The 111,108-nt window shown below is 43.6% G+C and overlaps 1 protein-coding gene across 3 annotated transcripts; it reads right to left on the minus strand.

The window, feature by feature from the left end:
- Positions 1-6,342: 6,342 nt before the first annotated feature.
- On the minus strand, positions 6,343-80,180 carry Wasf2 (WASP family member 2). Of its 3 annotated transcripts, none has more exons than XM_027937324.2 (9): positions 80,011-80,180; positions 30,018-30,190; positions 20,484-20,618; positions 19,796-19,949; positions 17,406-17,523; positions 16,245-16,375; positions 13,994-14,149; positions 12,012-12,523; positions 6,343-10,440 (listed from the first exon to the last, which is right to left on the minus strand). In XM_027937324.2, exons 2-9 carry the CDS (start codon positions 30,145-30,147, stop codon positions 10,283-10,285), a joined length of 1,494 nt encoding a protein of 497 aa, XP_027793125.1. In that variant the 5' UTR covers positions 30,148-30,190; positions 80,011-80,180; the 3' UTR covers positions 6,343-10,282. The 3 variants fall into 3 exon arrangements, with proteins under 3 accessions (XP_027793125.1, XP_027793126.1, XP_027793127.1); XM_027937325.2 differs by lacking the exon at positions 80,011-80,180 and adding an exon at positions 31,673-31,810; XM_027937326.3 differs by lacking the exon at positions 80,011-80,180 and adding an exon at positions 31,281-31,304.
- Between the last annotated feature and the right edge of the window lie 30,928 nt (positions 80,181-111,108).

Consider the following 111,108-nt stretch of genomic DNA (forward strand, 5'->3'; position numbering starts at 1 on the left):
CCACAAGTGCCTCCCCAAGTTCAAACTTTGAGCCAAACATTTCACACACTACCACCCTGCCCTCATCAGATGGGTGCTATCATTCCCTACTTTTCACAAGAGAGAGTTGAGAATGGAGGCAATGGGCCTCCATTCATTTACAGACAGAGCCTAACGATTAGGAGAAGGGCACCACAGATAGCATTAAATAGAAGAGGGTTTTTAAAAAAAAAAAAAAAGAAATTTTTTTTAGTTGTAGCTAGACACGATATCTTTATTTTTATGTATGTATGTATGTGGTGCTGAGGATTGAACCCACCGCCTCACACGTGGGAGGCAAGTGCTCTGCAACTGAGCCACAACCCCTAAAAAGAAGAGATTTTTTAAAAAATGTAATATTGGGAGCTGGGCACGGTGGCACATGCCTAAAATCTCAGCAACTTGGAAGACTGAGGCAGGGAGGATCACGAATTTAGAAACTTGGCAACACACGCTATCTCAAAATAAAAAATAAAAAGGACTGGGGATGTAGCTCAGTGGTAAAGCACTCCTGGGTTCAATCTCCATTATTAGAAAAAGAAAAAAAAGTAATGTTGATAAGTTTTCAGAGACAAGAAAAGTAAGAAGAAAGAATATATGAGTACTTTTTAAATGAAGGTGCCCAAAAGAAAGGCCTCTCTGAAAGGTGACAATCAATCTGTCCAAAGTCACAGTCAGTTGAGTTAGGATTTGAACCCAGTTCATTCATCTCCAAATCGATTTTTTTCATGGTTAAAGGAGTAGGTTTCAGAAACAGTGGGCCAGGAACTGGGACAAGGTGGTCTGAGCCCAGGCTGGGGAAAGCTGGGGGTCTCCAGGTTATGTCCAGACCTTTAAGGGGAAATGTATAAAAGAATCTCCTTGCTGCCTCCTGATGCTCCTGAGAAGCCCTCACCAAGGTCCACAAGGAAGGGTCAGGTGCCTATTCTAGCTGGGTGTGGCTTGGCCCTTGGTGTCCTCATTCCAGCTTCTGGCTCTAGGGCCCAAACAAAGACCTACTGCTTTCTATCCTATGTCTGGGAGGGTCTGTTCTCGGGATCCACACCAAGGGTTTTTGTCTTGTCTGTGTCTGGGTGGTTATATGGTGGATCTGAGGCATTTGGGGGAGACTAAGTGTGTGGTGGGCTGGCTGGGTTTCTCATCTCCCAGGATTCTGTGGACACAGTTCCAGTCTTCTCTGTACCCCCACTGCATGCCTCCTCCTAGAGGCCCCCTTAGCTGAGCCCTGCTGTGGCTGTGGAGATGATTCATACAACACACCTTCCCACAGCTCCCCCCACCCCCCAGTAATCATGTGTAGGGAAGTCTTGCTCCCTCCTCAGAATGGGGCTCCGGAGGGTGAGGCTGTCGCTCACTTTCGACTGAGGGTCCCTAAGAGAAGAGGCATGTCTGTTCCCTCAAACCGAAGGCTCCTGAAAGCAACTCTCTTTGTCTCTCCTCAGATCAAGGGACTCCAGAATTCAAGGTCATGTCTCTCCCTTAGAGCAGGCATTCCTGAGAGCTGGGCCCTGTCACAGCCTTAGGATCTCTGACGATCTCTGAGAGCAGGGTCACATCTTTTGCCTTGGACGAGATCCCCTGAGGCAGGACAGTGTCTTCCCCTCAGACTGAGCCTTCTGTCTCCTTCAGCCTCAGACTCCTCTTGTGCTCAGCTCCAAGTGGCTCAGCATAGCATGTGTGTGTGTGTATGGGGGCCTTTCTGCCTCTGCCAGCTTTCTAACCCCATGCCTGATCCTAACCAGATACAGAGGCCCAAGCTGCTCCCTGTATTGGGAAAAGCATGGGCTCTCTTCCTGCCAGGCTGGGCCTAGGATGGGGCCCACACATGTTCTGCTTCTCCCCTGGTCCTGTGTGTGTTGGGGGTGGGGGGGAAGTACTGAGGGCCAAACCCTCGCTGGGGCCATGACCGCCTCTCCCTGCAATAAGTGCGGAGACAGCAGCTATTAATATAAGATGAGTTCACGGGCTCACAGCTTCTACAGGCTGGAAAACAGGCTCCCGGGGCCCGGGGGCTGCGGCAAGGCTTGTCTGTCAGATTCCCTCCTGGAGCCTGGAGACTGTGAACCCTGCATCCCCCAGCTCCTTCCATGCGGAGAACTGAGCACGTTGACACATGCACAGGAGCACAAGTAGGAGCCAGGTGTCCAGATGTTCCAAACACACACACACACACACACACAAACATACAGATATTCATATGCATCTGTGCAGCAGTGCATGCATCCTTGTGCACACAGATATACCATTGCACATGTGTAGGCAGATCACAGCCACTTTATATGCACACGACTGCATGTTGGAACACATACTTAAATGTGTGTGCATGCCTTGCACATATGTATACAGACTTACCCTTCTACACAACTATGTGCAAACAGATTCAGACATGCTTGTGTAAGCAAACCCACTTTCATGCCTTTGTACATCCATGTATACACAGATAGAAACCTGCACGAATGTATGCAGGTGGTATGCATAGGCATGTATACATTAATGCATGCAAGACCACTTTCAAGGACTAGAATGCATGTACACACACCGTTTCACAGTGTACACACACACATGCTCCCTGCTACTGTCAGTGCTCAGCAATCATGAATCCACCTGGTTTCCAGTACCAACAGGCTGTCTTGGCCTCCCCTCCCCCAGTATTAGGACAGGCAGCTCAAGCTGCTGCCAACCCCATGCCTGCTTTCAGCTTCCTACCCCCTAGGGGTCCCCAGATCTCTGATTAACCCCTTTGCTAATTGGCCACCAGCCCCTTGACTTTGCTGCAGGCCTTCCCAGGAGCTGGGAAGGCTGCAAATTGGCCAAGCAGGATGGGTCTGGGGACTAGGGAGTACATGGAGGGTAAGGGTGGGGGTGCTGTGAACCCAGTCCCTGACTGGAGCCAGGCAGGGCACCCTGCATTCCAAGGTTGGGGACAACACTTACATCATCCTGCTGAGAAGGCATTCTTGTGATTCATATGTATCGTCACATGTGAAGCCATTCTTGCATGCACATTGACACACTCGCCACTCATGTTTAGGTATGTTCCACCCCACTCTGCACAAAAATACATGTGAACCTTTGCTCATGTACAAGCAATTCAATGATCATCTGAATCTGAGTCTGTATGTAAGCAGACAGGCAAGATTTATTTTTCTTTTTTTTTTTCTCAGCACTTTGGATTGAACCCAGGGCCTCACATGGTACCCAAGTGCTCTATCATGGAACTATATCCCTTGTCCTACAAGCAAGGTTTTATGTGTGCATTTAGTCACCTGTCCAATATGCAGGTTACATTTATATATGTATATCCAAACATACACAGGGGCTGGAGGTGTGTATGCTAGGGTTCAATTCCCAACACCAAAAAAAAAAAAAGAATATTCTGCACACACACATACACAACTAGCCACACAAACACAGTCATATACAAGTTTGCAAACATACTTACATGCTACACACACATGAATATTCTCCCATATATTATTATACATGCACAAACATTCAGCCACAGGTATAATTATATACATGGAGTCCAGACACACATGTACACATCACTCATGTGTACACACGTTGATAAGTGAGCTACCAAGTGGCCACAGGCTATGCAGAAGCCCCTTTAGTCATAAGTCCCCTCAGTCTGCTAATGGGGGGTCCTACTTGCTAAGTGGCAGAACCCACTGGGGTTCCGAATTACTTTTTCCCAGCCTCTGTGCTAAATGTCTAAGCCTCAGACCTTCTCTGGGCTCTCTCCAAGACTTCGGGCAGCCATAGGGATCCTATCAGGACTCACAGACCAAAGAGCAGAGCCTATGGTTTTAGCCCTTGGAACTCAAGACTCCTCGGCTCTGGGCCCAACCCCATAAGGTGCTCTGCTTTCTGGTGTTTTGGAAAAAAGAGGTTTTCTATTTCTTCATCTGCTTTCAGCTTGCTGTGTGACTTAGGGTAAATTATTGTGCCTCTCTGTGCTTCATTTACTTATCTTTAAAATAAGGCATAAAAGATTGTGTTGGTAATCCTTCCAAAACTGTCCTAAGCAATCCACTGAGTCACATTTACGGATGTACTCCGCCCAGACACATCTGGGAGCAGTGTCAGCACCCAAGATGGTGAAGTCCAAAGTGAAGGGGCCACATCCATCATCAAGACTAACTCTTTGCTGAATAGGTGAGGAAGTTGTGGTCCAGGAAGGTCACAGCCAGCTGGGAGCTAGAAAAACCGGCCTCTGATTGGTTGGCTGGCAGGTCCTCTCCTCTGTAGCATATATGAGAACATGTGCACATGTGTGCTTAGTTTCTCAGGGCAGGGCAGGGTGGTGATCTGCTGACATGGGAGGTTGTTTATGCAGACCCCTTGCTCAAATCTTACCTGCCCTTCTGTGATGATAAGACACAGATCACAAGACAAATTCTACCTTGAAAGATTCCTTTGGCTGTTAAAGGCTATTTTTGTCCTTAAGCTTCAAGAATCCCCTCTAGACCCACTTCCCCTGGAACTAAGGGCGAGTTATCTGAAACTGCTCTTGCCCCATGATCTAAGGAGCTGGCTGCCAACCACTCAGAGAACTTCAGGAAATGGTGCCAGGTTGCCCTGGCCACTAGGTGGCCAGGAGGGGGCAGTGAGCAACTGGCAGAGCAGCGAGTAGGGAGGGGTGGCTTGGAAGGACTTTGTGTGAGGTTTGCCTGCAATTATGTACGTTCCTGTAACAGTTGACTGATTTGTGTCCTTGTTTGCACAGGGTAGAGGTCTGCACACAATGTCCCTATGCCTGGGTTGCGTGCCACTCATACATGTGCCTCTGAATGTGCAAAAAATGTGCGTGTGCATTTGTGTACTGGGCAGTATGTCTGTGTGAAGCCCAGCCCAAATCTAGGGTGCCAAGATGCCAGCCAGGTGTTGGGAGGCAGCATCTCAGGCAGATGAGGGCACAGCTACTTACCCTCAAAAGTCTAGGATAGCTGGGCCCTCAGTCGAACTTGCTTAAAGCGTTTCTAAGAGCAAAAATAAACCCTCCCTTGTTATTTCACCTTTAAAACTTGTCACCAGAGTGTGTGGCAGGTAACTGAAACTTTACACATACCCTTAGCACACTAAAGACTGTGATACTAGGATGTAGAAATTGCACAGTGAATGGGGTGTGGGCTGTCCCTGGCCAGCTGCATGACCTTAGGTAAATTACTGCCTCCGTGAACCTGTTTTACTCCTGTGTAAAACAGGAGACCCCTGCTTCTAAAGATTGAAATTAAGCATATGCAGTCTTTGGCAGGTAGTGGGTGCTCAGTAAGAGCTCATTCTTCTCAGGATTATCCCAGAGGTGAAGCGACTTGCACAGGGTCACAGCTCCCAAGTGGCAGAGCCAGAATTCAAGCTCAGGCCTCTTCTTCCCAGAACCACATTCCTTCCCTCCAATTCCCTAGCAAGGGCGGCTCCCAACACCACCATTTTGTCTTCTGCCAGGGCGGGCTTCTGGCTGCCTGTCAGTCACTGGCCTCGGGCAGCCAAGTGCTGACTAAACACAGGCCTGAGCAGGAGGGTGGAGCAGAGGGGCACTGCAGGGCGAGCCTGCTATAAGCCCCCTCCCCTGCATCCCCACCTCCAGCGATGAGCTCAGAGCGGCTGGCGCAGCAGTTGCTGACAATTCAAAACTTCTGCCCCTCTCCTGGGACATCAGTGGGTGACTCTGTCCCTCTAGCAGCAGGCATGACCTGCAGTCGCCAACTCTGCTCCCTCCCCTCTCCGGGGGGCCACCCCACTGCGTCTGCTGGGCCCGGAACTGGGTGTCTGATCATAAATTACCCCCAGGGAGAGTTACCCGCAGCAGCTGTGCTCTGAACAACCGTTGCTTCCTGGGTAGGTCATTTTTTTGGGTCAGAATATAAACCCAGCCCCCTTCTCTTCCCCAGGCAGGAGAGGGGGCGTGGAGCAGCCTAAACCTTTTATCGGATTCCATTGTAAATCGTTCTATTTAAGGTAAGTTGCATGGGTCTGAGAGGCAGACAAGATGCCGGCCAGATGTTGGGAGGCAGCATCAGCATTCAGCCTGTGCTCCTCTCCTGCCTGGTGGAAGGAGCTGTCAGCAGCCAGTATCTGGCACACACCCCCTCCTCATGGGGAAAGAGGCCTGGGGGTCTGCACCTCTGGTCCCCCAACTTGGGTCTTTGCCCAGAAGCCTCCTGCCCTTTGAGCCCACCCAGGCTGAACCCCTCTGAGCTGTCACAGCCCGTGGCTATCAGTATTGCCCCTTCTAATCTCTTCTCCCATCACACACATACACCCCCACACACACTCACACACACCCTCAGAGGTGGCTGAGTGACTACAAAGACTATCAAATTATTGAAAATATTGGTATTTAAGTATTCATGTGTATACATAATAGTTACATGGAATCTTCAAATCACTGGGATACAGGTATATATATACACATGAGCCTGGCAGGAAAGCAAATGAGACCAGGCTTGGAGCTGCAGGGATTCAAACAATTGGATATCCTTCCAGGGTCTTAGAAAAACAGGGCAGAGGAGGAAAGGGTAACTGTGGGGGTTTGACTTAACCCCACTGCTTGGATTTCCAACTGAAGAGCCCCTTCCCCATTCTCAGGGGAAAGGGCCTGTTTGCAGAAGGCATCCCCACTATACTTGCTCATGCCCTAAAATCTCCATGTGGCAAACATACCCAAGAACCCATTGGAATATGTCCTTATAAATATATTTATATCAGAGAAAACAAGGCACTTTGGGAGCATTACAGCTTACTCTCCTACATGTACATCATTCTAGACAGAAAGTAAAAATTGGTTAGTTTCTCAAGTGAATTAACTGAATGAAGTTAATACAGTAACAGAACTGTTCCTTGCCCTCACTGAGGCACTGTGAAAGTGAATGTGGCAGGAGGCACAGCAAGGCACTTTTCAGTGGGACACCTGGTCCCAGATCAGCTGGACCCTGGCCAGCTGCCCCCTGGCAGAGCTCAAAGCTTGCTGCCCCCCAGGAAGGCTGACATCTCTCCTGAGCAGAAGCGCCTGGGCGTGGTGCACTGCCTCCCTCCCCAGGCCCTGAGGTCAGGTGAGGGGTTGCAGAGGGAGGCAGTCCTAGAGCAGAGCAGGGACACGGTGGGAATGCATAAGCAGGGTCACCAAAGCCTCAGAGACCTCAATCTGTCCAAGCTGGCGCTGCAGAGTCGGAGGATCGGCGCCACGGGAAGAGATTTCACATTAGCCCTGACAACACCGCCTCGGCTCTGTGGTGACATTGGTCAGGGTCGTTTCTGAGGGCGCTCAAGCTTCCATTGGAGGCAAGCTGGAGCTTGGGCCAGCTGCTCTGAGCCTCCAAGGGATCAAACACAGCCCCCCCCCCCCCACACCCTGCTCCTTTGGAATGAAATCATCTCACGACCAAGGCAAAGCCACAAGTCACTTCTGACACTGCCGATTGGAAGCTGGGCCCCTGGGCCACAGGAATGGGGGCAGGTCCCCTGGGCTGGGCTGGGCAGACCAGGAAGGAAGGTGGCTCCTTGGCTTTGGTACTTAAGAGCCCTCACAGGCCATTGTTCATACTCTTACCAGCCTCAGCTGTTTGGTTTAAATAATCACTAAACTTTGTATCCTACAATTATAGAATTCCAAAGACATATCTACCTGCATTGGATCCTTTATCACTTTAAAGGGCTTTGGGTTTCAAGAAGCACTTTTTTTTTTTTTTTGGTGCACATATGCATAAGTAGAGCCCAGAGGGCCTCTCAGCTGACTGGGTCCCCAGCCCCCCGAGCTGAGGAGGCTTCGCAAGGCCGGCTGCTACAAAGCGCCGAGCTTGGCTGCATAGATTTTAATGAGAGCGTCAGGCAGAGCTGTGCTGTTGCTCTCCGGGACTTGCAGATCATTACCAAACCAGCTGTAGGATGAGAACACAGCACATCGAAACCCTAGGAGGTCACTGAGCTAATGATCTAATCCTACCTTCCGCAGGCAGGGCCCCTCCCCACCTCCTCCTGCCCCCAGCCCTTTCTGCGGTGGACTCTGTCCATTCCAGAAGCCAGGCCAACACCACCCCCTTCAAGGTCAGAGCAGAATGATAGTGAGTGGCTCTGGCTCCCCCTCTTCCGGAAAGGAGGAGGATGGGGGTAATTTACTCACAGCCATTAGGCCCAAACCCTGGCCTGGCCAGGCCCCAGGACTCCTATTTGGGAGAAACACTTCCCTCCACCTGCTTCTCCAGCCGCTGCTGGGCTGCAGCGGGGGCACCTTCAACAGCATTTCAGGGTTCTGATAAAAGGACCTTCGGCTTCCAAAGTGCAAGTAGGGGACATGGCTGGGCAGGCCCAGCCTGGTGTGCTGAGCATGGAGTTGGGTGCCAAGCCCTGTGCAGAAGATACCTTATCTGGGGAATAGGAGGAGGGCACACTCTGGAGTAGCTGCAGCAGAAGCATATTCTGGCACTTGCAGGCTCTCCCCACATCCTAAGTTCAAGAAAGGAGGCAGAGGGAGGTATTCAGCAAGGGCAGGCAGCAGTGCCCACGATTATACTCTCCTCAAGCCGGAGGGGTTTATGAGGGCTTTGGCAATTACTACAACCATTTGCTGTGCTGGGTAGAGACAGATCCTTTTTCTCTTTGTTTCAGGCTCTGAAAGCTGGAGAAGCCGATTTCAGCATGAGAGGCCACACAATAGTTGGGGCAGAAGAGAAAAACCTTGCTGTTGGCCAGAGCTGACCAGTTTTTTCCTAAATAATAGCACCTGTGTATAAGCTCTGGGAAGTGGCTGGGGGTGGGGGAATGAACATTACCATGTGCAGTAAGGGAGGACCCTGAGTCCCTCCACCCTTCAGCCCTCTTCACGGCTGCTAGGCACCCCCACACACACACCAAGGCAGGTACCTGGGGCGGCTGCCAGCCTGAGGGACTCAAGTTTCTACAGCTGGTAGAACCTATGCTTAAATTGGGGAAATAAAAGGGGAGGAGTTGCAGTAAAACTGAAAACAGCACCTGTCAAAGCTGCCTGCCCTCTTCTTTTTCTCTCTGGTTTCCCAGAAGCACAGCTCCTAGGCCATGTTGTTGGCTGATGATAGGAAGGGGCAACAAAGGGTTACAAGAGAGGCTATAAGGTCTGAGCAACACTGACAGGGCTGGCACAGGCACTGAGCCTCCGACTGGGACCCCTGCCTATGGGGAGGTCTGGAGCAGCACAGAGCCAAGACTGCTCTGCCCAGACTCCAGCAGGTGCCCATTATTTGGTCCCAGAAAGCACAGGTGACTTGGAATCAGGATGTCTGGGCTCTTGCTCCATTACTATCCAACTGTGTGACCTTGAGCAAGTCACTTCCCTTGTCTAGGCCTCATCATCTTTAAGAGGGCAGACCCAAGGAATCCTACCATCCTTCTAGTTCTGTAGTTCCAAGTCTCTAAGCTTTGCTCCTGACAGTCAGCAGAAGCCCACCCATGTCCCTGTGTGTCAGGGCTAGTTTGGTCATAGATATTAGAGGTTAAAACTGAGCTATAGAGCCTAAAGGCACCTAAGGGCAAGGAAGGGGTATTTGAAGGACACTTTACCATCATACTTGATAAGAGGGAGTCTAGGAGGGAGACAACAGCCTCAGCCTTCAGAGACCTTGTTTCTGGGAAAAGTGGATGAGACACTCTGTAGTGGTCTGTTACCTCCTGGAATAAAAAACATCCCAGGTCAAAAGATCACTGAATAAAAGGCAGCCCCACCCTGCTGATTAGGGAAGACAGCAGGAGTAGGCAAGAGGTGGTCTGGCTTCGGGGTACTCAGACTGCTCTGCCCTCTTAGGACACAGGAAAGGGGGACAACTGTGTCCCCACAGTCTGCTCTCAGTACTTTAGGACCAGAAGATGGTTGGAATTCAATTGAAAATGGTACTCTCCCCTAGGAGCCATTTTCAACTGAGACCCTCATTTTAAATGAGGGCCACAGTTGAAAATGGCTCCTAGCGAAGAATACCATTTCCCATTGAAATCCAATCAAAGAAATCTGCTTGGGGCGGGGTTTCCTTCCTTTCAATATGCGACAGTCACTTGAAGGAACCAGGGAACATCTCATCTTAGCTATGAAACTCAGGAGCCCATGCTCTTGACAATAGGGAGAGAAAATACATGTTGATTTGGAGGAAGCACTTGGATATATCTTTGGTTGCTTCAGGGAAGGCTTTGGCCCTTGAAATTCTTTTGTTTCTCCCCCCTCCCACAGGACTATTGGGATAGGCATCAAAAAAGGAAGGTAGGAAGGAAAGAAAAGGAGGTGGGCGGCAGGCAGAAAGAGTTAATCCGACCAGTCGTCCTCATCAAATTCAGAGGAGTCATCTTCCGAGTCACTGTACTCAACAGCAATACGACGTGACAGGATGGTGGCCACATCATTGCCCACAACATCTCGTTTCTCTTGCTCCCGCTGTTCTTCAACCCTGCGTAGCTGAAAGCCTGGTGATAGAGAGGGAGAAGGGTTAAGAAGGTGTATCCTGGATTGAGGGATGTAGCTCAGTGGTAGAACCCTTGCCTAGCATGTGTGAAGCCCTGGGTTTGATTCCCAGAACTGAGGGGGGAAAAAAAATCCATCTAGCCCCAAGGGGAAATGACCACTAGTGGTGGGAGAACTGTACAGAATTGAGAAAAAGAAGGATCCTCTGGGAAAGGTTGGCAGGAAGAGAAGGAAAGATGGGCTTTAAGAAATGAGGGTTCTTGGGGCTGGGGATATAGCTCAGTTGGTAGAGTGCTTGCCTCACATGCACAAGGCCCTGGGTTCAATCCCCAGCACCACAAAAAAAAAAAAAAAAAAAAAGAAATGAGGGTTCTTGCTGGGCATGGTGGCACATGCCTGTAATCCTAAAGACTCTGAGGCTGAGACAGGAGGATTGAAAATTCAAGGCCAGCCTTAGCAATTCAGCAAAGCCATAAGCAACTTAGCAAGACCCTGTCTCAAAATAAAAAATAAAAGGGCTGGGGATGTGGCTCAGTGATTAAAAGCACCCCTGAGTTCAATCTCTGGTACCAAAAAAAAAAAAAAAAAAAATCAGTATCCTGGTACTATAAGTGTGTCTAAAGCATGGCATTTTTCCTGGCTGCTGAGGATGATACTTTCTCACAAGGCTTGGAGTGGGACTCGGGCTATCCAAGTCCAATGACCGTTAATGGGGCTCAGCAGCTCTGGACTGTCTTCTCTATACTAGAAGTCCCTTGAGAATCACAAACAGAACCAACCACTCCAACCCCCTAGGGACCAGACCTGGCCACTGGCAGAGAATAAATGCTCCAGGCTGGTGAGATGATGACAGAGAGAGGAGGGGGAGAGAATAAAGGAAGGGAAAGGGAGAAAATATACAAGGGGATAAAAGGAAAGGGGATAAGTGGAAATAGGGAGAAAAAGAAGAAAAGAGGGCAGAGGGAGGGAGTATAGAAAAGGTGGAGCAATGGAAAAGCACAGGGAGTGACAGAGTGCAGCTAAAGAGGGGCTCTCTGGGACTGTGACTCTTGATATTTCCTGGGTACCTGAGGAAAAATGGGGATACTTTCTAAATGGGAAAAAAATATAGGTGCGCGCATGCGCGCACACACACACACACACACACACACACACACACAGCATACATTTTCTTTTTTGGTACCAGGAACTGAACCCAGGGGGGCTTAACCACTGAGCCACATTTTTTTTTTATTTTGAGACAGGATCTTGTTAAGTTGCTTGGGCCCTCGATAAGTTGCTGGGATTAAAGGTGTTCACTACCTGCACAGCAAAGTATACATTTTCAAGAAGATCCAAGATGCCAAGTTAAGAATTCTTTACTTTAGACTAATGTGGAAAGAAATCTCATATTTTCAGGGTGTGAAGTCTTTTTTTCAGTCTGCTGAGATCTGAAGTTCCAACCTCTCCACAACTCAATGAAAGCCATTCTCTGGAAAAGGCACAGATCCCTTTTCCCCCATCACCCTAATCAGTCATCCCAGCTTCAGAAAAACAAGGCTTCATGGTCCCAAACCCACCCACTGGGATTTACCTTGACGGATGGCAGAAAGCAGGTCACTACGGGCATCACTCACAGCAGGCAAGGAGGACTTGGGCTTGGTGGCATCAGAAAGCGGCGGTGGTGGTATGGTAGGCTGGCCATCCCCACCACTGAAAGGGAGAGGTGGAGGTCCTGGAGGGGGAGGGGGAGGGGGAGGGGGAGGCGCACCGCCTACTGGTTGGGACAAGGGAGGTGGTGGCAGAGTGGGGTAGTCCACTGCAGGTGGCAGGGGAGGAGGTGGAGGGGCAGCAAAATCAGGGTGAGGTGGAAAAGATGGGGGTGAAGGTGGTGGAGGGGTCCCTGGAGACCCAAATCCTATGGGTGGTGGTGGAGGTGGAATGCCCATTGGAGGTGGAGGAGGAGGGGCAGGTGGTGGAGCAAACCCAGGTTTGGGGCCTGGTGGAGAACCCAGAGGAGGAGCTGGGGGTGGATGGCTTGGGCTAACCACGCTGGATCTTTTGGGTCCAGCCAAGCCAGATCCTCTTTGGTTGTCTGCTGGATAGCTATAAGGCCAAAGAAAAGAGACCCACCATCACTCTCAGGAAGTGAACACCTATCTAAAGGTAGGCTTGTAACTTAGGCTCCTTTTGGTTGACTCTAACATTTCATCGTGTCTCAAATAGAAAGGACTAAGAATGCACATAAGAAAGAACTGGAATGAAAATTCAAATACTATCCTCCCACTGGGCTGTGTCTCAGGCTATTAACATTCACCAGATCTGATGAAGGCAGGAAACCTATTTTGAGCTGACCAAACTTGAGTCAGGTGCACCTGATTTAGGTGCATGCATCTTCACTTGAGAATGAGCCTCCATTTGAGGATCTAAGAGACATGAAATGCGTGTGCCACCAATTCTTGATCTAGGTTTGAAAAAGGATTAAGCCTCCCCTTCTCCTGGGATCAGATTTGTGCAGTTGTAGCTGCAAGGTCTCAGGCCATGTGTGAGACTGAGGGTTTTCTTTTAACACCTTTGCATCTGCCCTGCACTAATAGCTACTCCTTAGGAAAGCATCCATCTTGGAATTTTCCACAGACCTTCAAGCCTTAGCTGCATCTGACAGGGTAACCAGCAGGAAGTGATCTGGGAGGCGGAAGATTTGGGATTAGTGGTTTCAAGGGCCAAGAAGAATAGGGGAGAGGACAAGTGGGCATCTGTACTTTAAGTCTCCATTTGAGGGGGCCTCAACATATTCAGTTACTAATTAAACAGTGTCCAGGGAGTAAAGTGCATTTTTCAAAGCTTTCATTTGTCAGACATCAGAAAGACAAAAAGTAACTGAGAAAACAGTGTAATCCAAAAATTTCTCAGGTCTCTTTTCAGCCATTATAAGCAATCTTTTCCTCTGTACCCCTCTGCCAGGGACACTGACAAATATCAAAATGGACAGAGTCTAAGTTTTACCCCCTTTCCCTTAGCTTCATTCTTTCTGGAGAGTCTACCCAGCAGCGAAATGAACCAGAGGTAATAGGAGAGGGAAGTAACTATTTGCAAGGTTCCTAGATTGTGGGCAAAGTGTCTGATAAGTACTTTATGGCCAGCAGATTGTAACACAACATTTCAGACTGAGTTAAAGATAAGTGAAAAAAACAAGAACAATTGGTGACTTCTATTTGTTCAGGTATAGACAGAATATTGAATAGTTAAGAACACAGTCTTGGGAATTAGAGTGGTCAATTGTGGCTCTGTCTCTTTTTGGCCGTGTGACTTTAGGGAAATTCATTGTCTGCCTTACATTTTACTCATCTGTAACATGGGAATAAGAATGCCTAACTCAAAAGGACTCTTGTGGGCATTAAGCAACATAAATGGTGTGTAGCACAATGCCTAGCACCTTGCAAACATCTGATAAATGATAACTACTTCTATTATACAGGCTGTCTTGCCTGAACTTATTTTAGTAGTCCTGGCCCAGATTTTGAACTTTTATTTTGTTTTTGGATGTTCTTAGAGGGGAGAGGTTCCACCATTTACCTGAATTCCGCTGGTGGGGGAGGCAAGTTCTCCTCAGAGAAAGAAGGTGAAGGTGAAGAGGCGGAGTCTGACTGTGGTGGTGGTGGATAGTTGCCTACATCCACATTTTCAATAGAGCCAATGCTGCCATTCTGGTACACTAAGGCGGGTGAATACCTGACAATAAACCCAATGCCAAAAACTATCATTTAAAGAGCCTGAGTGGTATTTTCTTAAAAAAGTCCACAAAATGCATTTGATACAAAAGCTATTAGGGAGAAATAAGCAGATTTTCCTGAAATTTTATTTAAGGACTAAATATTGTACTGTTATGTATATCCCAGTCATTTCTGATGGACTGTTTGTAATAACGGGATTCAATCCAGATTACCAAAACCCTGTTGTTTCTTTCCCAGTGCCAGCTTTGTCAAACCCCAATCTTTTACATTCTCTTCTGAGTGTTAGGTGCAGCCAAACCTGAATCCCAAAGCCAGACTTGTGCAAGGAGTGAAGGCAAGCCTACAGGCCAGTGAGCTACAAACATGTGACTGGCATGCAGCCTGATTTTGAGGTCGGCAAGCCTCTAGAGTACTCAAAGGCCAAGGAGGCATTTGATTGCAAAATCAAGCCAAGGCTGAATGCAGGTTGCTGTGTGGTAGTAAATGAGATCTCTCTGCCAGGTCTCTTATCAAACAAAATGAGCTGCCGATTAAAAGTAGGGTGTTAGAGCTTGCCTCATGAAAATCTGCCTCCGAGAACTTGGCCTTGGGGGAATTTGCTCTGGGTGAACAACATCAAAACTTCAAAAAAAGCATAAATACACCAAGCAATAAGTTTCCATACAAGCACAAATATACCAAGTGTCAGCTAGCAAAATCTGTTCTGCTCTGCCCACTTCCCCCTTCTTTCCACCATTGTTGGGTTCTAAAGACCTCATCAAAAACAGATCCCAGGGAGAACAGAATTGGAGGGAACTAACTGAATCAAATGATGCTCTGATGTGGAAAATCCCCAAAGCCTGGAGCTGTGTAGGCTGGGCACATCTCTTGATAGGTTCACCAACAAACATGTCCAGATAGACTAGCCAGCAGCCCAACTCCAAACTCCTGGACAATGAGAAAATGAGAGGCAAACTCCTCATATTCACCACCCCCATCCCACAAAAAAAGACACACATAATAGCTGACATTATGAACATATAAGCTTCTGGCCTTAAAGTCACTGAACCTATGATAAATGCCTGTCTGAAGAGGATGGGACCACAGAACAAAATAGCCCCTTTTATTGGGAGGTGAAGGTAATGAAGACACCCTCAGGGCTGAAAGAAAGAAAGAAAGGTTCACCTTTCTTCTCACTATCTTCATCACTCTTTAAAACAAATCTCTTAATCCAGGAAGAACAAGTGTCAGAAGTGTCAAGATTTTTAAAAGTCAAGATTTTCATGGTAGAGTTATTTCTAAAAGCAAGAACAACTTAACTCTTTCCTTTTATCAATCCTAGACACCCTGCATGGGCTGGCATGGTTCTCTGACAACCCGGATACAATGTATTTAGAGGAAAAACCAGAGCAACATTCATGCCAAACAGTCCTGGTGACTTGGCTTTGAATGTCATATAGGTCAGACAACAGGATAAGAACATCAAACCAAGTTTAAACACCATTTTTCCCCTTTAAACTTCCAATGTGATTTGGTATTGGGAAATGGGGTCAGACTGACATCTCCCATTTCTCCACAGAGATATATAGCCTCCACAGTGGCCAAGCAACCTTTCCCACACTGACTCTGAAATCTGCATTCAACTCCTTGGCTAGCTTCTCTCTAAGACTGACAAAAGCTGGCTGAAAAGTTGCTCTGGTGATGTGTACAATTTCTTTGCCTGGCCTTCCTCACTCCCTCAAAATGCTTGGCTCTTAGGTATGACCTTCAAATCCATGCTCTGGAGGCAGAAGGCTCCCAAGACCACTTTTCTTCACCTTCCAATTTTTTCCTCTGAGACCCTCAGACATACTAGTGTCTGGCAGAGTAGGGGCACTAGAAGCCATGGGCCTTCTTTACCAGACCACTCCAGTTACCTCATTTAAATTGCTGAGTCTCTTTGATTTATTTAGCAAATTTTAATCACCAGATGGATGCACTTAAAAGTAGCTGATTAATAGCGGTATTGATCAAAACAACAAAGCCAGATTTCAGGGGGTGTAAAAGGTGTCATGCCAGAGCTGTCAGACTATTGTCCCCAGGTCCCCAGATCCTTCAAAGAATGCTTCACTTACCCAGAAGGCCCCAGCTTTTCTTTGGACTCCACAAATTCTTGTCCCATCTTCATTTTCTCCCATTCTTCTTTACGTGTCTTGATTTTACGTGGGTTTACATTCCCTCGATTTGGATTATCTTTCTTTTCTTTCTATAATGAAAAGGAACAACAACAACAAAAATCTTTGGGAACTATTTTCCAAAGTTCTTCATTAAAATTCCACCCATCTTCAAAGATGTATATTTAAGAGATGATTTATCTAGACAACAACATATGATAAGAGCAGAATTTATAGAATTACTAGGTCTGGGGTGACCTAGAGGTCGTCTAATTCAAACCACCTTCTAGGCAAAACACTTGCTCAGTCCCACATTTAAACACCTCTAGCAATGGGAAGACTACTACCTTGCTGAGTAACTCTTTCATGTCTTTGAAAAGCTCTAATTGTTAGGAAGTTAGTAACCAGTCATTTGTTACTTGCTCTGCCACAAAGAACAGTTAAGAGAGATGAGAAGGAATGACAGCTGCAGATATCTGGGACAGATATAAGGAAATATTTAAAAGACAAAACAAAACAAAAACCATGGAAGAATTTTCCATCCTGTGAAGCTGGACTAGCCTATGGTATTCTCTTGGGCCTGCTGGCAGCCATGCTAATGGGATTGTGAGGTCAAAACTGGTAGGTCACACACATAGCACCAGGAGCCTAGGAGAAAGGGGCATATCCACAAACCAGACATATCCACTCCCCTGGTGCTAACCAAGCAGGAACGAAGGTGTTAAACTGCTCCTGTTGCAAATCAAACACTGCAGAACCTGTGCTAGTCTCTGAGAAATGAGCTGCAAAACTGGCGGGGAAGGGACTAGCCTAGCTCAAGTGTCCAGCAGAGTCAGGTGCAAATTGCAAGAGAAATAAATGGTGAATAGAAAAGTCAATTTCTAAAACTCAGCCTGAATATACTCAATTGTTAATAGCACCAGGGGGAACAAACACATTTTTGGTGTGATTTATACTTTCATCTTGGTGGTGCTTGGTGTGGACACATTTTTTTTAAGAGTTTCACCTGGCATCCAAGCAAGCAGCCATTCGGAATTACTTCACATAAGACTGGCTTCCTTTTTATCCCCCCTTCACAATCGTGCCTACTGATGTGTAGAACAGAGGCCCCTTTCCCCTCACCCTATGCTTTCTCTTCTCTTTCATGATATCCTTGGTGTCCTGCAGCATCTTCTCCTTCCAAAGATCAAAGAAGTATGAAGGGTCGGTGTAGAATTTGAGTGCCTCTTTTCCATCATCCCTGGGATAGAAATGAAGACAAGTAGCTGTCAGTAGACAGATGAGCTCCCAACCAAATCCAATATTCCAAACACCTACCAGTTAGCAGTTTTTACACCAAGGAATCAAGTAGTCATTCAAATCGATTGCATATTTCCTCTCCTTACCTGCATTTCAATGCCCCTGAATGGCACCTCTCTACTTCTTAAGAACTTTCTCATTACTTTCAATTCCTGATAGAGGAATTGGCATGGTTAGGGCAAGAATAAACTACAGCAGCAGAGATTCTGATCATTTTCAATGATCTGCATAGCCACAGACAGCTCCCTGAGGACATCTGGATATGCTGGCACATCCAAGGGGATTTCTGTTACTGTTTCCTCTTTCCCCACCAATTCCCCAGGACTCTTCAGTGGCCTTCAACCCACCTGAAACCTGTACACTTATAAACAGGTTTACATGTATACACAAATATAAACAAATGTATGTATGTGTATACAGCTGTTATTTCTCTATACACAGATAACCACTGCACTGCACTGCACCTTTTTGCTTCCTTCTACAATAGTGCAGCATCCACCCTCACCCCCACCACAAGGGGGCCTCAATGAGAACAGATGGCCAGCAGTTTTAAGACTACAAGGTTTACTCACCATCTCTTAATGACTATGACAGTGCTACATAGTGAGCTATTGAATGTCAATATAAGGTGCCATCTGCCAGACTTAATAATCACTTTGGCATGGCTAAGCCCCTCACTGTCCAGAAAGCACGTGCTTCAGGGTGAACAATTTTTAACATTATTCTGAACAAAAAAGTATTGGAAAGGCAACTTTATTTTCTACCTTCCAATCCTATCACAACACAGAGAAAATGTTTCCAAATCAAACACTAATAATTTTCATATTAAATCTTGTTCAGAGTTGGATATCCTACTGTTGTTTCTCTTAGGTCAAGTCCAGAAAAATAAGAGGAGATGCTAATTCTGATATTGTATGTTTACAAAGAAAATACCATTCCCTGAAAAATAAAATTATCTGAACAATAAAACTATCTTACCACACAAATCACCTGTATAACATTCCCCATAATGTTATCAGGTGTGTGACCCCTTTCTGTCCCATACTTCTCTGCCCACAGCCAACTAGACTACAGGATGGAGACTATTAAGTCAAAGTTCTGGCCTGCTATGTTTACTAGTCCCTTTAAAAGCCAAGGGGCAAGCATAATTTCATACAGTAATAAAAAAGGGTGGATGCTTTGTACTTTCTCTGTGTGAGAAACTACCAAGTTCCCATTCCATGGTCCCTGAATCGGAATGATATCCTTGAATTTCACAGGGAGGGACACACACACACAATGCGGGCGCGCGTACACACACACACACACACACACACACACACACACACACTGCTTTGCAGTGTATTCATGTCTGATAGAAAACATCTGCCTCCAGGGACTGGAGTTGTGACTCAGCGGTAGAGTGCTCGGCTAGCTCGTGTGAGGCCCTGGGTTCGATTCTCAGCACCACATAAAAATAAAATAAAGAAAACATCTGCCTCCAGCTATCTGTAATTACTTTTTACCTGTTCCAAAGATATTTAAGGATACAAGCAAGATAAATATTCACTTTCTGCCCCATTCAGAGGTTTTGTACTACCAAACCACTAGTGGAAAGGAGGTGCTTTTAAATTGTCTTTAAGGCTACCTTCTTTTTCAAGTCCAGCCACAGAAGGGTAGGTCCTTGCAGAAGAAATACAGAAAGAATGTTCAAAACAAAGTGAATGACAATAACTTGGAAGAATGCCAATTACTCCTTAAGCTTTGGAACGACCACTCTGGGCCCAGAGCAGCCAGTTCATGAAGCTGGCTCCATGAACACACCCAAACATCTGGTAATCTAGTGGTTTCCAAATAAGTGTGGGAGCCTTTCTAGAAGGTTGCCCCTGGGATCCATGCTGTAGGACCGCCTTGTAACAAAGTCCTTTTGGTTCTATAATAACTAAATTCCTTGGATGAAACCCAAGATGAACCTAGCTTACACCAAATTAAACTCTGCAGCATGCAATGTTACACCAAACTTTCAATATGTATTATATTCAGTATGAATTTCAGAAACCAAACAATAGTGACAACAGCTTTTAAGGCTCTTTAGCTTCTGTTGCTCAAGCAACTCCTGTGTAGGTAGTAAGCTTTTGGTAAACTCCCCTGATGTAACAACATCTTCAGATATTTTAGACAATCTAGTGTTGTTAACTATAGACCAAAAAAAGGAAAGGCTAGGCAGTTGTTACCTGTAAGGGGTGAGATTGTTGAGAGGGGGCGGAGTATCACAGGTATTGTATGTTTCCAAGACAGGCACTGGGAGAGAATTTCTGTCAAAAAGCTTCTGGTCTTGAATGGTAGAGCTTCTGAAAGCCTTTCGGGTGTTGATTCCTTGTAGTGATACTGAGAGAAGATGGAAGGCGTTAGAAAATGGACGACAGGCTATTTGAACAAACATTGAGTCACACCAGTCAGAGAGGCCTCAGCTGCTGCATTTCTTGGCTGCAGCTGTCTGCAGCCAGGTTTTTTTTTCCCTTCCTCCTCTGGGGAAGCCCCACAAGACTGTCAGCAGCCCAGCCATTTCACAACTGAACAAAATGAGGCAACATAGAGGTTTACTATGTAGCCAAATCTAGCAGACTCTCTTTTTAGGTGGAATGAATCTTCCAAGTACTTTAATGGTAGCAAAATATGAAAGGAAATTTGAGAATGAAGGAATTGGGGGAATGGGAGAAAGGAAGTATATGGGGAAGTATGTGGAGAAAGGAAGTATGTGGTAGGACTAAAAAGGTTTCTTTACACCTCCCAGGTTTACGTCATTTCAAAACATATCTCCATAGATCTCTGATTTTTCTCCTTGCTTTTTTATAAATCAGGAGAAGAAATTCTAAGAAACTGCTCACAAGAGCCTGTAAATGCTGAGCTCAGCTTCCTTACCTTCTTCTTCTTTGGGATCCAGCTGAGTGACTTTAACTTGTAGTCGGTCAACCCTCTCAGCAAGGGTGCTTACTCGAGAGGCAAAGGTATTTGCCTGAGTAAAGAGCTCTCCAAAAATGTCCTCTGCGTATTTACCTGTAAAGACCAAAGGAACCAAGTCACTAGTGCTTAGGAATGTCATAAATGGACACAAAACCTGCCTACTAAAAATTGTATTCCCCACTCCTCTAACACATACACACATACATATGCTTCCCCTTAGATCTAGAGATATAGTCTCCATAGTTTGGGCGGTCTGAATATGCTTTATAACTAATAGAGCCTTCTTAGCAAACTCTCTGAACGGTAATGACACTCAAAGCAGGCTGAATAAAATCAATAGGTGTAATGCAAAAATTAATCCTGAAAGACAATATGTCTACACATTTATCTGTAGCACTCAGCCCCTTGCTATCTGTAAAGCAACTTGTTCCAAAAAACAGATTGGGAGGGGTTGGGGTTGTGGCTCAGTGGTAGAGTGCTTGCCTAGCATGTGTGAGGCACTGGGTTTGATCCCCAGCACCACATAAAAATAAAATAAAGGTATTGTGTCTATCTACAACTAAAAAATATTTAAAAAAAAAAAAACAGATTGGGAATTAAGAGAACCTATAAGGTGCCCACAATTAATGTGATAAATAATAAATTACTTTCTCACTGGAGCTTCAAAAGTTCATTGAACAGCTAGGCATGGTGGCACATGCATGTAATCCTAGCAACTCAGGAAGCAGCAGCAGGAGGATCACAGGTTCAAAACCAGCCTCAGCAACTTAGCAAGACCCTAAACAACTTAGTGAGACCCTGTCTCAAAAAATAAAAAGGGTTGGGGAATGTGACTTCTGGGTTAAATCTCTAGTACAAAAAAAAAATCCATTGAACAACCAAGATGATTTGTGTTATCTCCAAGCGGCCTTGAACTTACCATCATTCTACAACAGAGACACATAAGTTCTTCTAAGGGGTGAAAAGGTTACTTTAGGTTCTATAACCTGCAACTTTCAAAGTCTCTGCTGTAGGTTAAAACCCTTCAAATCTATATCTCAGGCCATGTACAGTGGTACACACCTGTAATCCCAACAACTCAGGAGGCTGAGGCAGGAGGACTGCAAGTTTGAAGTTAGCCTCAGCAACTTAGTGAGACCCTCTCTCTCTCTCTCTCTCAAAAAAAAGATGATCGTGGTAAAGTGCCCCTGGATTAAAACTCCAATCACACACACACACACACATACCCACACACCAAACAACAACCACTACCACCAAAACCACTACATCTCAGGAAACAAGTGTAAAGCTAAAGCTTTCAACCCTCCCTGAAAAACAACATACCAGTGGACTCTTTCTACAATGTTTTGTTTTTTAGAAAAAGAAAAGAGTTCTGTATTTTCAACCCTGGAATGCAAGGAGAATTTGCAGCCAAAGAAACATAACAGTAATTTGACACTATTTCCATATTGTCATTCCAAGCCACAAGGCCACATTCTTACTAGGAATGAGAAGTAGTACATATGAATAAATATACCATCTGAGTTTCTTACTTGCAAGGTGAAGGCAGGCATAAATGACTATGCCCAATCCAAAGATAATTTTTTTGAGAACTATTTAAAGTAGGCTGTCATGTTTAGCTTCTAAACTACATTAATGCTTAGTCCTTATTGGGGTGGGGTGGGGGGATTAGTCTGAAAGGCAAAAACTGCACCTTTAGAGTGGAGTGCAGCTTACCTTTCCAGTATAACCTGCAAAGTAAGGATAAGATAAATCAACAGCTTATTTCGAATTGCTAGTAAATTTAAGTCAATAAGGAGTTTCTAATCTGGGAAGGAGCAAGGCCTTGCATACTGAATAGTCCCGTGATTTTAAACACTATGAAAAGCTCCTGAGCTCAAAGGAGTCAAATTGGTTAACAAACCACATTTCTACTCTGCAAGTGGAGGATCCTATTTGCTCCTGTCCATAACATGACTATGTTCCTACACAAATGATTCTATATCATGCTCTACCAGGTAACAGAAAATTGAGTTTGGAGCTGGCTGCAATGGCACACACCTGTAATCCCAGTGACTCAGGAGGTTGGGGCAGAAAGGATTCAAGTTTGAAGCTAGCCTAAGCAACTAATGAGGCCCTCAGCAATTTGGAGAGACCCTATCTCAAAATAAAAAATAAAAAGGGCTAGAGATGTGGCTCAGTGATTAAGCACCTGGGTTCAATCCCCAGTACAGAAGGAAGGAAGGACAGAAAGAAGGAAGGAAACTGTGTTTGCACTAGGAACAGTGGTATGTGCCAGTAGTTCCAATGACTCAGGAAACTGATGCAGAAGGATCACAAGTTCAGGGCAAAATCCTGTTTCAAATACAATAAAAAGAACTGGGAATGTAGTTTCAAGCTAAAGCACCCCTGGGTTCAATCCCTAGTACCAAAAAAAAAAAAAAAAAAAAAAGGAAAAGAAAGTGTGTTTAGAAGCTTACAGACAGAAAACCCCTAATGTAAAGAACTGGTAACACGAGATCTCTTTTTTAAGAGGAATGAGATGAGGTAGGGTAAATGTTTTCCCACTGTCACATCAGTTCAGGACCTTGACAAACTCAGAACTGTACTATAGGACAAAAACGCAGACTTCAAGTTAGAAGACCTGAGTTTATGTCTCAGCTCTATTTGTACCTGTGTACTCCTTTGCAAGTCACAGTCTCTCAGCCTTAGTCTCATCTATAAACTGGGGATAATAACTACATTTACTATAAGTATAAGTAAATGTAGTTACTATAAGTAAATGTAGTTATTATCGTAAGGATTAAATGAGCTAAAAGTTACCGTAAGGATTAAATGAGCTAAAATTCTAAGTTGTTATAAAGAGATTCTTTAGATTGCTAAGCCATGTTAGAGGACTTTTTTTTTTTTAATGTTTTAGTTGTTGATGCACCTTTATTTTTTTATTTATTTATATGTGGTGCTGAGGATCGAACTCAGTGCCTCACACAAGCTAGGCAAGTGTTCTGCCACTGAGCCACAACCCCATCCCCTAGAAAACTTTTTTTTTTTTTTTTTAGTTGTAGATGAACACAATACATTTGATTTATTTATTTTTACATGGTGCTGAGGATCAAACCCAGTGCCTCACACATGCTAGGCAAGCGCTCTACCACTGAGCTACAACCCCAGCCCAGGTTAGAGGACTTTAAAGAGGGTAATCATCTAAGCCAGCAATAGAGTACATGCCTGCAGACCCAACTTCTTAAGATGCTGAGGCAGCTCACAAGTTGAAGACCAGCATGGGCAGTGATAGTGAAGCCTTTTTTTTTTCCTATTGGTGACAATGCTCGTTTTATTGATTATGATGATAGTTTCAGAGGTTATAAATTTGTCAAAACTTACAAATTACACATGCTAAATACAGTGGTTATTTTGCAATTATACTTCAGTACAGCTGTTTGAAAAAGAGATGGTCAGGGTAGAGGGAACAAAAGTTAAGGGGGAAGAAAGCCATATTGCGATTTTAGACAACTTCAGAGCATGCTCCACTGAGGTGGGATCTGAAAGAGGTTTTAAAAGAAGTAATAGCAAGGCAAAGTACCTAGGACAAGGTTTTGCCTAGTGATGAGTCCAGTGTGCCTGATGCCCACTGAGAAAGGACTAGTGTAGGAGGAGAGGAAGTTAGAGAGGCCCCAAGTCACCAGGAGCCTTGCAGTGCATTTTTAGGAATTTTAATTTTATTAGAACTAAAATGGGTAATTGCTAGAGGTTTTTATGAAGAGGAGTGACACTACCTCAGTTTTAAATGAGTTTTTTCGACTTCTGTGTTAAGAATAATCCTTAAACTGGGTGCAGAGGCACATGACTTTAATCCCAGTGGTTTTGGAGGTTGAGGCAGGAGGATCACAGGTTCAAAGCCAGACTCAGCAACATAACAAGGCCCCAAACAACTTAGAGAGATCCCGACTCAAAATGAAAAATAAAAAACGAGTTTTTTTTTTTTTTTAAATAAATAAAATATCAGCTGGGCACTGTGGCACATGCCTGTAATCCCAGCAGTTCAGGAGGCAGAGGCAGGAAGATCTTGAGTTCAAATCTAGCCTCAGCAACTCAGTGAGATACTGTCTTTAAATAAAATACCAAACAGGTCTGGGGATGTGGCCAGTGGTTCAGAGCCCAAGTTCAATCCCTGGTACCCCCCCCCAAAATCTAAATATCCTGTTTTAAACATGGAGGAAATTTGAAACATAATTCCAGTTGGAGACTCAATGGCCCATTCAGACTACCAACACAGACCCAAGACCCACCACAACATCCTTAACAGAATGTCCTGATGGGACATTTTACAAAAGATTTCAGAGTAGTTTGATAGTTTTTTTTTTCCCCCTTTAGCAGAACTCTTCAAACAAAATGTTACGTGGAAGTAGAACAGGTAAAACCAATTTTTAAAAATGTGCAGCTGTTCTTATTGAAGTCTGAGTGGGAGTCCTAAAGCTCCTGAATGCCACCAGTGAGAAAACCCAGTATCAGAGCATGATTCCCTAATGACCCAAGTAGGGGTTCCAGTCTCCTAAATAGCCACAATACCAATCCAAAGTGCTGAATGGCTGACTGTGCATTTAGTTTCTAAAACATGGCAAGCTAAAACGTGAATGCAATCTCACCATACTGAAGGAAAATAAGAATTCTAAATGTGCTATCATGAAGAAATCTGTGGCTCTGGACTTTTAAAATCCCCCAATCCCTTCCCAGTACAGGGGATTAAACCCAAGACACATGCTAGGCAATGCTCTACCACTGAGTTACATCCCCAGGCTTTTTCATATTATTTTGAGACAGGGTCTCACTAAATTGCCCAGGTTGGCTTCTAACTCATGATCCTCCTGACTCAGCCTCCCAAGTAGCTGGGATTACAGGCATGTGCTACTATGCCCAGAGGAATTTTTAGTTTCTTTTCATATATATGTGTGTTAGGGATCAAATTCAGGGCCTTGCACATGCCAGGCAAGGGTTCTAGCACTGAGCCACATTCCCAGCCCAGGATTTTCAGTTTTTGCTTTATCTATTCCATAACCAGAGTTTCACTATCAGAAGAACCAGTTCTGGCTAACGTACAATGCATGAGGACAAAATCAGAATCTGTCTCTGAGCCCCTCTCTGCTGGATGAAATCCTAAGCCCACTTTAAATGTAACCTCTTCTAAGAAGACTTCCTTTCCCCACCTGTACTCCCACTTCTCATAGAGGATTTCTTCCTCCCCTGTATTCTCTGTATACCAACAGCACTGAATCGTGGGGAACATACAGACATGAATCATTCAACATTTAATGAACAACTTCTACTGGGTGCCAGGTACTGTATAAGGTCGACACAGAAGTTCAAGGACAAACAACAGGATTTCTGCTTTCAAAGAACTTTTAATTTAGCATAAAAGACAGTTGATTTGCAATATAATGTGGCAGGTAATAATACAGACATGTAATGGGAACTCAGAGGAGCACTTATCCCAATCTGAAGGAGATTCCTGATCTGGCCTTGAAGGATCAGCTCCATGAAACCGGGAAGAAAAAGAGGCTAAGGGCTGTCCAGCAACAGCACAGCATGGAAATATGAATTTAAAAGATTGTAAAATGTAAAGACTGTAAAATAGGGGATGACAAATTGTAGAAAATGGGACTAGAAAGGAAGACAGGTCTTAAAAGAGAATCTTAAATGCTAGGCCAAGGAAGTTAGATTATTCCATAGTGAAGACCGAGATAAATGGTTAAGATTTGTATTAGCTGGGCATGGTGGCACACGCCTATAACCCAGTGACTTGGGAGGCTGAGGTAGGAGGATCTCAATCAAGTTGAAGGCCAGCCTTAGCAATTTAGCAAGACCCTCTGTGGGGAAAAAAAAAGAGAGAATGTAGTTCAGTTGGTAAAGCACCCCTCAGTTCATTCCCTGTACCCTCCTCAAATCAAAAGTTCAGAATTATAAAAGTAAAAAGTGAGAACTGGCTGGAAATGATGTCACATGCCTATAATCCCAGCAGCTCAGAGGCTGAGGCAGGAGGATAGCGAGTTCAAAGCCAGCCCCAGTAACTTATCGAGGCTCTGAGCAACTTAGTGAGGCCCTGTCTTAAAATAAAAAAAAAAAAAAAAAAAAAAAAGGGCTGGGGATGTGCTCAGCACTCCTGGGTTCAATCTTTAGTATGAAAGAAAGGGAAGAAAGGGAAGGAAGGGAAGGAAGGGAGGGAGGGAGGGAAGGAAGGGAAGGAAGGGAGGGAGGGAGGGAGGGAGGGAAGGAAGGGAGGGAAGGGAGGGAGGGAGGGAGGGAGGGAGGGAGGGAGGGAGGAAGGAAGGAAGGAAGGAAGGAAGGAAGGAAGGAAGGAAGGAAGGAAGGAAGGAGTAAAAACTGCATTTTAGGTAGATCACTCTGGCAGAAATATAAGGAACAGATAAAAGGGGGTTAAAAAGGAGGCCAAAAGTAAACTACATCGATAGTTTAGGTCAAAGTCAATGAAGGTCTGAACTAGAGCACTGTTGCCAAAGACACAGTAAAGGACTGAGCAAAGAAATTCTTAAGAAGTCTAAGTTTAAATATTGACTTTTGAGGCCGAGAGTGTAGCTCAGTGGTACAGTGAATGCTTAGCATACACAAGGCCCTGGGTTCTATCCCTAACACCAAAAAATAAGTAAATATTGATTTTGCCTCTTACTGGCTGTGTCTCTTTAAAGAAGTTACTGTACTTTTTGGAGCTTTTATTTCTTCATTTGAAAAAGGAGACTAGAACTTTCTACCCTTATAGAACTATTGAAAAGATTAAATGAGATTATATCAAGATCCTGGCAAAAGCAGGGGCTGGAGTTGTAGCTCAGTGGTAGAGCGCTTGCTTAGCATGTGTGAAGCACTGGGTTCAAGCCTCAGGACCACATAAAAATAAATAAATAAATAAACAAACATATTTTGTCTATCTACAACTAAAAAATATATATTAAAAAATAAAAAACTGGCAAAAGTAGACAATCAAGAAATTTGAGTTCCTTTCTCTCCTTCTCCTCATGTTCCCCTGAAGAATTACTTATTTCCATTTCTGCTGGTAGATATGAACTCCTGGAAGGCAGAGACCATTTCTTTTTCTTTCTTTCATTTTTTTTTGAGAGAGAGAGAGAGAGAAAAATTTTTTAATATTTATTTTTTAGTTTTCGATGGACACAACATCTTTATTTTATTTTTATGTGTTACTGAGGATCGAACCCAGCGCCCCGGCACGCATGCCAGGCGGGTGTGCTACCGCTTGAGCCACATCCCCAGCCCAGAGACCATTTCTTATCACTGTATCTTCTTAGCATCCAGCACACAAAATATATACAATACATGTTTACATGTGGGAGACCAACCTTACACGTGACTGAGTCACACTCCCTGGCTGGGTGCTGAGGCGCTCAGTCACAGAAATGTGGCACAGCTTTCCCCACCCTTCTTGGGTTCGAGGGTCAGTGTCTCGTGTGTCTTGCTACAGCCCCACGGGTGAAGCTATGCTCACCTGTTCCTTTGTAATATAACCCCTTGCCCTGTTTAGGATAGAATCTTCCATGGAAGTGCCTTGTGTGTGTCCCCTTCTCTTACTGTGCCCTTGGATGTGGCCTACCCAGGTGTCAGTCAACCTGCTGACAGTGGACATCATGAAGATAGACTCAGCCCCCTGAAACCTGACCCCTTGCCTCATTTGAACAGCTTCTCCTCAATAAAAGGGGTCAGCGCATGCTCTCGCTCACTTTTTCTGTGGACCCTTAACGTCAGAGGAGTCGTCACAGCGACCCCAAAGAAAAAGGTATTTGTGTCTCTTAAGTGGTTATTTTGTGCAGCCTAGTTAGCCCGGTTTAACTGGAGTAACCCCTGAGCCTTTTAATCGCAAGAACTGAAACCCGGCATTAACTGGATGAATAAAGGGTCAGTTAGAAATCTTGTTTCCTTAGGCACAAACAGAACCTTGTCCCTTAGATGGGCTTCCTCAACATAGGTGTGGTCTGATCACAAGTGGGAGGGTCTTCAATGGCATCCATCAACACTATCCTGGAAAAACACCTTAGAGGGAGCATAACTCCTGCTGAGTGTGAATAAGAAGCATCATTAGCTGGATGTTCTTTGTCCTATGGAGAACGAACTAGTATGTGATTGACTTCCACCCATTTGGCCTTCTCAGGGTGACAGAAGCAGAAATGATGCTTTTAAGAAGCAGTGAGGCTCTCTACAGCTTTCATGTGCTTCTTTGTCAGCAGCACTGCTGTTGAGCTACTGTCAATGTTCCTTTGTAAAAGACAGGCACTGGCAGGGTTTCATTTCTTTGTGACACCCCATCCAGGTTTCCCTAAGCCCTGGATCAATTGAGATGGTCCCTGAGCTAGGTGAAGGCTTAGGAATCTCAGACTCCATACATCATTTGGTAACAGAGCTCTATCTTCTCAGGCTCCTATTTTAAAGGCAGGACCTATTACTATCTGGGGGAATGCAGGCTTTCTTGATATTCCTCTCCCTTCACTAAGGACAGTGATGCGACAGGAGGGCAAGTATCTGAAATAATTCACACCAAGTTGCCTTTGCTAAGGAATATCACACTAAAATGGCATTTTGACAGAGGTGCTTATGGGACCTGGGGTGGCAGTAGACAAATGCAGAGCCAACCCAAGCATCTGCCCTTCCCATACCTCGGCTTCAAGCAAATAAAGTCAGCTTGATTCAGAATGAAACCCAAACCACGTGCATGTACCCCAAGTACTCCCACCCATGGCAGTCTCATTCATTCTTACCAATTAAAAAACAAAATTGTAATTGAACTGGCTTTCCCTCAGCTCCAAAACAGACTGGGCTAACCCCCATCTTCCTCCTAGAGAAGAATGGCTCCAGCTACTATTTGTGTCACTGTATGTTCACACAGCTTGTAAAACTCCCAAAACCCTAGAGACTGCAGAAGTAATTTGTACCCTGAACTTGGACCTGGGGGCTTGCAGCACAATTAAATGTGTACCAGGGTAGACTAGTCAGCCAGAATTTCTCTGAGTACATGTTTGCTTTACTCCTCTTTGGAAAGAAAGTGGGGGAGGGTGTTGGATAGATAAAGGCTATTGGCACATTTGAGGCTTCAACAAAGTCAGGCTACATCGAACAGCTCCTGTAATTAGAGGCACATTCCCCGACCCAAGACACTGCTCTGTGAACCTCCCACTTTACACACAGAGAATTCTGCTCTGTCATTCCATCTGCAGTTTCTGCTGCAGCTCTTCCTGCTACCCTTCCCACAGATTTCTTTTGAAGCAGGTGGAGGGGGAGGGGGAGGGAACCTAGAGGGTGGTGGTAGATGGAGAAAGGATGGGGGGAAGAATCTGTACCAAAAAAGGAGCCTCTCTTTGGGGGGGGGGGATGGAATACATTTCACATTACCTAGGGAAGGCAGATGGGGGAGAAATAGGAACATGGGAGGAGAAGGAAACTAAATAAAGAGCACCAACGACCCCTGAGGGCAAAGCACAGGCTCTCGGAGGCACTCACTCAGGCTGCCCAGCTGTCGGATGACATTTGCCAGGGTGATGTTGGTCATGCATTCCAGCTCGCTTCTAACGCTAGGCAACGTCTGACGGCACAGGTGCCTTGGCTCGATGTTTCTCGTTACTAACGGCATGGTGGACCTGCTTCAGGCAATGTTCTGAATGATGAAAAACAACCTAAAACAGAAATAACAGGAAAGTATTACTCAACCACAAATTCCAGGCACACTAGGGCTGTGTCTTTCTTTCTTTCTGTCTTGCTCTGATCTAAAAACAGCTTTTAAAGATCTTTACCCCCCACCTTTTTCTCTTTTACCCCTCCCATTTCTTTTAAGGTCTTGCTACTAGAAGACTTGCTATGTAAGTTTACCAGATAAACTTATATATTTTGAACTAGTAACTGCTGGCTGAGGTACACAGTTACAACTACTGTTTCAACCAACAAGATTACCCAGAGGCAAGGAGACATGGTCAGAAAACAGTCCTTTCAGCAAACATCGGATGGTATGGATTCTATCCTTGGGGTGTCCATAACCAAGACAGATCAGATTCTAGGCCACCAATTATATGAATCAAAAAAGAGATTCCGTCATCTGATAATCTCCAGAATGAATTCAAGCTGCCAACAGTGATTCCATTGATATATATCAGGACATAGCTTCTCCAGTTCCTCTTAGGTGAATGACTGTTAATGTACAACTAAATGCTAGCTGCCAGTATCTATTAACAGCAGTAAAGTTTAGTTTGTAAATTGAAAGAATGAAAGAATATCAAGGATAGTTTTAAATGTTCAATATGTCAAACAGATGCTAAGCCAACTATGCTATAAGATTCTCTGATCCTTTCTCTTCTACCCAAAGCCTCCCCCTCTCTCTCCTATCCAGTTCAATATACCTGGGCCAAAGGGCTCTAGAAACAGCAGGAAGTGACTAGAGCAGACCCTGGAAACTTTTAGTTACTGTTTCTTGGCCAGTCAGCTGAGCCCCTTTCCCTAGGAAATCCCTCAGCAGGCTCATGCTGAGCTATTGTTTTAGATTACCAGATTCCTATTTTTATAAGTTTAGGAAAAGGTTTCAATTTCAACACAGTGAATATGACAACAGTCAAAGCACACCGGTCTGGAACTATTTCTCTATCTTACAAATCTAAATCAAAAGGGCCAAATGGTTTTAATGCAAGGGAAAGTCACTTCAAATGAAAAGGTAACATATGCTAGCCCCCAATATTATAACACCTCTTTAAAAAAACAAAATAGAGGTTTACTTACATCAAATTTTAAAACACCAGCTCATCACCAAAAATGTTGATTGTGGATACAAAATGCTTAAACCAAACTAACCATCACAGATCCTAAAAGCAAACCAACATATTATCTGACCAAAAAAAAAAAAAAAAAAAAAGATCCTTTAGCCCTTCAGGCTCAAAAAGGGAGTAGAACCCTTTGGAACAGACTGCTCCTTGTTATGGACATTCTGATCTGCTACAAGTAAAAATAAAACAGGAAGCCAGCAGCTTGGGGAACAAGATTTCCTGTCACCAACAGCAACAGCCCAAGAACCAAGAGAATCAGCTGTTTACTTATGACTTTGAACCTCCCTTTAATAGTCACTGTGTGGCAGCTGTGCCTATCTTTGGGGTGCAGAGGTGTTTCCTGCATACTTGTCTACTCTCTTAGGAAATGATTTCCATTCCATTTTGCTGCTAAGTTCCTCCTTTGACTCAACAGGTTTCTGATCCAAACTCCAGACATCCCAGTTTAACTCTCTTTCCCTCTTTTACTTCATGTAAACAGTATCAGTCTCAATCTGTAGTAGTAATCCTGGTGAAAAGAGAACAAGAAAGGAGGCAGGAGGTTACAAACAAAAGAACTTCACAGGGCTCTGTACAACATTCTTGGGATGCCCTCAGATTCCCAAATTTCAAACTTTCTGGAAGAACTAGGTAGGAAAGAGTCAAGAATGATTCAAAACAATTATTGCAAAGCTGGATGTGGTGGCACATGCCTGTAATTTCAGCCACCCAGGAGGCTGAGGCAGGAGGATAGAAAGTCAAGTACAGCCTCTGCAACTTAGCAAGACCCTGTCTCAAAATTAAAATAAAAAAATACAAAGGGCTGGGGCTGTAGCTCTGTGGTAGAGTACTTGCCAAGTATGTTCCAGGCCCTGGGTTTAATCTCTAGTGTTGAGACTGAGAAGCAAAAGGAAAAGTCACTGGGGCTCCATTCACTGTCCCAGCTTCTCAGAGGAGCTACAAAGCCAGACTACCTTGAAATTCTGTGTTGAATGTGACCATTGCCAGTGCATTCCAGACTTTCCCTCTGGATACCTCATGGAAACTGGATTCCAGAAAGCTAGGCAAATGTCATACAGGGGGTAGAGAGCAAATTCTAATACTTTGGTGCTTGAGCATTTATGTTTTTCCAAGTGCCTTGGGTAAGCAGACAGAAAGAGAGTTACTAACTGTCATCTGTGTAGGGTGTACCTAAAAGCAAGTTTTCAATAACAAGATGGCTTCCTTTTTATTATTTTCTTTTTGATATTGGTAACTGAATCCAAGGGCACTTTGTACCACTGAGCTGTATCCCCAGACCTTTTTATTTAATTTTATTTTGAGACAGGTCTCGCTAAATTGCTGAGACTGGCCTCAAACTTGTGATCTTCCTGTCTCAGCCTCCCTAGTCACTGGGATTACAGGTGTGTGCTACCACACCTCGCAAAATAGCTTCCTCTTTCCAAGAAAAGCCAGTTCCCATAACCAGCTAGAGAATATTCAAGAAATAACAAGACATCAATATCTATCAAGCCAAAACAACTAGAAAAGTATACCTGCTATTGCACTGTTATTCATTTTTCTTTTGGATAATGGTTGGTTGTCTTCTGCAAAAGTGCAGAATTATGCATGATAACCCAAATAGTAACTTGACCAAGAAAAAAAAATCTTATATTCCTATGAAGATTAACTTAGAAATGGCCAAAAAGACTCAGGCTCAGCCAGGCGCAGTGGTACATGCCTATATTCCCAGTGGCTCATGAGACTGAAACAGGAGGATCACAAATTTAAAGCCAGCCTCAGCAACTTAACGAGACTGTGTCTCAAAAAAAAAAAAAAAAAAAAAAAAAAAAGAGCTGGGGCTGTAGTTCAGGGTTAAGAGCTCCTGGGGTTCAATCCCCAAATCCCTAGTACCAAAAAAAAAAAAAAAAAGGACTTCTAGGCTCTTAATTCTCTCAACTTAGCTTCAAGCAGTAGAAAACTCATTTTGGGCTTTGGAGTTGACATACATGGGTTAGTACCTTGACTCTGACGTTTTATTGTGTTATCTTGAATAACTTTCCTAGGGACATGGAATAATATACATACATATAAAATGCCCTCTAGACACTGGGCGTGGGAGTGCATGCCTATAACTCCAGCCTCTTGGGAGGCTGAGACAGGAAAATCATGAGTTCAAAGCCAGTCTCAGCAACTGTGAGGCACTAAGCAACCCAGTGAGACCCTGTCTCTAAAAAAAAAAAAAAAAAAAAAATGCCCTGTAGGTAAGCACGTTGGCTTACACCTGTAACTTGGGAGGTTCAGACAGGAGGATCACAAATTTGAGGCCAGCCTCAGCAAGTTAGAAGTAACTTAGTGAGACCCTGTCTCGAAATTAAATAAATAAAATAAAAAGGACTGGGGATGTGACTTTGGAGGCTAAGGCAGGAGGATCACAAGTTTAAGAAAAGCCTTAGCAAGACCAGCGAAACCCTAAGCAATTTAGTAAGACCTTGTCTCAAAAAATAAAAGAATGCTGGGGATATAGCTCAGGGGTAAAGTGTCCCTGGGTTCATTCCCCAGTACCAAAAATAAATAAATACATAAATAAATATAATTTTAACCATGGACATATTATAGAGTAAAATGCAATATTCACATAAAAATTAAAAATAAAACCCTAGATTCAATGAAATTTGATGGTTTTCCCCTTGAAGTTGCTCCCAGCTATGCTCCTGGGCCTCTTGAAAAACAGATACTTCTCCAGTCTTTCATAACTGGGTTACTTGTCTGAATCACAGAACAAAGAAAATGATTAGTGACTTTTCTCAGTTTTCCTTAAGATTGTACATAATAGCACCATTCTAGATACAGAGCAAACAAGTTAATATATTACATACAATAAATGGCTAATGGCATTAGGATTTAATTTTCTTATGAAACTCCAGTTGACAAAAGCTCTTCCAACATCAGTAGCATATAACTGGAAAATTTGTACAACACTGGGTATTGAGGAACAACTGAATTAAGGAAGTACAGGTCAATTTTGCATTTTAGACAAATCATTCAACAGAATTTATTTTGGGATAGGAAAAGGGTGGAGATAAGAAGACCAACTGGAAAACGTCATAAGCTCAGAAGGAGAGAGCAGAAAGGGGGGCCCACCATATCACAGGTAGAACATATGAATTGAGAAACCATAGGTAAGTTGCCAGGGCGAGTCTAGCCTACTTGATCCCCACCTGCTGGTTTTTCCCTGTAGATATATACAGTTATATGCACAGTGATAAAATGTATGCTTCCTTATTAAAAGTGTCATGAAAAGAGTTAAATGCTAGTGCTAGTGACAGAAATAAAATATGAAAAGAACCAAGGAAGTAGTGGTTCTTAAATGAAAAAAGAAGTTACAGAGCTGTGTGTGAGAGTGCATACCTATAATTGCACCTACTCAAGAGGCTGATGTAGAATAACCCCAAGTTCAAGACTAGCCTCAGCCATGTAGCAAGACTCTCAGCAACTTAGTGAGACCCTGTCTCAAAATAAAAAATTTTAAAAAAGGACTGGGGATACAGCTCAGGGGCAAAGTGCTCCTGGGTTCAATCCCCAGGATAGGGGGGAAAAAAAATGAACAAACAACAACAAACAGAAGGAGGAGGAGGACGACGACTTGCTATTGTTATGGACACATGAAAGAGTGTAATGCCCAGTCTTTATGGAATCAATAGAGATCTTTCACTTTGGGGAAATTATATGCTATAGTGTTATTTCCTAATTTGGGGGGTTATTGCAGAGGAGAGAAATTAAATTAGACTTGCTAAGAAGCTAAATGACATGGAAGTTAACTATCTAGTTACCTAGTTTCTTTTCATTAGCACTGTCCTACAGTAGAATAGGTTCTTTTTAGATAAGGTTGTAAATTCCCTCAGCCTCTGGATAACCAGCTATTAGTATCAGGCATGTTGAAGGAGAAATTTCTAGAGGATAAGAAGGTATTGGGAGGTGAAACTGGATAAACTTTACATTGCCTTATAAATCAGAGACATTACAATTCTCACTCTAGGCTCAGTCTCCTCATCTGTAAAACAAAGGGACTAAATGATCTTTAAGAAGCTTCCTAGTGCTAAAATTTTTGGACTTACTTCTACCTAAGCTGCCATTATCTTCTCATTTAGCCAACCTTCACTTGTATTCTGAACATAAGAGGCAAGTCAAGGGAATATAGAGAGGCCATTTATCTAGCTCCTTTGGAGGCATGCACTTGTCAGTTACCAAGACCAGTAGGATCCAGAATGGCCCAAAGGATGTTCCAGACAGAGTCCTTAGTTAAGTTATTTATACCCTGGTAGGGTCCTGGACTGGGAGGTGGTTTACTCAAGGAAGTCGAAAAGAACAACTGACTTTTAGACCAGTTTCAGATATTTAGGACAGAAATACCAGCAATCTCCATCTTCACCTCTAGCTAGTTTCACCTTTAGGGAATAAGTCCAAAAACAAATACAAGACTTCAGAATCCATTCCTAGCCATGGCTTAGTAGTACACTGACCCATCTCAACTGTCAATGCCATGACACTGGCATGTCATACTTTTGAAAGGAAACTGGATGAGAGGCTCTATCAGGTCCCCCTCAAACAGTGAGATTCTTCCCAAGTCTGTATATGGAAGTTACCATGGAATATCTACATATCACATTTGGTCAGTGTAAAGTAAAAAAGAGACTTTGACATTCGCCCAACTTTTTGAACTCTTTCAACCCTGCTCCCAACAGCATGGGTGAAGTGAGATGAGGAAGGGGTTGGGAGGCAGTAGATGGCAATAAAAGAAAGCTGCATGTGAGAGCAAGGGAGGTCATTCTGGCATTGATATTTATTACTGTTTATGATAAACAAACAATGGTGCATTGAAAACCAAGGTCACTGATAACACCTACAGAATTCTATGGTCATAACTAAAAAGCAAGTATATCTGGATAACAGCAAGAACCACTACAACAGAAATGCTTCACATGGCAGTTCCTCTTTGAAACATATCACCAAAATGCTGATCAGCAGTAGCAGGGGAGGGGAACATGTGGGGATGTTGTATTTGTGGCAATCAGAACTTCTGCTTTCACTTCATCATTCCCCACCCCCACCCCCGTTTTAGTGCTTTAGCGTTTAGTTAACAGCACTCTGGATGGCAGCATATGAGAAGAGGTTTACTTTAGTTTCGTCTTGCAAACAGCAAATTTATTTATGTTAAAATATACACATTCCATGGGAGAGTTTAAATGAAAAGTTGAATAATCATCTGACTTTAAGATGAATAAACAGCCAGGTGTGATGGAACACACCTGTAATCCCATCTACTCGGGAGAAGGAGGAAGGAAGATCACAAGTTTGAGGTCAGCCTGGGCAACTTAGTAAGACCCTGTCTGAAAATAAAACTTAGTAGAAGAGTATTTGCCTAGCATGAGCAAGGCCCAGAGTTCAATCTCTGATACCATCACCTCTACACACAAAAAACTACAGGCAACACAAAGTCTTACTGTAATCTAAGTCAGTATACTAAAATGTTTAAACTATGAGTTTTCTTTAGCAGTCCTAACATGCAATAACTACAAGAAGGAATGCTTCACAGGCTTAAGCATCCACCCACTTCCTGTTGAAACACAGGGTGGGGCTGAAATGACAAATATAACCAGACTCTCTCCAGACACAAGGAAATACTGACAAATCAGTTTGGGTCACTAGAACGATGCCCAAATGAGCTAGCAGGACAGAAATGGAACTCCTGGGGTGGACAGATAAAGTATGTGACTGTGAGAACCAAGGGAAAAAGAGCTTACTTGTGATCTAAAGCCAGAAGAAATTTCCAATTTTGTAAAGGAATGACACCAGCTCTGGGCCTACATTCAACCAATCAATATAAGGAAACTTCTTGTCTTGATTTGACTTTGGAACAGTAGCCCAGGAAAACAGATTTCTAAACTCCAATATCTTACTTCTTGAGCACACTAAACATCTATCAAGGACCATTTACACCTAGTAATTCCAGAGCTTTCTATTATCTTTTGGGGGCAATTCCACCTTTTGTTCTTAACTTTATCACTCTTCAGGCTCTAGTCATACCATTGCTCTTAAGACTAAAATTGGGGGATCACTTTTACCTTCAATATTAGTTTCTTTCAGTATCAACTTTTCTGCAGAAATTTTCCCCATAAGTGACCAAAATTAGGCTCTCTTTTTAATAGGATCTATCTGGTTGTCTAGAAGAAAATACATTTAAACTGTTGAGTTGGAAATCTGGACTCTAGTTCTTAGTCTAATGATGGCTGGCAATTGAGGAGAAGATTTCACTTCATCCCTCTAGTTGAGTTGTAAACCACACTAAAGAAAATGCTTAAGAGATGCTATATGAAACTGAGATTTTATTTGCAAAATATTCTCAGCTCTGAAAAAACAGACAATCATTTGAGTATTTCTTGTATCTTCATCTTGGCCCAGTTCCCTGAGAACTGGGAAGCTGAGGCAGGAGAATCTCAAGTTCAAGGTCAGCCTTGGCAACTTTGCAAAACTCTGTCTCAAAATTTAAAAGGCTATGATTCAGCTCAGGGGCAGAATGCTCCTTGGTTCAATCCCAAGAAAAGGGGGAGAAGGGGAGACTGACTTCAAATTATCCAACATTTAAATGGGCTTACTTTGATTAAGTAAATATAATTATGGATAATTTCCCTCAAATATGTAGAAATCTTACTCCTAACATTTGTGAGAACCAGACTTCTTTCAGCCATAATTATCAGTTGAGCATTAAATTCACACAGGAGTTTAACATGAAAACCGATTACAATGCTCTGAAAAACAAACCTCCTAACCCTAACCCTAACCCCCTACCAACAAACAGCAGACCTCAACAAATCATTTCAAAGGATTACTAGAAATATGTCAATAATTCACATAAGCCTCAGTATTCTTCATTTTCAAATGCTTTCTCTTTTTATTTATAGCCAATGACAGAAGAAAGTGATCTTTAGTTGATGGTAATTGGAATTCTGGAACAAGTAACTGGAAGAAGCCAACTTGGGCATGTACTCTAGACTCCTAGACAATCAGAGAATCAAAGTGCAATGCCACGAGGGAATACATAGTAGGTTTTTATGAAAGGGTCTCACCCCCATTCATTTCCCTACTTAGGGATGAATAATATGATACTAGGATATAACCTTTCTTTCCTGGCTCATGCAAGTAGAAGTAAGTATTGTACTAGTTGAGCCCCCTGTAGAAAAGGCATTGGAGTACCCACAGCTGTTCTGAATATAGTGGTGGGGATTAGAAATAAAGGAGGAAGGCAATAATCAGAGCTGAACTGCTCATCAGGCACGGAGTAAGTCTCACTTCATCTTGCCAACTGTCTAACCATCCATTCTAATGTCTATAATGTCTCATTTCATATTTCAAGCTTCTCTGTGCAGTAACTGCTCCCTCTCTGGGATGGAATAGCCAAAAAAGAAACTGACTTTACACAACTGAGAAAGGCCAGGGAAAAGAAGGTTGCAGAGCAACAACAGAAAAGGAAATTCAGCAAAATGTTTTGCTGACAGCTCAGAGTAATATTCAAACACACCGTGTGGTCATGGAGCAAGCAGAAGCAGCAGTCCTGAGATGTGACTGTTCATATACCAACCAACTTGAGTGAGGGGGGAGACCTAGCAATCACAACTACATCTGAGCAACAGGGAGTAGAATTATGGAGCAAACTGCCATGCAATTCCATATCAACTATTCTATTCTGCCAGATGTAACAAGAATTCATTCCTGAAAAAGTGTCACACAATCATCTGTCACTAACAGCCAAGCCGCCAGCAACTGACTAAGAATCAGCAGCAAAGGGCAGCTGTACATCTACTTCCTCTCACAAGGTCTAGCCACCACTCAAAACAATGGATTTATAGGGAAAGTCCTTGAGCAGAAGGAAAAATAAGTACCTATTCCTTTTTTCTTTTTCCCATATATATATTTTTTTATGGTGAATTCGCTTCTATTCTACCTTCAGTTCACTAGGAGTTACGAAAGCCCTCAAAATTTAATAAGGAGAGGGGCAGAGCAGCAAGATCATGAATGTTGCTGGGCGCCGTGGCACATGCCTATAAATCCCAGCAGTTCGGGAGGCTGAGGCAGGAGGATCTCAAGTTCAAAGCCAGCCTCAGCAATGGTGAGGTGCTAAGCAACTCGGTGGGATCCTGTCTCTAAATAAAATACAAAATAGGGCTGGGGATGTAGCTCAGTGGTTGAGTGTCCCTGAGTTCAATCCATAGTATTCCCATCCCCACCAAAATAAAAAGATCATGAATGTTAAGAAGGTGTAGGTTTCACTCTACCACTGCCATGTTTCAGCTTTGGGACCTTGACAAGCAGTGTAATCTCTCTTTCCTAACCTGTTAAATTATTTTAACAATTCCTAACTTGTAAGGTTATTATGAGGAAAAAACAAAATAATGCATGTATAAAATGCTTAGCACAATGCATGGCACAGAAAAGATAACTGATACAACAGTAGGAGAACTAGAAGTAATAGTAGTAGTGGTAATGGTAGTGTTACAATGGTAACATCTATCTGGCACTTGTACTGTTCTAAATGGGTTTTTTTCTTTTTAAATTTTTTTTTTTTAGTTGTAGTTGGACACATGCCTTTTTAAAATTTATTTTTATGTGGTGCTGAGGATCAAACCCAGTGCCTCACATGTGCTAGACTAGCACTCTACCACTGAGCCACAACTTAACCATTATATAATATTATCTCTTAATAAGCTTCAGGTTGTATTAATGGTTAACTATTAATTATTGCACCCTTATCAATCAATGAATATTTATTAAGAAGCTACTCAAAGACACAAAGAAGTATATAAAATTTCTCCCTTAACTTCAAGAGCTTATAATTTAGTTGAGAAGACAGATAAAACTTCAGTTAAGTAATAATACAGCAAGTAAATAGCAGTTTAATTATCAAAGGAATGATGTAGTCAATGATGGCAACAGAAAGGATGAAAAGATCACTGTGAACTAGAGAGACTGAACAGATTTCCTGAAACAAAAATATGAAAATGGGCAGATTTGAAAATAAAATAGGCAGCTTTGTACATAAAGAAAAAAGAACAGGAAGTTTTCCAAGTAGAGGTAATAATGTTAAACAAAAGTCTTATGAATTCTACCACTAGTAATCACAGAAACGTCACAACTCTAATGGACTTAATACCATTGCCTGTCAATTCTATCACCTCAATCTGTTTCTACTGATTTCTCTCCCAGCAATAGGTCAAATCTTCCTGGCATGTATTAAAACTTTTTTTTTCCTGGTCCAGTACTAGAGATTGAGACCAGAGGTGCTCTACCACTGGAGCTACACCTCTAGCCCTGTTTCTCATTTTGAGATAGGGTCTTCTAAATTGTCCAGGCTGGCCTTGAATTTGTGATCCTTCTGCCTCTGCCCCCCAAAGCACTATGAACTGTGATTACAGGACTGCACTTCCACACCGCCAGCTGGCCTGTCTTGTAACTTTTGATTGGACACTGGACATTATTTTATGTTTTACATTCTTGAGTGTCTAACATTGTTTGTTTGTTGTTACTGGGGATTGAACCCAGGGGCACTTAACCATTGAACAAAATCCCCAGCTCCCTCCCTTGCTTTTTAAATTCTTTTAAATTTTTAAATTTTGAGAAAGGGCTCACTAAGTTGCTGAGACTGACTTTGAACTTGTGATTCTCCTATCTCAGCCTTTCAATAGTGCTGAACTTTGTTCTGATAGTCAATTAAATGACTTTTGGTTCAGTTTGGTAGTTCTGAGTCTTGTTTTTAAGTCTAATGAGGGCAGGTCTAGAATATCCTTTACTCCTGGAATATTTTAGCTCCAGTACTAACAAATGGCTCTTCTGACATCTCTATAGAGTGTCCTAAGTGGGTCATATCAACTCTACTCTAGCTGGTAGAAACTCAAAACACATCCCTGCTCTGGGAACCAGTTAGCTGACAGCTTTCTTGGTCACTCTTTATCAGCCTTCTGGAGTCTGACCCTACTAACAGTGTGTGTGTGTGTGTGTGTGTGCTGTCAGCAAAGATTCAAGGTGACCCAATGGAGATTCCCAGAGCAATTTTTCTGAATAAGTCTCTCCTCTAGAACTTTACCCCATCGCTTCCAGCCATCTTAGCCTCCCTTAAACTATAATCCCTATCTGTTCAGTACAACAAGACCACTGTGTTCTGTTTGGGATCCTCTACTCTGCTTGGTTCAGAATATGCGAATAGACAGCCAAGGGAAATCACAAGATTCATCTTTATTTCCCTTTTTCCAGGGATCACAGACCTATACTTTCTGTTTAAGCCAAGAATGATTTCCATTCTAGCTTTACCAGGCCCCCAGAATTCATTCATTCGTTCATTCATTTATATTTTAAGTTTTTTAGTTGTATTTAGGCCCAATACCTTTATTTTACTTATTATTTTTTAATGTGGTGCTAAGGATCGAACACAGAGCCTCACACATGCTAGGGAAGTGCTCTACTATCGAGCTACACCCCTAGTCCCTACCCAGAATTCTTGAAGTCAGATTAATTTGAATTTATCTTCAATAAATATATACCAAGTTGTACTTTTGGAAGTAATAAATATCTTCAATAAATATATACCAAGTTGTACTTTTGGAAGTAATAAGAAGAAAAAGTAGACATCCTGAAATCCAACATATTGCAAATAGTAGGATATTATCATCATAAGCATGACATATCTGGACAACTTGTTTAATATTTTGAATGATCACAATTGAGAACAATGACCAAACAATTCTCTTTTCTTTTTAAAGCTAACATTCATATGGGTGCTTTCTATATTTAAATGAAAAGAAGCTTGGTGAACCCAGAAGACTATTTTGTCAAGGGATAACAAGAATTCCTTGGGGCTGGGGATATAGTTCAGTTGGTAGAGCGTTTGCCTCACATGCACAGGGCCCCGAGTTCAATCCCTAGCAACACACACACACACACACCCCGAATTTCTTGAGCCACTAGATATATGACCTTCGGCTGGTTTTCTCTTTGAGCTTCATCTATAAGATGGAAAAAATAAAACCTGCCTCATAGGATGATTCTAAGGTTAAAACAAGATAACACGTAAGCCTTCTAAAGGAGTACCAAGCACTAGTAAACTATTAGATACTCTCATTATTACTGACTCAAAGGAATGATGAGTTTTTTGGACTCCCTTCCTAGTGGTAATAGTTTAAGTAGAACAGGCCAAATTAAACAACACTGAGCATTACACAAGGACTTTTCTAACTGCTCCTTCCCACCCCACCTTTGGTCTTAGTAGAGACCAAGTTTTATGAGGGCCTCAACTTCTCAAATAAGACTCTCCAGGAAGAGATTAATACAAGAAAAAAAATGGATGGCTTTTGCTTATATTATGCCAATATTAAGGATTACAACAGAATATCAGAGTTCTGTATCACAGTCAAGGGTCAAAGGGCTGCAGTTGTGACTCACTTGGTGGAGTGCCTAGCATGTGTGAGGCACTGGGTTTGATCCTCAGCACCACATAAAAATAAATAAATAAAACAAAGACATTGTGTCCATCTACAACCATAAATAAATAATTAAGTCAATACATGGCTGGGGTTGTGGCTCAGTGATAGAGTGCTTGCCTAACATGCATGAGACACTGGGTTCGATCCTGGGAATCACATAAAAATAAACAATAAAATAAAGATATTGTGTCCATCTACAACTACAAAAAAAAAAGTCAATACAGGGGCTTGGGTGGAGCTTGGTGGTACAGAGTTTGACTAGTATGTGTGAAGTCTTAAATATGGGCTCCTATACCACACATACACAGAATCAATACAATATTTTAATATTAATCTCAAAGGGACCGTTATCTGGATTACAGCATATCTTTTCAAAAACACACAGTCAGGGCATGGTAGTACATGACTGTAGCGCCAGAACTCAGGAGGCTGAGGCGAGAGGACCACATGAGCCCAGGAATTCGAAACCAGCCTGGGCTATGACAAGACACAATCTCAAAACAACAACAACAAAAAAAAACACCTTTTCATCTTAAAGACCCAAGGCAAATGTCATCAATTCTAAAAAGCCTTCCTTAACTCTTCTGATCTGAAGCCATTTCTCCTTCTCCAAAAGTGCCAAAGAGGTATACTTCTTTTATGGCAGCTACTACATTCTATTTTGTAACACAGCCTTTTAGGATATAAAACTCTTTTGAGTACAGGAACTGAAAAACAAAATATCTCTAAACCTGACAGAAGTGGTAGTAGTAACAGCAGCTATCTGGAGCCAAGCCTGGGATTCTTAAAACTTCTTTGCATCCTATAATGTTTGCTCAATAAATAGTTGTTACATTCCTAAAATGTACCATTTACTTAGTCACATTTTCTTGAGTATCTCTAATCGTCAAAAGAATTCTGCAAGTAGTGGTATTCTGATTTTATAAATGAGAAAACTAAAACTCAAAACTGTGCTTTGTTTTGATTTTTTTGACCTGGAGGGTCTTGCTAAAATTGCTCAGGCCAGCCATGAACTTGAGATCCTTCTGCCTTAGTCCCCAAGTAGCTGGAACAATAGGTTAGACCCACTGTGCCCAGCTCAGTTCTATAACTTTAGCAAAATCACACAGATTCAAAGTTTTGTATTTTCCATGACACACTGCAGGTAACTCATCACAAAACACCCAAACCAAGAATTCAGACAAATATGCCCAAATTTCTCATCTTCATACACAAGTGGCACCAGGCCCTAGACTAATATCTCCCCTCTCAAAGAAAAAGATTGCATGCTAGCACAGGAAATCTTACTGACATATTTACCATGGAACAAAAATGTTGTTAATGAGGATAACACACTGCTTTCTCCCTCTCTACACCCAATTTTAGCCAGCTGCTCAGGAGCTTCACATCTTTCACTTTAAACAACACAAACACTGGCTCATTTAAAGTGCCAGTCTCAGATAACATGTTCAGTTGCTACTGCTTTTCAAACAAACTCCCATTTTCAAACAGCTAGGCATTTGGGGTTCCATCGCTTCTGATGGGTTACTTTTATCCACAGGATCCCAGAGAATCACTTTAAGCTTCATTCTGTGTTCACTGTTCAGCTCATCAAATCTTGTCATCAGGGACTTTTTTTTAAAGCACCTAATCTTTCATCATCTTTTACAACGAATCAAAACATATTCCTATGGGTAATTCCTAAACTGTACATGTATATTTTAAAATAATAGTCTCTGACCCTTTTTCTAAAAAGCACAGTTGTTTTTCCTATTTAGCCCAAGTCAAGATAATTATATCAGAAGTTTTACCCCATCTCTTTCTGCATATAGGGAATACTGAAAAGATAAGTCTTTTTTAATTATTAAATGTAAATAGCTCGTTAAATATAATCCAATTACTTTAATTGTAAAAAGGAAGTAATTACAATATGTACATGTATTCTTGCCTAGTAGATTTAATATCGAAATTAATCTTTTCAGCATTAATATTTTAAATTAACCCCTGACATTAGAAAAATGCATTTTTAAATATAAAAAATATATGTATAAAGCTGTACTTTATGAATCTTTGTTGCAGTTTTACCCACAAACAATTTCAGTAGGAACAACTCACTCCCACAGAGCAAAATTATTATATACCACCTGCCCAAAATGAACTGGTATTTCTTATCTGTCATAAATCATGTTAAAGGAGTCTGTCTTAAATTCTAATGCCTTGGTGGGACAAAAAGACAACAGATGAATTCTGTGGTATTTCAATCATCACAAAGTCTTTATTGGTAAAGACAATTCCAAGACAAAATTTGTTAGAAGAATTTGTTTGATATAGTAAGCAAATTATTATTTTCCTAATTTTTACACTATCAGCTCCCTCCCAAGCATTCTTTGCTCTCTGACCTCTAGACCCTCAAATTTGCTTTTATCACATTTTTCCCTCAGTAGCCATCTGGTTCTTTCGTTCTTACTTTTTCTTGGTTACCAATGGTAAATATGTAGCTAAAACCTCTTTGAACTACTTTGAAAATGGGCCTTGCCATGGTCTGTGCACTGAAGAACATCTATCAGAATGGAGGGAAAGGTTTACATAGATGAGAAACTAAGATTAAGCTCTGTCCTGGGAGTGGTGATGCACAGCTCTAATCCCAGCAGCTCGGGAGGGTGAGACAGGAGGATCTTGAGTTCAAAGCCAGCCTCAGCAATTTAGTGAGGCACTAAGCAACTCAGTGAGACCCTGTCTCTAAATAAAATTACAAAATTGGGTTGGTTATGTGGTTCAATGATTAACCCTGAGTTCAATTTCCAGTACCAAAAAACAAAAACAAAACAAACAAAAAGATTAAGCTCTGTTTTTCTACCTCTTATCAAAATCTATCAGTGAGTATAATTTTGGGCTGTAGCATGCATGAGGCACTGGGTTCAATCCCCAGTGCCACAATAAAACAAACAAACAAAAAGCATTATTTTAAGAGATAAATATGTATTTAGAAAAAATATTACATTTATGTTATCACAGAACTTTTTTCAAACTTCAGAAATATCAAGAACTGTTTGAATATATATGTTGTAAAGGTAGCAACTAGGGCCACGTTTATACATCAATTTTCCTGCAAAGTAGGAAAGTTTTATTTAAAGCACTAGGAAGCATCATGTGTTTTCAGCAACTCAAGGATTTCACTGAAACAGATTTTCCTGTTTGGATCTTGTATTAATGAGCCAAAGGTGCAGCTCTGACTCACTGCTACCATTGCCTAAAACAAACTGATAAAACGATGAAGCTGACTGTGACTAAACTACCTGATTATTTAGACTACAGTCATGTTGGAACAGTATACAATAGTTCCTGACTACATAAGGCTAACTTCTACTGTCATCCAGCCTGACTTTGGGAAGTTATTTTATAGTACAAAAGAATAGTGATAAGGGTTGCTGTGGGTTCCTTCATCCCAAACACTGTATTGGATTGTGAACAGTTACCTGATATCTGATGATGACCACAGTACTCCAGAGGACAGTATCATTAAAAGTCTACAAGAAGTAATTTCACAGGTAAAAGGTACGAGAGCAGCTAAAACTAAGCCCCTTTCAAAATTTCAATGATTCAAGTTTCATCTTGATAACACTGGTATTTTTGTACAAAATATATCTTATTAGGCCAGCTCTTTAAAGTTAAAAAGGTATCTTTAAGTGCCTGCTGACCTAAAATTGCCATGTTCCATGCTTTAAAGGGATTGATTTTCTGGAGAAGGATAATGAGATGCCAAATTCTGTTCAATGGAGATCAGAATTCTATTTGGTGAACCTATTCCGCACCTGTGGAAGTAAAAGAATAAGACTTACCCCAGAGGGAGGATGGTATTTATGTGGGCTCTCTCTATGACCTCTTGGCAGCAAATGTGAAAAAGTCCTTTTTTGAAGCTAAGAGGCGGGCCCAGGACTTTCAACTACCCATTCAAGCAGGGTTACAATTCCCCTCCTCCATAATTAAGTTCTCTTTCCACTCTCCACGCATGCATGAATTGCAATGACATTGACATGGGGGCCTGACATTAGTGTTTGAAGGTCATTTAAATTCTCCTTCCTCCAAGCTGCCTTAAAAGCAATGCATCACCCATTCTACAATGACTGAATGTAGGATTTGACTAGACAGAACTCAAAGCAGAATCACCTAAAGAATAAAAAGAAGGCTCCAAATCCAGTATCCCCATAACATCACATTTTATCTTATCACCACACTTTTGCTCAAGTCTGACGGCTCACCACAATCTCCACAAACTTCAAAGGTCTTTTAAGATCTAATTCAAGTAAAACATTTCTTGATGGGCCTTGTCCCTAAAAAGATTAGTTAACTAAATTCTTACATGCCATATTGGTTCTCTAAGGTTTAATACAACTTATCCATATCTGTACCATCAGACTGGATTAAAATCGCTGATTTTCTTACTTCCTCTCCACTAGACAGCGAGTTCTCCAAGGCTGGTGATATCAGTAATCTCTAATACTAGTGTCTACCACCATGCTAGGTACCAAGAGCACGCTCAGAAAATGTTTATCAAATTAATGAAGTCACCACAGGTGGCTCTTGTATGAGAGCCCTTACAAAGGTAAGGATGGGGAGGGTGTCTGAACTCTCAGCCCTTTTGGCATTGCTTTTAGAGGGAAGAGAACCCAACCTAAATAGCTCAAATTCAACCTCTGTTTTGGAATTAAAATTCTTGGCAGCTTACCAGATTATAATTTGTAAGCCCATGGAAGCAACAAGGAGTCTCATCTAGGACATGGCTCATTAAGAAGATAAAGCAAGGATATCTTGCCTGGTAAGGTGGTGCATGCCTGTACAAATCCCAGCAACTCAGGAGGCTGAGGCAGGAGGATCACAAGTTCCAGGCAAGCCTCAGCAACTTAGCAAGATCCTGTCTCAAAAACAAAAATTAAAAAGGACTGGGGATGCTGCTCAGTGGTTGAGTGCTCCTGTGTTAAAGCTGTAGTCCTGCAAGAAAGAAAGAAGGCAAGCAGGCAGGCAGGCAGGGAGGCAGGCAAGCGTGTCTTAAACAATAAATAAGGTTGGCTAAGAGAAGTTCCAGGTGGAGGGAGCAGTGAAAGCAGAAGCAAATGGTGTTCCAGGAACAGCAAATGGCTTGGTGTGGCTGAAGTGCAGGAAGTCATGAGTGATGAGCCTAATAAGGCAGACAGAAGCCAAGGCATAGAGGGCTTTGTATGCTGCGCTATAGCACTTAGTGTGTTGAAGACTATAGGGAGCTATTTAAGATTGAGGCCAGAGTGACAAGATCAGATTTGCATTTAGAAAGCTCTCTCTGGCATCAGTGTGGAGAATGTACTACATGAAGAGGTGAAAGACTGAGGCAGTAGTCCAAGCGGAAGCACTTCTAATTGATCGATAGAATCTACATAATGGGAGAATTACAAATAAGATGACAGAAAGTGTTCTACCATTGAGTTTGAGACCAGGTTCTGTCACAAAAAGCTTTTCCCTTGAACAATTATATTACTTAATCTCTCTCAGCTTTTACATATGTGTTTATGTATAAAAACAGAACTAGAAAGAATAGACTACTATTATCAAGTGTCACCAACCTTTTATTAATGCTTTAAAATTATTTATAGACATAAGTTTAAAATAAGGTATAACAAATCATGATATACCAAATATCAGCATATCTACCATTCAGTTAAAGAATATCACTATTAGTTTTAAGACTTTCTGCATGCCATCTCTTTCCAAATCCATCTTCTTTCCTTCTCACTCTTGAATAACCACTATCCTTGCTTTTTTTATTATAATTTTATCATATTTGTTTCTAAACATTTAGTTTCACCTTCCTGAACTTCACATGACTCTTACCTTAATGTATATATTCTTCTGAAACTTTTTCACTCATTTGTTCTGAAATCAAATTATACTGTCATAATTACCATTTATTCATTTTCACTGTTATATTGTGTCCTACTATATAAACATATCATGATTAACTTATTCAGTCTCAGATGGGCATGGAATTTTTTTTCAGTTTGGATTTTTAAAATTACCTTATTGCCAACAGTGTTGCTATGGATACTTCGATACATATTTCCTGGTGCAGGTATGTACCGGAATGGAATTGCTGTGTCAGAATATGCAAACCTTCAATCATGAGATAATGCCAGGGATAGAACCCAGGGCCTTGAGCAAGTTAGGCCAGTGTTCTATGGCTAAGCTCCATCTTCAGCCTTTGCACTCCTGTTTGCAAGGTTCTAGGTGCTCTTTATATCTTTTGCAACATTTTTCATCAGACCTTTAACTTCTGCCAATCTAATGGACAGAAGAGAAGTATACCACTATTGTTTTAACCTGCATTTCCATGATCACTAATGAAGCTGAGTATCCTCAAATCTTTTTGCATGAAGGAGCTACTTTTTAGTTTTCCTAAAACGCTAAGATCAAGTTCCTTTTCTGAAAGGTTGGATTATGTGCAACAGGTGCATTCCAGCAATTAACCAAAAGAAGACTAGTTTCTTTCAGCACTAAGGTAAAACTGCATGACCAAATCTCAGCCATACTAATACCTAACAGAGGCAAATATGAACATTTTTATCTGAGAACTATGGGTAGGTTAGGCATTAAGGACTAAGATTGAGAAAAATCAGAGGAAGAATTATTAGGGCAAATATGTAGTACATTAAAGCCATTCATTATCTGATACTAACATTCTTTTTTAGCTTTCTCTCTGGCCACGCCTTTCCATTGCTCTCCCCACTGTTCATAATAAAAGCTCTTCACTAAAACACCTCTGTGATTTTACTCAAAAAATTTCCACTTTCAGAATTATCCATCTTTTTCTGTTTTGCTTTTCCCCCACTTCTTGAAATTTTATTAATCTTTCCTTGCCCAGTTCAATGTAATTGCTTCCATGAAGCTTTCCTAACCTTGTTCCACAGGTAGAATTTATCAAACTCACCTCCATTCTTGCTTTCTTTGTGTGTGTGTGTGTGTGTGTGTGTGTGTGTGTGTGTTGTTAGAGATTTAACCCAGGGGCGTTCTAACACTGAATTACCAGCACCTTTTTTATTCTTATTGAGAAAGGGTCTTGTTAAGTTGCTGAGGCTAGCCTGGCACTTGTGATCCTCCTGCGTCAGTTTCCCAAATTGTTTGGATTGCAGGTATGGACCACGACACTCAGTCAAGCTCCTTATTCTAACAGCATTCTATTATTTCTCTATTTTATAGCATCCACTCCATATTACAGTTGTAACAGGATAGACTGTGAGCTCTTTGAGGGAAAGACTATCTTTTAAACCTTGAGATGCTACATGGCACTTCTGTCTCCCATTGAGCCTTCATGAAATATTGGATAAATGGAAAGAAAGAGGAACAGAATCTGCTGGGGGAGAGGGGAACCTCTAAACAATAGAAAGATTCTTTCTAACTCTTGCTGAATATGAAGAAAAAGAAAATCAGAGAGGGCTGGGGCTGTAGCTCAGTGGTAGAGCACCTGCCTTGAACATGTGAGGCACTGGGGTCAATCCTCAGCACCATATAAAAATGAATAAAGATACTGTGTCTATCTACAACTAAATAAATATTTTAAAAAAGAAAGAAAGAAAATCAGAGAAAAGGTAAAAAAAAGTAGAAAGGTAGTGGGAGCTAATAAATAATAAAATGTGGGAGCTGGGGTTGTGGCTCAGTGGTAGAGTTCTTGCCTAGCATGTGTGAGGCAATGGGTTTGATCCTTGGCACCACATAAAAAAGAATAAATAAAGGTATAAAAAATGTTGTTTCTGTTTAAAAAATAAATAAATAAAATGTGACAATTAGGATTCCTTAATAAAGACCAATGTCAGGAAAACCAGGAAGTGAAAATGCAAAACATAAATTAATGTGGGGAACAACTGCAAGGGAAAGTGAAATTTATAGCTGATTCTAAAATTGCAGGCTGAATCTTGAAAGTTTTATGGAATTCAAAGAGAAAATTATTTGGGCATCTTGTTTTCTCTGGGAGAAGTATAACTTCAATTTTTTTTTTTTAATAACTAAAGGCTTTCTATTTTTTTCTTGAATCATCTTGATAAGTTATCTTTTGCTATGAATTTGTCCACATTTATCTAGATAAGGTTTCAAATTAATTGACACAGCATTTATAACAATCCTTTAATTGACACAGCATTTACAACAATCCTTAAATTGACTAGCAAAAAATTATTGTTATTAAAGACAAAATGAGAAGCTGGGCAAGGTGGCACACACCCAACAATTCTCAGAATATGTTTCTGAATAGGAGATTGTGCCTACCATTTTGCATATACTTAAAAGTACAGTTATTTTTTTGGTTTCTCATACCAAAGAAAAATTACAAAATTCAAACCAAACAGGGTCTTATTATTATTTTTTTTTAATATTTATTTATTTTTTAGTTTTCGGTGGACACAACATCTTTGTTTGTATGTGGTGCTGAGGATCGAACCTGGGCCCCACGCATGCTAGGCGAGCACGCTACCACTTGAGCCACATCCCCAGCCCAGGTGTCTTATTATTTTAATAGGGGAATTTGACTAAAGAATGGTTGATTCAAGTGACATTTGCAGTTGTCCTTGAAAATAAAGATTTGGCTCAAGCAGTAGCACACTCGCCTGGCATGCGCGGGGCACTGGGTTCGATTCTCAGCGCCACATAAAAATAAGGTAAAGATGTTGTGTCCACCAAATACTAAAAAATAAATATTAAAAAAATTCTGTCTAAAAAAAAGAAAAAAATTAATGGGCTGGGGTTATGTCTCAGCAGCAAAGCACTCACCTAGGGAAGCCCTGCGTTCAATCCTCAGCACCACTTATAAATAAATAAAATAAAGGTATTATGTCCAACTACAACTAAAAAATATTTTTTAAAAAATTAAATTGGGGGGCTAGGGTTATAGCTCAGTAGTAGAGCACTTGCTTAGCAAATATGAAGTACTGGGTTCAATCCTAAGCACTACATAAAAATAAGTAAATAACATAAAGGTATTGTGTCCATCTACAACTAAAAGAATGTTAAAAAATAATAATAACAGGCTGGAGTTGTGGCTCAGCGGTAGAGCGCTCACCTCACACGTGCGGGACCTTGGGTTCGATCTTCAGCACCACATAAAAATAACCAAGTGATATTGTGTGCAACTACAACTAAGAAATAAATATTTTAAATAATAATAATAATTAGTTGGCCCAGGAATGTAGTTCAGTGCTTGCCAAGCAAGGGTGAAACTCTGGGTTAAATCTCCAGCTCGACAAAAATATTAAGTAAATAAAACATGGTTTCAACTTGGAATGGGAACATCATTTGACCTCCTCGGTGTATACCCAAAGGAGTTAAAATCAACATACTATAGCAACACAGCCACATCAATGTTTATAGCAGCTCAATTCACAATAGCTAAGCTATGGAACCAACCTAGGTGCCCTTCAACAGATGAATGGATAAAGAAAAATGTGGTATATATAAATGATGAAATATCACTCCACCATAAAGAAGAATGAAATTATGGCACTTGCCAATATATAGATAGAACTGGAGACTATCATGCTAAGTGGAATAAGCCAATCCCCCAAAATCAAAGGCCGAATGTTCTCTTTGATATGTGGATCATATTGTGTTATGCTAACACATAATAAGGTGGGGGAGGAAAGAACAGAAGTTCATTGGATTAGAGAAAGGGGAATGAAAGGAAGGGAGAGAGGAAGGGAATAGGAAAGACAGAATTAATGGGACATAACTTTCCTGTGCTTATATATGAATATACAACCAATGTAACTCTACATCATGTAGAAACACAAGGATGGGAAGTTATACTCCATGTATGTATAATATGTCAAAAAACACTCTACTGTCATATTTACCTAAAAAGAAGAAATAAAAATTTTAAAGAACAACATGGTTTCAGGGGTCATTTTCATTCAATAAATTTTATTTTTTAAGAATCTAACATTTGTTTATTGTAAGTTCAAAGCCAGCATCAGCAACTTAGCAAGGTCCCAAGCAACTCAGTGAAACCCTGTCACAAAATGAAAAAATAAAAGGACTAGGGATGTGGCTCATGGTTAAGGTCCCTGGGTTCAATCCCCACTATCCCCCACCGACCAAAAAAAAGCTAACATTTTAGGGACTGGGGACATAACTCAGTGGTAGACCACGTGCTTAGCATATGTGAGGACTGGGTTAAACCCTCAGCACACAAAAAATAAAGAGTCCAACATTTTACGTATAGCAATTTACTAAATTTAAAGGAACAAGAAATTTAAGAATTTTGAACTATAAAATACACATTTTTATTTATTTTTAAAATATTTTTGTTGGACACAATACCTTTATCTTATTTGGTTATTTTTAAATGGTGCTGAGGATCAAACCCAGTGCCTCATACTTTCGAGGCAAGTGCTCTAATACTGAGCCAAAACCCCAGTCCTAGAATACACTTTTTTAAAAATAAAAATGTAAAGCCAAGAGTGGTGCTTCACATCTGTAATTTCTGCTACTTCGGAGGCTGTGGCAGGAGGATTACAAGTTTGAAACCAGCATGGACAACCTAGTGAGACACCCTGTCTCAAAATTAAAAAAAAAAAAAAAAAAAAAGGATGGGTAGGGATGAAGGGGACAGATGGGACATGGACTATTGTTACTAATAAAAACACATTTCCTGGGCTGGAAAACTATCTGAGACAGGTGCAGTGGCACACACCTGTAATCCCAGCAGCTCAGGAGGTGGAGGCAGGATTATCATGAGTTCAAAGCCAGCCTCAGCAAAAAGCAAGATGCTAAGCAACTCAATGAGACCCTGTCTCTAAATAAAATACAAAATAGGGCTGGGTATGTGGCTCAGTGGTTGAGTGCCCCTGAGTTCAATCCCTGGTGCCCTCCCCTCCCCCCCCCAAAAAAAAACTATCTGATAAATAGTTTGGTGTCAATGCTCTGTCCCACCCCTTCCTTAGTGGATGCCTACTTGGTTCAATAGATATTGTATGAAGAAGGAAAAACAAAGGGGTAGCTTGATCTTTAAAAATCCAGAGTAGATTGTACTAGAATAATTTTAAAAGCTTATTTAGAGCTTCACCAAAAAATACTAGCCCTCTTTCAGTGAAAATTAGCCTCCAATTGGAGTCAGTCCAACATTACTGCAGATAACTGCGATTAGAAGACTGGCAATGGATGCTACCTGGCCAACAGATCAATGAGACAGCACATACACCTTTTATTCTAGATTGGTATAATCCTTTGCATCCAACATTAAAACAGCCTCCAGTACCATACAAGAAGGCTATCTCCAAATACCTATGGGAAGTTGTACTTCTCTGCCAATCTGGTAGTATAGATGTCTTTACCAGCTCCTCTCCCTTTAGATATCATGTCAATAAAGATGTTTTAGTTGGCATTTTCCTTACTGTGACCAAAAGACCTGACAAAAACAACATTAGAGGAGGAAAAGTTTATTTGGTGTTCACAGTTTCAGAGGTCTCAATCCATGGATGGCCAATTCTACTAACTTTCAGCCTAAGGTTAGGGCAGATCACAGTGAGAGGGTATAGTAGAGGAAAGCAGCTCAGGACATGACAGTCAGGAAGCAGAGAGAGATAGCTCCCCTCACCAAAGACAAAATACCCACTTCCTCCAGCCACATCCTACCTTCCTACAGTTACCACCCAATTAATCCTTATCAGCGGATTCATGTACTGATTAGGTTAAAGTTATCACAACTCAATCATTTTACCTCTTAATTTTCTAGCAGTGTCTCACACATGAGCTTTTGAGGGACACCTAATATCTAAACCATAAGAGTATTTATGGTTTTAAATGGCAATTGTTTTGCTATTTCCTCCTCCTCCTCCTTTTTTAATAGTACTAGGGCTTGAACACAGGGTCTTGCAAGGCAAAAACTCTACAAATAAGTTATATCCCCAGCCCTTTTTACATTTTATTCTGAGACGGTCTCACTAAATTGCCCAGGCTGGCTTTGAGCTTGTGATTCTCCTGCTTCAGCCTCCCAAGAACTAGGATTACAGGCATGAACCACTGCACATAGTTAAATGCAAGTATTGTTAAAAACAGGACAGTGTTATAGAAATTCCTGTTGGTATTTTTCAGACTTGGCAGAAACTGAGGTACTTCCAAGTGATCTAGAAGGGAAAACAAAAATTACCAAACTCTAGAGAAGAAAATATAAAAATGCATCAGATGAAGGCCTGAATTCTATTGGTGGGGAGGAAAAAAAAGCATTTGTATTATAAAAACAAAAATCCATAGTAAACAAAATTCAATTATAACAAAACAATCATCATGTCCTGTCACATTTATTAAAACCGAACTTTGCCATTTATCCTGGTTAACATCAATAGTCCCAGAATGATTTTTTTTGGTGGGGAGGTAGTATTGGGAACTAAACTCAGGGGTGCTTTACCACTGAGCTATCTCCCCGGCCCTTTTTATTTTTATTTTTATTGAGACAGGGTCTTGCTAAATAACTGAGGCTAGTCCTGAGCTTGTGATCCTTGTATCTCAGCCTCCTGAGTAACTGGGATTACAGGTGTGTACCACTGTGCCCAGACAAAATTATTACTAAGAGTATTCCCTTTTACTTTGTGTGTGTGTGTATTAGTTGTAGATGGACATAATACCTTTATTTTATTTTTATGTGGTGCTGAAGATTGAACCCAGTGCCTCATGCATGCCAGGGAAGTGCTCTATCACTGAGCCCCAGCCCTTCTTTTTACTCTTAAAAGGGAATGGTTTTAGCCGGGTATAGTGGCACATACCTGTTATCCCAGCAGCTCGGGAAGCTGAGGCAGGAGGATCACGAGTTCAAAGCCAGCCCCAGCAACTTAATGAGGTCCTACCTCAAAATAAAATATAAAAAGGGTTGGGGACGTGACTCGGTGAGTAAGCGCCCCTGGGCTTAAAGGTTCAGCCGTTAAGTGTCCCTGGGTTCAATCCCCAGTATAAAAAAAAAAAAGAATGAATTCTGGAACCACTGTCCTGGGTTCAAATCTCAGTCCTACTATATATACTCTTTAGCTGTGTGACCTTGGGAAAGTTCTAATGGTGTTGTTTTGCTTTTCATTTTCAAATAATTTCAAAATTTAAGAAAATCAATAACAGTACAAAGAACTCCCATACACCCTTCATCTAGGTTCACCAATTACTAATATCATGCCACATTTACTTTCTCTCTATGTACATTCATACAAACATGTTTTTACTAATTTTTTATCCCTTGGATAACAGGTTGCAGATATCATGCCTCTTTCTCTAAATACCAGTGAGTTATTTTCTTTAAAAAAAAAACAAAAAAACCTTCAATACAATTATCACAATAGGAAACTTAACACTGATATAATACTATTATCTAAATCCATGTCTAAAATCTACCAGTTATAGGGCTGGGCATGTACCTCAAAGGCAGAGCACTTGCCTAGCATGTGCAAGGCCCTGGGTCCAATGCCCAGAGACACAATAAATAAATGAAATAAATCCTACCAGTTAGTTCAATAATACTTTTTTGGGGGGGAGGAGTACAGTACTGGAGATTTAAACACAGGAGCCTCTACCACTGAGTTATAACCCCCCATCCTTTTTGATAGGTTCTCACTAAGTTACAAGGCAAAGTTACTATCCTCCTGTCTCAGCCTTCCAAGTCATTGGGATTAAAGATATGTGCATCATGCCCAGCTTCCAATAATGTTCTTTATGGCAATTTTTTCCTCAATTCAGGATCTTGGGCAGGTCTGAATCACTTTATACATCAGCTTCCCCGTCTGTAAAATGGAGATTAGTAACAGTACCTACTTCATGGGATTAGTGGGAGAAATTAAGGAGTAAATATAATAGAGAACTGAGAATAGTTGCTGATATTTAGGGCAGGTGTTCTGCTTTTAGAGAATGACAGACTCTATACAAGGTAGAACTGTCAGATAATAAAAAATAACTCTTTAGACACTACTTTTTGAAGTCACTTAAGAAAATCTGTAAAATATATTGTGGATGGCAACTGTTTCTTAAACAAAGTATATATCAGCCAGATGCAGTGGCACATACCTGTAATCCCAGTGACTCAGGAAGCTGAGGCAGGAGAATCGCAAGTTCAAAACCAGCCTTAGCAACTTAGTGACACCCTAAGTAATTTAACAAGATCCTGTCTCAAAATAAAAAATAAAAAGGGCTAGGGATGATGTAGCTCAGTGGTTAAGCGCCACTGAGTTCAATTCCTGGTACAAAAAAAAAAAAAAATACTAATAATACCAGCACCACAAAAACAAATATAATAAATATAACTTAACCTTTCCTTGGTTCCTTGGTGACTCAGTGGTGCTCGGTGAGGCACAGTGGCACATACCTCAAGCATACCTGAAATCCCAAATCCCAGCTATTCAAGAGGCTGAGGTAGGAGATCATAAATTCAAGGCCAGCCAAGGCAATTTAGTAAAACTCTGTCTCCAAAAAAAATTTTTTAAAAGGTTGAGGATGTAGCTCAATGGTTAGAGCACTTGCCTAGTGTTCAAAGCCCTAGCTTTCAATCCCCAGGACAGCATTAAAAAACAAACAAAAACCATGATGCTGACAGAGGCTCTTAGAATGTGAGTGAGGACTGTATGCTCTGCAGTAAAACAGCTGCAAAGTTCTGTATAAATTCACAATTCCTGAATCTATTCCTGTTGTCATGCTTCTGATCATTAAAATGTATTAGTGTATCTATCTATATTATGTTCATAATGTTTATGGTCATACAAGGCTTCTAGTTAAAAAAGACTTTCATATCATCTCTCATTAATTCAATAAATACAATAAATATCTATTATGTAATTTGATTAATCAGTCAATTTGAATCTCATAAGTAGTCTGTGAGGGTAAAAGAAACACATCACCACTCCTAATTTTTTGTTCCATACTGGTGATTGAACCTAGGGCCTTGAGCATCTAGGAAAGTGTTCTACCAACAAGCTACCTCTCTACTACCCCTAATTTTAACTACCTCATCAGAGAAAAATTAAGGCCCAAAGAGGTCAAGTGACTTATTCTGGAGTCAACAGACAACACAATCGGCCTTTATATACCTGGTTCCTCTGTGCTTCAATATCCACAGATAAGTGAGGTCCTAGGGTGATGTTACTTTTGAGGTAAAGTGAAGAAGCTTTCTGAAAGCTCTATGCTACTCATAAACACTCTCAGCTTACTTTTAGATGCAAGGAATTGCGGTTCTGGTTGGCTAAAACTGCCAGATTTCTGACTTTAGGATGCTCTTCCTCTACACTGTCTCAAATATATTTCAAAACTTCTCCGAATTTTATAGGCTATACATTATTAATATAGACTCCACACATTTGAAATGACATAAATTCAGATCTGAGCTAAAGTTTACCTCTCTACTCTAGTAAAGACTTAGAAAATGGTGCAAATAAGATTTCAGGGAGAAATGTTTAATGAGCTGTTTTTAAGCATTTCAAGAGTCTAATTTACATAAATTAAAGTTCAATTGCACATCATTCTCAGCTATTCATTAAACCAGGTACAAGGACCTCTACCTAACAAAATAACCTGGTAACACTATTAGCCTAGTTTCAGTTACTCTAGGAACTCAAAATAACAGCTGCATCTAAAGAAAAACAACACACAACATTCTCACTATGTTTTCCCCCAATTAGCTCAAATTAATGAGGTTTGTTAGTATCTCCAAAAATGACCCACAAAACCCGTCTTCCCCTGATGGCCTAGAGTAGAAGCTGAAATATAGCAACACCACCTGACTTGAAACTAGGTAAAGGAAGAGAAAATGTCAATAGCATAGATATAAGAGCCAGAGGGCTAGGGTTCTATAGCAAATTATGGCTCTAAATTTGTGTGACCTTAGTTAAATCACTGGACAAAATGAAGGATCCAGTAAGATGGTCTCTATATATAATACCCAACTCAAGGATCCAGAGTTCTTTGAGGAAAGGGCAGGAAATGTAAAAGATGGGTATGAAACATCATACCAAAAATCAAAGAACACTTGTAAAGATGATTGCAGTATGCCAAAAGGAATCAAGAAACAACTTGAAGAGCCTCTCACTGATCTAAGATAGGACAAACTGAACTTCCATAAGAATAACTACAATTAGGGGCTGGGGATATAGCTCAATTGGTAGAGTGCTTGCCTTGCATGCACAAGGCCCTGAGTTCGATCCCCAGCACCAAAAAAAAAAAAAAAAAAAAAAAGACTACAATTAAAATACATCAAATATATTAAAACCCAAAAGTTCATAATGTTTCTTTAACAATTCAAAACAACTCACTGGTTCCCTTTGAGCATATCAGAAAACCAACTCATCATTTTGAAAACTAATAAATAAACAAATAAAAGGAATGAATTAATTATTCATCCTGTCTTTCCTACACATATTAAACCTCAGGGTAACCAAAAAGTTGATAAGGAAAGATTGTTCTTTTTTAAAGTATTCCAGCTGAAAAGTGGGGAAGAAAGATATAACTGAAATATAATAATTTTGCAGATATTTAATGAAATCTTAGATCTAGGTAATCATTACACATGACCACTTACAACACAAAAAGAGACACCTGAACTTTATAAATCTACTTAAGAAAAAATACAGGACCACTTATTAAGTATTACTGTCATAACAGGAACCTCATTCAGGTCAATCCTTTAGAGGTACACTGTCCAACATGTAGCTACTATACACACGTAGCTACTAAGCACTTAAAACACAGCTAATTCAAACTCTGATATGCTATAAATACAAAACATGGAACTTTAAAGAATTGGTATAAAAAAGAACTGAAAATATCTCATTAAATTTTTCCCCCCACACTGGGAATTGAACTCAGGGCCACCTTATCACTGAGCTACATCCCCAGCCCTTTTCATTTTGAGCAGGGTCTCACTAAGTTGCTGAAGCTGGCCTCCACTTATAATTCTCCTGCCTCAGCCTCCCAGGTAGCTGGGATTATAAGCATATGCCATGCTGTCCAGCTCACTAAATTTTTTTTTTCAGGTGCTGAGGATTGAACCCAGGGCCTTATGCATGCTAGACTGTACCACTGAACTACATCCCCAGCCCAATAACCTTTCATAATTACATATTAAGTGATAAATTTTCAATTACTAGGTTAAATAAATTATGAAATAACGTTTTCTGGGCTAGGGTTGTGGCTCAGTGGCAGAGCGCTCACTTAGCAAGCATGAGGCACTGGGTTCGATCCTTAGCACCACATTAAGTAAAATAAAGACACTGTGTCCACCTATAACTAAAAGAAAATATTAAAAAAAAAAAAAAAGAAAACACATTTTTTGTTTCCTCTTGTCTTTTTAGTGTTCCAACTAGAAAATCTAAGTTCCATTTAAAGCTTTAATATTTCTTAGACAACACTGCTCTAGAGCTAAACAATTTACAGAGAATATAATGGATACAGGATCATAATGAATCACAGAAGTTCAATTAGCAAAGTCCAGTATGGGAAAACTATAGAACAACTTAGTTTCTTTAACAGTAGCAACATGGGCTGGGGATGTGGCTCAAGCAGTAGCGCGCTCGCCTGGTATGCGTGCGGCCGGGGTTCCATCCTCAACACCACATACAAAAACAAAGATGTTGTGTCCGCTGAAAACTAAAAAATAAATATTAAAAAATTCTAAAAAAAAAAAAAAAAAAGTAGCAACAGCAACAAAAATACAAGGGAAAAAAAGAATTGAGGCAATCTATGGATTAAAAGAGACTTAGAAACCATAGAAACCAAATCAATGCACACGCCTTGTTTGAAACCTGATTCAAATAAACCAAAAGTTTAGAGAAAGGGTGGCATGGATGAAGGAAAAGAAGCCAACACAATTTTAGAAGTGTGAATATTAACTGGATATGCGCTGATATACTATGGTTATGTTTTTTTAAAAAGAGTATCTGTTGCTAGGTGCTGCTAGGTGCAGTGGCACATGCCTATAATCCTAGCTATTCAGAGACTAAGGCAGGAAGATTGCAAGTTTGAGCAAGGGCAACTTAGTGAGACCCTGTCTCAAAATAAAATTTTAAAAGGGTTGAGGGTGTAGCTCAGTTGTGCAGCATTTGCCCAGTATCCATGAAGTTTCAGCAACTTGGCAATATTCTGTCTCAAAATAAAAAAGGCTGAAGAAGTGACTCAGTGACTGTGTGCCCTTGGGTTCAATCCCCAGTACTAAACAACAGCATCAACAACACAATCACAACAAAAAAATCCCAACTAGCTGGAAACATTGGCATGTGCATGTAATCCTTGCTACTCAGGAAGCTGAGACAGAATAATCACAGGAGCCTAGAAGTTCAAATTCAGACTGGACAACATAACCAGACCCTTTCTCAAAAAAAAAAAATAGACTGGGTGCAGTAATACATGCCTGTAATCCATTGACTCAGGAGACCGAAGCAGGAAATTGCAAGTTTGAGGCCAGCTTTGGCAATTTAGTGAGACCCTGTCTCAAAATAAAAAATAAAAAAGGGGCTGGGGTTGTGGCTCAGCGGTAGAGTGTGTGTGCAAGGTGCTGGGTTTGAGCCTCAGCACCACATTAAAAATAAATAAATAAATAAAGGTATTGTGTCCAACTACAACTAAAAAAAATTTTTATAATAAAAAATAAAAAGGGTTTGAGATTTGGCTCAGTGGTACAGCACTCCTGTACAGTACCCAGTACTGGAAAAACTAAATAAATAAATTCATTCACTAATTAGCTAATATCACACTTATCTGATAAAACACTTTCCTCCTAAGATCATGAACAAGACTAGATATCCTCTCTTACTACTTTTGTTCAAAACTGTACGAGAGGTCCTAGCTAAGGTAACAGACAAGGAAAAGAAAGGTAGACCGTATTACAGTACACGTCTGTAATTCCAGTTATATGGGAGACTGAGGCAAAAGGATCACAAGTTTGCAGCCAGCCTGGGTAACTTAGCAAGCCCCTGTCTTAAAATAAAATGAAAAGGGCAAGGATGTAGTTCAGCATTTGCCTAGCTTAGGTGAGGTCCTGGGTTCAATCCCCAGCATTGCAAAGGAAGAAAAGGAAGGAAGGAAGGAAAACTTGTATGGTCATGGACTAAAAACAAAAATAGTTATGACACCTCAAACATAAGCAACCCAAGAAAAAAATAAATTAGACTTCATCAAAATTTTAAACTTTCGTGTTTTAAAGATCATGATCAAGAAAATGAAAGACAAACCACAGGGACACAGGTATAATCAGTGGAAAAGCACTTGCCTAGAATGCCACAAGGCTTTGGATTTGAGCCCCAGCACCACCACCACCACCACCCCACACACACATACACACTCACAAAACTGCAGGGCATGGTGATACATGCTTGTAATCCTAGCTTCTTAGGAGGCTGAGGCAGGAAGACTGAAAATTCAAGGTCAGCCTGGGAAACATTAGGGAAACCCTGTCTCAAAAGAGGGGGCTGGGTAGTGGCTCAGTGGTACAGTGCTTGCCTAACGTGTGGGGTAATGGGTTCCATCCTCAGCATCATAGAAAAATAAAATAAAGGGGCTGGGACTGTGGCTTAGTGGTAGAGCACTTACCTAGCATGCATGAGGCACTGGGTTCAATCTTCAGCACCACATAAAAAATAACTAAATAAAGTTATTGTGTCCATCTACAACTAAAAGTATTTTTAAAAAATAAAATACAGAAGGGCTGAGTTTGTGGCTCAGTGGTAGAGCACTCATCTAACACGTGCGGGGTGCTGGGCTTGATCCTCAGCACCACATAAAAATAAAGGTATTGTGTCCACCTACAACTAAAAAATATCTATTTTAAAAAGGTGGGGGGCTGGGACTGCAGTTCTGTGGTATAGTGCTTGCCTAGCATGTCTGAGGCCCTATTCAATGGGGTGGGGGTGGGGTGGGGTAAAAGAATACTTCTTATCGGTCCTACAAAGCTTTGAAACATCTGGCTCCTACCTAGCTCTCTCTCTAATCACATATCAGGCCACCACAGTTCATTAATAGTCACAGTGGGCTTCCATTTTCTCAGAATGAGGTAAGGATTTTCCTGATTTGGCACCTTCACTTTTATGGTTCCTTTTGTCTAGAACTCTCCTTTCCAACTCTTCATTTGGCTAGTTCATTTTCATTCAGTTTCAGTTTGTTGCCCTCTCAGAGAAAGTTCCTCCATTACTCTCTATTACAGCCTGCTTTATTCTCTTCCTAACACATCAAAATCTTTTAACATCTTATTTATGTGCTTATTGTCTATCCAAGCCTTCCTAAATTGCATGAGAGCAAGAACCTTGTTTCTCATGATCACTGAGTTGTATCTCTAGTACCTGGCACACAGGAAGCACTCAATAAATCAGTAATCCAATACTGGACATCACTCTATTGTTAAATGTTTAATATAATAAAAGGCTTAGAGAGAACTTGAAGCTTGCAAGGCTTCTGATAGTATATACATATACCTAAGGTGAGAAGAGACATGGCAGAATAAGAATCAAATGGGCAGGTGGGTGAAAAAATAAACCCACAACTTCCAAAGGCTACATCAGCAAATAGACTTATTTTTTCCTCCAGAGAAAACATTCATTTAGAAACAGAATTAAAAAGTTGTGATATAGTCCCTTTCCTAGATAAAGTATATAAACAAACAGCCTCCCAGGATTATGACTGAACTATCACAATTAACATTTTCAGGAATTATCTAGAAAGAAAACTACCTAGTGAAATCTTCTCAGTTTGCAGATAACTACAGTGACAGGCAGAAATATGAAGGTGCAAGATTTTGTGTCCAGAAATGAAAAACAGCTTCCATGTAGATAAAAATAAGGTAATGCAGTAATGAAAAAGTAGTTCAAACTATAATTATCAGAAGATGAGCTCTAAAGCTACCTGTTGCAACATAGGGAAGGAGTTTCAGAATTCCTGGACTGTATCCTGAATATAGCTACAAAAAGGGCAACAAAATGCTAGCTGTTATTATGAAAGTTTGAGAAACACAGAACACATTATCCTATCCTTGTACAAATCAAAGTGTGTCTGTACTTAGAATAGAATGTGCAGTTGTGGTCACCTTAACACAAAAAAGCTAAAACAGAGAAGGACTAGAAAGATATCTGAAAAAAACAAAGGACAGAGGGGCTTCTGTATGATAACAGATATTTTTTTAAACAGAGATATAGCTATAAAGGTCACTTTAACATGAAGCAAAGAGTGTGTAAATAGCAGAAACCTCTGCATTAAATCTAAAGAAAAAAGGGGTTTAGGCAAGTGATAGAGCACTTGCCTGGCAAATAGCACACATTCACCAAACACCAGAAGGTTCTACCAGAAGGAAGAAAGGATGGAAAGAGACCTCAAGGGAGGAGGAAAGAAGGAAGGAAAAAAATATGTATGTGTACATATATGTATACGTGTATATGCATGTATGTGTACATACATGTATGTGTATGTATGTGTATAGATATACACATACACACATATATTTTTTCCTCTTCCTAAGTCTAGGTTTTAGACAAGATTTTTTAAACTCTTGCCCCAGTTGGTTTAGCTGTGTGACAATGGGCCAGTTATTTTAATTTTTGAGCCTTTCTTTTCTATAAACAACTAATTTGAATGACTGCTGTGAGAATAGAGATAAGCACACTGCCTGGCAAATAGCACACACTCACCAAACACAAGCTATTGCTTTTATTAGACCAATAAAAAGGGCCAGCATGGTAGCACTGGCCTGTAATCCCAACAACCCAGGAGGCTGAGGCAGGAGGAGCACAAATCCAAAGGCCAGCCTAGGCAACTTAATAAGACCTTGTCTCAAAATAAAACATAAAAAGGCCTGGGGATGTAGCTCATTAATAGAGCACCACTGGTTTTAACCCCTAGTACAGCAAAAAATAAAAATAAAAAGTAACTGTTTACTATTACCCAATCCAATAGATAAAAGTAATAAAGACCATTATTCAGGTCAAGAGTATACAATATAAACACAAAGTAACTCAAAGACAATATAGATAAATTCATAGGTAACACTTCCATAAGAAACTCCCACTGGGCCCAGTGGCATGCCTGTAATCCCAGCGGTATGGGAGGCTGAGGCAGGAGGATTGTGAGTTCAAAGCCAGTCTCAGCAACTTAGTGAGGAACTTAGCCACTCAGTGAGACCCTAAATAAAACACAAATAAGGGCTGCGGATATGGCTCAGTGGTTAAGTACTCCTGGGTTCAAACCTCAGTAAAACAAATGAAAAAACAAACTCCCGGGCTGGGGATGTAGCTCAAGCGGTAGCGCGCTGGCCTGGCATGCGTGCGGCCCGGGTTCGATCCTCAGCACCACATACAAACAAAGATGTTGTGTCCGCTGAAAAACTGAAAAATAAATATTAAAAAATTCTCTCTCAAAAAAAAGAAAGAAAAAACAAACTCCCAAGAGAAGGACTGAGGACGTAGCTCAAAGGCAGAGCACTTGCTTGGCATGCTCAAGGCCTTGGGTTAGATCACCAGCAAAGGAATGGAAGGGAGGAAGAAAGGGAAGGGGAAGAAAAGAGAAATACCTAAAAGAAATCATGAATTTTAGGCAACAAAGTCCTAACTTTTGAAGTTGATATTTTCATGCCTTCCCAACAAAAGAAGGCTATAAGTAGAATTCTGTCTTTTAACCAAAATGGTGCTAAAGATGAAGAAGGGAGTTCCTGGCTATCCCAAAGTCAAAGCCAAACTCAGAACAAAGGCTTGGAAGGCCAAGAAAGCATTACTGAAAGGCATCCGTAGCCAAAAAAAAATACAAACAAACCTCCATGTCACCCACTTCTGGGGCTCAAGACACTGTGCTTCAGGAGGCAGCCCAAATATCTTTGGAAGAGTGACCCTCAAACAAACAAGCTTGACCACTATGCCATCATGAATTCCCTTAACCACTGAGTCTGACATGAAGACAAAAGACAAAAACATATGTGTTCACTGTGGACTTCAAGGCCAAAAAGCACCAGATCAAACAGGCTTTAAAGAAACTGTATGACATTAAGGTGGCCAAGGTTAACACCTCAGTCAGGCCTGATGGAGAGAAGAAGGCATATGTTCATCTGGCTCCTGACTGCGATGCTTTGGGTGTTATCAACAAAACTGGGATCATCTGAGCCATGTTGTGGCTCAGTGGTAGAGCACTTGCCTAGCAAGTTCTTTGTTCCCTGGCACCACATAAAAATAAAACAAAATAAATAAAAACACAAAACAAAACTGGGATTATCTAAACTGAATCCAGCTGTGTAACTGAAAATAAACATTTTTTTCACCATTTAAAAAACGGGGGATACACAGTGGCACACATCTGTAATCATAGGAGCTTGGGAGGCTGAGGTGGGAAGATCACAAGTTCAAAGCTAGCCTCAGAAGCTTAGCAAGGCCCTCTAAGCAACATAGCAAGACCCTATTTCAAAATAAAAAACAAAAAGGGTTGGGGATATCGCTCAAAGGTTGAATGCCTCTGGATTCAATCCCTGGTACCCCCCAAAAAGGTGGGGCTGAAGATGTAGCTCAGTGGTAGACGCTTGCCTAGCATGCAAGGCCCTGGGTTCAATCCCCAGTACCACCAAAAAAATTTTTAAAAATAAGCCAGGCACAGTGGCACACACCTGTAATCTCAACAATTTAGGAGGGTGAGACAGGAGGATCATAAATTCAAGGCCAGCCTTAGGAACTTAACAAGACCTGTCTCAACAATTAAAAAATAAAATAAAAGTTCAGGAGACTAGGGATGTAACCCAGTGGTAGACTGTCCCTAGGTTCAATCCACAGAAAAGAAAAGGAAAAGACATAGAATCTGGACTAGATAATGTATCTGACCAAATATGCCCACCCACCCACCCTCTTTCTCTCTCTCTTTCTTTTTGCTATTCTGGCAGTTGAACCCAGGGTCTCACACTTGTTAGGCAATCACTCTACCACTGAGTTATATCCCCAGACCTTTTTATTTTATTTAGAGAAAGGGTCTCCCTAAGTTTTCCAGACTAGCCTTGAACTTGCAACCCTTCTGCCTCAGTCTCACAAACAGCTGAGATTAAAGGTACATACCACCATACTCAGTTACCATTTTTAAATTTAAAATAACTATTATGGAGCATCATTGAACACTGAACTAATTAACAATATCATTTAATCCTCCCAATAACTCCTCTAAGATATACTCTGCATTTGACAGTAAAATGAGATACCCAATTTTCAGATGAGAAAACCAAAGCTAAAAGAGTTGCATCATTTATCCAAGGCTTCAGAGGTAGTGTAAGGGAGACTATAGGTCTCCATTCTCCAGATGGAGAATGACTCTAGAACCTATACTTGTTTTTTTCTTTTCTGGTGGTACTGGGGATTGAATTCAGAGATGCTCTACCACTAGCTACATCTCCTGTCCTTTTTATTTATTTTCAAACTTCAAACAGTTTCCAGAGTTGCTAGGATTACAGGGGGATGCCACCATGCCCAGCCAGAATCTATACTCTGAATTTTTTTTTTTTTTTAAGTACTAGGGAATGAATGCAGGGGTGTTTTACCACTGTGCTACACCCCAGCCCTTTTAATTTCCCAGTTGCTAAGATTATAGGTAAGCACCACTACACATAGTCAGAATCTATACTCTTTAAACATAGCAATACTGCCTTTGTTGAGAAATGTTGGTTGATGGGTATGTAACAATGAGGGAGGTGATATAGAATAAGCATTCACAAATGTTGCCTGATGCATCCAAGTCAGCCAAAGTTACAGGCAGCTAGACAGTCCAAGCATGAACATGGAAATAACAAGAACTGATAAATAAGGATATAATAAAGTTAATGTAAAAAGAGAAACCTAAAAATCCTTATACTGTGGTCTTACCTGTGATAAACAAAGTTCAGAGAAAGAGAAAATGCATCAAAAATATTAATTAGGGGCTGGGGATGTGGCTCAAGCGGTAGCGCGCTCGCCTGGCATGCGTGCGGCCCGGGTTCGATCCTCAGCACCACATACAAACAAAGATGTGTCCGCTGAAAACTAAAAAATAAATATTAAAAAATTCTCTCTCTCTCTTTCTCCCCCTCTCTTAAAAAAATTCTTTAAAAAATATTAATTAGTACAGAGCACAGTGGTGCACGCTGTGATCCCAGCAATTCAGAAGGCTGACGCAGGAGGAAGGCAAATGTGAGGCCAGCCTGGGCAATTTAGTGAGACCCTCAGCAACTCAGCAAGACCCCATCTCAAAATAGAAAATAAAAAGGGCTGGGGAAGTAGGTCAGTGGTAGAGCACCCTCAGGATTTAATCCCCAGCACCAAAAAAAAAAAAAAAAGTTAACTGGTAGGATGTAAAGGTGATTCTTTTTTCTCTGCTTGGTATTATCTGAATTGAGCAATTTTTTTTTCTTTTACAAATAGCACTCTTTATTTCCATAATTGGAAAAAGGCAGAAACAAAAATAAATTTAAGTTTCACTCTTTATTCACTTCTGCTTGTGTAATTTGTTGCAATGAGCATGTATTACTTTTGTAATTTCAATAAGATTCTTAAATAAATATTAGAGATGGGAAATAAATTACAAACAAATACCAAAGTTAAAAATGGATGTGGAGGGCTGGGGATATAGCTCAGTGGTAGAGCACTTGCCTAGCAAATATGAAGCACTGGGTTCGATCCTCAGCACCACATAAAAAATAAATAAAGGTATAGTGTTCATCTACAATTAATAAAGTGGAGTTGGGCACAGTGATACACACTTGTAATCCCAGCATTTGGGACGCTGAGGCAGGAGGATCACAAGTTCAAGGCCAGCCTCAGCAATTTAGAGAGGCCCTAAGGACTTAGTAGTGAGACCCTGTCTCAAAATAATAAAAAATGTTTAAAAAAAAAAAAAAGGACTGAGCTGGGTGCAGTGATGCACGCCTGTAATCCTAGTGGCTCAGGAGGTTGAGGCAGGAGGATCGAGAGTTCACAGCCAGCCTCAGCAAAAGTGAGGCACTAAGAACTCAATGAGACCCTGTCTCTAAATAAAATACAAAATAGGGCTGGGGATATAGCTCAGTGGTTGAGTGCCCCTGAGTTCAATTCCCAGTATCCTCTTCTAAAAAAGGGCTGAGGATGTGGCTCAGTGGTCAGACACCCCTAGGTTCAATCCCTGGTAGGGTGATGGATACTGGGGTGGGGATTGTAGTAGCTCAGTGGTAGAGCACTTGCCTAGTACATGTGAGGCCCTGGGTTCAATTCCCTGTACTGCAAAAAAAAAAAAAAAAAAAAACGACTTCAATTTATACGGATTCACACATTAACATGGCTGAATCTCAGGAACTTTTTGCTGAACAGAAAAAGTCAGGGGCTGGGGATATAGCTCAGCTGGTAGAGTGCTTTCCTCGCATGCACAAAGCCCTGGGTTTGATACTTGGCACCACATACACACACACAAAAAAAAAGATCCAAAATAGTTACATACTATATGATTCAAGAATAGGTGAAATTGAGGGCCACACCTAGTGATGAATGCCTGTAATTCTAGTGATTCGGCAGCTGACACAAGAGGACTGTAAGTTCTAAGCCAGACTCAGTAATTTAGTAAGGCCCCTAGGCAACTTAGTGAGACCCTGTCTCAAAATAAAGAGGGCTGGGGAATGTAGCTTAGTGGTTAAGCGCCCTTGGGTTCAATATCTGGTACCAAAGTCTCGGGGTGAGGGGGAACAGGTGAAATTAAGCCAAGTGTGGTAGCATTTACATGCAGTCCACAAAGAAAAACAAGAATAGGCAAATTAATACGTGGGAATCAAAATCAAGAGTGGCGGTTACTAGGATTGGGGTTGTGGCTCAGCAGTAGAGCACTCACCTTGCATGTGCGAGACCCTGGGTTCGATCCTCAGCACCACATAAAAATAAATAAGTGAAATAAAGGTATTGTGTCCAACTACAATTAAAAAATAAATATTAAAAAAAAAAGAGTGGTGGTTACCTATTAAAAAAAAAAAAAAAAGGCAGGACTGACTGGAAAGGCGAATGAGGGAACTTTGGAGAGTTATAAAAATGCTCTCACTTGTGGGTTGGGATTGTGGTTCAGTGTCAGAGTGCTTGCCTCACATGTATGAGGCACTGGATTTGATCCTCAGCACCACATAAAATAAATAAAGAAAGGTATTGTGTCCATCTACAACAAAAAAAAATATTTTTTTTTAAAAATGCTCTTATTGGGGGCTGGGGATGTGGCTCAAGCGGTAGCGCGCTCGCCTGGCATGCGTGCGGCCCGGGTTCGATCCCAGCACCACATACAAAGATGTTGTGTCCGCCGAAAACTAAAAAAAAAAAATAAATAAATATTAAAATTCTCTCTCTCTCTCTAAAAAAAAAAAAAAAAAAGCTCTTATTAGCTAGGCATGGTAACATATACCTGTAATCCCAGCCATTTGAGAGGCTGAGGTAGAAGGATCACACATTCAAGGTCAGCCTCAACAACTTCTTGAGTCTCAATAAAAAATTAAAAAAGGACTGGGGATGTAGTTCAGTGGCAAAATGCCCCTGGGTTCAATCCACAGTGTAAAAACAAAAAAGAAAGAAATTATATCCCCATCTCCCTCCTTCCCTCCCTCTCTCTCCCTTCCTTTCTCTCTCTGGCACCAAGGATAGAATCCACTAAGTCACATCCTCACCCCTTTTTTATTTTTTATTTTGAAACAGGGTCTTGCTAAGTTGCTGAGGCTGGCTTTAAAATTGCAATCCCCCTGTCTCAGCCTGGAGGCATGCACCACCACACCTGGCACAATCTCTCTCAACTGGGCAGTTAGCTACACATCTGCCAAACACCTAATTATACACTTGCATTTTTGTGCATTTCACTGTATGTAACTTTAATGTTTTAAAAAATCTTATTATGGGGCTGGGGATGTGGCTCAAGCTGTAGCGCGCTCGCCTGGCATGCGTGCGGCCCGGGTTCGATCCTCAGCACCACATACAGACAAAGACGTTGTGTCTGCCAAATACTAAAAAATAAATATTTAAAAAAAAAAAAAATCTTATTATAACAAAAGTTTCTATCTAAAATCTGCCACTTGTCAATTGAATGACTTTGTGGTAATCTTTCAAAATCAATTTATTTTATAAACTATAGCTACTAACATAATTTATCTCAAGTGCTGGGGACTGATTGTAATAATATATATTAAAGTGGGAGCACTGTGCTTTGCAAAATATCACCCATTGAATAATGGAACTTTAAAAGTGAAGAGAGAAGCAAAATTTGTCTTCCATCTCTCATAAATCCAGATGCCTCTGATACCAGGATTACATAGTTCCCAATTGTGAAGGGAAGAGAATATGTATGAACATGGCCCAAGACCTTCTATACACTTAATTTCAAGACCTGAAATGAGAAAAGGTTTTTTAAACTGAGTACTTGCTAGAACAAAGGGTTTCAATTCTAAATACTTAAAATAATTAATCCTGTTACTTGGCTATGCTGATTACAAAATTTAAATTTCACAAGTCATATTATACATGTGTGTAATAAGCATGTATGTGCACATGCATTCAAATTGGAACAAAATGAATCACACTACTCTTTCCCAAAAGGGTTTCTATATTCTAAAAATAAGAACTTAATTTTGCTCAACTGAAATTAATCTTACAACTAAGAGAATGTATCTCAAGGGTTGGGGATTTAGCTCAGTGGCAGAGCGCTTGCCTAGTATGTGCAAGGCCCTGAGTTCAGTCCTCAGCCCTGGGGGAAAAAAAAAGAATGTATCTCAGATTCTTCCATATTTTACCAGGAAAGAAAAACAGAGCTTGAAAGGAAATACCACAAGCAAAGTTTAATACCCTCTCCTATCAATCTCAAAACTGTTTATTTGTTTGGAAATCATAATGAACAGCAAATTTTTCTGAGATACTTCTATATCTGAACATTATTTTCTCTGCAAGCATTCAATGATTCTTAGTTCTATTCTTCTCTCTTCTAATTCAATTCTGTTTGGTTTCTAAGTTAAGAAATGTATTTCATTTGCATAAATGGTAACTATTCTGAGATACTATTCATAACTATACATTTGAATTCTCTAGAATACCATTCATAACTTCAAATGGAACAGGAAAATAACACTCATTCAACTTCACCTTAATGGTGACTAAGACATGAATGACTATATTAAGCTGTAGAGAGTTGGCCAAAAGAAAGTGAAGTTCCCAAATGTCATTAATATCTTGTCATTAATTTATGAATGTCCAAAAGACCATCGCCTTGACCAATCTACCCGACACAAAAAACGCTGAACTAAAAAAGCATGTCAATTAGTAAAACATGGTTTTTAGAATTACAAAGTATCTATTCAGGGACATCAAAAGACATATCTTATTCATAAAGTCAAAAATTAGCAAAGATGAATTGTGATAAATCTTGGCAAGTTCTTTTTAAAAAGCAATACTGGTTATTCTTTAAGTGTTAAACTTTTAAGCCATGAATTTTTCTGAGAAAGAGTATTTCATACAAAGTAATCTTTTTTTTCAAGGGGGGAAGCGGAGAGGGGGCACTGGGGATTGAAGTGAACTATATCCCAGAAGTAAGCTATATCCCAGCTCTTTTTATTTTTTATTCTGAGATAATTACTTGTGATCCTCCTGCCTCAGCCTCCCATGTTGTGGGGTCACAGGCATGTGCCACTACACCTGGCACAAGGTAATATACTCTTATTTTTATAATAATTTTATATTATTTATTTATTTTTACATGGTGCTGAGGATCAAACCCAGTGCCTCACACATGCTATGCAAGCGCTCTCCAACTGAGCCACAACCTCAGCCCACAAGGTAGTAATATTCTAATAGTTCTTTTTTTTTCTAATAGTTCTTTATGTCATCTAATCTTAATCAGTGACAGAAATTGAATTTGAATTTACATAGATCTGCATAAATAATTCAGCTATCTATACTGTTCTAATATATTTCAAATGAATAAAATTTGAACAGCATGAAAATAATGGGACTATTTTAAATTTGTCACTTTCTGATTTCCCTCATTTTCCTTTCTTATCCAGAGTTAGTGACAAGAGACTATATAACCAGACAGAAGGAATATAAGAGAACACATGTCTGAGGACATCCATACTCATTTCTGTTACTCCATCACCTTTACCCCTGTTAATACAGTGGTTCTAAAAAGGAAGCAATTTTGTCCCCCAGGGTTCATAAAATATCTGGAGACAATTTTGAATGTCACAATTAGGGGAGTGAGTGCTACTGGCATCTAGCAGATAGACACTAAGATCCTGGTTATATATTTCTGTGTGATCATGAAAAGAAATAAAGATAAGCCAATTCAATGAAACAGAAAAAAAACGAGGTCATAATTTAAGCATTATTAGCATCTACTAAGTCTGCATCCCATGTTGTGCATTGGCCATACAAAAAAAGAACAGCTGGAAGCGATGGTGCACACCTGTAATCCCAGAGGCTCAGGAAACTGAGACAGGAGGATCGCTAATACAAACACAACAACCTCAGCAACAGTGAGGTGCACTAAACAACAACTCAGTGAGACCCTATCTCTAAATACAAAATAGGGCTGAGGATGTGTGGCTCATTGGTCGAGTGCACCTGAGTTTAATCCCTGGTTCTGCTCCCCCCTCAAAAAAAAAAAAAAAAAAGAACATTATACTCCTGCCCTTAAGGAGTTTCGTCAGGTACAGGAGTTTCATAATTTGTCTGATATCAGATTTGACTGTCTGATAAATGCTTTAACAAAGAAGACATAACAAAGAAGACATAAAAGACATTCAACTTTTCCTAGGGAAGGGAACAGGGAACAGTCCTCTACACCAGCTCTAAGGATGAGTAGAAAGCATCTTACTTCATAGTTACTTTTCTCTTCCCAAACAAGGAACCAACCATTTCTTTACTCAACATACAGCTACGCAGTGTCAATTTTATGTTCCATGTATTATGCTGTGTTAGAGATCCAGGCAAATTACAATTTTCCATTACTTCCTTTGGCATCACTGGTGTCTAGCAGTCTATCTCCTATACCCAAATCCCCAAGAACTCTGCATTTCTACCTATTCCCAATTTAGCTGTTGTTGTCCTTAGTCAAACCTAGTAAGGCCAACAACCAAGAAGGAAACAAAACTTTCAGTTACCTGTTGAAATAGACTGCATCCAATCCTGCCTAGTCACAAAATGAGGGTGGTAATGCTGGCAAAGAAGCCAACAGTGAATTGACTATGGGTACTGCCAACCGTTTGATGTGTAGATATTTTGGAAAGCTATTTTAGCTTACAAAAAAAATCTGGGTCCTCTTCTACCCTAGTAACTCATGTCAGGAACAATAGCAAATTAATCAAAAATATGTGAGGAGCTAAGGTTATGGCTTAGGGGTACAGCACTTGCCTAGCATGTGTGTAATGCCTTAGGTTTGATCCCCAGCACCACATGGGGATGGCGGGGAGATTTATTGAGTGCTTATGATATGCTATGTCAATGATTCTCAACCCTTGCTATGTATTGCCAGGGCTCCCATGGGAGATATGGACATTTTTTATTTTATCTATTTATTTATTTATTTTTAGATACTAGGGATTGAACCCAGAGGCACTTTAGCACTGAACTACCTCCTAAGCCCTTTTTATTCCTTTTATTTTAAGACAGGTTACTTAGGGCCTTGTTAAATTGCTGAAGCTAGCCTCGAACTCGTGATCCCCCTGATTCAGCCTCTGGAGCCACTGAGATTACAGGCATGCACACCAGGCAGATATGCACATTTTAAAGAAAATTTCTGATAGAAGACAAGTTTGAAGCCCTGGCCTTTAGGCATTACAGAATACCAAAGAAATTCAAGAAATAGTATCTTTCTTCAAAATTTACCCATACTCACAACAGAGTAACTTATAATAAAATGTTAGTCCACTAATTTGTAATTCTTTTGCAATATTATCAGTGCTTATGAAATAGAAGAAACTGGGTTGTCTGGATAAGAATTGTTCCTATTCCCTAGTGTAATCATACATCTACTCCACCTGCAATTCCTGATACACTGTTCCACAGACTTTCTCTCTCCCAGACAGTAAAGTTTACCATTCTCAGGAATTAAGGAGCCACCCCAAGTAAGAGGATGAATTGAGGTCCTCAAACCAAGTGGCGGTGTGATTTCTTCAAATCCATTTTGTCACAGGGCTGCCACTGCTTCTTCCCCGCCTCCCCCATACTGGGGATTGAACCCAAGGGCACTTTACCACTGAGTTACATTCCCAGTCCTTTTTATTTTTTGATAGGGTCTTGCTAAGTTGCTTAGGCCTTGCTAAATAGCCAAGACTGTCCTAGAACTTGCAATCCTCCTACCTCAGCCTCCCGAGTCACTGGAATTATAGGCATGCACCACAATCCAGCTCATAGGGTTTCTTCTAAGCAGAAGAAATAAATCTCCATCCTCCAACAATACCAATCAACCTCATTTTACAGTAGAAGTGTCTGAGAAAAGGTAAGAGTGTCTTAAGTCTGAAAAATATACTCATGGAGGCCCTTGACCACTTAAAGAAACAACCAAATTCATATGGTTAGTAAATGAATGTCTCATACAGCACACACTTAAAATAAGATAATAGGACTGGAGATAAGGCTCAGTTGGTAGAGTGCTTGCCTCACATGTACAAGGCCCTGGGTTCAATACCCAGCACCACAAAATAAATAAATAAATAAATGAAATAAAATAAAATAAGATGGTAATTTTTTTTTGCTAAATTAAATATATTAGTAAACTCCTTAGCAAGATGTGCATATTATGGGAGCTTCATAAATTAAAAATAAAGAAAAAATTGACCTAAATTCCATCTAGTAGTGATTACCTCAATCTAAAGGACCCCCTTGAAAGGAAAAAAAATCAGCTTTAAAATTCTGCAAACAGGGGCTTGGGCTGTAGCTCAGTGTCAGAGTGCTTGCCCAGCACGTGTGAGGCACTGAGTTCGATCCTCAGCACCACATAAAAATAAACAAATAAAATAAAGACATTTTGTCCATCTACAACTACCAAAAAACAATTCTTTTTTTTTTTTTTTAAAGTCTGCAAACATAGCCAGTTCTGCTGGTACACACTATATTTACGGCTACCCAAAAGGCTGAGGCAGGAGGACTGCAAATTTGAGAGCAATTTAGCAAGACCCTGTCTAAAAGAAAGAAAAGGGGCCAGGGATGTAGCATGTAGCTTAGTGGTAAAGCACCTTCTTAGCAAGTGCATCCCTAATACCACAAAAAAGAAAAAAAATCTGTAAACATAAATCTACAGATCCTCACCTGATTAATTTTTATCTGAATCATACAGAAAAAGGTAAAATTCTCTTTAATTTTTATACAAAAAAGTATGAGCAAAGACCCTAAAATTACTGTTTATAAAGAGGTAGAGATGGCTGGGGATGTAGCTCAGTGATAATATGCACAAGACTCTCCGTTCCATCCCTAGCACCACACAAAAAAAGAGGTACAGGGTGTCATTTTAGCATCTCAACTCTTTAGTGAGAGCACTAAAGGTATATTTTAAGGCTAGATCAGTGGTAAAGAACTTGCTTGGCCTATGTGAGGCCCTGGGTTTGATCCCCAGCATCATTTAAAAAAAAAAAAGGAGCTGGGGATATAGCTCAGTTGGTAGAGTCTTGCCTCAAGTGCACAAGGCCCTGGGTTAAATCCCCAGCACCACCAAAAAAAAAAAAGGATAAATGCTAATAGTTAGGGAAAAATGCACATCAGATAGATTTTAATTTAAGTCATAATTTTACATGACAGAAACAAAAAAAAAAAATCTATGTAATACTATTTTTAAGACCCATGACTTTGAAATTAACATGGTTATACAATATTTTTCCTTTAATTATTTCCATCATCATATAAGCTTTACCTATGGAAGTAATCAATCCCTTCACTTTGATTCCGAAATTCAAAAAGCTGTGAAAAAAACTTTTTTATTATTCATGTGGTGACAAAACATGACATGAGCCTATTTATTTATCCCAGTTAGACTTAGCATTTAAACATTTTACTCCTAAAATAGTAATGTGTTTGAGTATAAGGTGCTGCTCTAGAGCTCTCTGGGGTGTTACATAACATACAGTATATATTCCACATTTGTTTACTAAAATCTCCAAAATTTCTAAATTCAGAAACACATCTGGTCCTAAGATTTTTTTTTTTTTTTTTTTCTCCTCATGGGCTTTGAATAACATACCATGGACCAGTATACCAATTAAGACAAAATCATCTTATATAAAAAATATAACTAATACTGAGAATGAATATAGATCTTGACATGCAGCAAACCTAATGTCTTAACAACTATTAAACACAATCCTGGAAAAGAAAGCATTAAAAATTTTTCTTTTTTCTTTTTTTGTACCAGGGATTGAACCCAGGGGCACTTAACCACATTACCAGCTCTTTTTTACATTTTATTTAGAGACAGGGTCTCACTGAGTTGCTTAGTGTCTCACCAAGCTACTGAGACTGGTTTTGAATTCACAATCCTCCTGCCTCCCAAGGTACTGGGCTCACCCAGATAAAAAGACTTTAAATAATTGTCAAAAAACAAACATGTCGGCTGGGGTTGTACCTCAGAGTGGTAGAGTGCTTGCCTATACTTGTCAGGCAAGCACCACATATAAACAAATAAATAAAGTTATTTTGTCTACAACTAAAAATATTAAAAACAAACAAACAAACAAACACGTGGGGCTGGGATATAGCTCAGTTGGTACAGTGCCTGCCTCATATGCACAAGGCCCTGGGTTCAATCCCCAGCACCACAAAAAATAAACACACACACACACACTATTTTCAGGTGATGGTGATATTTGCATCTTCTGAAATCTAAATCAATTCCTCTTAGGTTGAAATCCACTGATTTAAATCACAGTTAAAACAGAGCTAAAGATTAGCCGGGCTCGGTGGTACACCCCTGTAATCCCAGCAGCCCAGGAGGCTGAGGCAGAAGGATCTCGAGTTCAAAGCCAGCCTCAGCAAAAGCAAAGTGCTAAGCAACTCAGTGATACCCTACCTCTAAATAAAATACAAAAAAATAGGGCTGGGGATGCGACTCAGTGGCCGAGTGCCCCTGAGTTCAATACCCAGTACCCACCCCCCAAAAAACTAGAGCTAAAGATTGAAAATTTTAACTATGTTGAGAAAATGAATCTTCGGTGATAAATAACTTTCTCAGTAAAATGTTCTGATTTCTCAAAAATTTATATCAGAGGTATGGGGATGTAGCTCAGGGGCAGAGTGCTTGCCTAGCACTCATCAAGCCCTGGGTTCAATCCCCAGTACCACAAAAAGAAAAAAATTATATCAGAGTCTAAGATTTAAAATTATTTCCCTGTGGAAGATAATTTACAAATGTCTAACAAATTACAATGGACTTTTTCTGTGAAAGCAGAGCCTCGAACATGAATAGAGGTAAGAACAGCTCTTAAAAATCTTTGAACAGGAAGAAGAGTTTCATAGTTCTTTCCTTCCTTCCTCCTTAAGTTGCTGCTTTTCTGGTTTTAGAATTTCAAACAAAGAAAATACATATTGGCTCCACTACTAAGAAACGCCCTTTTCTTAGCAACTTCCTCCTCCAATTTTCTTCCACCATTGACATCTCAGAACAATACCCACAGCAGAACCTACCCTTTTGATTAATCCAAAATTCTGATGTTTAGAAAAATTAAGAGCTGCAATTTACGGTACCCAACTACTGCCTACCAAGTCCACAGTCCTCTCTCGCATCTAGAAGTCAGATAATAGAAAAAAACATTAAGATTCATCAGAGCGGGCTGGGGATGTAACTCAGTTGGTAGAGTGCTTGCCTTGCAGGCACAAAGCCCTGGATTCAAACCCCAGCACCAAAAAAAAAAAAAAAAGATTCATCAGGGCTAGGCTGTTGAGCTTTCACCCCACAGAATCCAATGAAATCTGACCTAATAAATGGCAAGGAAATGTGGCCTTCTTAGGGAGGAGAAAAAGACACTGGGCTGGCACCACCCTGAATCAAAACTTAAGTCTGTATACTTTCTTCTGCAGGACACCCAATCAGAATTCAAACTGAGCCCCCTGAAGTTCTGACACACTTCAAAGTGACTTTTAAAATTTAGAATTTTACAATTTAGACTTTTCCAACTCACATACTCAACAAAGGGGATGGATTTACAATTAACCAACCAGAGATCAAGACCCTGCCTGTCTCTCCATGCCAGAAGTCAAATTAAATGTCTGGGACCAGAACTCTCCCTATGTTTGTGACAATGCAAACATTATAAGTAGGCAGTGACTTACCCCTTACCCAGTGATTGCCAGAGGAAACACCATCACATCGGTAAACTACACATTACCAGAGGCCCTGGGCAAGTCACTCGGGTTCTCTGAAACTTAATTTCCTTATGTCCAAACTCTCAAGGGAAGTTGTAAAAATTAAACAACAATATATGCCTAACCAAGGTTTGGCATACAGTAGGAGTACCATAAATGTTCTTCTCCTCTTCCTCCTCCTGCCTTCTGGGCCAAAATTCCAATCTTGGCTCCAAGAACTTTTTCCTCATCTCTGATTCTATATTCAGGTGTATAAACCTTCCCCATCTCATAGGATCTGGGACTGCTGGAGGACCCACAGAACCCAATCCCACCCCGTCCCACCCCGTCCCATCCCATCCCGGTCTGGGTAGGGCACCCACCGCCTTCGAAAACAGCCCCTATAGCCAACTCTCCTCCTGAGTCTGCGGACCATTCTGTGCGGGGCACATGCGCGCGCGCATACACACTATGCCCTACCCACCGCTACCCAACTTAACAGGCCAGGAGCCTTAAGGAGCACCTCAATTGCTGCATGGTCCTGAGACAGACACTGAGGCTCATCCTGGGGAAGAACTTCCCCAAAGAGCTGGGACCCAACTCAGGTACTCCTGCCGACAGTCTTCGTTTTACAAATGGGGATGCTAAGGCCTGAAGAAGGAAGTGACTTGTCCAAGATCACAAAGCGAGTTGGGGACAGAGCCATGTCAGCTCGGGACACTTTCACAGCCTCACGGACTCGCAGGCCCCTTCACGAATCCGCTGGGGACTCCAGGTCACCCCCTCCCTTAGGGGGTAGGGTGGACTAAGACGCCACCCGCCGCCGACTGCTCGCCGGCCTCTGCCAGTCGGCGGCAGGAGGTGCGACACCCATTCCCCCTGGACTCTGCGCGGTTCGGGAGGGGCGGCCCAGCTGCGGCCGGCGCCTCACAGCGGGGCCCGCCCAAGGGAACTTGTTGCTCACCTGGCCTCGCGCAGTCCCCCTCAGAGACAGGAAAAGCCGGCCAGCCGCCCTATCTCAACACGGGATCTGCTCCCGCCGACCGCCTAGCGGGCTGCCACACAGCCGGACCCCCCTCAACGCGCAACGCCCCCAGCCGCGCTCGCCCGGCCCGTGTCCGCCATTACGCGATCCCCCGCCCTGGGACGCAGCCACACCCCGCCAACGGCTCTGATTGGTTCTCCGCTCGACCCGCCCTGGACTTCCAGTCATCCCATTGGCCTGAATAGAATGCCAGTTAAATACCTACGCAAAAGACGTACTCAAAGCTACTGTCCCGAGAGCTCCACCCGAGCAACTTCCGCAATAGGAGTAAACAGCGGGAGGCAAACCAAGTGAAGTGGGGGTAGACATTTCGGTAAATCAACTCTTAAATTCAGAGTAGAAAAATCTCACCAAAGAAAGGGTAAAATCTCGCTTAAAGTGTGTTGAAAGACGAATTCTTCTTATTGGAGTCCAAAGAACCAGTATTTTGGGGGATAGGAAGGGGCCAAGCCTGTAAACTTTTCTGAGGACACCCCTCAAGTTGCAAATAGTTATGTCCCTTCACTTAGGGTCTCTGGCGGGGCCGAAAGTAAGGTGTGGAAAGTGAGTCACTGGCTTTAAGAGCCCGCCCCTAAGGGATCCCAGTGTGTGTGTGTTGCGGGAGAGGGTCCTGAAAATGGGAGCTAGTTTTGACAGGTGAACTGGTCCCTAGTTGAACCGCCATCTCACTCTGCAACCTCAGACAACTCCCTGAGCTTCTCTGGGTCTCAGTTTGTCCTTCTGCAAAGTAGGCGCAGTAAGCTCAGCATATCCTCCTCACCTCCTGAAGGTGATTATTGAAGATTCATGTCTGAGTGGGCACATGCAAGCCTTATTGATTATAAAAGACTGCAGCCGGATAACAATATAACATTAATAAGTTAGCAAAGATGTCCATTTAGTTCCCTAGAGCAACTCTATACAGCATGTATTGTCCTCTACTTGCAGGGGAGAAAACGGAGCCTATGATAGCAGATTTACTCAGGTTCACCCAAGGAATTGGAAACAATCCTAGGACTCAAACTTGTGTATCATTTAGCTTTCATCCTGTATTTTTCCTTCCCAGGCATGGTGTTACCTGAAAAAGACTTGCCCCCCCCCCCATGGCTTTAGTACGTGAGGGATGGTCTTAAGGGTGCCAGATTTGCCCCTGCCCCTGGTTACCATAGACTTAATCATAGGCCACTCCCAAGCTAAGTGACAAAGCTGTTCTGGGATCCTAGGAATCAGGAGGTCGGGGATGACATATGATCAGCAACCTAGGCAGAATCCCAAACGAGGACATGGACAGTGGGGTAGCCTCATGGCAAAACTTAAATCCAGGTCTCTCCGCTCTCAGAACAGAGCTCTATTCACTACAGGATTGTTTTCCCAGCAGGACTGTCTTGGCTGTGATTCCTAGTCCTTTTCCCTCCCTAGAGGCCAAGAAGGGAATAGGAGGGGGAGCAGCTTAAGACTTAAGAAGGGCAGAGACCCTACAAGTGGGTGATGCCAACAGGGTCCCAGTGCTGACTGGGTTAGTATCCTCCAGGTTCAAATTGGTACCCGTGGTCTGACAGTCAGTGACTGTTTAAATCTGGCTGCAGCGGTTGGGTGCAGGAGGTAACTGCAGAAGGCAGTAGTGACTTTGGGGTCAAATCTGAGCTAGGGTTGAATCCTAGCTCCACCACTTCCTAGCTCTCTTAGCCTTACCTACCCGTCTCTAAAATGGGATGATAAGACAGTTGTGAGGATTCAATGAGTTAATTGTGGCGCTACTGAGTCATGTGTTTAAAATGCCTGGTAGCTACTTATTTATTCACGAATTCATTCATTCAATAAAAAATTATTGAGCACCTAGCAGGTATAGAACAGCCTGCCAATGGCTCAGCTATAATGGTAAGAAAAATAGTCAGACCCTCTGGGAGCTTAGACTCTGGTAAGGAACAAAGTAGTTAAACAAATGAATGCACAAACACAGTTAGAAAGTGATAAGGAACAAGAAGGCAAAGTACAATCTGATTCTGAGAGGGAATATCAGGAAATGGGAGGAGTCAAAGGAGACTTCCCTAAGTGGATGCTGTCTGTGGTGAATTGATGGATGTGGTTCACCCATTCATGAATGAGAGGGTGAGAGAAAAGGGGCAAGTCAAGAGGAAGGGTATGAAGTCAAGGAGGGTAGTGGGAGTGGGGCTGGAGGGCACAGCACACGATCTGAGGGCCACAATAGAGAGGGTCATTGTTAAACCAGACCCTAGTTTTGGTTTTGAAGGTGGAATTGTTCTCCAAGGTTCTCTTCACTTTTCTGATAGTCCCTAAAAGAAGCTGGCTTTACTGGGTGGTAAGTACCTATAATCCCAGCTACTCAGGGGCTGAGGTAGGAGGATTGCAAATTCAAGGCCAGCCTGGGCAATTTAGAGAAACTCTATTTCAAAAAAAAAAAAAAAAGAGGGGGGGGGCGGGGCGTGGTAACACACCCTTAAAATCCCAGCAACTCAGGAGGCTGAGACTGAGACAGGAGGATCACAAGTTCAAAACCAGATTCAGCAATTTAGCTAGACCCTAAGCAACTTAGCAAGACCCTGACTCTGTTAAAAATGTATATATAGAGAGGGTGGGGTTATGGCTCAGTGGTAGAGCACTTGCCTAGCATGTGTGAGGCACTGGGTTCAATTCTCAGCACCACATAAAAATGAATAAAATAAAGATCCATCAACAACTAAAAAATATTTTTTAAAAAAATTATATATATATATATATATATATATATATATATATATATATATATATATATAATATATATATATGGCTGGGGATGTGGCTAAGTGGTTAAAGTATCCCTGGGTTCAATCCCTGGTTCAAAAAGAAAAAATATATATATAGGCCATGATGTATTGAGTTTAATTCAGGGATGGGGGCAGAGGGAGGATGCAGGCTTCCAGAACCAGGGATTTGCAAGGCCCTGGGTTCAATCCCCATCCCCAGTATTTTAGAAGAGATCGCAGGCTTCCAAGAAGGCCCTCCTAAGTTTGAATCTTGACTGTACCACCTTACCTTAGATACAGTGACTTTGATCTGTCACCAAACCTAATTGTCCTTCAGCCATATTTATTATTATACTTTTAGGAGGTATAATTATAGAGGGTCATAAGGTAGCAGTAAGGATTTAAAGGGAAATATAATTAAGTGGCAGATAGAAGGCACTCTATAAATGGTCCTGGGGGGGGGGTGTTGTGACTCCGTAGTAGAGTGCTTGTCTAGCATGTGTGAGGCACTGGGTTCAATTCTCAGCACCGCATATAAATAAATTATAGAATAAAGGTCCATGGACAACCAAAAAATATTTATAAATAAATTGTCCTTGGTCTTCCCAGCATGGAGGGAGGTAGCAGAGCCAGCAGCTGGTTTGTAATAGAGCTGATGCAGACAACCATGTATTGTGCAAGTTATTATCTAACCTTAATTGTCATAGGAAACTTTGAAGTCAGACAAACCTGAGTTTAAATAACTGTTTACCACTTTCTAGCTATGTGACTTTAAGCAGGTGACTTCACCTCTCTGAGCCTCTGTTTCCTTATCCGTTAAATGTGAATCATAATTCTTTCTATTTCCCAGAGTTGTGAAGATTAAATGAGATAATAAATGTGATCACCTAGGGAATGGGGGTGTAGATCAGTGGTAGAACGCTTGTCTAACATACATAAGGCCCTGGGTTCAATCCCCAAAACTGGAGGGAAAAAAAAAAGTTATTTCAAATATGAGTCACTTAGCACAATGATTGGTATATGGTAAGCAACTGTTGAATGTTAGTTCCAATAATAATTACTATTAATATTTACATCAGCAGTTTCCACCTCCTTGAGAAATTAATATTCTGAGCTGGGCCTAGTGGTACTTTCCTGTAATCTTAGTAACTCAGGAGGCTGAGGCAGGAGAATCACAAATTTGAGGCCAGCCTCAGCAATTTAGTGAGACCCTGACTCAAAATAAAGGCGGGGGGGGGGGTGCGCTGGAGATGTAGCTCGGTGATAAAGTGCCCCTGGATTCAATCCCCAGTACCAAAAGAAAAGAAAAAGAAGTTGTAGGGAAGAATGAAGGAACTTTGGATTGTGCAGACGGGAGTGAGGGGAAGGGTGGGGTGGTGGGGATGGGAAGGACGGTGGAATGAGATAGACATTATTATCCTATATACGTGTATAACTACACTACTGGTGTGACTCAGCACCATGTACAGCCAGAGGAATGAGAAGTTATGCTCCACTTGTGTACAATGTGTCAAATGCATTCTACTGTCATGTGTAACTAATTAGAACAAATTAAAAAAAGAAAAATTAATATTCTGGGGCTTTGCTTACAGGTTGTCCCAACAACAGAAGCCTTACTTTTTCTTTTTAGGAGATGAAGATAGGTTGCTTTTTAAGGTGAGTGCTATACCTATTACTAGTATTGAACACCAACATTTAGTGAGCATTTACTATATGCCAGGCATATGCTAATCACTTTAAATGAATTAATCCTCATAGTGGTCCTGTAAATTAGGTCCTATTATCATTCTTATTTTACAAATGAGGACAAGGTAGCACAGAGAGGTTAAGGGCCCAAGGATACCCAATGGAAAGTAACAAGGCTGGAATTCAAACCCAGCCATGGAACTTGAGAATTCCAGATGGGTAAGCCCTACCTCTTCTACCAAGGAGTAAAAGATATCACCTGGAGCCAGTGCTGAAATTATTCACTGCCTGTAGCAAGTCCCCAGTTTGCAAAAGACAAGTCCTGTTCCTTTCCTACCAATTAAAAAAAAAAAAAAAACCTCTTGCCTATTTCCCCAGTAAGGGCAAGAATCAGACTTTATTCCTCCGTAAAGCGTCACTGGCTACCTAGGCTCCTTAATGGTGGCCAAGTCACACCCTCTCTCCGAGACTCAGTTTCCTTCTCTTTATCTATGAAATAGAGATGATAAAGCTCTGCCTACAAGACTGTCATGAGGAGCAAAGGCCACATGAGTTTCTGTTATTGTTGCCGTGGGCGTGGGAGCCCTTTGGGAAAGCAGCCTAAGTCAGTAACAGGCCAGAGGCAAACGGACTCAGGTTCAAGTCCCAGGTCTGCCTTTTACGCTGTCTGATCTTGGACCAGTTATATAACCGGCTGAACCTGAACCTCAGCCTTCTCATGGATACTATGGATCTGTGGAGCTGGAGAGGAAACACAAGGACAATGAGAGAATGCATGAGAAGCCAGGAGCTGGGCCTGGTACAGAGCCTGCAGAATGAGGAGTAAAGCAGAGGACCAAGAAGAGTCACCCCTCTGCATCCCCCACCCCTGTCCCAGGGGAAGTGGTAAACAGCACTGTGCTCAGAGCCCAGAATGGTCTCCAGGCCACTTCCCTCCTGCTGGGTCCACAGCCTACCCACCCCCTCTTTCTCTCCCTCTCCCTCTCTCCCCTTCCCCCTCCCTCTTGTCAAACAAGTTCTTCTCCACTGAGCAATCCCAGGGGGCCCGGAACCTCAGTTCCAGCCCAGCTCTCAGGCTTTCCCCGCCTCCACATCCTTAATCCGCAGCCTTTGCATTTGCCATTCCTTCCACCTGGAATGCTCTCCCCTCCCGGAGAGCCTTTGATGGGGAAGGGGGGTGCAGGAGGGGAAGGATCTGGAATGATGCTCCCCCACCTCCTCACTCCCCTCCCCTGCATCCCCCACGCTGCATGCCTGACCTCCCCCTCCCAGCGTGGGGGGATGAGACAGCGCTGGGAAGGGGAGGGAGGGGGGACTCGGGAAGGGCCCTCTGTGGGGTTTTTCACCTGCTCAGAAGAGGCAGACGGAAATGAAAGCTCTGGAAAAAACGCCTGCTGCTCTGCTGAGGCCCCAGTTCCGTGAAGCCTCCCTGCCTTCCCACCATGCCATCTCCTCCTCCTCCCCTTCCTCCTGCAGGCAGGTGTCACAGTCAAGGAACATGGGTGGGTGGCAGGGCCAGAGAGACCTGGGTTCAAATCCCATTCCTGCCACTTTCCCAGCAAGTGACCTTAGCAAGCTGCTTGGCCTGCTTACGCCTCATTTCTTTGGAAAAGGGGACAACAATCCTTGCCTGTCAGGCAGCTGTGAGGACTAAGTGAGATGGCAGATCAAAGTGCCTGGCACGACTGAAGTACTAAGCAATAGAGATAATAACAATGACAGCAAACACCCTGAGCCCCTGTGTGGCTGACACAGTTCTCAGCACCTTGCATAGATTAACCTATTTAATTCCGGGTATGGTGGAGATGATTACATTTTGCCGATGAAGAAACTGAGGCACAGAGAGGTTATATAACTTCCCTAAGCTCACAGAGCCTATAAGGGATAGAACCTCCTCTGCGCTCTTACCCACCACACTAAGGCACACTCAGTGACAGTTGTTATGATGATGACAATGATTTGTTTTTATCTATACTGACTCTATGCCCTCAGTAAGTACATGTTATTCTCTTTGCTCTCACCTTCAAAATCCTGCCTGCCGCTGGGGGTGTACTTTGGTATTGGAACAAGCACTTAGCTTGCACGAGGCCCTGGGTTTAATCCTCAGCACCACCACCCCTGCAAAATAAAAGCCAAAACCCTGTCTGAATTTTACCTACTTTTCCAGTCTTTTCATGTAATAAGCATTTTTTTTTCCAGTCTTTTCATGTAATAAGCATTTTTTTTTGTGGGGGGGGGACAGTTAGAGGGTATTCCATATTGAACCCAGGACACTGTACCACTGATCTACATCCCCAGCCCTTTTTATTTTGAAATAGGGTTGTTCAGCCTCACTAAATAACTGAGGCTGGCCTCAAACTTGTAGTCCTCCAGCCTCAGCCTCCTGAATCACTGGGATTACAAGCATATACAACGACACCTGGTTAATAAGCATACATTGCTGCCTGCTCTGCCCCAGGTTTATGCAGGGCACTAAGAACCCAGGGATCAACCATCCAGCCTCTGCTCTGAAGTGACTCCCAGTCAAATGAGAGAGAAGACATACATAAAAATTGTAATAAAAGACATCGGGCACAGTGGTGCATGCCTGTAATCCCAGCGGCTCAGGAAGCTGAGGCAGGAAGATAGTGAGTTCAAAGCCAGCCTCAGCAATGGCGAGGTGCTAAGCAACTCTGTGAGACCCTGTCTCTAAATAAAACACAAAAACAGGGCTGGGATGTGGCTCCGTGGTTGAGCGCCCCCGAGTTGAATCCCTGGTACCAAAATAAATAAATAATAAAAGGGGGAGGGCTGGGGATATGGCTCAGTTGGTAGAGTGTTTGTCTTGCATGCACAAGGCCCTGGGTTCAATCCCTAGCACCACAGGGGGGAAAAAAAGAGAGAGAGAGAGAGAGAAGGAATTTGGGGGGCTAGGATTGTGGCTAGTGGTACAGTGCTCACCTAGCATGCATGAGGCCCTGGGTTTGATCCTCAGCACCACATAAAAATAAAATAAAGATATTGTGTCCACCTATAACTAAAAATAAATATTAAAAGAAAATAAAGGTTATTGTGTCCACCTACAAATAAAACAAATATAAAAAAAATAATAAGAGGGATGGGTTGGAGTTGTGGCTCAGTGGTAGAGCACTTGCCTAGCATGTGTGAGGCCCTGGGTTCAATTCTCAGCAGCACAGCATATAAATAAATGAATAAAATAAAGGTCCATCAACATTTTAAAAAATTTTTTTAAATAAATAAAAGAGGGAGACATGGATCACAGTAAGAACTATGAATTTACAGAGGCAGAGAGTTTACCTCAACTGGAAGACTGGGGTGGACGTACAGAGAAGGGGTCATTTGGACAGGGTTTTGAAGGGCAGGTACAAGTTCCTCATACAGCAGAACAGAATATGATGTGTAGTGCAGACCCTACAAAGGGGATTGAATGAATAAAGGCTAGTGAATGACATGTCTGGGGGCAGTCCTATACTAGGCACTACAGGTATAGAAGGTGTAGAAGTAGAAAAATATGAACTGGGCCCTCAGGGAGTTTACAGAGGTAGAGAGGAAATGGAGAGCAATAAGTAAAACAAAAATATGATATTTTTAAAAGTCTAAACCAGGTTCGGCAGCACATCCCTATAATCCTAGCCACTCAGGGGAGGCTGAGGCAGAAGGATCCCAAACATGAGGCCAGCCTAGACAATTTAGAGATCCTGTCTCAAAATTTTTAAAAGGGCTGGGGATGTAGCTCCGGAGTAGAGCATCTGCCTAACGCTGGGTTTGATCCCCAGTGCCACAAAGAAGAAGAAGAAAAGAAGAAGAAGAAAGAAGAAAGAAGAAGAAGAAGAAGAAGAAGAAGAAGAAGAAGAAGAAGAAGAAGAAGAAGAAGAAGAAGAAGAAAGAAGAAGAAGAAGAAGAAGAAAGAAGAAGAGTCCAGAAGAACTTTGGAGGCACAAAGAAAAGAAGAAACCTAAGCCCATCTGCAGGAGTCAGCAAAGGCCTTCAGGAGGAGTGTTAAATATCAAAGCCAGGTTATAACACCTTCTGCAACACTAGCCTATGTGTAAACTCAACATAGACCAGCATTAACCCCACGGTACGAGTGCTGGTACTCCAGTAAGGGTCTGATTTTTCCCTTAATGCCATTTCAATAGATTGTAAAAATTATTAAATATCAAATTATTTGAAAAAAGAGATGTTAGTGACCCTGCTTTGCTGGTGCTCCCAGCCCATACTTGCTCTGTTCCTTGGGTGGTCTGACAGGGGACAAGCTGCTGGAAGTCAGCCAGATGCAATGCAGGGTGTAGCAGGCAGAGAGAGAGAGAGAGAGAGTTTCATATGCAAAGGCCCAGAGGCCAGAGAAAAAATGGTTCTTGACAAGGAAAGGAAATCCTCCCAAGAGGGTTGGGGAGTGTGAGAAGTCGGAGATGAGGGTTCTGAGGGTGACTGGGAAGGCATGGAAGGCTTTTTACAGGGATGTGTCACAATCAAATGATCCTTTTGCAAGATTGGTCTGAATATTTTGAGAGACCTATTTGTGGTTTGAATTCATTCATTCAAGAAACACAATGGACCTACTATGTGTCAGGCGCTAACCCAGGTGCTGGAACTACAACAGATGATGAAGGGGTTGTCAGCCAGAGCAAAGGCAGGACATGGGGTGCCACCCCTTGAGAAGATTTCAGTGGGTAAAAGACAGTGTGAAAGTGAATGACTTTCTCAAAACAGAAAGTCAAGCCCTGCCATGGTACAAAGGGTACAACTGGGATACAGAGGTGGCAGGTGGCCCTCAAGGAATCTGCATTAGAGAGACCAGTGATTCCCAAGCCAGAAGGAAATCAAAAAAGGAATGAAAGCAGGAAGATGGAATGGGTTAGGGGTGAAAAGCCCAGATCCTGTAACCTCCAGAGAAGGTAGTCAGGCGGGCAGGAGGCAGGTCCCCAGCCAGCCCCCTCAGCACCCCCATGTTTTCTCAGCCCTGCTGAGCCCTGCAGCTTGCCTCCTCCGGGCTCCAAAAGCCAGACCAAATCCTGAAGGAGAACGGAGGCGGGAGAGGAGGGGGCGGTGACAAGCTCAGGCCTCGCACCCCAGCAGGCCTTCCTCCCAGTGCCTGGAGCCAGCCGCCTGGGAAGCCAGAGGTTACCGGGAAGGACTGAGTTGGTTGCTTTTTTATCTAAACTATGGTTGCATTTCTCTCTCTCTCTCTCTCTCTCTCTCTCTCTCTCTCTCTCTCTCTCTCTCTCTCTCTCTCTCCCTCCCTCCCTCTCCCTCTCCCTCTCCCTCTCTCTCCCTCTCTCTCCCTCTCTCTCTTTAGAGAAAAATGTTCCTGTACACGCACCCGGAGGCTTTTGCAGGAGGTGGCTGTTGGAGAACTGGGAAAACAAGCCAAGAAACAAGAGAGAGGAAAAGACCACGCCTCGCCTGGCAGATTCCTAATGGCCCAGGAGACCTGAGGCTTTACAGGGGGAGGATAGTGGGGGCTGGCTGGGTGGGAGGGAAGGGCGAGCAGAAGGACAGCCACTTGCTGGCTGGTGACCTTGGGCAGGATGCTGCCTGCTTCCCTCTGGTGAGGATGGGGAGGAGGGAGGCAGGGCAGGGCTGGCTGGCTGAGGTCACAGGAAGGCCCCTTCCAGCCTGAAACGCGATCTTGGGATGTGGGGGCCTGCCAACCTTCTGTGACCCTGGGCCAGCCGAGATGAAAGGCTGCCTGTCCCCAGCTTCCAGACCCCCAAGGCCCCAGTGCCTCAAACTTGGAGGGCAGCAAAGCCGCTGCAGCTGGCTGAAGCTGGTTGCTGGGCTCCCCACCCCACTTATGTCATCCCACTCTCCCTTCCTTCTGTTTTGTAGAGGACACTCAGGTCCAGAGAGGGCTGGTGACCTGCTTGAGGTCACACAGCAAGTTGGAGGGGCTTCAAGTCCAGGCCTCCTTGCCCTTCCCAGAAACTTGGCTGCCTCAGCACTTACCCTGGGGAGGTGGAGAGCCACAGGGCCCTGGAGGACAGTTTGGAGTTGTGTCTGTTTGAAGTCACAACTTAATGTTTACTGAAGTGGATTTTTGTTGTTGGTTTTGGGTTGTTTTTTTTTTTATAAAGACCAAAAGAAAGTTCTCGGCCCCTGCCTAAGCCTGGACTTGCTCTGTTGGCAGGGGAAGGAATGCAGCTCTGGCCACCACAGCTGTTGGTGGCCAGCTGCAGCCTTAGCTCCTGCTGCTCCCACCCCAGCAGGCAGAGGGACAAAGGCCTCTTTTGAGGCCTGCCTCCTCCTGTCCCTGAGCCTTCTTATCATAGACCTGCTGAGCAACTGTTCCCTTCTGGGCCTTCATGTCCTTTCTGTAAAATGGGCTGTGTCTGCCTGACCTATTCCTCAGAACTGTTTTTGAGGTCCCAAAGAGGTAAAGTTGCAGAAATACAGACCTCAGCACCTCCTTGCACTGAGGGTCTGCTCACTCACCGGCCCCCGGCCTCCAGTGCTCTTCCCTCCCTCCTGCTCCACCAGGCCAACCTCAGCTCAGCAGGCCCATCCTTCCCACTGGGAAACCTGCCCTCACCTCCGATCTGTATTGCTTCGTCAGGTTATTTATCATTGTTGTAATAAAATAATTAATTGTGTAAAATAATTAATTGTGTAATTGTCTCCCCACTAAAATGTGAACTCTGCAATAACAGCTCACACTGCATGCTTACCTTGCGCCAGGGACTTGCGGTAGGCAGTTTGAGCCCCATCTTACAGATAAGAAAACTGAGTCAATGGGCGGTTCAGTCACCCACCTGAAGTCACAGCAAGTCAGAGGCTCAGCCAGGACTTACCACAAGTAAGTTGCAGAACCAGGATTCAAATCCAGAGCCCAGGCTGCAAAAGGTTCACCACCTAAGAGGTGAGGTCAGCCTGTTCCTCACATACTCTGCCCACTCCCCCCCCCACACAACATTCCTCATGCAGTGGGTGCTCCATATATACTGGTTGAAAGTGGATATTGAATATACATGAGTGTTAGGGAAGAAGAAAGCAGGTGAGCTGGGCAGGTGCCACATGGGGGGCTGCGCCATGGTGGGGGGAGGGGTGCCCAGTGTGTGGTAAAGACCAATTAACAGGCTTCCTCCTGGAGCATGGAGGCCACCTGGGACAGCACCTTTGACTTCTCCTTCCATTTCATCTGCCAGAACCAAGCAGTCCCCTGGTTCTGCTTGGTGTCTCCTGGTGCACCTCCTCCTCTCCACCCCTCAGCCCCCATCTTTCTCTTGGATTTTTGCAGCAACTCCCACACAGGTTTTCTCTGTCTCTAATTTCTTCTCTTCAAAGTGGGCCTCTGAAAACAGAGAGCTAATTGTAAGTGTCATCTCCCCCCCCAGTGTAGCTCCCCACTGCTCTCTGCATAAAGCTCCCCCTCCCCAACCTCTGCCTATCCACCCCTCCTCACCTTCTTCCCCTCTCCTTTGTCTCCACAGTATCCTTTGCCCAAGCTACTCTGTGTAGAAGTTAAGAGTGTGGAAGCAGAGAGAACAGTTCAGGTCCTCTTTCTGCCACTTACCTGCTGTTGGAGTTTGAAAACAAGCTAATTACCTTCCCTCAGCCTCAGTTACCACATCTGGAAAATGGGTATAATTATACTATTTCATAGAGTTGATGTGAAGATCAAATGAATACTGGTTGTGCTGAGCACAGTACCTGACACTACCATTAGTCATTATAATTCTTTTCTCTCCCACCAAGAGCATTTCTTACTGGCAGGCAGTCTTACCTATTCCTTCTGGTCCAGTTCAGATGGATTCTCAGAGGAAATTCTTCTTGATAATCCACACACCATTCCACAAGTGAAATCAGCCTTGCTTTCTAGACTCAATTGCACTTTGCACTTCCGTGAAACACTTGTAAAGTTGGCTGTGTGCACTCTCTTTCCCCCGTTACCTCAAGAGTTCCCAGAGAGGCACCTTCTTAACTCTAGCACACTGCCCCTTCATGTAGCAGGCACTCAATAAGATGTTGGTTAGATTGAATGGAATCACCACTGTCATTGGCTTTCCCGAGAGCACCTTACAGGGAGGAGGACTGAGTGATGAGAAGCTGGAGTCTGCAGGGACCTGAGGCCCACCCTAGCTCTGGTGTGGAGTCTGTTGTAGGTGTGTGGGAGTGGGTGGAGGAAACTCTTGGCCTCTGGACTCTCTCTTCCCAAGGGAGGGAGAGAGGGAAAAGGGGGTGAGGAGGTCCAAGTGCTAAGCAGAGGTAGGCGGGGCTACAGCCAGAGCTGGGGCATGGGTAGGAGCTCACAGACTCCAGGTCCTCTGAGACCAGGGCTGGCCCCTGCAGGACAAGGGTTCAGAGCTGAGAGTCATCCCCCCAACCCTGCAATGCCCCACCTCATTCTGGCACCTGGATGAAGTGACTTTTCAAGTTGTAAAACTATATATTTTGATTGCAAAGGAGCAGAATCCAAGCCTGACCCAGCTGGTTGCTGAGTAGGGAACAGGGGGCATGTTTCCTTTTATTCTCCTTTTCGTGGAGGCAACATCTTGCAGTTCTGGACACTCAAAGGAGATAGCACCAGGTTTTTGAAAGTCTAGTTAAGGTCACATTATCTCCAACCTTTGCTCTAGTTGCTGTTCCTGCCACATCCCCTCTGACTACCTAGTAGTCTCAGAATGAGGGAGGATTCAAATCCTAACCCAGGGCTGGGATTGTGGCTCAGTGATGGAGCGCTTGCCTCGCAAGTATGAGGCACTGGATTCGATCCTCAGCACCACATAAAAATAAATAAATAAAATAAAGGTACTGTGTCCATCTACAACTAAAAAAATAAATATTTTTTAAAAACATCCCCCAGGTGCGGTAGTGCACACCTGTAATCCCAGCAGCTTGGGAGGCTGAGACAGGAGGATCGCAAGTTCAAAGCCAGCCTCAGCAAAAGTGAGGTGCTAAGCAATTCAGTGAGACCCGTCTCTAAATAAAATACAAAATAGGGCTGGGGATGTGGCTTGGTGGTTGAGTGCCCCTGAGCTAGATCCTAACCCAATCCCCAGGTCTTGGGTGGTCTGGCCCCTGCCTGGTTCTTGGTCTTTCTCCCATTCCACTGCCTAGCATTGACTCCTTCTGACCTTTTCTCAGTTCTTGCCCTTTCTCTCCTCTGGGCCTTATCACTTGCTGGTTTTTCTGTCTTAGATGCTTTTCCCTATCCTCTGATAATCTTGAGTCATGGTTAGTGTTTTTGATGCCCAAGAAATCTTTGCCTATTCCATGATCATGAAGGTACTTTCATATTTTCTTCTAGAAGATTCATAGTGTTAGCTTTCACACTCAGGCCCATGGCTCACAGTGAGTTAAGTTTTGTGTGGTGTGAGGTAGGATCATTCCCACCCTGTTCCTGTTCATTCTTTCCAGTTCTGCTTGTACCTCAACTCCTTTGAGAAGACTTCCTTGATTACTCCCAGGCTGAATCAGGCCTTCCCACTCCTTAGTCAACAACATCTTCTATTTTACTGTGGCATTTGTCACTATCATAATTACCATGTGTAATGAGTTGTCCAATGTTTGATCTCCTCTCTTGTACTGTAGCTCCCATGAGCTCAATGCTTGTGACTATCTTTTTATTTTTATTTTTTAATTTTTTCTTGTTTTTATGATGCTGGAGATTGAACCTAGGGCCTCACACATACTAGGCAGGCCCTTTACCACTCAATTACATCTCCAGCAGTGACTGCCTTTTTTTGGGGGGCGGGGGGCGGGCAGTGCTGGGGATTGAACCCAAGGCATTGTGCATGCAAGGCAAACACTCTACCAACTGAGCTATATCTCCAGTCCCAGTGACTGTCTTTAAAAAAAAATAAATACTTTTATCCTCAGTACTGGCACTTGAACCCAGGACCTTGCACATGCTAGGTAAGCACACTACCACTGAGCTACAGCCGCAGCCCTTTTCTATTTATTTTAGTTTGAGACAGGTCTCATTAATTTGCTGAGGATGCCCTCAAACTTATGATCCTCCTGCCTCAGCCTCCCAAGCAAGTGTGATTTTAGGAGTGCACCACTGTGCCAAGCTTCAGTGTCTCCTTTCCAGCACACAGACTGGAATGAATGGACTTGCAAGTCTTTGCTGAGTCAATGAATTTGTTGGTGATGCTTAGTTCTTCAAAGAACTCAACATGGCATCCTGTCTCAGCTCTAGCCCCAGCTCTGTGACCTTGAGGAGACCCCTTCTCTTTCTGGGTCACAGTTTGCTTGTCTAAGAGAGGTAAATAGATGAAGGAAGACTGGACTAATAATCTCTTTGGGGTTTTTCCAGATTGGGGCAGAACTAACCTCTGGGGTTCTGGCAATACATAGGAGCTATTTTGGTCTCCTGCCTGAAAATGAGGACCTGGGAGGATTGGAAACTTGATCCATGTATAGTGTCAGAACCTGGGCCTGAGAGTCAGAAGATCTGCATTTCAGTCCTGGCCTAGCCTGTGGGTGATTTTTGTCGAGTCCTTTTCCTTCCCTGGGCCTCCTGAGTTCCTTCACTCGGTATGTGACGGGTCACTGAAGAACCATCATGTTGGCTCCAGGACTCTGAGTGCTGAGGTTTGGTTCTTGGGGGCGAGGGCAGATTTCTGGCTCTCGGTTCCACCCTTCCAGTCACTGTGGGGGGAAAGGGAAGCACACGATGTGATACTGCCCTGGGGAAGGGCAGTATTCTGGCCAGGGGGACCCAGTGTTCAGCCAGGAACCAATGGGAAATGGGCTGATGATCCAAGTGACTCTATGCGTCGGGTTGAAAGCAGAGACCCAGGGATGGGGGTAGGAGTGGGGACAAAGATGGCTTCCTGGGGGAAAAAAACGTTGGAAATTGGCAGGACAGTTGAAGGGCGTGTGCCAGAGATGGGAGGAGGCAGGAAGAAGGAAATTGGGTCCAGGTGACCACAGAGCAGCATCTTGGCTGGGTGTAGGAAAGGCGGAGCTGGCAGCCGCTCCACAACTAGGAGAAGGGGGGCACCATCTTCTCAGGCCACAGGCTGGGAAGATGGGCATAATTACAAACCAGAAGGCCCTCTTTCTGAACAGCCCACAGGCCCTGCCTGGCTGCCCTAAGACTTAGGGACAGAGGGTGAGAAAGAGGGTCAGACCCCAGTCCCCCAGCTGCTTCCACGTGGTTGACCCAAAGGCCTTCAGCTTGGATCACATCTGTGCCTGTTTCTGGTTTTACAAGCAGAGGGACACACAGAGCATCTCTATCCCATTCCTCAGGCAAGTGACTAAGGCGGGTGGTTGCTAGCCAAGCTAAGGATGGATTCTAACCATGATAATGGCAATAACTAGCAGAGCACAGTTCAGCTCCCAGCTCTGCCATTTATGAGCTATGCAACCTTAGGCAAATTTTTCTCTCTTTGTGTGTGTGTGTGCGCGCGCGTGCATGTACATGAGGGCAATCAAACCCAGGGTCTTTGCACCATGTGCATATTAAGCAAGCACTCTGCCACTGAGTTATACCCCTAGCCCTTTTTCTTTTCTTTCTTTTTCTTTTTTTTTTTTTTTTTTGGTACTAAGGATTGAATCCAAGGATGTTCTACCACTGTGCTACATTCTAACACTTTTTATTTCTCATTTTGAGATAGGGTCTCATTAAATTTCAGAGGCTGGCCTTGAACTGGAGGTCCTCCTGCCTCAGCCTCTCAAGTAGCTGGAATTATAGGCAAAAATCTCCATATGCAGCTCCAGTATATTCTGATTTGGGATCAGCTTGCTCTTATCAATCTTCATAAATGTCCCAAAAGGCAGAAATTATTAGTCCTATTTTGGAGATAAACGGAGGCTCACTGGGTGTAATGGCACATGCCTGAGACTCCTCCCATGCCTCCTCCCTGCCCCATTGCCTGCTGTTTAAGCTCTGTTCACTCACCTCTGTGAGTAGCTGTCTTCGGCCACCCTTCAGATCTAGAAATCGACCCTGGCAGTGTGGTTTGGTTTCAGGAAGGGCCTACTCAGACCAGGGAAGCTAACTCAGAGATTCTAGAATTCTGGGTACTGAGAGCTCCTCTAGAAGTGAGTAAAGGGGAAGTCCAGCTGGGCGTCCTCTTACTCTCTCTGACTCTTCACTCTGTGGGAAAGGACCAACAGAGGAAGGCTAGAGTGGCCCTCTGAAATGCTGAGGTCCTGCCTCCCTGACTGTATAAGGACTGTACTAATTAAGAATAAAGTGGGAGCTGGGGTTGTAGCTCAGTGGTAGAGCACTCGCCTAGCCCGTGTGAGGCCCTGGGTTTGATCCTCAGCACCACATAAAAAAATAAATAAATAAAGGCATTGTCTCCACCTACAAGTAAAAAATAAATATTTAAAAATAAATAAATAAATAGAAGCGCCATGTTCATCTATAAATAAATTCATCTATGAATAAATAAATAAATATATGGTGGCACACACCTGTAATCACAGTGACTGAGGCTGAGGCAGGAGGACCTCAAGTTTGAGGCCCAGACTTGGTAAGTTAGTGAGGCCCTAAGCAACTCAGCAAGACCCTGTCTCAAAATAAAAAATAATAATAATAATTAAAAAAGGCTACAGATGTATCTCAGTAGTGAAGCATCTCTGGGTTAGATCCCCAGTATCCTCCCCCAAACACACATCAAAAAAAAAAAAAAAAAAAGAATAAATGACAGCCTGATACAGCACACAACTGATACTTGGAAAATGTTGGCTGCTATTCATTATCTTCACAGCAACCTCAATGGGGGGAGTGGGTACCAGAGATTGAACTCAGGGGTACTCAACCACTGAGCCATATCCCCAGCCTTTTTTTTTTTTTTTTTTTGGTACCAGAGATTGAACCCAGGGGTGCTTAACCGCTAGGCCATGTCCCCAACCCTTTTTTTTAAATTTTATTTATTCATTAAGTTGCGTAGCAAGCATCCTGCTAAGTTGCTGAGGCTGGCTTTGAACTTTTGTGATATTTCTGCCTCAGACTCCCAAGCTGCTGGGATTACAGGCAAGTGCCACCATGCCTGGCAAGAGGCAGTAACTTTTTGAACTCATTTTGAAAAGGAAGGAACAGACTCAGATTTGTAAAGTCATTTGCTTGGGGTCACACAGCTATATCTAAGGGCAACACTGAGATTCAAAATGGAATTTGTCTGATTCCAAAGGAGTTGCGAGCTGGAGGATGGAAAGCCAAGGGATGGAAATCCAAGGTCATCAGTAGATCTTTTTTTTTGGAGGAGAGGCACTGAGCCAAGAGCAAAATGCTGCAGTGGACATGGTGTCTATCCCAAGATGATTACCAGACCCACTCAGGACAGGGGCCTGGTGCTAATTTACCCTCAGTAACCTGTCCCTGAGCCCATCTCACAAGCCTCTGCTTGCATCCTACCTAAACTTGTTTATTCATTCCGTATACATTCATCCTGTGCACACCCAACTTGTGTGCTGGGCCATATGCTGGGTCCTGGAGACCTTGAATGAACCAGACTTGGACTCTGCACTCCAAGTGCTATTAGTCTGGTAAGGAAGGCAGATGCATAACTAGGAAGTGTTTCTACGGTGTGGAAGAGGGATAAAGACATGTGCTGTGGCTGCAAACCACCTAGGTTCAAGTCCCAGTCCTGTCATTTATTACCTTTGGGAACAGGGCAAGTCACTTTACCTTTCAGAACCTTAATTTCACCTGAGTAAAATGGGGACAATGATAAGATTATTACAAGCTAGCCACGATGATTAAATAAGATCATGAACACAAAGTGTTTATATTAATATTAAATATAGGATATAGGAAGAAACAGTCAATGAGCACCAGCTAGCTACCTGTAACTGTCAGGGGGGGCAGAGAGGAGAAATTTACTCTTGATGGGGAAAAGGGAGCAGAAGGGCTTCCAGGAGGAAGGGACATTTGTGTTAGGCCCTCAGTCAAGTGGGTAGGGCGTTCCAGGAGGAATGTACAACCTGGACAAAGGCCCAGAGACATGGAAGGATATGACCTGTTTGGGTGTGGTTGAACACAGCTGGGAGGCGGGGTAAGAAATGAGGCTGGAAAGGGCCTCCAGTGCCTTCTTGCTGAACTTGGACTTTAAAGGCCTGGGGGACACAGAACAGGATTGTTTCTATTTCATTTTTTTTTTTTTGTGGTCCTGGGGATCAAACCCAGGGCCTCACACAGGGCTAGGCAAGTGCTCTGTCATTGGGCTACACCCCAGCCCTGTGTCCATTTTAGACAGATGATTCTAACTGCAGTGTGGCAAAAATACAGGAAGGACAGAGGCTGGATGCCAGGGAGCAGATCTGAGCATGCTCCCCACGGGTTAAAGTCCCCTGGTGGCTCCCCACCAGCTTCCAGAGCCAGCTCTGACCTCTCTAGAACTTCCTGCCTTCCCACGTGCTCTTCTCTCTGTTTGGAATACCTTCCCCTCCCTTTGCTTGGCTGACTCCTGAAGTAGCCTTCAGGTCTCAGTGAGCAGCACTTCCTCCTGGAACTCCCCTAGACACCCCGCTCCCACCATCCAGGTTAGGTCCTCCTACTTCACCTCTGTATTTGTAGACCTGCCCACCATCCCAACTGGGCCCTGGCTGAGGGCAGGGACTCTGTGCCTACTCATTGCTGAACCCCCGAGGCCCTGTGGCATCGTGCCTGGCATATAGGGGGGCGCCGCTGTGACAGAGAAGCGGCTAAGCCTGTTGGAGGAGGTGTGCTAGTGGGAACGAACATGATGGGGTCTGCAGTGGCAATGAGGAGAGAAGAGACAGTGATGGAACTGAACAGGACCCAGCAATGAGGAGAGGTGAGCGCAGGGGGAGAAGAAAGAATGGGCGATGACTCAGAGGTTTTTTTTCTCACTTGGATAAACCCAATGCCTTTAACCAAGATAAAAAACATGGAGGAGGTGTTTGGAAGCAGGGAGGCAGGACTAGGCTGGGTAGAGGGGCAGGGCAGAGCTTTCCTCCTTGGCACAGGCTCCCTGGAATGCCCCTCCCCGCTCTCTGCCCACTGGTAGATAGATCCTCATGGATGTCTGTGACTCTCTCCAAATGTTGCCTTCTCAGTGAAGCCACCTTGACCACCCTAAATAAGCTACCTCCCCTACAAATTCTTCTTTCCCAACACCCTCTCCATTTCCTTCCCAACACTCAGCGTTATAATTGGATTTCTCTCTCTCTCTCTGTCTCTCTTTTTTCTCCCCAGTACTGGGGATTGAACTAGAAAACAGTCTAACGCTGAGCCACATCCTCAGCTCTCTTTATTTTGTTTTGAGACAGGGTCTCCCCAAGTTGCGTGGGCTGCCTCAAACTTGTGATCCTCCTGTATCAGCTTCCAGAGTCAATGGAATTACCGGTTGTGTGTGCCACCGTGCTTGGCTATAATCAGATCTCTGGATTTGTATTTTATTTATACTCCCTCTCACTAGATTGGAAGCTCCATGAAGGCAGAGCCCTTGCTTGCTTGTTTCATTGACCATGTGTATCTGGCAAGCTCTCTAGCATACAGTAGGTGCTTTAAAAAGATTTGTTGAATGAATGAAAGCCTGGAACACCATGATAAGGAATTAGACTCTTAGCCTCCAGGGGATCAGGCAGTGTCGAAATTCAGCTCATGTTTTAGAAAGCTCACTCTGGTGGCTACACGGAAGATGGATTGGGGAGAGAAGGCAGACAACAAGAGGAGGGGAATTGAGGACCCACTAGGGGAGACAAAGACACAGCACCTGGGACCAGGCCTGGGCACCTCTTGCCTGTGAGGGGCCTGAGCTCCCTCCCAGTCCTCCCCCCAAGGCCTGTTGTCTCTAGCCCAGCAGCAGGCGGTGGGAAGAGCAGGGCTGGCAAAGCTGACACTCACTAATCACGGCCCTCACCCCAGAGCCTCGCTGACTGTCTGGTCTCCATGGAGACACGGCAACCTCCGGCCACTTGTTAATGGCAGCTCAACAAGGCTGCTGCAACAGGGATGGGCCTGACCAGCATGCCCAGCTTTGCACCATCCCTCCCAGCCTGGGTCTCTGCAGCAGACTGCAGGGGTGCCTGAGTCAGGGGACAGAACAGAGGTCTGGTGGCTGGGAGGCGCCCCCCCCACCCCTCCACGGCCCCGCCTCCCTTGGCACTGCCAAGCAGTGAGGGCAGAGCAGCCTCTGCCCAGGCTGACTCCTCCGCAGGGCTGCTGGGAAGCTGAGCTCATGCAGGTCATCCACGCAAGGCCAAAGGCCTGGAGGGGGATGGTGAGGAGTCCAGAGGGGACCTGCCTACATCCCACTCAATAGCAGGATGGAGGGGGATGTGCTTCGCTTGCCCTGACAACCCTCTGCTCTGCTAGCCTGAGGCAGGGGCCCAATTGGGAACCATCTGTCCAGAACCTCTTCCCAGAGCACTGTCACTACATCTGAAATGCCACCATTAGCAATTCGCTCCTTTGGGAGGCAGCGTGGCATAGCACACAAAATACTGCCTTTGCAGTCGGGCTGGCCAGGGTGCAAGGCCTGGTTCTGTCTCTCTTCCTCCGCACATTGATTTCCCCATCTGTAAAATGGAGACCATAATTGCACATGCATATACATACGTGCACGCGTGTTGGCACACATACTAGCATGCTTACTTTGACTTGTGATAGAAACCTGAGCTCAATACCTGTGCCACCTCCTCCCAGAGACCTTTCTTTACCAACCCATGGACCATCTGGATGCCTCCTCTACAGTCACCAGAGATGATCCCACAGATGCTCTGACCTCCTGTAACTGTCCCACATTTGTCCTCCCCACAGACTGAGGGCTTGGCAGAGTGAGCAGCAGAGAAGGTTGTGGAATAAACAAAAGAAGTGGGTAGAAGGAGCATCTTTTCTCCTCCTTGGCACTCTCCTGAGACAGTAGTCCAAGGGCTATCTTCCTTTCGCTCCTTCATACCCTATGGGTCCATCTGTTTGTCCATCCCTTCTGCAAACACTCCCTGGGAATCTCCCTTATGCAGGGCTTTGAAGGATGCATGTACCACTCCAGCCTGCAGGTGAGGCAGGGGCCAAGTTCCTGGGTTCCAGACACCACACCGCACCTGCCCAGGAACCTTGGTACAGCTGTCTCCCCACTCTGTGTTTTTCCTTGGTGGCTCCCTAGGCAACAGTCCTAGTGAAAGGGCCCTTGGAAATCTAGTCCAATCCATGACAGTCAGCCAGATGAAGAAACTGAGGCCCAGGGCAGCCCAAGATCCCACAGCAGCTCTGTTTTCAGGCTGACAATGTACCAATTATGTGGGCCCCGCTCAAGAGGCAGCTCTTGGCTCTCTCAGCCCTGCTGACAGCTGTGTTCCCAGTGGCAGCTGGAATGCTGGTGGGAGGCCTGTCTGGCCTTTGCACCCTGACTCCCCATGGCAGGGCCAGGTGGCTCTGGTGGGGCCCAGGGCCAGGAGGTGGGGTGAGGGCACAATTCTGAGGGGGCAGTCAGGGCATGGGATGACTGGAAGATTTTGGAGACTAAATCCATAAACCCTAGTTCCCTTCCCAACTCCATCATTCACTGGCTGGGTAAACTTGAGCATATCACTTGACCACTCTGAACTTGTTTTCTTATCTATAAATGATGCTACCTTTGTAGAATGAAAATGTTTGGTCAATAGTGGTGGCTGTAAAAAAGTGAAAGATTTTTATTTGGGAGCTGAAAGAAGGGAAGGGACTAATTCAGGACCACAGAGAGAAACTGCGTCTCCCTCCTGTGAGTTCCCTACGCTGAATGGGACACAAGCATTTCAAGCTGGAGAAATGTCTAGTCTAGACTGTTCGTTCACTAAAGAAGGAAACGGGACCAGAGAGGGGAAATGAGTTGCTCAAGGTGACCCAGCAAGTGGGGCCAATGTGGGCCCAGAGCCCAGGCTGTGCACAAGGTCCCCCTGCCCAGCTGCCTTGCTTGCTCATCCAGTCCCTTGGTTTTGTCTCCCCCAGTGAGTGGGTGCAGAATGGGCCCAGCTTCCTTCCTGCCGCCCTGCCTGCCGTCTGCCACGTTGGCAGCCGCCTGCAGCCTTCTCGCCCCTGCTGCTGCTGCTGCTGATGCGGCATCAGACTAGACCAACCCGCAGAGAGTTTGCCCAGAGCAGCCAGGGCTGCTGGAGCTGGGGCTGGGCTGGCTGACTCTGCCAGACGGGAGGGAGCTAGCCAGCCCGCGGAGGGAGGGAACAAGGGCTGAGCCAGCCTCCAACCTTCCCAGCCCTTCTCCACTCTCACCAGCCAAGGGGGAAGGCTGGGACTAGGGTTGGGGGCCAGGGGGCTGCAGTGTCTCAGCCTGAGGTTCAGACAGCTGGGTCTGCCCCATGGGAACTTGCACACATACATGTATGCATGGAAGAGCATGTTGAAGGTGATTTGTGAGTCTGTGTTTACACTGACACAGAGAGCCACCGTGTGTTTATGTAAGCACAAGGGAAAACTGAGTGTGTCCGGAGTTGGAACACAGGCTAAGGACAGAGAAAGGCTGCCTAGAAGTGTGTGCACATGGAAGCCAACGTGTACCACATCAGTGACAAGGAAACCGTGTTTGCACAAAAGAGTTAGCCCATGTGCCTGAATTTGTATTTGTCATGTCTGAGGATGTTGGGAGCCCCCGTGACTGTTACGGTACACAAGAGAATAACCGTATAACCCTGGGTATGGGCTTGTGTGTGTGCACACAAGGGATAAGGATTGTGCATATGAAATGCTTCGTGGAACTGTGATTTTGTGCATGTCTCTGTGCCCACAAAGACACCGTGTAACCATGTGGGTTAGTCCCTGTGTCCAGTGGGTGGACATGTGGCATCTCTGTCTATAGACTTTGTAAATATATTATTATTATTATTTTGGTACTGGGGATTGAACCCAGGGGTGCTGTACCATTGGGCTAAATTCCCTTTTTTATTTTGTATTTTGAGACAGGGTCTTGCTAAATTGTCCAGGCTGGCCTCGAACTTGCGATCCTCCTTCCTGCCTCAGCTTCAGTAGCTGGGATTACAGGCATGCACCACTGTGCTCCGTGTGTGTGGTTATCGATAGTGATGTGGGGGACACAGTGCAGGGCTGTCTGTGCTTGGCTGTGTGTACAGGGAGTAGGCAGCACAGGCATTGTGTTCCCGTGGCTGCATTTACACAAGGTGGCGGTGGTGGTGGTGATGGAGGTGATGGTGATGGTGCTGTCAGAAGACACTGTGCTATGGGTTTGCACTTGTTTCTCTGTGTGGCAAGGCCTGTGCGTGGCTGTGCGTGGCTGTGAGCCCTGTATGCTGGAAACCGCGTGCTTCTGAGGCTGTGGTGAGCTGAGCACAGGAAGGGGGGGTAGATTATATGGCTGTGTTGGTGCTTGTCTGTGAGCCTGGGGTCAGATGCGCTCCATGTGCTACCTCCTGTGTGCACAGGTGGCCGCTGTGTCCAACCGTGTCTTTGTGTGTTTCGGGTCGCCTGAATGTGCACAGGAGGAGGACATGTGGGGGGGTGGGGGGCTTGAGTGCGTGCCGGCGCAGGCCCCTTTAACGTGGCAAGTCTAAGAAATGTCAGCCTTCTTGGCAGCAAATCTGGGCTTGGTTCCACTGGGGGTGTCTGCAGAGAGGGGCTCTTAGAAGGGACGTGCTTGAGCGAGAGAGACAGGAAGGGAAGGGGGGGCCAGCCCCAGCTCGGGGTTTCCAGGAGGGAAAGCCAGACATTGGAACTTGTCAGCGTTACCTCCTTCCCTGCCCCCACCTCCCCACGGCTGCCTCCCCTCCTGGCGCCTGAAGGCTGTTGGCAGACGGACGGACAGACAGTGCACACATAGACTGGCTCAGTGGCACAGAGCCCAAACCCAAGCCCCTAAATACACAGGCCTGGACACCAAGGTCCAGAGAGGGTGGAGGAAGTGTCTGCATCTTGGAGGAGCACATGTGTTTATGGGGGATGGGGAGAGCTGCCTCTGGTGCTTCAACCCAGACTAGCAGGCCTGGGAGGGGGAGGAGCTGCTGGGGGGAGCCTCTGAGGAGGGGGCTTTTGTGGCTTGAACCAGGTTCCCAAAGCTCCCAGCCTTTCTCCCTGTTTACACAACTGCTGCAGTATCTGAGAATCCCCTTGCTTCAGAAATCACCCGCTGCAACTCCCTATTTTTACTGAGACAGAAAAGGCCCAGAGTGGGGCAGCAACTGATTCAGGGTCACACAGCAGAACCAGGACTAGAACCCAGGGTTCCTTCTCCCAGTCATGTCTGATATGCAGGTTTGCTCAGATGACAGTTAGTCCTATCTTCCCCTTGGCTCATTTAGCTCTTCTTCCCACCAGGTCTTTAGGATAGAACAATGATTTCTCTCTCTTTCTGGTCCCCAAATAATATGTCTGTCTGCCTGTTACTCCCTATGTTTGAAACAAGAGCTCTGATACTATCTAGCAGAACCCAGAAGAAAAGAGAAGAGCTTAGTAGCCAGGCACAGTGGCACATGCTTGTAAATCCAGCTACTTGGGAGGCTAAGGCAGGAAAAGTACAAGTTGGAGGCCAGCTTGGGCAACTTAACAAGACCCTGTCTCAAAATAAAAAATAAAAAGGCTGGGGATGTAGCTCAGCAATAGAGTACCTCTGAGATCAATTCCTAGTACCTCCCTGCACCCTCCCCCCTGCAAAAAAAAAAAAAAAAAAAAAGAAAAAGATAAAAAGAGCTTGGTTCTGGGTCAAAGGCTATCAGAGAGGTAGGGGTGGGATGGGGAGATGGAGGGATTGAAGAAAGGAAGAAGGTGAGAAGAACAAAGAGAGAAAGCAGGAGACAGATCTGAGAAGCACAGATTCTCTGTCTCTACCTCCAGCCTGGGCACCAGGGCAACTCCCTGGGCTCAGCCCCCAAGCCCTGGGCCAGCAGGTTTGGAATCTTAGGGCGGCCTTCCAAGTGCATACCTGGGAAGTGTGGCCACACCTGCCTCACAATGAGGGGCACTGGGATGGGTGGGGCAGCCAGGACTGGGTATGAGCTGACTGGGTTTCTTTGGAGCATGGTGGTTGGGTGTGTTATGTGAACTTGTGAGTTTTCTAGGACAAATGAATGTGTACGCCCGTGAATGTGTGACAAGCAGGCTGGGACTTCAAGCGGAAGAGGGAGGACTTCAGGAATGTGTTTGTCTTTCTGTGACAGGCAGGGGATGGTTGTATGTGGGGGGTTGTGTGAATCTCGCATGCTCTGTGAGGCTGTATTATGTGTATGTGTGTAGGAAAATTGTGCAGCTATGTACAGTGGTGTGTATGTGACTGATTTAGGTATATTGTGTTTGAATTTCTTGAACGTATGTGATGTGTGCAATTGTATATGTATGCAGCTGTGTATGTACATTATGTCTGTTTCTGTGATTGTTACAAGGCACATGTGTTATCTGAGAGTCTTAACTTTGGGTTGTGCATGTAGTTGTGTATATTTGTGGGCAGTGTTAGGAGCTGTTCATATGTGTGGTTGTATATTTTAGAGGTTAGGAGCTTATGTGTGGTTTTCTTTCTTTCTTTCTTTCTTTTTTTGGTACTGGGAATTGAACCCAGGGTTGCTGTACCACTGAGCTACATTCCCAGCCCTTTTTATTTTAAGACAGGGCCTCACGAACTTGCTAAGTCTGGCCTCGAACTTGTGATCCTTCTGCCTCAGCCTCTCCAGTTGCTGGGATTACAGGCATGCACTACTGTGCCTGGCTATGCGTAGTTCTTGAAGGATACTTTATTTTTTATTGTCAAACTTCCCTTATCAGAATGTAAACTCTGAGGATTGAAATTTTTCTCTCTTTTGCTCTGGTATCCCTAGTGTTGAGAATAGCACCCAATGTGTAGCAGGCACCAAATACATATTTCTCGAATGAATGATGAACAGGCATGTGCGTGCTTGGCTAGATGTGGGAAATGTGTTATATGTGTGAATCGTGTGCGTCTGGGTGTGTGAATGGCTACATTTTTAGAGTGTCCAGGTGTGAGGCTTCTGGCACAAGTGACTGTGAACCAAGCTCGTACATAGGTACATGTGTATGTCGAGAAGTGTGACTGTGTCCCTGAAGCTGTGCCACTCGTGTGAGCACTGTGAGTGTTGGGGGACGTGGCTGTGTGTGAGTACAGTTGTGTGTACATGTGCATGGGGGCGGGAAGGCTCTGTCGGCTTCTCCCAGCCTTCAGCACTCACTCAGCTTCACCCCAGGTCGCCTGCTGCGAAATGTCAGTGGCAGAGAAGCTAAAAATATCCACTCTCCTCCTTCTGCTCACTGCTTGGGCTGATGGGACTGTGGGGCCCCAGCCGGCCCCTTGGGCCCTGGGGGAGGAAGAACTGTGGGATGAGGGGGTGGGGCGAGGGGAAGGAGAGGAGGCCCTTCTCCGTGCACACCCTTTAGGGCTCCAAAGCCAGGCCCCAGGCTCACCTGCTTCAGGAAGTCCTCAACAACCCTGCAGAAGCTGCCACATGCTCATGAGTGCCTATGTGTGTCTGTCTGTCTATAGTGTCCAGATCTGCCTGGGAGACAGCTATGGCCTTTGTCAGATTAGGGGCTTTTGGAGCAGAACTGTGCTTCTTCTGTCAGCCCAGGGACACCAGAGGACAGAGCCCTGCCTCTCCCTTCAGACAGGGAACTCCCAAGAAAATTGCTGGTGCTGTCCCCCTAGGGACAAGGGTCAGGGATGCAGCTCGGGCCCTACACAGGTTCACCTGACCCTATTCTAGATCCATTTAGGACCCTCTGACCCCAGAGCAGATCTGCTGCTACTCAGGGCTGGTGGCCAGAGAAGAGTTACCTCTGCCCACACCACACCCTAGGCTGGCACGTGTTTGTGCTATGGATACTTGTGTGGGTGCAGGTGGAACATGTCAGGGCCTGTGGTCCTTTGGGGACCTATGCCTCTTCACTTGTTGGGATCCTGGGTGTGTCTTTGCCTGTGTCAGTGGTGTCGGTCACTGCCTGCCTTGGGCATTGTGGGCAATCCATAGAAATTTGGTGAGCCATGTGTTTCTCCGTGTTCTAAAGTGTGCAAGTGGTGACTCCCTATGTGGGTTTCTGTCTTTTGTCATTCAGGCCTACAAGCACCAGCAGGTATTATTAGCTGTATGTACTTGAGAGTTGGTTGGTGTGTTGGTGTGTTTAAGTGTGTCTCTATCAGATGGTCAGGGTCTATTTGTCCTCTGTATCAAAATCTCTGTGTGTTGGTGTTTTAGTCACTAGATGACTGTTTTTCTGTGTGTCTGTCTGGATGTTATGTCCCAGGGTATCTCTGTGCTGGTGTTGTGTGTCTGTGTCACTTTGATTTTATGGGTCTGTACATCCATGTGTCCCTTGTATGCTGACCCCTGTGTATGTTCCTCTGTATGGGTTGGCTTCTGGGTTCCCCTCTCTTTTTCTTAGTCTTCCACCATTCTGTGTTAAAGGTGTGTGTGTGTGTGTGTGCGCGCACACACACACACACACACACACACACGCAACAACTTTCCCCAACTACAAAGCCTCCAGCCCTGAGATCTCTCCTCTTTCTCTGTTGGATTTGAGGTAGGAGCAGAAGCAAAAAGGGCAGGCAGGCATAGGGCCATGACAGCCAGGGCCAGGTCCAGGCTGCCACGAGGGCCCTGCCTCAGCTTTCCTCCAAGCAAGCGCTAAGCCAGAGCCTCGGTTACATGTAAACACCAGCTGTGTCAAGACAGCGCAGCTTCTTCTAGGTCAACAGACAGCTGTGGGGTTGCTAGGCAACTGCCTGGCTCCCCCCCACTTGAGCCCCCCTCCCACTGCCTCTACCTGCAAACCCTCTGCTGGCTGCCCCCACCCCAGAAAGGGCCTCACCCCTCCATGCCAATTAACACAGCAGGACTGAGGGAGTAGGGGGTCAGAGAAGCTCTGGGACTGGGATCAAGGTATAGGGAGGTATTAACCCTTCCAGTGCCACCACCTCCTCTCCCAATCCTCAGTGCAGTTCTCCAAGGTCCCCCACCTCACCAGATGAGGGCCAGCCTGGAGTGATGAGGGGCAGATAAATGAGAGATGGGGGACGGACACCCACCCCCAGGTCAAACCAGGCCTGGAGAGCTGCTGGAAGCAGGAGTGGAGTGCGACTGCTGGAGCTACTGGTCAAGTTCCTCCCCACCATCCCCAGCCAAGCCTGGGGAAGAGACTGGAAGACCCAGTGGCAACGCAGGGTTAAGCACCCCCTTTCTTTCCCCATCCTCTCTCAGGATGGCCGCCCCCATTTCCAAGGCAGCACCTGCGCTCCCAGCTGCCAGGCCCGCTTGGTGCCTACGCCCAGGCCAGCCAGGCCCGCCGCAGCCGGGCCCTCACCCTTGCGCCCCCGCCCCGCCTTTCGCAGGCGGGCCTCTCTGGGGAGAGGGAGGCCAGGCACCCCCAGGCCACTCAGGGGGCTCGTGCCCTGAGTGGGGTGCGTAGGCCGAGGCCGCGGGCCGGGTGACTTGGCGAGAGCTGGAGGAAGGAGTGGGAGGAGAGCGCGACCGGCGGGGGGCAGCTGTGGGGCAGCGCCTGTGGCGCGCATTAGTATGCGGCCCGCTCGGCGCGCCATGGCAACCGCTCCCCCCGCGCCGCGCGGGCCGGGCAGCCCCGGGCGCAGTGCGCACCTCTCCTCCCACAGGTGGCGGCGCGCACCGGCGGGCACGCACGCACGGGCACGCGTAGTCGGGCCGCGGGGTGCCTGGGGGCGTGCCCAGGGCTCCAGGTGCGCTAGGGCCCTGGCCCCCCTAACTGCCACCTATGGGCGTGTCCCCAGGTGCTCCAGAGTGAGGCCCTGAGGGAGGAGTGTGTACCTGAGGTTGTTCTGCCTGGGCCTGGGTGTGTCCCTGGAGGGGGGTGTCCCTCAGTGTGCCCATTGTGCCTCTGTCTCTGATTGTCCTTGAGGGTTTATGCCTGTCTGTGCTCATTTGCCTCCTTATCCCTGAACGCATATGGCTATGAGTGTGATTGCCAAGGTGCACCGACTGTACTTGTGTCTTTGTATATCTGTTCCAGTTTGTGATGGCACCTATTATCTTTGTGTCTGTGTGTATGTGCTGAAGGTCTATGTTTTGTGTCCCTGTGTATGTCCATGGCTCTGGGTTTTCTCTGGAGGAATGCCTTGGGTATGTCTGACACCGTATGTCAGTGTCTGATGAGTATTTTTGGGTGTGCCTTTGTTAATGAGCACATCTCTCTGTGTGTGTGATCCATTGATACCTGCATGTGACCCACTGTGTCTGGCATTCTTGTGTATTTCTGGGCATGGCTGTGTGAGCCATGTGTATTTTGTACCTGTGTGTATGTCCCCATGAATGTCCTCAGGAACCCACCTCTGCACATATGTCATTGTGTGTTCCTGTGAGCACCCTGAGTGTGTCCTGGAGTGTGGCTATGTCCAGGGGCTGCTGGCTCTTTGCCCTCCTTGGCTTCACTCCCTGCTGCCTGAGTGAGTCCACACCTGCTCCTGGAGCACTGGGCCCCTCCCCCCACCTGGCAAGGACAAGGAAGGACACTGAGACAGAGGCAGACATGGAGGCAGAGACAGACACAGAGGGGGACACAGAGCCAAGTAAGCTGGAGAGGTGGAGACCCAGAGTCATGTGATCACCTTATAGTCCAAGACCCAGAAGAGAAACAGAGATGCCAAGATCCGGACATTAGAGAGAGGGACACTCAGAGTCACACAGAGACCCAGAGCACCGAGTCCGGAACTGCTGGAACAGAACAGAGATCAAGGATGTGGCTCTTGAGCCTCCCGCACGCCCTCCCACTCTCAAGTTTCCAGCCCCAGCTGTGCCTCCCCCACATACCCAAGGCAGATTTCTCCTGGTCTCAGAACTGGAATCCAGCCTCCTCCTTACAGCTGGCTCTGTGTGTGTGTGTGTGTGTGTGTGTGCATGCGCGTGTGTGTGCATGTGTGCACATGGCGTCTGTGTGGTCTGAGCTGGTACCTACCTTGCACACAGCCCTCTTCCCCCATTGTTGTTCATATTTTCACAGGTCTGTGTCATGTACACCTTTACACATCCACACATGCCACATAGTCACACTAATTTAAACCCAGAAACATGCCCTGGGCCTTCCTGTTTATCACATCTACACATAGGGCCAGAAGACCTAACATGTCCACAGCCATACAGGTAAGTCTCCCCTAAGCTCTGCCAGTCAGCTGCTCAACCTTCAGCAACCATTAAGGGGGTCCACATGGCTGCCCCTCACAGGGAAAGACACCACCAGTATGTCAGGTCCATCAGACTGTACACTCAAAGGCAGATGCCATTTGACTTGTTCACTGTTGTATTCCCACCCAATTGCCTGAACCAGTGTCTGGAAACTTGCAGGTGCTAAGAAATATCTGTTGAATGAATGTTCACACTGTATCTCCAGCAGTCACTCAGCCCACAGTAGCTTCACAGGTACTTGGTGAAAAACACTATGGATCCACAGTGTCCAAACAGGAAGGCATCATAGGCATACCTAGAACCACACATTAAATATCAATGTGTTACACAGGGGTTGCTTGTGTGCAAGACATTCAGCACAATCCCTAGGTCAGAGGTTCTCCACTTTGGCTGCACATGAGAACAATATGAGGAACTTTTAAACATCCCCTGATGCCCAGACCCCATCCCAGATCAAAAAACTCTTGGGGTAGGACTTGGGCATCAGGATTCCTTTGGAATCAGCCAGGTGATTCCTCCTTATAGGCTGGGTCAAGAACCACTGATCTAGGTGAACAGACTAGAAAATCTTGATACAGGGGTTATTACCAGA

The sequence above is a fragment of the Marmota flaviventris genome, chromosome 10 (assembly GCF_047511675.1).
Source record: "Marmota flaviventris isolate mMarFla1 chromosome 10, mMarFla1.hap1, whole genome shotgun sequence".
Lineage (NCBI taxonomy): Eukaryota > Metazoa > Chordata > Mammalia > Rodentia > Sciuridae > Marmota > Marmota flaviventris.

Excerpts from the sequence above, each read along its gene's own strand:
- Wasf2 (XM_027937324.2), bottom strand. The coding sequence starts at position 30,147 with ATGCCGTTAGTAACGAGAAACATCGAGCCAAGGCACCTGTGCCGTCAG. Across the intron at positions 17,524-19,795 it reads AACAATCTCACCCCTTACAG|GGATGATGGAAAAGAGGCAC; the intron begins GTAACAACTGCC and ends TTTCTATCCCAG. Across the intron at positions 10,441-12,011 it reads GCTTTCTGCCATCCGTCAAG|GCTTTCAGCTACGCAGGGTT; the intron begins GTAAATCCCAGT and ends CTCTATCACCAG.